General features: G+C 52.7%; 1 protein-coding gene across 7 annotated transcripts; it reads left to right on the forward strand.

Annotated features, from left to right (window-relative positions):
• Positions 1–16,442: 16,442 nt before the first annotated feature.
• On the forward strand, positions 16,443–91,442 carry ACTL8 (actin like 8). Of its 7 annotated transcripts, none has more exons than XM_043910570.1 (3): positions 16,443–16,706; positions 87,058–87,439; positions 89,811–91,442. In XM_043910570.1, the coding sequence occupies exons 2-3, from the start codon at positions 87,092–87,094 to the stop codon at positions 90,558–90,560; spliced, it is 1,098 nt and encodes a 365-aa protein (XP_043766505.1). In that variant the 5' UTR covers positions 16,443–16,706; positions 87,058–87,091; the 3' UTR covers positions 90,561–91,442. The 7 variants fall into 7 exon arrangements, with proteins under 7 accessions (XP_043766505.1, XP_043766503.1, XP_043766506.1 ...); XM_043910568.1 differs by having other exon boundaries at positions 16,443–16,619; XM_043910571.1 differs by having other exon boundaries at positions 16,693–16,711.
• Positions 91,443–141,091: the final 49,649 nt, after the last annotated feature.

Genomic DNA, 141,091 nt, shown 5'->3' on the forward strand with positions numbered 1-141,091 from the left:
TCACTGGAGGGCTTCTCAAAGCTCACACTGCTGGGTCCCTCACAGCTGCAGATCGGGCAGGTCTGGGGTGCAAGAGTTTACATTTCTAAAAAGTTCCCAGATAACACTGATGTTTCTGGTCCCAGGGACCACACTGAAAGCTTCTGTTCTAGAACTTAGATGCTAAGTTTTTAACTCTTACATTTTGCATTTACATTTAAAGTCATCCAGTCCTGTCCGACTCTTTATGACCTGATGGGCTATACAGTCCATGGAATTCTCCAGGCCAGAATACTGGTGTGGGTAGCCTTTCCCTCCTCCAGGGGATCTTCCCAACCTAGGAATTGAACCGGGGTCTCCTGCATTGCAGGGGGATTCTTTACCAACAGAGCTATCAGGGCAGCCAAAAATCTGACACTTGTAGTTTGGTTCCTCCTGCCGTTTAAGGGAGAGATTAAAAAATGTCTGACACTTGCAGCCTATTTCCTCCATTTGGAGACCCTTAGCCTTCCTACCTGTTACCCTCTCGTTCTGCCCTTTTCTTATAGGAGGATTATGTTGCCTAGGGAAAAGAGCATCGTCCCTAAATTGGTGAGGCAACATATTCTCCGAACCCTCATATTGAGGGTTAACTCTGGCTGCATTTTACTTCATTTACTTATTATTAAAAATTTCTTTTTTGTTGAAGTATAGCTTTTCTTAGGCTTTGAAGTACTTTAATATTTTTTTAAACTGAGGTATAGTTGATTTACAATGTTGTGTTAATTTCTGCTGTACAGAAAAGTGATTCAGTTATACATATATCTACATACATTCTTTTTCATGTTCTTTCCACTATTTACCATAAGATATTGAACAGTTTCCTGTGCTATACGGTAGGACCTTGCCATTTACCATGATGCATATAATAGCTGCATCTGCTGATCCCCACCTCCCACTTCATCTGTCTCCCATCCCCTACCTCCGGCAATCTCAAGTCTGTTTGTGAGTCTGTTCCATAGATAGGTTCATTTGTGTCGTATTTCAGGTTCCACATAGAGCGACATCGTATAGTATTCGTCTTTTTCTTACTTCACTTAGCGTGATAATCCCTAGCTGCATCCCTGTTGCTGCACTAGCCTTATTTCACTCTCTCTCATGGCTGAGCAGTATTCCGTTGTGCATATGCACCACATCTTCACCCATCCCTCTGTCAGGGGACATTAGGCTGTCTGCATGTGTTGGCTATCGTGACTAGTGCTGCTATGAACACAGGGGTACATGTATCTTTTTTAATTGTCGTTTTGTCTGGATATGTGTCTGGCTGCATTTTAGAATCAATCATTGCTGAAGATTTTAAACTGTTGTCCTACTCTGAGAAATTGATTTAATTTATCTTGGATGGAGCTAATAATTCAAAAAGTTCTCAAAGTGATCCCAGGGTGTGGTCAAGAGCTGAGGACAGCTGGGCTCAGCAAGCCTGGGATGGGGTGAAGAAATAGCAGCTGTGTCCTGTTAGAGCTTCTGAGACAGGAGAGGTGAAGACATGCACTGGGGCTTTGGGGGAGAACCTTGGGCTGAGCTCCCAGAAGGGGTGCCCCAGACTCAAGGCCCAGGCAGCCTAAGACCCTCTTCTTAGAGCTACTGAGATGGCTTCTCCTGAATCTGATACTGTGACGGGGGTCTGTTCGTTCATTCACCCATATTCAGTAGACGTGTATTTGGCACCTACCATGAACACTGTTATAGACCCTGGGGTACACAGCTGCGAGTGAAATAAACAGATATCCCTGCCCTCATGAAGCTCACGTCTGAGTTCATAGCACGGATGCTGCCAGAAGTGGTCCAGAGGCACCCTGGCATCTGAGCATCCCTTTGCTCATACTCACGGCTGGCAGAACGATGGCGTCTGGCACCTGGGTCAGGCGGTGAGGTCAGGGCTGGTTATGGGGCGATGGAGGCAGCACCCAGGGCACCCCTCAGGTGGATTCTTCCAAACCCAGCCGAGAAGGGAGCCAAACCGTCTTCTGGGTTCTGCTTGCCGTCGGCAGACCTTGGTTCAGCTTTCAGGTGACAGACATGTGACACCATCCAGTCCATCCCCCTGCCTCCAGGGAAGCTGAGGGCAGGTCTTCCTCTGGGGCATCCCACGTGGGTGGGTCTGGAGCCCCTCTCGCTCACGCCCTTGGCCTCTTCTCTTCCTCCGTTGGTTCTGTCCCCATCTCTTATTCTTGCTCCATCTCAATCTTCTGTTTTTGTCTGCTTCTTTCTGCTTCTCTCTCTCCATTTTCCCCTTGTTGGCCCATTTCCATCCTTCCAGGCACACGGAGACCCCTGACCACCCTGGGACTTCTGGAAGCATCTCTTGTGATTGGATCCCTCTTCTCTGGCCACATTCATTTCCTCTTGATGCACATGTTTGAAGACCGAAGCTCCACGAGTCCCCTGGGGAAGCCTGACTGGTTTCCCTTCCTCGGCCGATGGATGCAATTTCCCCTCCCTGGCGGGGCCCACAGAGCAGACTCCAGCATCCTGCCTTTCTCCCTCCTCACAGACCTGGAGGAGCTGGGGGTTACTCAATGGTCAGAATCCCCGTTGAGGGGCTTCCGACCTCGGTTGGATCAGGAAGCCCGGCCCTCAAGATTAGTTAGGGAAGCGACACTGATTCATTCTCTGAGACATGAATTCAATGAACATTTATGGGCCGCCTGTGATGTTTCAGGCGCTGAGATAGAGTGAGAAATAAATCACAGTCCTTACCCTAAGGAGTCAAATGAGTAATGTTGAAAGTGCCATTCATCGACCCTTCTATTCTTTCCTTGTTCGTTTGTTCATTCATCCATCCGTTCACCCATTCAATAAATAGTAACCACCTTCTACGTCACAGACACTTGGGGATACAGAGGAGATAGAGAAATAAAGGTGAGACATCTCTGTCGTCAAAATCACCCCCTAGTGGGGAAGACAGACAAGGTGACAGACAGTTCAGAGGCTCTGAGCTCTGGGCTCTCGGCAGATCCCAAGTCTGGACGGCGGATCTCCTCTTCAGCCCGTCTGCTGGGGGCTGGGTGGCCTGGGCTGGGACGGTCACCTCAGGCCTGGCTCAGGAACAGGGCGGGGTTGCCCTGACGCTGCTCGGAAGGCCTCTGTGGCCCTGACGTGCTGCCAGGTCTGCGAGAGCTGGGTTAGGGGTTGCAGCCCAGAGCCTGCTGTAAAGTGTGCCCCTTAATACCTCGAAGGCGTCAGGCACAAGAATGAAAACCGTCTGCCGCGGGGAAGTGGAGGAAATAATTTCCCAGCTAGGAAATTATTGAATATTTAGGACCAGGAGCAGATTGTTTACAGGGGGAAATGAATTTCTCCGGCTTCCTCTGGCCGAGATAAATCAGCCCAGATGCTCTTGTACTTTCATTTACCCCTGCAGAACGGGTCTGGATGGGTGTTTATGCGATGAGAAGGTAATCGTTCTTCCAGAAGTGGTAACAATTGCTTTCAAAGCCACCAGTTCCCTCCTGGGGCTGCTGTGGCCGACCCCATCGGTCACCCCTTCCTGAGTACACCACCAGGCCCTGGAGGCCAGGAAGGGCAGAAGCGGGGTGATGCCGTCTTCCCTCCACATGGTTGAGATCTTGTTTTTTGATGGGGCATTGAGGAAGTTCCAAACCTTGGTCAGTAACAATGGGAGACCCAACAAAGTGATGGGGTTAGTTGGGCCAAGGGTCTGAGCCCTGGGGGGCGGGGGGGAGGGAGCCGGATTTTAGTTGGACTTAAGGACTTCCCCTGTCAGAGGACAGTTGTGGCATTGCTCTCCTTGGGTGATTGGTCAGAGCAGAGGAGACCCTCACCATGGGGGACGGAGGTGGGGGATGGACTGAGTGGCCTCTGAACCCCAATGACACAGGATTCTGTAACACCCAGATTACCAGCCCATGAATGTTAGTAATCTTGCCTTGACACTGGGCACAGACTAATATTTTCTTCACAGAGTTATGTTCTTCTAGACCAGAGTGGTCAACTTTTTCTCTAAGGGCCAAATAGTAAACATTTTCCTTTTGGCTGGCCACACACTTTCTGTAATAATTACTCAGTTCTATGGTTGTAGGGCTGAAGGGGCTATGCTGCTGTCCAGTCACTCAGTCGTGTCTGACTATTTGCGACCCCATGGACCGCGGCATGCCAGGCCTCCCTGTCCATCACCAACTCCCGGAGTTTACTCAAACTCATGTCCATCGAGTCGGTGATGCCATCCAGCCATCTCATCCTCTGTCGTCCCCTTCTCCTCCTGCTTCAATCTTTCCCAGCATCAGGGTCTTTTCCAATGAGTTGGCTCTTTGCACCAGGTGGCCAAAGAAGCTGTAGGCAATATGTAAATGAATAGGTGTGGCTGTGTTCCAATAAAACTTTATTTATAAAAACATGTGGCAGGCTGGATTGGCCCCCTTATCTTAGTTTACTATGGCCCCCTGAAGATCCGCTGGAGAAGGAAATGGCAATCTACTCCAGTATTCTTGCCTGGAAAATCCCATGGATGGAGGAGCCTGATGGGCTACAGTCCATGTGGTCTCAGAGTCAGACATGACTGAGCAACTTCACTTTTACTTTTCTGCCTTAATTTACTGACCCCTCTTCTAGATTTACTCAAACCCATGTCCATCGAGTCAGTGATGCCATCCAACCATCTCATCCTCTGTCGTCCCCTTCTCCTCCTGCCCCTAATCCCTCCCAGCATCAGGGTCTTTTCCAATGAGTCAACTCTTTGCATGAGGTGGCCAAAGTACTGGAGTTTCAGCTTCAGCATCAGTCCTTTCAATTAACACCCAGGACTGATCTCCTTTAGGATGGACTGGTTGGATCTCCTTGCAGTCCAAGGGACTCTCAAGAGTCTTCTCCAACACCATAGTTCAAAAGCATCAATTTTTCGGCGCTCAGCTCACGGTCAAACTAAGACTGAACCAGCAGTTTCTGGCTTGTGTCTGTTTTTGAAACGGCTTTATTTCATTTCCCTGATTAGAAAAGCAATGTCTGCTTATAGTAAAAAATTAATATAGAAGGTGAAAGTCATTGGTAACCCTCCCCCTTCTCAAAGACACCGGCTGTTCACAGTTTAATGTCTGTATATATTTTTGTCCTAACACCATATTCTTTTTAAAGGTCATCTTGTACAGACCGTATTTACTGAGGCTGTTATATTTCGAATCCCAAGTTGACTCTAGCTGAAAAGAAAATGGGAAATGGCGGCTGGGAAATGAAGCTCGGGGTGATAGGAAATGGAGCAGGTGGCCTTTCCTCCCTGGGAACCCCCCTCCCAGGGAGCAGCCTGGTGCCTCTGGGATGCCGCTGCATGCCAGCTGAGGGCTGAATGGCGGGCGGGCAGGCAAGTGCGGGGAGAGAGCCGGGCCCCCGGGAGTCAGGTGTCCTTAGGAAGAGCATGCTGAACCCAGCAGGGGTGCGGGCACCCTGACACACCACTCATGGCTGGTGGGAGAGCTCTTGGCAGCCAGAAGGGGAGTCCTGAGTCTCACGGGGCTTGGCTGCCCCGAGGGGCTCTCCCAGCTTGGGGCCCCGGGAGGGGCTGATCTGCCCACTGCCAGAGGAGCGGGAACGCCCTTTTCAGAAAACCCCAGAAACGCAGGGGGAGGGCACGTCTTACCCCCACCTTGAGCAAAATACACTGAATCAATGGAAAAGGTGGGGTGCAAAGAGGTAGAGAGAAATCTAGTCTCAGAAAAAAGCTCCCACGGCCCCCAGGACTCCCAGGCTCCCTGGGGATGGGGGGATAGAGAGCCTGACGCCCTTCGTGGGTTCTTAATGCTGTCTGTGCCCTGAAACGGGAGCCAAAGGTCCCAGACATCGGCTTTCCTGCAGTCTCGGTTCCATGGAGGAGAAAATGTCTTTCTCCATCAGTGACAGGATGGAGAAGGAGGAAGGAGGAGAGGATGCCCCCGGGCCAGCTGTGTGTCTCCCGGTCGGGGCAGGGAGGAGGCCGGGGCACCGCTCCCTCGAGGCCGGGCTCACGCCCACCGCCTCACTTGGTGTCCCCTCATCTTGGCCCTCGATCACTCATTTCCAGTCACGGGTGTTCTGGGATCACGCGCAGGTCTGATCTGGGAGCATGGAGGTGTGCCATGGTTTTCCGGGAGAGTCAGAGCACCTTGATAGTTATGAGAACAGGGTCACTGAGACCTGGGTTTAAGGCCCACCTTTGTTGTTTCCTCACTGGAAGCAAGTTTTACCCTCTTTGAACCTCAGTTTTTCATCTGTAAAATGGGTGTGCTAGTAGCATCCTAACAACCACGTGAGATGGTCCCTGTAAAGTGCCTGCCCCAGTGAAAGCTATGGGAGCCATCTTTTATTCCTGTGATAAAATATAACTAAGGACATCAGTATAATCTCGTACTAAATCTCAGGCTGATAGAAGGTCTGGAGAAAACAACTAGGAGTGGTCAGTCACTTATTTTTTTTCCCCTCTAGAATCTAAGAGCCTTAATGACTAAGCTGGACTGCAGACTCCTAAGCCAAGAACCTTGACGGGCTGGTTCACAGTAGGGTCTCTAATGCCCAGCTTGGGCCTGGTGCCTAGCAGGTGCTTATAAGCAGTTATGGGAGGATGAATATGTGCCCAGGGAAGGGGCAGAGGAGCTGAGAGGTGATCCCCTAGGACCCTGCCTCCCCTCTGGCCGCTGGCCTGAGACCCGGCTTCTTGCCTCTGCTTCCCCAGCAGCCCAAGAGCGGATGGCCCAGTTTTCTCCATCACCGTGTTATGCCACAAATGAATTTCAGGTTGGTTGGATCCAATTTGGCTCCTGAGCCACAAAAAATAAAAGACGTATAATTAAAAAACAATAACAACAATGGAACAGAAGTTCAGCTATCAGAGTTGATTTTTCTCAGAAGTTGATGATGGGGAAGCTAGTGCAGCCTCACGTGGTTCTGGAAGCTGCACCAGGCGGGGAGCAGGTGCCGTGGGTCCTGCCTCCCAAGCACATGCGGTTTTCTGGGAGGGGCCGGAGGTTGGGTCCTCTGCTCCCCGCCAGGCATCCGCACCTCCCACCGATCTTGCATCCCTGGCAACCGGGCTGACCTTTGTCCCTCGTTGTCTTCTGCAATGTCAACTCTCCAGTCAGCCTTCTGCAGCCCTGGCCTGTGCTCCTCTAAGATTCACTGCAGTTCTCTGTCCCCGACTCCTTCTGCAGCAAGGCTCCCCACCTGCTCTGTGGCCTCCTCGGAGAGCACAGACCCAGCAGCGCAGAGCTGGGAGGGCCCTGAGGAACACGGGCTCCCGCCCCGCAGGAGAGTCGATGATCACAGTGGGTTACGGCACATTTACCATGTGCCTACATCTCCTTCTCCTCATGACTGCAGAGTAGGTCCTGTCATGGCCCCATTTTTATAGATGGAGAAACCGAGGCTTAGAGAGGTGAAGCACCTTGTCCAAGGATAACAGCCAGGTGGTTAAGCTGGAGAAGACTGTGCTAAGCACTGCGCCGCATTGCAGCTGGAAATACGAAAGGCGAGGCACAGCCCGTGACTTCACGATGCTCACAGCCAGGGCAAGCCTGGAACGAGGCTGACTGGTTGTCAGAGTGGACAGACGAGCGGCTGGATGGACGGATGGATGAATGAATGGATGGACAGAAAGCCAAATTTGGGGACACAGGAAGACAGGCAATGAAGAGAGGCTGCGCGAAGATCTCTCTGGGCTTAATGTGATGGGCAACCAGTGAGCAGTTCTCACTGGCCCTGATGGTAACCTGCTGTGTCCTCAGGGGTACACGTAACGTCTCTGAGCATACTAGTCTCATTTGTGCAATGACGGCTTGATCGCCATAGTCTCTAAATTCTCACTGGACTCCAATGTTCTCAGATTTTCTCTGTCTCTCACCTCCAGAGTTGGGAGATTCACGCTCATACTGGAAAGCAGAGGTAATTGTGTGGGTCGTGGCAGTGGACGAAATTTGAATTCTGACTTGCTGAAATTCGCAAAGAACAGCGATTAAAAGCTGGCAGCTGAGAGTTGGACACAGAGGTTTCTTTTGTTCATGTCCATAAATACTGTTTTTTTCTTAATTAACAGCCAGCATTTACGAATCAGGCAAATTTTCAATTTCACTTGGAAAACTGAAAGGTAGGGCAACCCAGGCTCCTACTCCCAGAGTGAGTTAGTGGTCAAGAGCCAAGCTTCGCCCCGAGTCAGAAAGAGTTCAAGTCCCAGTGCTGACCTTTTCTAGCTGTGAGTGTTTGGGGGAAGTTACTTACACTCTGTGCCTCAGTTTCCTTATCTGTAAAATGGGGATGATGATAGCACTTACACCAAGCTTTGCCCTGAGTCAAAAGGAGTTCAAATCCCACTGCCAACCTTTTCTAGCTGTGAGTTTTTTGGGGAAGTTACTCAAACTCGGTGCCTCAGTTTCCTTATCTGTAAAATGGGGATGATGATAGCACTTACTTTATAGGGTCATTGTGAGGACTAGATAAGTTAGCGCATGTCGAGATTTAGAATAGTGCCTGGAACTCAGTGAGGGCTATGTCAATATTGCCTTTTCTTATTGTGAATCTCCCCCCAAGGCTATTATCCTGCTAAGGGCTGCCAAAACCAAATTCCATGGACTGGCTGGCTTACACAACCCATTTTCTCATGGTTCTGGAGGCTGGAAGTCCAAGATCAGGGTGCTGGCAGGGTTGGTTTCTCTTGCAGACAGCTGCCTCCCTGCTGTTTCCTCATGTGGCCTTTCCTCTGTACATGGGCATCTCTGGTGTGTCCTCCTTCTTGCAATCATACCAGTCCAGTAGGATTAGGACCCACACTGAAGACTTCATTCAATCTTAGTTACCTCCTTAAAGACCCTATTTCCAAACATAGTCACACTAGGGGTTAGTGCTTCAACTCAGGGGACACAATTCAGTCCCAACGGCCGTGGTGGAGCATCGGCCCAAGGTGAACAGCAGCTGCTTCCTCGGACAGGATTGTTTTTTCCTACTTACAACAGTCCCAGCTAGGCTGACTATGCTTTGTGGCTGGGGTTCCTAGTTGGAGTGGTAAGGAATCCGCCTGCAATGCAGGAGATGCGGGTTCGATCCCTGAATTGGAAAGATCCCCTGGAGAAGGAAATGGCAACCCACTCCAGTATTCTTGATTGGAAAATCCCATGGACAGAGGAGCCTGGTGAGCTATAGTCCATGGGGTCGCAAAGATTCGGACACGACTTGGCGACTAAACAGCATCAACCCTTCGTGATTTGCTTAGGACTGAGGGGGTTCCTGGGGCTCTAGTCTTTCAGTTTTAAAACGAGGCAAAACCCAGGATGAGCTGGACACACAGCCCACTTCCTTCATTTATTCACCTGCCTGGCCCTTGAATGTTGACCTTGCCTCGGAGGGACACCTGGTCATAGGAAGGCTGGTGAGAGGCGAGAAAAGAAGAGTGCCCTGGGCTTCAAGGCACAGATGAGTTTCTTGGCCAAGGCGGGGAAAGGATGGAGCCCTGGGACTCTGTGGGAGCCTGGGCAGCCGAGGGTTAAACCTGCCTTGGGAAAGAACACCCAGCAAACACCAAGGGAAGGAACCAGCAAAAGCATTATCATGATTAATGTTATTTCAAAGACTTAATTTTTCCCCCCTCTTTCAGAAATGTTTGTGCGCTGTTGTGCTGAGTGCTCTTTCTTGATTCTGAATGTCCTTCCCCCTGGAGTAATTTGGAACAAGGTCACTGTTTAGCAGGCGGGCCTCCTTGCCTCTCATCTACCTGCTGGCGGCCCTGCCAGGTGGAGGGGCTTGGAGCCAACAAGAGGCAGACCGATGGAGGAGGCGCCAGGACCGGTCCTGACACTTTCAGGGCCAGGCCCCCTCTGGCTGTAGCCTAACCTCGGCTCACCTGGGACACACACAGTCTTTGGTCCCAAGGGGTCGAAGTGGGAGAGATCTGGGGTGAGGATCAAGATCTATGTTCTGGCTCTACCCTTTGTTGGGCTTCCCTGGTGGTTCAGAGGATAAAGAATCCGCCTGCAATGTGGGAGACCTGAGTTCCATCCCTGGGTTGGGCAGATGCCCTGGAGGAGGGGATGGCAACCCACTCCAGTCCTCTTGCCTGGAGAATCCCCATGGACAGAGGAGCCTGGCAGGCTACCGTCCATGGGGTTGCAAAGAGTCGGATATGACTGAGCGACTAAGCACCCCTTGTTGTCTGGGAGATTTCCCACGACTGTTTCCTTACCTGCAAAGTAGGGACAAGAATGGTATGTCCGCTTCCAGATGGATGTGTTAGCTCTTAATTCTGAGAAGTTCAAGCGCTCCTCCACTTCAGCGCTGCACACTGACCCCCTGGCGTGGGCGAGCGAGGCAGCCTCAGAATTTCTAATAAGTGTTCAGGCGCTGCTCATGCCGCTGGCCTATGGACTGCACTTTGAATGACAGAGGTTGTGAAGATGGAATGAAATGTAAGTTCCTAGCATCATAGGAAGTGCTCGAAGTACTACTTATCACCATCATATCATCACGACCACCATTATTATTGCCTCATCTTCATCATCTTTATCGCCAGCATCAGCATGATCTTTATCACCACTGTCATCATCATCTTCATGGGCTGGCGTCGTTACTGGAGCTTATCTATGCCTTTTCTTGCTCCCATTCTCCAGGGAAGGTAATTGAGACCCAGAGCTGGTTTGAGACTTGTACCAGCCAATTTTACACAGAAGAGAAGTTCCCTGGAGTTGAGGGCTGTTACACTGAAGTGGTCAAGAGCCTGATGGTTAGAAATCAGGAGACTGAGGTTCAGGTCTCACTCTGTTCCTTGTTAATTAAGCCTTTGAACTTTTACAACAGATGGATCATGACCTTAAAGACTATCCAGTTTAACTCCTTCCTCTAAGGTGTCTAATATGTGGGGACATGGAGGTCAGATAGAGGAGAAGATACACAGTTAAGAGTATAGATATTAGAAGTGGACAGTCTTGCATTCAAATCTCTTCTTCATCACTTGCATTACCTTGGGCAAGTCACTTAATCTCTCCAAGTCTCAGTTTTTCCACCTGCAAAATGGAGTGTGATAGCCAGGTTCCAAGATGGCCTCCAATGAACCCCACCTTCTGCTATTTATACCCTTTATCAGTATCCTTCCACATTGTACCAGGTTTGGTCTGTGTGACCAACAGAACATGTCAAAAGGGATGGCATCCACTTCCAAGGTCAGGAGACAAGGTTATTAAAGATGCGGAGACTCTCTTCAGTTTCTGTCTCTTCCTTCCACTCGCTCTGGGGGAAGCCAACTGCCTTGTCCTGAGACCACTCAGGCCCACGTGGTGAGGAACTGATACCTCCCAATGGCCATGCGGATGAGCCTGGAAGTGGACTCCCTGACCCCCTTTGGACTTTGTGATGGGACAGCAGCCCTGGCTGACTGCCTGCAGCCTCATGGGAGACCCAGAGCCATCCAGCTAAGCCACTCCCAGATCCCTGACCCCCTGAAGCTACAGGAGATAATCAGTGTTTGTCATTTTAAACTGCAAAGTTGTGGAGTAACCTGGTACACAGCAGTGGGTAAATAACACATGGGGACAATGCTGTCTGCCTTGGAGGTTTGTTGTGAGGATGAAATTCAGGTAAGCACTTTGCATGGTACATGATGCATGTTGAAGGCTGTGTGAAATGTAAGACAGCGAGAGCGTGAAGCAGATCTTTGACAGCTCCAAGGTCACATAGCAAGGGGGTGACAGGGCTGACGATCCTGTGGCTCCCACATGCCCAGTGTTCACCATTTGTGTCCCCTGAGGCTTCATGACCTAGGTGAGCCCCGAAGGCTTTGCCAGAAAGGGAATGGCGGGACTAGGGGGTGCGGGGGGAGTGGAAGATGCGATGGTGCTGGTGATGGTCCTGGGCCTCTGGGAGGGAGAGCAGCTGGGCTATGTGCAGGGGGTGGGGCTGGGCACGGGAACAGTGTCTGGGTGCATGCGTGTGCGCATGGATACATGCGTGTGCATGTGTGTAACGGCATATGTGGATGTGCACATGTGCAAACACATGCAAGCGTGTACACTTGTATGCCCACACGTGTATATGTGCGTGTGCATGTGTGTGCTCGCGTGTATGCGTGTGTTTGTGTGTGTGTGTGTGTAGGTCACCTCTGAAGACCCTTCAGCTCAAGAGCGGCTGATGATCTGATTCACTGCTTGTTTCTGGGCCTGCTGTCTGTGGAAGGCTCAGAAAAACCATGGCAACAAAGAGACAATTAATGAGCAGGAATGGAGGAGACCAGGGACTAGGGCATCTCTGAGGTGACAGAGAAAGAGGCCCAGGAGGAAGGCCCACTGGGGCTTGTTTCCCTGGCCCTCATGAGGCTTCTTGGCAGAGAGATACCAAAGGGGGTCAGAGTGACACATAAGCCCCCGGGCCTCCAGTTCCACACTCCAGGCAGCCCACGTTCTCAGTCCCCACCAGAGGGCTCCCTCGGGTCGTCTGCTCCCAGATCCTGGACCTGCGGACGTTAGAGGCTTTGTTCCTGGGCAGCTGCCCATGGCTTCCCCCAGCTTCTTAAGAACTTCTTAAAATTCCTAGATATTACGCATTGTAGAGACAAGCATAATGGAGGCACAGAGACGTTAAGGAACCTGCCTCAGGTCACAGAGCAGGCTGTGACAGACTCAGGCCTGGAATCCAGGCCTCCTTGCTGAGCACTGTCTCCCAGGGTGGAGCCTTTGGTGGGTATCCTCGGACACCCTGGTCCAGAGGCCTCTGTGTGCACAGCCCCCTCTGGCTGGGAGACCTACTGCCAGGAGAGTTGACCCACCTTTGCCCCCTTCCTGGACCAGATGGGCCACCCTCTCACCCCCATCTTATCTACCTTTGCATTTCCACAGGGAACAACTGGAGAAGACAGTTCTGGGGGAATACAAAGTCTGCCAGGTTTGAGTCTAGCATTAACATGGGCAGCTGGGTATCAGGTTGGTTGGAAATAGAATCAGGAAAAAGGGTCCCTGGAGGACTGCTGGGAATCAGCTTGGCAACTGTCTCTTCTGGCTTTTCCCTGACCATCCATCTCAGGGATGTCTCCTCCTAGCCAGATCCCGCCTGCCATGTACCAGGAACATCTGAGAGAGAGTGTATTGGGAGGTTCTAGAATGTAGAAGTGGGTTACCAGGGTCTCAGTTATGTACTCCATCACAAAGAAAGGGAACTGGTGTGCATCTGGAGAGACTGCTGGTACAAGGCATTGAGTGAAACCCTTGTACACCCTTAGCTTCCCTTCTCATCACACCTGGGGTATGAGGCCCCATGTTACAGACGAGGAAGCCGAGACTTAGAAACTCTAGATTACTTTACTAAGGTCACCCATCTTCTAAGTCGCAGAGCTGAGATTTGAAATCTAGATCTGTTTAACTCCAAACCTGGCCTATTTCCATCTCTGATATCTCTCTGCGTACCCTCTACACCCACTGTGTCCAAGTACTAGTTTGGATAATGGAGACACAGAGGTAAATGGACTATGGGCCTTGCCCTCAAAGCACTCACAGTTTAGAGAGTATAGTAGGTATTGCTGTGATGTTAATGCTGCGTAACAAATAGTCCCCCCAAATCTCAGTGGCTTATAACTCTAAGCAATTACTGCTCTTGCTCACAGTGGTTGGGTCAGCTGGAGTGGCTCTGCTTCAGGCTGCAGGGTGGGTCCAGTACGGCTTCCCTTGTCTCCATCTTCTTCTAACAGTGGCTACTTAGTATGCTTCCATGATTGGGCAGAAATATACGATATCCTCTAAGGCTTCATGCTGAAATTGGTGCACTGTCCTGCTGCTCAAATTCTAGGGCAAGTTACACGGCCAAACTCTGCACTGATGGGGCGGGGAAATTTTCCTTTTTCACTTAGTGGGAGGCACTGCAAAGTCACAGGGCCAAGGCACAGACGTCTAACTTTCTAATAGGGAAGCAGGAAGAAGAGGGAACAAGAATCTAATCATCTTCTGGGGGAAGACAGACAGGCCTGTGATGATAATACTGCACTGCATTTCATCAAATCTAAGAAACCATTAACTGTAAGACACACCATTAATTTATGTACCACCAAGAAAGAAAAGTGGCTGCCAACTGAAGTATGACATGATGCTTTCTCAGCTCACTGTATTTTTTTTTATTCTTATGGAAAGAGCTATTTGATGCTTACGTAGACATGGAAGTGACAGCAATATGGACAGCTTTGATCAGGTTTCCTCCTGCACGGGCTGTGACAACTGTGTCACCGCAGCCATTGTCCAAGGAGACTGTGAGATGCCATGGATTGCAAGACACAATCTGTTTTTATGTGAAAACATGTGGGTCTTAGAATCGATGAAATGAATTGTTTATTCATGGTGAACCCTTGTCCACAAATGGACACTGTGCTAGATAGTTTACGTGGGTAAAACACTTGTGCCTTATGACAACCCAAGGGGCAGTTATCATCCGCATTTCAGAGGTGGGAAGAATAAGGCTCAGAGTAATCAGTAGACAGCATATTAAAAAGCAGAGACATTACTTTGCCAACAAAGGTCTGCCTAGTCAAGGCTATGGTTTTTCCAGTGGTCATGTATGGATGTGAGAGTTGGACTATAAAGAAAGCTGAGCACTGAAGAATTGATGCTTTTGAACTGTGGTGTTGGAGAAGACTCTTGCGAGTCCCTTGGACTGCAAGGAGATCCAACCAGTCCATCCTAAAGGAGATCAGTCCTGGGTGTTCATTGGAAGGACTGATGTTGAAGCTGAAACTCCAATACTTTGGCCACCTGATGTGAAGAGCTGACTCATTTGGAAAGACCCTGATGCTGGGTAGATTGGGGGCAGGGGGAGAAGGGGACGACAGAGGATGAGATGGTTGGATGGCATCACTGACTTGATGGACATGGGTTTGGGTAGACTCTGGGATTTGGTGATGGACAGGGAGGCCTGGCGTGCTGTAGTTCATGGGGTCACAAAGGGTTGGACATGACTCAGCGACTGAACTGAATCAGTTGTCTTGCCCACGACTCACAGTTAGCAAGTGGGGGAGCTGGGATATGAACTTCCAACAGTCTGACTCAAGACAAAGTGGTTAAGAGGGCAAATAAACTGTATCTCAGTTTCCTCATCTGTAAAATGGGGCTGCTAGAAGTAACTACTGCATAGGTTGTGAGACATCTATTGAAAACAGAGTGAAGCACGGAGCACTCACAACATGCTGGTCATTCTGACAGTACATTTTGCCCTTCTGCAGGAAACATCAGTATAATAAAAGTATGACTGAACTAAGAGCTAAGGAATATGGGGGCCCAGAAAAGCAGACCAGTAGCTTAATGATTTGGGGGGATTGTCAAATTAGATATGAGAACATAAAAAAAGAGTGTATGATCCATGCTGCTGCTGCTGCTGCTGCTAAGTCACTTCAGTCGTGTCCAACTCTGTGCGACCCTATAGACGGCAGCCCACCAGGTTCCTCTGTCCCTGGGATTCTCCAGGCAAGAATACTGGAGGACACATTTAGTTACACAAACACAGTTGTTTACCTACCGTGTACAAGCAGTACACAGTGACTGGATTTGAAGCCAAAAATTGGGGGAGCTAATTTTTAAAATTTGAGTTACAATTTATCTTAAGTTAAATGCACAGATATTGACCGTTCCATTTGAAGGTTTTTCGCAAATGTAAATGGCTGTGTTACCACTGCCCCAATCACACTAGAGAATATTTTCACTACCCTAGAAAGTTCCATTGTATCCCTTTTCAGTAAAATGTCTCTCTCTATCCTGTTTTTAAAATTTCTGTCATTGTAGATTCAGTTCAGTTCAGTTCAGTTGCTCAGTTGTGTCCAACTCTTTGTGACCCCATGAATTGCAGCACGCCAGGCCTGCCTGTCCATCACCAACTCCCGGAGTTTACTCAAACTCATGTCCATCGAGTCAGTGATGCCATCCAACCATCTCATCCTCTGTCGTCCCCTTCTCCTCCTGCCCCCAATCCCTCCCAGCATCAGGGTCTTTTCCAATGAGTCAACTCTTCGCATGAGGTGGCCAAAATATTGGAGTTTCAGCTTCAGCATCAGTCCTTCCAATGAATACCCAGGACTGATCTCCTTTAGGATGGACTGGTTGGATCTCCTTGCAGTCCAAGGTTCTCAAGATTCCTGTATTTGAACTTGAATAAACAGGAGCATACAGGATGTTCCGTTTTCTATCTGGCTCCCTTCACCCCACAATAATACCTAGAAGATTAATCCCTGTGTTAGTAGCTCCGTCTTTTTCATTGCTGGGTGATATTTCACGGCTTGCTGGCTATTCACAATTGCCCTGTAGTTCTAAACTCACCCTTCTTGCCTGCGGACTGAGAGTGAAGCTGGGCCCTTTAAATTTTCCCCCGGTCACACAGCAAGCTCAGCCTCAGCCTGTAGTGGGCGCCAGAGAGGCGCAGGGCCCCTCGCCCCGCCCCTGGCTCGCCCCGCCCCCTGGCTTCACGCGCGCAAGGGCCTCAGAGCACGTGCGGCGTCTCCCGTGCGCGTGCGCGTGTGCGTCTCCCGTGCGCGTGCGCGGCGTCTCCTGCCCGGTCTCTGCGGCCGCGTGTAGCAGCCGGCACCCTGCACCCGTTTGAGGGAGGTTTTGTCGTGGGGTGACTCTGGTGAGACGCCTCCTGTGAGCAGCCCGTGTGCCATTCCTCAGGGCGGACTTCCGGTGAGCCCCCCAGGCTGGATTTCTAGCAAGCTCCGCGGGTGTGCGGCGCGGATCAGCTCTCCGCCAGAGCCACAGGCGTGCCCCTTGGTGAGGTCTGGATGCCTGCGCTGGCGTGTGTGAGGGCACTGCTCTGGGGCTCTGCTTTAGCCCAGGGGATTCTCTGGGGGTTTTACCTCAGCTTTAGGAGGGGCTCTGACTTGGGGGCTCTGTCTCAGCTCTGGGGGAGAGGTCTTCTTTGAGCCGGGGCGCTCTCACCATTGAGGGTTCTGTCTCAGCCTGGTGGGAGGTTTGTTTTTGGGGGCTCTCTGCTCCGTATTAGCCCCGGGATCAGGGTGCTCCCCCAGGGCTCTGTATCGGCCATGGTTTGGGGGGCTCGTTCTTTAGGGCTTTACCTGAGTCCTGGGGGGCTCTCTCTGGACTTTCACCAAAGCCCTGAGGCGCTCTTCCCTGGGGACTGTATCAGCCCTGGGGGTGGGTGGTGGACGCTTTGAGGCTCAATCGCTGCGCTGTGGGTTGTGCTGCTGCTTATAGCTGCTGTTCTCACATTAGCTATGGTTCTTTCTATTAGCCAGGGTTTGTTGGTTCAGCCCCCTGTTACAATTTAATAATTCTTCATTTGAAACATTCCCTGTTAAAATTACTGTGTGATTTCTTTTTCTCAGTTGGACCCAAACCAATATAGAATTGGTTTCAGGGGAGATAACAGGAGACTGACCTGTAAATATGAGATTTATGGATTAGTTTCCTCGTGTCTTTGGGCTTGAGCATGAGCCCTTGCTAATAGGAAATGGAATGTGGGTAACCCAAGGCGTGTAGTGGCCATACAATTAATGGAGATACCACGCGTGGTAGATTGAGATAAAGCGCCACTCAGGCACATTACTTGGGAGCCTGAATGGTACTGGCCTTGACTGTTAGGGCAGTAATGATGGCTATAAGGACTGTGGGGTGGGGTGGATTCTTTGGAGGGCTCTTGAGTACTACACAGAGGAAAAAACAAGCTCAGGTCCATTAACTGTCTTCTCATCTGGTGTGAGAACCAGAGAGCTTCCATGACAGCCCCTTAAAGAAGCTCTTATTTCTTACAGCCCCAGGGCTGATATTGCTGAAAATAAAATAAAAAATTTAATTGTGCTGGTTGCTGAATTAGAACCACAGTTGAATTCACAGCTTGACAAATTGCTCATGTGGAAATTAGGGCATTAACTGGGAAAGAAGGGGGTCCTGAAACGTGGGGTGGGGAGTCTGTAGGACCCAGATGAAGCTGATGGTCTCAGACTCCCAAGTGGCTGTGAGCACCCCGTGTGGGTTGTGGCAGTTTTCCTTCCAGTGTCTGAGGAGGCTGTTCTTCCTCTGCTTAAAAACCAGGTGATAACCTCAGCGGAGGCAGGTACCTTGAAAGGAGATGCCTGTTTCCCTTAAGATTCACCATAATCAGCCTCTCTTGTCACTAGACTTTAAGGGTCAAATCTCAGTCCATTCCTTGGTGGCTGGGACTCAATAGGACCTATGAGGGAAAATACAAAAGAATTGCTGTACTTTGCTTATATATATCAGCAGAAACGTGGGACACATGTGTGGGTGTTTATTATAAGAGTTTTTGACCCAAGAGGGCAGGATATCACAGTGGATTGGGCTGAATTCATTGCTGTGGATGCCCTGACTAGAGATTCTGGGTTTGATTATTAGCATGTGCAGCAGAGGGTGGCTCTGACTGTTTACTTGGTTGACTCACTGAAATCTGGACTTGGTAGTACAGTTAATGGGGTTTTATGTGGAAGAGGGAATTCAAGGGCTTGGGGAGACAGGAATGTTGGGCTGGATGTATTACATGAAACCTGCAGTTTCCAGATCCAAGTTGATTCACAGACCTGGAAGCCCTCTGGAGGCCAGGTCCTGTGGAAGAAGGAGCCTGCATCATTGCCACAAGTACTTGCTGTAAATATTCCTCCAAATCTGCCTCACAGGGACTGGCAGCCATTTACCAGAGTGGCTGTGCATTGGGGCACAGGAAATGCCCACATGGTTCTTAAATTACTAGGCACAGGCTCTGAATTCACACTAATTCCCAGGGACCTGCAGACCCACTGTGGCCCATATGATAAAGTGGGGGCTTATGATGGGTAAAAGAAAGAGTCTTGGCTCCCGTCTGACTCACAGTGGACCTGTTTGGTCCATGGACCCACCCCGAGGTTATTTATGCAGTTTCTGAATGAGTATGTGGAATAAGTGCACTTTGCAACTGTTTTGTTTTCTCGCCTTTCCAGTTATATTTCACATGCAAGTTTTTGGAAGCTAGCTTTAAAGTATAGTCTTTAGGCAACAATATTCCATGGAACTGTGACTGAATTTGAGGCGTAATACAGTCTTATGACTGTGGGGCTGTTGGTTTCATTTTATGGAGAGAGTGAGAACTTTGCTTGTAAGAAGGATACCTGTGTCTTCTTAGGTGGAGATACAGAGCTGTGTTGTCATACAGGGGTTTGGTTCCACGTGAGAAGGGCTCATGTGGAAGCCGAGTCATCAAAGAGATGGGTATGCTGGATAAACTCACCCTTCTTGGCTGCGGACTGAAAGTGAAGCTGGGCCCTTTAAATTCGCCCGCCTCCCCCTCGGCCACACGGCAAGCTCAGCCTCAGCCTGTAGAGGGCGCCGGAGAGCCGCTCGCCCTGCGGGGGGGGGGCCCCCCTCCCCCCTCCCCCCTCCCCCCTCCCCCCTCCCCCCGGCGGGGGGGCTCTGGCGTGCGCGTGCGCGGGCGCCTGAGCACGTGCAGCGGCTCCAGTGCGCGTGCGCGGCATTTCCGCGCCGGGTCCCTGCAGCCACGGTGTTGCAGCCGGCACCCCCCGCATCTCTTTAACGGCGGTTCTGTCGTGCGGTGACTCTGGTGAGACGCCTGGTGTGAGCAGCCCGTGTGGTGTTCCTCAGGGCAGACTTCCGGTGAGTCCCCCGGGCTGGATTTCTAGCAAGTTCCGCGGGTGTGCGGTGCTTTCCGCCCGAGCCACAGGCGTGCCCCTCAGTGAGGTCCGGGTGCCCGCGCTGGGGCGAGTGTTGGGCATTCTTCCATAGGGGTTCTCCTGCCATCTTGGGGAGCTCCTCTTTGGGTGCACACTCGTCCTGGGGGACGGGGTGCTCTAGGGGGCTTTGTTCGGTTCAGGTGATGGTGGTGGAGGAGGCAGTTCCTCAGGGTCTCTGTGTTAGCCCTTGGGGGAGTTTTCCTTGGTACTGTTCTCTAAAGTTCTCTTTCCTTCTTTCTAGCTAGGCCTTGTTAATGCAGCCTGCTGTTACAGTTGATAATTCTTTATATGGAACTTGCTCTGTTCACATTGCGGTGTGCTTTTTCCCTCCTGTCGGTTGGAAAGCGATATACATTGTACGTATAGATCATAAGTTTGTTTATCCATTTTCATGTTGATACTTCCAATTTAGGGCTCTTATGAATAATTTGCCATACATATTGTCAAATGGACAAGATTTTCTGTGTGATATGTTTTCATATTGCTTGTGTGGATAATCTTGAATCAGTTCCATTGTGAAGGCCAGGCTATTGAACTTGAACTTTGGAGGGTGCTGAGGAATTACTGGGAGTTTTATGGTTTTTTTTTTTTTTTTTTGGTAGCAGTGATGGGATTCAGTGTGGGTCTTAGAAGGATTGCTTGGCCCTGTGTGAGTTGTGGGGGCACCAACCTTTAATTCCCTGAGATGAAGGTGGCAGCTCAGTTTAGTGGCTCTGTCTTCTATTTGTAAATCTGTGAAATGGGAATGTTCTCATGCATCTACAGAATTGTTGGCAGGACTGAGTGGGATGATGCCCATGGGGCCTTTGGCATGGGGCTGGCATGGGGTTGACGTGCCTGGGGCATTGTAGCCAAAATGCTGGTTTTGTTGGGTGTTTAAGCCGGGGTTTTCTGGTTTCTCCCTGGCACGAGCTCCCATGTGTCCAGAGATGGAGCCTCGAGGGGCGGACAAGGGTCTCAGCACGCTGCCCGGAGGCACCTCTGGGCCCAGAAAAGGCAGCGCTCCGCTGCCCGCTGCTCCTCAGTGCCTGGCACTTTCCAACACCTTCTTGTGGCTTCCCTCTGGGGAGTGGACCCACACGGTGGCCTTGGGTTCTGGGCTCTTTGCCCAGCCCCTTGACAATCACCTCAACTGGCTCCCTGCCAGCCTGAGCCCCAAGCCTCCGCACCCCAGCAAGTCAAACGGCCATGATTAGTCAAATAAAATTTCCATCTGTTGAGGAATTTTCAAGAGTTATTACTGGCTATAAAACCGATCGGAGGAGAAGGATGGCTCTGAGGGGGTGAGTGCCTCTAATTGTGCGGTAGTGACTTTTAAACAAGGTTGCAGATGTCCTTATCGCAGGGATCCAGATCCCGGTGGTGGGCCAGGCCGGGGGGCTGGGCTCTGCGGGCCTCCTTCACTGCAGAGGGAGGAAGAAGAGGGCCCTCTGCATTCAAACCTTGGGGGTCGTGGCATTTCAGCATGATCCTGGATGCACAGTGCAGGCGCTCAATGAATGCACGTTTCTGCTTTCTCTGCTTCCCTCAGTCTTCCTCTGGGGCCTGAGGCAGGCTCCTGGTCAGAGGCAGCAGTCTTTCTGGGCCAGGGTCCCACTGTAATAGACTCAGTGTGACCAGCAGTGTATAACACCCCTGGGCTTCCATAGCTTCATCTCTGAAATGGGACAATTAATTACCAAGCATCTGTCCCAGAGGAACACCGAGAGGAAAGGTGTTTGAGAATGTGGGCCCAGCCTTGTTCTCTTATAATATACTGCTCTGCTCTGGTGCCTGGCTCATTTTATCCCCTCCGCGTCTGGGGTTGGAGGTGACATCTTTCGTCTTGGATGGGGAGGTTTGAGGTGGCTGAGGGACTCCTCTGAAGTCACCGGGATGCCAGGGCCTCCTGAAGTCCAGCCCCCTTCCTTCGTCCTGCCTGAGAGACTGAGAGCAAGACTGTGCTCTGGGGGCAAACTCAAGTTCCTGCTGACTGGGGTGAGCTGGCGAGATCGGGGGTCTTGCTGAAAAGGATTCAAATAGCACTGAGGGTAGAGATAAATTACCCGACCCAGAGAGAAGGGTTCCCAGGGTCCAGACCCCCAAAGGCAGGGCTTGGGCCTGCGACCTGAAGACACACAGCCCCTGGCCTGCTAGGCCAGAGGTCTCTCCGTGGTCACTCTCCATTCCTCCCTGGCCTTCCTGCCCACCTTCTGGTCAAGTACAAACTCGCCTGCTGCTCCCTCTGGGGCCTTTTAAAATCGGGGGCACACGCCCAGACCCACAGCCGGCAGCGCTTTCTTTCCTTAGAGCCGGTTGTCAAATAGCTGACACCTGGGCCCGGGAGCCGTCGGGACTCCGGCCTCGCTGGCCCTGGCTCTGGTAACTCTGGCGCTGGGCCCCTTCCCCTGCTGGGCACTTTGCGGGGGCCTCTTAGTTGGAGTGTCTGGAGTCCGCTGGGGATGGAGGGGCTGATGCTGACGTGCGGAGCCGAGCCCTGTGGTGGGGCCTGTCCTCAGGGACGCCTTCTCCCTGAGTACCCTCCCCCCCCCCCCGCCCCAGACTGGGTGTTTCTACAGCTTGTTCCTTTGGGCCGCTGGCGGCTGGTGAGGGGGAGTCCGCCGTGCAGGGCTTCTGGCTCAGCGGCAGCTCCGCGTGATCTGCTGCGTGAACCCGGGGCTCGGTCTCCCATCTCTGTGACGGGGAAGGTCAGCCTGCCTTGTGGGCTGATCGTGAGCGTGCGGGGGAGAAACTGCTGGCAGGATCAGGTCTCCAATTCTCTGTTTCCCCTTCTGAGGCACGCGAGGCCGTCTCTGGGGAGGGGAGGCTTTTGGGGCTGGGTGAGGATCTAGAACTTTCCCTGGTACTCCACTAGGGGATGAGAGACCGTGTGATGGGGTAGGCGCCAGGGAAGGGCGTTGGTGCCTGTGGGGTTTGGGTCTTTGCATGAACTTCCATTGTGCTGACGACTTCATCCCCAGAGGGCTCTCAGGGTGTCTAAAATAGTGGGGGGGGGGGGGCGCTTCGTCAGTGCAGTGCCTGTGGTGGTCCACGCGTGTGCCCTCATTTGTGCCCCACCTCGTCCCCTTCCATTCCCCCCACCCCCAACTCCTGCTCCTTCTGACGTTAATATAGCAACACAGCCGTCGTCACTCCTTTCACAAAGGATGAGACGGGCCTCGGGGCTGGGGCTGCGTGGAGAGAGGTGGCTTCAGGCCTGGGAGCTCGGCCTTCCTGTCTCTCTAACAAATACAGCGTTTACCTGGTGAACGTGCCCGCTGATGCCCGATGCTGTGACAGGGCAGGAGAAGCCAGCCCATCCGGTGCCCCTGGTGGGTGGGGAGACGGGCAGTGAACAAGCCCACCCAGGCGTGGAAGGATTGCTGGTTACAGCAGCGCTGAGACCACCAGAAGTGGGTGGCGTGGGTGAGGGGTGGGGCGGGGGGCCTCCGCGTTCCCTCAGTCACACTGCATGTTCCTGCCCCCCGTGGTTCTCCCATCTCAACCTGGGGAAGGACGGGCTTGGCGGTGGGAGCCCCCGCCTGGAGTCTGGCCGCTTCTAGCCCCTCCGGGTCCCCTCCCCACCTCCCTTCCCTGGGACGATGACAGTGTAGGACCTCTCGCCTGGAAGGAGAGTCTGGTGAGTCCCGTCTGGAAAGGATGGTTTGGAGGGCACAGAGAATCCCCCTCAGGCTTGGAGAGGCTTTTCTAAGGGGCTGATTTCATCTTTTCGTCCCAATTTCTCATTAACTGGAGGCCTTCTCCGGGGTTTCTGGGCTCATGCCCCGGCCTTGGGCACTGGAAGGCCTAGAGCAAAGTGTTCCTTCATCTTACTCCTATGTTTTCCCTTCTGCCCGCCACCCCCTGCCCAAAAGAACAGGGGACTGGGGGCTTCCAGCTGAGAGGTGTAGTGGGTGGTGGGCGTCCGCCGTCGGGAAGCCCCAGTTTGAGGCAGAGCTCTGTGCTTTACTAGCGGATGGCCCAGAGAGTCTGAGCCGTAGCTTCTGTCCGCTAAGTGGGAGCATAAGCTCCCAGCGCCGTCAGCAGGGTTAATGAGACAGTGACTTCTCTCATACTTTCTATCACAATGACAGTGATTTTTGGCGATGTGTCCCAGATCCAGTAGCAAAGGACAGAAACAGCCACGAGGTGTGGAGCTGGCTGAGGCTCCGGAAGCCGGCGGCAGAGCTCGCTGGGTTGCCAGGGCCCTCGATGTGCTCACGGCCTCTGGCTGGCCCCTCACTCAGGTGGCCGGCCTTAGTGTGGGGCCCCTCTGTCTTTCCCTCAGAGTCTGGTCCTCATCGCGTTTATCGGTGTCCTCTCCAGCTCTGATTTCCCCTCTTCTTTTTTGAAAATTGTTTGTTTATTTTTGGCTGTGCTGGGTCCTCCTCGCTGCACAGGCTTTTCTCTGGCTGTGGCGAGCAGGGGCCGCTCTGCAGTTGCGGAGCACGGGCGCTAGGGCACAGGCTCAGTAGTCGGGGGTCACGGGCTCAGCTGCTCTGCGGGCTGCAGGGTCTTTCTGGATCAGGCATCAAACCTACGTCTCCCGCACTGGCAGGTGGATTCTTTACCTCCGAACCGCCGTGGAAGCTGCCTTGGATTTCCCTTCTTGACCAAAGGAAAGAGTGAGTCCCCTTTCAGTAGGAGGCAGAGAAAGTATTAGTCGCTCAGTCGTGTGTGACTCTTTGCAACCCCATGAACTGCAGCCCGCCAGGCTCCTCTGTCCATGGGATTCTCCAGGCAAGAATACTGGAGTGGGATGCCATTTCCTTCTTCAGGGGATCTTCAGACCCAGGGATTGAACTGGGGTCTCCTGCACTGCAGGCAGATTCTTTCCCATCTGAGCCACTCATTCTGTTGCAAGTTTCCTGAGGGTGAAGGCTGGCCTGGGCAAGCAGGTGACTGCAACGTGGTCCTGCCTACAGAATCCTAGTTGGAGTTAGAGATGATGGAGCGCGATATGGGGCGTGGGAGCACAGAGTGCGTGCAACTTCCCCCGGGTGGGGAGTGGCAGGGAAGGCTTCCTGGAGGAGGCTGCATCTGAGTGGACTCTCAACACGAACTGGCAGAAGGCAGGCAGATGAGAGGACTGGAAGAACAACAGGCCAGGAACAAGGAAGGCTTCTGGGCTGGGATGACCCATGCTGTGTTCTGTTGGAGGGCCAGGTGTGGGGCAGGGGATGGTGAGCGTTGACGGGGTGGAGCCCTGAATGTCAAGCCACGGAGCTTGGGGTCCATGCCGAGGGCGATGGGTGCCAGGGACGGTTTGAAACGGGGACAGTGAGATCAGGCTTGTTCTTTGATGGTTTTTATCTCTCTAGCCCAGTCATCTTTACTATGTTTTTTGCAGTTTTTTTTGCCCTTAAGGGGACTTTAGTTGTCAGAACTTGGGGGCAGGGGTGCTACTGACATCTACTGGGTAGAGGCCAGGGATGCTAATAAATCTGTCACACCGCACAGGATGCCCGTCCCCCACGACAGAGACTTACCTGGCCCCAAATGTCAATATTCCCGGGCCTGTCGATGGCCCTCAGTAATGAGGATTACTGAATGAGTATCTGGGGCAAGGCTGGGGCGACTCATATGAAGTTAGCCTAAACTTTGGGGATTTTCTTCTGCTTCGTGTGTTTCTTCCTGCTGCTCTGACGGGTGTGGGCAGGGACATTACAGATCCCCACAGGCGGGCCTGTTTGAGTCTGGGCGCCCTTGGCCGGGGCAGCCTGTGGCCGCAGCAGCGCAGCCTCCGGGGGCGCCCCTCGGTGACCCTCCTCCCGATGCCCGGGTTCCTTCCAGCCGCCGCCGCCTCGCCCCACCCAGGCGCACTGACGGTCCACCAGCCCTGCTCAGCATGCAGCCCAGGCCTGGCCCGAGAGCCAGAGCCGGGGTTTTAATGGCTGAATATTTCTTTAAAAAAACTCCGCTTGTCTCCAGGCCCTCATTCCTCCGACTCTGCCCGCCTGGCTCCCTGTGGGAGTTCATGCAGAAACCCGTGTGTTAATAGGCCCGCAGTGTCTCCGGCCGGCTCCCACTTAGCCTCCTGCGGAGAAGGCCTCACTTCTGTGCCTCTCCCAGGCCCCTGCCCGCAGCCCGAGCTGTGCTAGATTCCGGCTCCTGTGCAGGCGCTGGGGGCTGGGTGGGCACAGAATGTCAGAGTCTGCTGGGTGCCATGAGTGGCAGCACCGGGACTGCCAGACCCTGGACCCGTCTAGGGCACGGTCATTTATTTGTGCCTTGTCCGGCCACTCCCCTCTCCATAAGTGAAACAGACGGAGGCCTTCAGGGCTGTGCTGGGGACAGATCACCCGCTTTACCCAGCTTTCAAGGCCCTGTGATCTGCCTGCTTCCAGTGCCTCCCAAGTCATTGCAGAATTCCTGGAATGCTTCTGAGCTAGGCTCCCAGTAACCTTGTGTGGCTCAGTGTAAAGAATCCGATTGAAAAGCAGGAGACATGGGAGACAGCAGTTTGATCCCTGGGTCAGGAAGACATCCTGGAGGAGGAAATGGCAACCCACTCCAGTGTTCTCGCCTGAAAAATCTCATGGACAGAGGAGCCTGGCGGGCTCCAGTCCATGGGGTCACAGAATCAGACATGACTGGGCGACTGAGTGTGTGCACATGCGCGCGCACACACACACACACACACACATCCCAGCCTTATGTAATAATGGGCACACTGTTATTTCCCCGATTTTACCAGGAAGGTGAAACTTGGAGGGGTCACTTGCTCAGGGTCATACTTCTGCTGAGTGGTGGTCCGGGGCTTGGACCCCGGTTGCTCCCGCTGAGCCTGCCACCCTCAGCTGACCTTCCAACCCTAGCAGGTCTCCCGTGACTTCCCTGCAGTTGGATGAAATGAGAAGCAACCTCAGTCTGTGGAGTCAAAGGGCAGGACTGGCCTGTGAAGCGAGAATGATGATAATGAAGTCACTCAGTCGTGTCCGACTCTTTGCGACCCTGTGGACTATAGTCTACCAGGCTCCTCCGTCCATGGGATTTTCCAGGCAAGAATCCTGGAGTGGTTTGCCCCCGAGAACTTTCTAGCAATGGACCAGTCTGCCTGTGTGCTGGGCTTTCTCGTGAGGTGGTGAGCGCCCCGTTGCTGGGGCTATGCAAGCAGGGGCCTGATGGCCATTGTCCAGGTGGGTCAGAGTAGACTCTCCTCAGGTGTGTGAGGGACTGGATTAGAAGCTGTCTGAGATAAAAACCCTCTGAGCCTGGAGTCCTCTGCACCTTGGCGTCAGGCTCCCCTCCTCAGGCTGAGGAGCTGCGGCTCGGAAGAGGCGTTTCTGCACCAGGCCGCCCGTCCTGCCCTCCCCTTCCTCTGACCCCGGGGACAGGTGCAGAGCCGGTCGCCCCTCGCGTCTTGTGCAGTGACTGCACTCCGGGCCTTGGGCGGGGAGGGAGGAGGCTGGGATCTGGTTCACAGTGGCCGTGTGCCGGGCCCTGGGCACTCAGGGCTGAGGGGGTGCCGGGCAGACAGGTTTGCGTGTGGTCCTCTGGCGTCCGGGTCTTCCTCAGACCTGCAGAATCTCTCCCATGGGGCGGGGCCCGGGCTCTGTGTGTGTCACAGAGACGCTGAGACCTTGATTCAGGGGCCGGGGCACGGATCTCAGCGGGCAGCTGGGCGGTGGTGTGGGGAAGGGGTGCCCTAGGGACCCAGTTCAGAGGCGGGTGGGATGAGCTGGGGGCTTGCGGGAGCCGTGTCGGGCGGCCTTCCTCCCGCGCTGGTCCCGGGGCCGGGGTTTGTACCTCCTCCAGGTCACCGCCACGTCTTGGTGACTAACCTGGGTCTGGCACAGAGGGGCTCACGCTCCATCAGGGGACAGCGCCCGCCTGGCCTCCAGACCACAGCCTCTCCTTGAATCCAGTGGACCAGACCCGGGGCTCACGCCTCGTGTCTGTACACTCATCACGCCCCAGGGAGGAGGCGTGCTCTCCAGGAGGGAGGCACGCTGATTACACCCATTTGACAGACTAAGAAACCGAGGCCCAGGGAGGGGAGGGGGATGCCCAGACCCCTCTCCATGGCTGGCTCCTCCTGCTCCTTTAGGGCTCAGCTTCGGTTTTGCCTCTGGGATCTGTCCTGAGCCCTGGGCCACTGACACAGACTTCAGCCTCCTCGCTTTGTAGCATGTAGAAATGTCCTGTCTCTACTGCCCTGGAAGGTGAGGTCTCTGAGGACAGCGTCTGCCTTGTGGTGATCACAGGAGGGCAGAACCCACTGATCTGATGTGACATCTGGGTTCTTTTCTTTCCTGTCGCTTGGCCTGACAGGAGCTGTGAGTTCATTTTGACATCAGCGTCATTTCCCCGGGACCCTGATGAGAGGCAGAGGTTCCCCTGTGTGTTTCTGCCCCCTCTCCCAGGTAGTTAAATCTCACCCCAGGTTTTAGATCAGCCGAAGTTCACGCAGCCAGCCCTCCCGAGGGGTAATTACTATAATTTCCCCTGCATAACCCTCAGCTCTTGGCTGATATTGTGACCGAAATGTAAGGAGCCGTGACACTCCCTGCCCTTGTAATTGAGGCTTTGAAAGCACAGCCGACATCTCCAAAGGGAGATGGGGGATCGTGGCATGAGTTGGAAGCGCCGTCACATTTGAACTCTGGCTTTTTGACTTCATGGCTGTGGTGTGCATAGAACCGTGAGTAAGGGGTGGGTGCTTTGGTTCACTGCCCTGCCCTGTTGTGCTCACAAGGCTGGTCCAGCTTGGAGTCCGCGGCAGCCCCGTGAGCAGAGGGCGCTTGGCCCGGACGGTTGGGTGGAGAAGTCGTGTGTCTCCCTGAGCTGCATAGTGTGTCAGCGGCAGCGCCCCGCTCGCGCTGGGGTCTCCTGTCCCCCCATCTGGTGCTCCCCTGCTGTCTCCCACCCTTTCTTCCCAGAGGCCCCCTTAGTGAGGACCTCCTGAGGATTCTGCCACCCGGCTGACATTTAAACAGTCACATAAAAGCAAAAATCTTAACCTTGGGCACTCACGGCTCATCAGGCACCATCCGCTTCGCCTTGTATAGTAACGCATCTCATCTTCCCAGCCCGCCGTGGTGGAGGCTGTTACTGTCCCCAGTTTACGGAGGAGAAACTGAAGCCCAGAGTCGGTGTGCTGACCCGGGTGATGGGGCTGGAACCCAGGCAGTCCCCAGGGCCAGGCCTCCGATCATCCTGCCCTGTGAATGGTTCAGAAAGCCAGCTGTCCTGGATGTGCTCTGGTTTTTCTTCAGGGATTCCGTTCGTTCACTCAGCCCTTGTTTATGGGCACCGACTGTGGCCCAAGCATTGTCCTCAGTGTTAGGGATTCAGTCCTGAACGGAACAAGGTTCCTGCCCCCGTGGAACTTCCGTTCCAGCTGGGGGAGACAAACCATAAGCAGACAGATAATTCCATCTCAGAGTGGGAGAGCCGTGGAGAAAGATGAGTTAGGAAGGAGGCCCCCGTGATGGGCGAGGGAGACGCTAGCTAGAGAGGTGGGGGTGGGTTAGAGACCCGAGGGAAGCCAGCAGTGGCCATGAGGACGTGACGGGGAGGAGGTTTCCTGCAGCGGAACAGTGTGTGCAAAGGCCCCGTGGTCGGGCTGTGCGAGGCCCGCTCGAGGCGGGGTGGGAGGGGGTGAGGTCGGAGAGATGAGAGTGGGGGGTGCCGGGTGGTGGCGGGGGCGTTCGGGCAGAGGAGAACGACCTGACGTGTGCTGCTGGGGAAGGCTGCAGGCGATGCAGCGGCAGAGGAGGCAGGTGGTTGCCGTGCTGCGGAGGAGACGGGAGGTCCTGGCTGCCTAGGCCACGGTGGTTCTGAGCACGCTGTCCTTAGACACCTCTCCTCTCGCCCTCCTCCGGCGCTGGCTCCCAGTGGCCCTGCCTCGTGTCGGGCCTTCCCTCTGCTCTGGGGAGGCGGGCTGGCTGCCTGTGTGCCCAGGCCCCGGTGCTGCTCATGTGCCGGACGGTCTCGTCCTTTGGTCTCTGCGTTCTCAGCCCTGTGCCCGTTGGACACTGACTGAAGATCCACGCATGCTGTGTTTGTCCTACTGGGTCCTCGAGTTTCACTTTTGACACCTGCAGAAATACCTGCTTTATGTGTAATCTGCTCAATTACGTCTCATTGTTACCTTTTACTTTTTCCAAGCAAGAGGTACCGCTCCCACTTGGCTTCTCCGTGCACTTGGATTCTGTTTCTGACATGGGGAAATTAAGCCGTGTTACTAAAGCCATTGAAATCCTGGCTTTTTCTCGAAAGCATGAAGGTTGTGGCCTCTGCGTCTACGCAGAAGTGGTGCCCATGCGCCCCTCTGATGGGTGTCTGTGGTCGGCTCTGGGGAGCATGTGGGAGCACGTATGTGATGGGGGCTCTAGCGAATCAGGGAGGGCTCTTTTCTGCAAACTTCAGCAGAAAAGGAATTGACCAAAAGCAAGTTTATGGGATCAGGTTGAACTGAAGGACTGGCTTTAAAAGGCCAGGAGCTCAGGTAACTCTAGGGAGGCGGTCTCTTGGCAAGATCTGTTCAAAGTCTCTGGGACCCCACCAGGATGGGCACTGTGTGTGTGCACAGTTGTGTCTGACACTTTCGACCCCGTGGACCATAGCCCGCCAGGCTCCTCTGTCCACGGGATTCTCCGGGCAGGAACACGGGAGTGGGCTTCCATTTCCTATGCCGGGGATCTTCCCGGCCCAGGGGTTGAACCCGCACCTCTTGATTCTCCTTCGTTGGCAGGCAGGTTCTCTACCACTTGCACCACCAGGGTGGGCGTCCCCAGCTTTTAAGGACCAGGCAGGATGGAATTCCATGTTCTGGGAGAGACGAATCTAACTGAGGGGGCTTTGGGTGTGTGACCAGTCCTGGCTTGGGGGCATTTGGAACTTTGTGATCAGTAGTCCCACCAAGACTGGATTTTGGAATGGAAGATCAGTCCTGGACAGGAATTTGGGGTGCTTGTGTCAGAAGAAGAGGGGCTGGGCATGTGGCCACTATAAACACCTAATGTCCCCTCAGAGGATCTCAAAGATGTGTGAGCCACATCCTTCAACATGCTAAAGGCAGAGGGTGGCGCCTTACGGAATATTAGAGAGCAGGACCAAATTTCTCAGGCGAATGAAGGAGCAGAGGTCAGGGTGGACAGAGGCTGAGGGGCTGGGGGAGGTTGTGGGAACCCTGGATCTGGGTGGTCTTGAGTTGGAGGGGTAAGTGTGGGGAACGATGTTCTGAGCGAGGCTCACCGCTTGGGGTAAGTCTCAGAGGCGGGGATGTGCCTCCTGCATTTAGTGGAGGCGGAGACCAGCTGGTGATTCACGTGCTGGTGGGGAGCGGGAAGTGTGGCTGGAGCTGCAGGTGGAGGGTGGAACTGATTAGCAGGTGAGGGAGGATGACTGGCTGGCCGGGGTGGGAGCGGATTTTGAGGATTCGTGGGTACACTGGTTTATGGGGGACCTGGGGGCTCAGACAGTGAAGAGACCACCTGTGATGCAGGAGACCCAGGTTTGACCCCTGGGTCAGGAAGCTCCCCTGGAGAAGGGAGTGGCTTCCCACTCCAGTGTTCCTGACTGGAGAATCCCATGGACAGAGGAGCCTGGTGGGCTGCAGTCGCTGGGGTTGTGAAGAGTCAGAGCCGACTCTTGACTTGTGCCTGACACTGCCGAGTGCTCTGCTGCGGCTTCGTCTGGCCTGCACGGCAAGATGACCCAGAGGGCTGCTGTCACCCCTGCATGCGGGTGAAGAGACAGGGCTCAGAGAGGTTGAGTGGCTTCACTGAGGCCACACAGCGAGCAAGTACCAGAGAGGGGATCTGAGCCAGGCCCAGCCGATGTTCTCTGCTCACCTGAGCTACAGCCATCAGCTGTGAAATTGGGGGCTGCCTGGCCGCCTGTCCTGGGCTGCGGCCCCATTGTTTTCCCCCAGCCTTTTCTTCCTCCGTGTCCTAGACAGCATTGGGCACGGCCGTGGGCCAGCAGGGGTGGTGGGAGACGGGGGTTGGGGAGGGTCTGAGGAGACATTGTCCCTGTCTCTGCAGAGCTTTCCCTCCTCCCCTGCTCCCTGCAAAGAGATGGAGCGAAGCTGGCAAAGTTGGAGTCAGCAGAAAAGTCTCATTTTTACCTTAGACACGTTTGTAGCTGACAGATATTAACCCAGCGTCTTGGCTCTCCTTCCAGACAGGTCTGAGCTGGGTCCTGCCGTGCATGTTGGGGGAGACCAGCTTTGTCATGAATCTGCTGTTGCATTTTAGGCACGATGTTTTTCCTCTGTAGGTCTCGGTGCTTCTACCAGTAAAATGGGGGTGCGGGTCCTTGGGTGGGATGTCACAAATTCGGAAGCCTGTGGGACGCTCCAGAAGAGACAGAGTGTGAAGAGCATGCTGGGGACACACGCAGGGACCCCCCACGAGAGAGAGGGTGTGGAGGATGCCGAGGGCAGAGGTGCCTGACATGCAGGTGCCTGCCTGCAGGGATGGTCCCTCATCAGCGCCCGCTGGTTGCTGCTACCTAGGGTTGCTACCGCCCAATCTTTAGATTCTTTTCCAAAAAAGGCAGAACTGAATTGTGCTGGAAAAAGATTTCAAATTTTAAATGCTAGCAACTTAATTAGAAATTTTGTGGAAGCCAGTAATAGCGGCTCCATGGTCTGATGCTGGCCTGTGGGTTGCTAGCTTGCAGTGCCTGGGCTGTTTTGTTTGGGTTTCTTCTAGCTGGCTGAGATACGGCTCCATTTAATATGCATATAAATAAAAATCAAATATTTGCCTTCCAGATATATTGATTTGTATTTATGGATGAGCTCTGTGGTTTATAATGTGCATCTAAGCTCAGAGTTAATAATGGGGCAGAAACCTCGTTGAGAAACTTTAATCTCAGATTAGGGACCCGTGTGTCTGAACCTCCCTCTGGAGTACTTCCGCCTCTAACGTCTGTCTTTAATCCTTCCTGATGCAGATGTAGCCTAGCCTCGTTTCCATGGCAACAGAGCATGCTAGTGTCTCCCCTCATCCTATATTCACAGAGAGCGAAGAGTGGGGAGGGAGGCCTCGAGATTTCCATAACCTGGACAGCAGTCCCAGGGACTTCTGCTTTCTGCTTCTGGGAGACCGTGGGCAGGATGGGTTTATTCTAAGCCAGTGGGCAGCCCAAGAGCAAGATTTATTGGCTCTCATAAAGTTTTAGAGACCTCTGGCGAGAGCTACTGACTTTATCATATTTGCTGCTGTCCGTAGACTGGAGGGTGCTTGTGGATCGATTTTTTTTTTTTTAGTATCCAGAGAGCAGTGGGTTTATAGGCCCATTTAAGGGTGGACTTGGGAAAGACCGCAGAGAGCCACAAGGGTTAGAAGAGTATTCGGGGTCACAGAGGCCAATGAGCTGACCAGGTGTTCTGGTCATTCCCACTAGGCACAGCAAAAGCCAGGAGGGCTGATAGGCGCGGGGGAGATGGCGCCACGGTCTGCGGCGTGTGACAGACGTCAGCCCTGGGCTCCGATGGGACGAGGGGCGTGGCTGAGACGCAGACACGTGTCACGTTGTCTGGGTCCCAGTCTGCGCTCCGCCACCGTGAGGCAGCTGGGCGATTGAGCTCCTACTTCTTCGTCTGTAAAGTGAAGGTCGCAGTAGTCAGCTCCTCGTGGGTTATGCTGAGGATTGAGATGGTGCGTGTAAAGCATCTAGAATAAGAACCTGCAAACTGTTCCTGTAACGGTTCCAGATAGTAAACATTTGAGCCTTTTTGGGCCTTGGAGTCTCTGCCAAACTCTTCATCTCTGCCGTAGTAACTTGAAAGCAGCTGTAGCCAATATGTAAATGATGGACAGGGCTGTGTTCCAATAAAACTTTATTTTTATAGACACTGGAATTTGAATTTCATATACTTGCCATGTGTCACCACTGAGTCCTGTTTTTCTGATTCCCTCCCCCTAGCCATTTAAACATGCAAAACCCATTCTTGGCTCACAAGCCATACATGTAAAAACAGACAGGCGGGCGGATTTGGCCCACGGGCCAGAGTTTGCTGATTCTTGATGTAGAATAATGCCTATTATATGTTCGTTAAATGTTAGTCACTGAAATTACCTTTATCTTCTTCATTATCCTTTCCATCCCTGGAGGGTGGGTTGAAGGCAGTAAAATTTTCGGCCCAGAAAGAGCCGTGGGGAGCCAGGGTGCGTGGTGACTGTACTCAGGGAGGGACGGCGGAGTTTGTCCCCACAGCCCGGTGGGGCGTCCTCTGGGCCTGATGACTTTTTGGGTCCAAGGCCTCCAGCAGCTCGAGGTACCTACCGTTGGAGCAGAGTGCCTTGGGCGTGGTGGGCTCCTGCCCCCAGAAGTGCCCAAGCAGAGGCCGGATGCCCCTGACATCCTGCTGTGGACTCTGGTCACCAGGGAATGGACGCGGAGGCGCTGGGGTCTGAGCTGGGTTCCTGCAGCTCTGGCCAGCGACAGGGGAGGTCGGGCAGGTTCCCCTTCTTCCAGGTCCCCTCTCCTGATCTCAGAGCACCTTGCCCTCTTGCTTCTTGAGTAATCTGGACCTGGCATTGCTCCTCTTTAACAGGAGGGGGGTGGGGGATAGAGGATGAGCTGACCACGTGGCCGGGCCTGTCACCTAGGCGGGGTGGGGGGCGGGGGGGCAGGACGGGAACCGAGACTGTGGTCATGGAGCTGGCTCGGACCCCAGCGCTGCGGCTTCCTAACTTTGTGAGCCTCTCTGAGCCTCAGTTTCCCCATCTGTGAAGTGGAAGTGTATTACCTCCTTGACAAGGCAGTCACGAGGCTGAAATGGGTGGTGGTGGTTCAGTCGCCCAGTCGTGTCCGACTCTTTGCCTACTCTTTGCAGCCCCATGGACTGCAGCACGCCAGGCCTCTCTGCTGCTCACCGTGAAATGAGTGAGCGCACGTGAAATGCAGCGTCCCTGCTGACCGACGGTCGGGGCTCCAGCTCTGCCCTCCTGTCCACCCTGGGCCCAGGCTGCTGGGGTGTCCTGGGAGGGTCAGGGAGGAGCTGCCGTCCGGGACGTGGCTGCTCCACGGTGGTTGGCGGTGTCGGTCCTCTCTTGGCCTTGTGTGCCGGCATCTTCAGGGCACGGGTGGGTGGTAGGGATGAAGGGCCTCCAGCCCAGCGCGAACCTCTCTGGGCCCGCAGGGCTGTGGGGCTGAGTCTGGGGCAGAGCAACTGACTGAGTCAAGGGTGACGGTGGATGGGTCTGCTGGGTGGAGGGGTCCCGGGGTTCATGTGCTGGGCCCCCTGCACCAGTGACTCCCATGGGGTGTCCATGAGTCCTCAGCTGCTCAGTGAGGGGTGTTTTACCCCATCATGTGGATGCACACGTTGCGGCTGAGCCCAGACACCCCTCTGGGGCCGCAGAAGAGGAAGGGAGAGCTGAGATTTGAATCTGGGTCTGGCAGCAAGAGCCTGCACCTGCCAACCCGGCATCCCCACCCACGTCCATCTTTCAGCTGCCGCTGGCGTTTACGGGGGCCTGGTAGTGAGTGTGGCCGCTGTTTTGGGGGTGTTGACAGTGCCCCAGGCATTGAGCTAAGCAGCAGTGTAAAAGAGCCGCTGGTCTGCTCTGCCGACTAACTTTGTAATCGCCACAATCACTCTGAGCTGTTCCCATTGTGTAGCTGAGAAGACGGAGGCGTGGAGAGGAGGTTGTAGCTTGCTCGGGGTGCAGAGCTGAGCAGTAGAGCCGGGACTTGACTCTGAAGCCGGTTCTCACTTGGCTCTCCTGCTGTCACTGGACGCAGGACAGGTGAGCCGTCAACATAAACACCCAGGGCTGCAGCCAGCGTGACGTTACCGGTGAGTCCTGACCCGCCCCGGGGCGTCACGCTCCCGCCCGTGTGACGGCACGTGATCCCCATCCTGCTCTGGCCTCCAGGCTGGTTTGTGCATGAGAAGAGCCCCCGCTTCTCTGTAACAGACCCTTCCGATTGCCTCAATACCATTGTGCTACATGAAGTCACACAATGAAATTCACAGGGCCTATGGGAAAATGGGGTGAAGAGCACAACAGTCAAGCACATAAAAAATAGAAATCGAATGAAACGGTAGCCGTGTTTGTCCACAGTTAAGGTTAGGAAACACATAAACGTTAAGCTAATAAGCACGGCACTTCATCTCGAAGGACACCGGCGTTTGCTCGTGGGCGTGTGTGCCGCCCGCCTGCGGGCCACCCACGCGGTTCACACGCCTGCCACCAGCGTGCAGGAGGAAGGAAAAGGAAAGCAGATGCGAGAGAAAAAGGCAAGAGGATGGAGGGAAAAACATGGACTAGGCCACAGGCAGAGAGCGGGGAGGGTGTGAGGGGCCCTGGGAAGCGACGGGAGGGAGGTTTGTAGCCCGGGCGTGGGTGGCCCCGTGGTCTAGTGAGGTGCGCGTCTGTCTTCCTGCCTGGCTCGGCAGGGCAGGTGTTCTGCCTATCTGCTGTTTCTTGTGCGTGAAATCTCATGGAAGCAAATGTAAAATCTGCACGGTGCTCAAATCGTCCCCTAATACAGGGATTGCCCTGGAACAGATTTGCATTTTCCGAACAAGTGCTCTAGGCGAATTGGCCAGACTTTGAAAAGTTGGGTGTTAGGAGGCATGGGAGGGGCTCCTAAATAGGGACTTCCTTGTAAGTGTCGCCTGCCCCCACCTGGGGGGCTGGCGCTCTGCAGTTCAAGGCTGGGGTGGCCCGGGGGCTTGAGTGAGGTTGAGCCTCCCCTAACATCTGTCTCCCCTGTGACTCCCGTCAGCTGGTCTCTCAGATCTCAAGGTACCACACCGGGTCCTCTGCTAAGTCCAGCCCCCCTCACACATCCCCAGCTCGCTGGAGCCTCTGCCATGCAGCTGGCACACCCGGGGCCTGGGGCTTTTCTCCAGTCAGGCCCAGGCCTGCTGTGGTCTGCTTTCCTTAGCAGCAGAGTCCACCACGGGGCCTCCACGTGGGCAATGAGGTCTGGTACGTGGCTCCTCCTTGGAGCAAAGAGGGAGGAAAAAGCACAGAAGGATTGCCCAGAATTTATTATCTAATTACATTTTCCTAATGTGGTTGACCCCCGCGCGCAGCAGTGCGCTTATCAAAGCCGCAATCACACCAGCATTATTGGAGTTTTAATAAGAGTCAACCGGTTATTGTCCTTGCTGCAGCGGACACTGTAGACGTAATCCCCTGAAGCCCCTTGGGGAGGCAGGAGGCTCGCTTTCTTGGCCAGAATATTATTTACATTAATAACAAGGATTAGGCTCCGGCTTTATGTGTTCAGGAGAAGCAGACTTAGTTCAGGCAGCTTCCTGCCACCAACTGGGTGCCTGCGGGCGCCCCGTGAGGTCAGGAGAGCGCTGGGCGGAGTTTGGGAGCGCCTGGAGCCGGGGATCACTGCTCCCCGCAGTCGCACCTCGCCGGCCCCTCATTGACGTGAGAGCCCTTCACAGCGGCAGTGAAGTGAGAAGGCCCGGAAAGCGCTTCTCTCGGGTGTGAACAGGTGCTGGCTGTCTCAGAAGTGGCCGAGCAGAGGGGCGGCTCAGCCCCCCTCACACGGATGTGTTTGTGCCTGAGAGTCTCGCAGCGTTGTATCTGGAATGAGCTTTTCTGGACTGCTGGTTTCTGTCCTAGTTTGCGCCATTTGGGGAGCGGTCTTGCTTGGAGGACAAAGAGACGGTGTCCCGGGGGCTCAGACTTCTGCTCTCCCATCGGCTGTGTGACTCTGGGCGCCCTTCTCAGCCTCTCTGCGCCCAGCTCTCCCTGCCTGTGAGATGGAGACAGGAGGAGGATCGCTCCCGCAGCGTTAATAGGAGATTAAATGAAGTGACAGTGCAAAGTGTGAGCACAGTGCTTGGCCCGTGCTGGTTGCTGGGGGATTGACAGGGTTTCAAAGCTTCCGTTTTCTGGGTAGTGATGCCACCTTTTAGGATGATGAAGAGGGTATGGTGCAGTCGTGTCTGTGCGGTGCCTGGCACGTTGAGAGTAGTCAGAGATGGGGGTCCGTTCTTACAAGGACCCCAGAGGTGTCTCTTCATTCGTTTTCACAGACGAGCACAATCTGAGGTGTAGACTGCAGACCGCAGATGGGAAGTTGAAGTCTGGGATTCTCTGAGTCCCAAACCTGGGCTTGTTTGGCTCCAGTGGGGGCGGGGGGCAGTAGGGGGCTTTTATGAGCAAAGGCTCAGCGGCCTTGCAGATGATGGCTTCCTGTATTGGTCCTGGTCTTGCATTTCCCCCTTTGGGCAAAGGGGACACTCTTCTGCCCGCTGAGCAGCTGTGGTCCCCTTGGTCTCGGCCACGCTGGGCATCTTGGTTTATTACTGGCTGGGAACTGTGCCAAGGCAGCAGTGTAGACTGCCTGGCCCACTGCTACGTCTTCAGGGCCAGACACAGCTCCTGGTACCTAGTAGGTGCTCAGTAAACGTCAGACAGACAAGCACCCTGCTGGTGTGGAGCTTCTGGGATGTTGGATGGCGGTCAGTGTAAAGGGGTCAGTGTAAAGCAGGGAGTGGGACTGGGATTCCGCAGAGCATTTCAGGAAGCTTCCAGTTTTAACTCCCCAGGGGCTGAGAAAGAGCCACTGAGAGCGTGCCGTCTGAGTGGAGACTCCAGAGTGGGACGGGCGCAAGCCGTGTGGATGTCTGGGGGAGGGGGTTCCAGCAGCAGGAGCAGGAAGCGCAGAGGTCCCGAGGCAGGCGCGTGCCTTAGCGAAGCAGACAGGGCGCGGGGATCCTGGGGTGCAGTGAGCGGGGTGACGTCAGAGCGCTCCCTGCTTTGACAGCAGCTGGGGGCACCAGAGGGCTTCAGGGGGCACTCGTGGTAAAGAACCCGCTTGCCAGTACAGGTAGATGTAACCAACGCGGGCGTGACCCCTGGGTTGGGAAGACCCCCTGGGGAAGGGCATGGCCACCCACTCTAGTATTCTTGCCTGGAGAATCCAATGGACAGAGGAGCCTGGCGGCCACAGCCCAGAGGGCTGTGAAAAGTCCGACACGATTGAAGCCGCTTCGCGTGCTTGGGAGCACCGGGCTGAGTGGCGACGGGGCAGTCGGTCCCCAGGGCAGCTGGAAGGAGGCTGAGGAGCTCCTCCTGGAAGCCTCCTGCCGGCGTCTTCATCCAGTCTCTGGTGACAGGCGTCTCCTCGCCCCTCGTGGGGTGCGCCCGCCTTGTCAGGCTCAGCCTTCTCCTTTGACACGGCCTCTAGCCATCATTTAAAAAATCCGATTCATGTGTGGGAGCGCTGGCCCTGGAGGCTGGGAGTGAGGAGAGAGAAGTCTGGGGGTTCCTGGCAGGTGCTGCTTCCCCAGGCTTCGGGGAGGGTGGTCCCCATGGCTCCTTGGAAGGGACTCGTGAGATGAGAGCAGAATTAACTCTTGACTCTCTCAACCTGCCTGCAGAAAGACTGAGGTCAGATGGGGCAGTGTTTGGCCCAAGCTCACCTAACAGGTGCTGAGACCCAGGGCTGACATCAGGCTGGAAGTCTGGGGCCCAAGGTGTCCAGCGGAATGGGGGCAGGAATGGGGGTCCTGGGAGGGGCCTATAGAGGCTGCATCCTGCCCACCTCAGTTAACTCTGTGGAAGTGAAGGAAAGGGAGGTGCCTCTTGGGGTGGGGGTGGCCAAGAAGTTCATCAGTCAGCAGCGGGCTGGGCAGGCAGGAGGTTTTGTAGGTTTTGTAGAGAGAAGTGGACGCGGGGTGCCGGAGGCCGGGCAGAATAGTCGGCAAGGTCTGCGCCATCAGCGCAGGCGTGCCCAGAGGTGACCGTCAAAGGCATCCATTGTAGGCTTGGACCAGGGCAGACCTTCCAAAGGCGGCAGGCCCTGTCACCTGTGACTGTGGACGGCGAACGCTCACAGCCCCTTCAGTCCCCAGAGATAATACTCTCTGGGCGAGGTAATACCCCCTGTCTAGGTGTGAGCGCTTCTCCCTCGGAGCTCCTTGGGGTCTCTCCCAACCTCCCTCCTTCCTAACCCTCACCTGCCCTGGATGTCTCTGTCTGGTGGGGTGGACAGACAAAGCCTGGTAAAGCCAGCGTGGGGTGGGAGGGGATCTTAGAGCTGGAAGGGGCATCCTCGGACAGCGGGGAAGCCACTGGTCTACCTGGAGGAGTCAGGGAGGGCTTCCTGGAGGAGGCGGCCCTCAGTGAAAGGACCGGAAGCAGAAAAGTTACCTGGGAGCGTAAGGTGGGGTGAAAGGAAGGTCACTGCAGGCGGAAGGGCGGTGATAGGAATGCAGCGTGTCTGAGAGGTGACAGGAGGCTCCACGTGACTGCTGTTATTCTCTGAGGGCTGGAGAAGAGTCGTGGGAGGTCTCGTACAGACCGACGACCGTGACAGAGACCCCCTGAGATCCGGTGTTCAGGGAGCACCGCCTCCTGTCCTCAGAGCTGGGAGCAGCCGTCGTCATCTCTGCTGCGGAGATGCCGAGGGGCAGCTGGTGGGGTCACTGGCCACGGTCACACAGGCAGGAAGTGACAGGGATGGGGTTTGTACCTCTAGCCTCTGCTGCCTGACCAAGACTTAGGACCTGTCCCTGAGGGCCACAGGGAGCCACAGAAGGCCTTAGAGCTGTGGACAGAAGTGACGAGATCAGGGGAAGGTCCTGGCGGGTGCGACCTGCCCAAGCAGCCTTCCCTTGCCCTTTCCACTGGCTCCGGAAAGACCTGTCCTCTTCGGGAGGCGCTGCTGTGGACTTAGACGATGGCAAAGATGATGGCTTTGAACCAGATCCTGTGTCAGCCCCTGGGGCCAGTGAAGCTGGGAGGCTCGGTCCCTGGAGTGGCTGCAAGAGCCTCCGTGTTGGTCCTGAGCTTGCCTGGCTCCTGTTCCAGGCGTCCTGGCTTCCCTTCCGCCTCCCCACTTCTTCCTCCTCCCTGCCGCATGTCCCGATGGCCTCGTTTCCCCTCGCAGGCAGGCGGCACCATCTGCAGCCTTGGCAGTCTGGGCAATCTCGCGCACATTCTTCTGCCTGGCGCACTTGTGAGGGTATTAAGTAAGCCTGGTTCTAGCACCAGTCCTTAGGGTGACCTTGCTTTTCACGTTTTCCCTCCAGGGGGATCTGTGTGTCCCTGTTCTTTTCCTTTTTCTAAGCCAATAACCTAACCACAGCAGAGGAAGTGAAAAATGCAGGTAATATACATGTTGCACCCCGCCAGACCCTCCAGGAAGTCTGAAATTCCGTGTCCTGGTTCTCAAGGAATCTCGTGGCCTCTCCAGAGTGCTACCTGGTGTTCTACATCGTGCAAACGCCACCTCCCCCTGCCCATCACTTCCGTGTGCCCAGCAGCTCTTGCTCAGCAGGAGCTTGAAATCCCTTTTCCCAGGCATGCTGCCTTCCACGTCTAGGCGTGTCCTGATTCTTTCACTCACGACATCAGACAAATGTGTGCCCAGAGGTGAAAGGCAGCCCTCTTGTCTGAGATCCATGGCTGTGATGGCAGGTGTGAAAAGTGGCTTTCCTTTCGTGCGCCAGCTCTGATAGATGGCCGCTGCTGACCGGAGTGGGCTGTGCTCAGTAGGGGAGGGTCCTGTGATTGATTAGTGATGTCTGTCGTGACTGCGAGGGGGCAGCATAGTGGTGGACGGCGTGCTCGAACCTGCCATCTGGGCCAGGGACCTTTCCTCTGGCCTTTTCTTCCCTCGTCATGTCTGTGCTGTGGAAGCTGGCGCTGTGGGTGGAGGTGCCCGTTGGCTGCTTTGAGAGCTGAGTGGGAGACAGGTTCAGGTTTGGGGGAACAGTTGGGAATTGCTGCATTCTGAGATATGTGTTTATCCAATAGCACATGTTCTGCCAGCAGCCAGCATACATTTTGGGGTGAACAGGAAATGGTTCCCCGGGCACCAAGCCTTGCGATTCTCCTAGTCTTGGTGCACAGGGCCTGCTGTCTTCTCAGTGGAGCCTCATGGCGCAGAGGGGCTGCGAGGCTGAAGCACCCTCGGGCCACACCCCAGGGTGTCTTTCAGGCTCCTGGGGGAGTGCAGGTGGGGAGGAGCCCGGGGCTGGCGGAGCGCAGGTCCTGGTTCTGCCGGGACCCGTGAAGGCGTCCAAGCTCAACATTTGCCCCTGAGATCTGGGTCATCTTTCCCCTCCTCGGTGCACATTAAGCCAGAACTGACAGCCAGTCGGCGGACAGTGTGTTGTTGGGCGTGGCTGCTGAATCAGCAAAGGGCCAGTTTCTGGTGAACCATGTATCCTAAGGACCCTGAGGTCTTAAGAAGTGGAGTAGTGAAAGAAGAGCTCGCTGGGGGCCCAGTCCCCACGCTGCGCCGCGGGCTTGCTGTGAGGCTTTAGGCAAGTTGCTTCCCCTCTCTCCCTGTCTGTCTTCTCTGTACAAGAAGGGGGATGGCCAGAGATCTGCGGCCTTTCCTGCTCTGACTGCGGAAGTGGGCTGTCCTGGGCACGCGTGGGTCTGACTGCCCTCAGGTGGAGTGTCTGTGGCTTGAGCCCAGGAGCCGGCGGTGGTGGGTCCCGGGAGCCCACCCCCCCCATCGTGACGGACGCTCCTGCGGGCTGTAGAAGTGCCAGAGCTGAGCGGCCGGTGGGGAGATGGCAGATGGACCGATGGCGGGCTCTTCCGGGTCAGGACAGACACGTCTGCAGGCCGCCTTGCCCCTGGTTTTCCAGGCACGACCTGGGAAAGCCTCTGGTCGCTCCCTCCCCTGCGGGGGCTCCTGTCTCTGCCTCTCCAGCCCTCGTCTCCCTGCACACCCCTGAGATTCCAGCCACGTTCGACAGTTCACGGCTCCGTGTTTGATTTCTCCTCTGGGTATTTGCGCCTGCTGATTCCTCTTTCAGACCTTTCCTTCCTCTGCAGGCGTCCGTCCCTTTAACATTCAGCCGGGGTGGGCCTCGCTGGGAAGCTGTCTCTGCCCTCTGCCCTGCGCCTGGCACCTGGCCTGCGTTAGAGGCAGTCCGACCCCCACCACTCACCCCTTGCTCATTCAAGTCTTTGTCTCACTGTCTGCTTATTTCTTAATGATTTTTTTTTTAATCTTCTGGACGCACTGTGCAGGGATCACGCCCATGCCCTCTGCATTGGCAATGCGGAGTCTTAACCCTGAACCACCAGGGAAGCCTCTGTCCCTCTGGATCTGACTGCTGTCAGTGTGTGAGTTTGTGGAAGGCCCCTTTACTTTCCGGGCTTCTGTGGTGCCTCAGATGGTAAAGCGTCTGCCTACAATGCGGGAGACCTGGGTTCGATCCCTAGGTCGGGAACAGCCTCTGGAGAAGGAAATGGCAACCCACTCCAGTACTCTTGCCTAGAAAATCCCATGGACGGAGGAGCCTGGTGTCCAAGGGGTCGCAAAGAGTCAGACACGACTGAGCGACTTCACTTCCACTTTCCCTTACTTGCTGCCCAGATTCCTCATTATCAGATGAGAAACAGTACCTGTGCTAGCCAGGCGAGGCCAGGCTGTGCTGCTCTGACGAATATGTCCTGGGACCTCAGTGGCTGAGACAGTCAGGTCCAGCTTTTGCCTGCCCCAGGTCTGAGATGAACCGGGTGGCTCTCCGGGGTGGCTCCCTCCCTCCCGCTTTGTAGCTCAGAGACCGAGGGTGGACCTCGGTTCCACCATCTCGGCGTGGCGCTTCCGTTACTGTGTGCTCACTCAGTCGTGTCCGGCGCTCTGTGACCCCGTGGCCTGTAGCCCGCTAGGCTCCTCTGTCCATGGGATTCTCCAGGCAGGAATCCTGGAGTGGGTTGCCATTTCCTTCTCCGGGGGACCTTCCCGACCCAGGGATCAAACCGGAGTCCCTTGTGTCTCCTGCCCTGCAGGCGGGGCCTTTGCCGCTGCGCCCCTGGGAAGCCCCAGGGGCTCCCGTGGCCGCTGCTAAGGGGGCAGCGGGTGGAGCTGACTTAGTGCCTGTGCCCAGGAGGGACGGCTCCTGCTCGAGTGTCACAGGCCAGAACTGGTCTCGGCCCCGCCCAGGGCGGGGATGTTTCTTCACGTGCCGGGTGAGGCGGACTGCATCTGGATGAGCCCCGAGGATTCTCATCATAGTCCAGAAGTCCAGGTCGGGTCAGCGGCTCTGGTTTCGTGACTGGCAGCAGCCAGGAAGGGACGTTAGCCTGAGCAGACTTGGAACGCCTCCCGTGTCGCGTTACAGATGGGAGAGCTGCGGTCCAGAGGGGCCGGGGGTCCTGCCCGAGGCGGCCCCTGGGGTCTGGGGGTCAGGGAGCTGTTCCCAGTCCTCCCGTTGTCCAGACACCATCCTCTCCTCCTTACGGTTCTGATGCGTCGCCTGGTAGTCGTGCTGTCTGATCCTGCTGTGTGATGCAGGCGGGGATGGGGGCGGCGTTGCTGCGGCTCTTGTGAAATTATTTTAAGACCTTGGAAAGCAAATTAGAATTTCAAACCATCCGGCCCTCTTGAAAGCAGACTGGGGGTGTGTTAGAAGTAATTTAATTTTTACTTTGTTTTATTAATAGGATGTGGGAGGGGAGGGTGTGAGTTGTGGCTGAGGGTGCTGGCTTCAGAGCCTGGGTGATGGAATCGGCATGAAGCAGGAACCCTGGAGAAGGGCGGGGTGGGGTGAGGGGCACCCTGAGGCTCCGACAGAGAGGCGGCCACGGCGAGTGTCCAGGGGACTCTGGCCTGCACACGTGGATTCTGAGAAGTGAAAAGTGTTAGTCACTCAGTTGTGTCTGACTCTTTGCAACCCCATGGACCTTAGCCCTCCAGGGTCCTCTGTCCGTGGGATTCTCCAGGTGAGAGTGCCGGAGTGGGTTGCCATTCCCTTCTCCAGGGGATCTTCTTGACCCAGGGATCGAACCCAGATCTCCTGTATTGCAGGCAGATTCTTTACCATCTGAGCCACCAGGGAAACTGTAATGGGTCTATAATACTTTTCACACAAATAACATTTAAAAACAAACACACAAAAAAGCATTTTTAATCTTACGGTACAGTACCTTGCAAAGTACAGTAGTGCCAGCTACATCAGCCTCCGAGCTGGCTCAGTGGTAAAGAATCCGCTTGTCAGTGCAGGAGACGCGGGTTCGATTCTTGGGTCGGGAAGATCCCCTGGAGGAGGAAATGGCGACCCAGTCCAGTGTTCTTGCCTGGGAAATCGCCTGGACAGAGGAGCCTGGCGGGCTGCAGTCCATGGGACAGCAGAAGAGTTGGGCATGACTGGGTGGCTGAGCGACAGCTCCCAGCTACGTCACCGTTGCTTCCGGACACGCTGGGCTTGAGATAAAGATGCCGCCCTGCTGTCCTCTGTATGGTCCTGCGAAGGGCCCCACGGCACAGCCGCTTGCGGAGGAGGCATGCGCGTGACCATGGCTGCCAGGCACGTGAGCTGTCGGTAACTTACGCGACTGGACCTGCCAGTGCACGTTTGAACCTTTGAAAGTTTGCAACTCGAAGGTTCGTATGTAGGGGACTTACTGTATTTCCAAATAAGGTCGTATTCTGAAGTTCTGGGAGGACGTAGGCTTTGAGAGGGATACTGTTCAGCCTACTAGAGTGCCCAGTCACGAGTAGGTCTCAGGAGGGTGCAGGCCTCCTAGAGCCATCATGAAATTCAGTGTGTGTTTCCCCCTAGGCGGACACACGACTTCCTGTGATGTGTCAGCCCCAGGGTGAGAGAGCGGCAGTCTTGCAGGACCCAGATCTGGCAGATGGGACCGTAGGGCAGAGGACAGCGCGTGGGAAACACAGGGAGAAGGGGGGTTCTGGGGAACTGGCCACCAGGGAAGGAGCCTGCTGGAGCGAGAGGAGCTGGGAAGAGGGTGCTCTGGAGGGCCGGGCACAGGCTCCCATTCCGGGGGCCACGGCATCTTTGCAATACTGGGACTTCCCTGGCTGTCCAGTGCCGCTGGACTCTGCGCTTTCACTGCTGGGCCCAGATTCAGCGCCTGGTCAGGGAGCTGAGATCCCTCGAGCCACGCAGCATGCCCCCCAACCCCCCAAACATAAGAACATGATCTTTTCAGTGTCGTCTCCAGGAGACGGTACTTCTTAGACACGCCTGCTTTAGTGTGTGACTCAGTTCGCGTGTGCCTGTCCCACCCTCATTCCTGGGTCCCCTGAGACCTCAGTTAGGGCCCCCCGCCGGAGGAGAAGAGCTTGGAAGAAAGAGGGAGAAACTGCAAGAAGCACTGCAGACAGCGTGGACGGCTCGGGTAGGATTTGGTGGTTAGGGGCCAGCGGTGCAAGCCGTTGCCTCTGCTGCTGGTTTTGAGGATTACAGGAGATAACATGGGTGAAAGTGCTCCCAGGTTTTAAAAGCTAAATTACTTATTTCATCTCTTTTTTGTTAAACTGTGCAAAGCACTGTCTGTTCACAGTAAGAAGAACACATGCAGATAAGCCCCGAGAAAGAAAATCCCTTTAATCTCATTCCCTGAAGATGGCCCCCGTAACACCTCTGACCAAGACCTTGGAAACCTTTTCCTCTGTATTCTGTTTGACAGGAAGGGGATGATAATATTCGTAATAGTTTTATGCTTTTAATAAAGGGTAAAACTCACGTTTTAACCTAAAATATTAAATACTTCTTCATGGGGAGAAATGATGGTCACGAACCATCCTTCCTGACTACAGGATTCTGGTGTCTGGATGTGTGGAGCTTAACCAGTCTTCTGCTCCTGGGGCACACTGCCCTGTTTCCTGTCCTTCTTTGTAAACAATTCTGTTGTGAACACCCTTTTAGCTTTTTTGTAGATGTGCATCTGTGCAGGGACGTGTGTTGTAAGCCTTGAGCGGTAAAGTGTTCTATGGATTTCCCATCTCAAAGCCTTTATTTGACACTGGGTCTGTGTCAAAAAAAAAAAAAAAGAGTTCCAGAAAAACACCTATTTCTGCTTTATTGACTATGCCAAAGCCTTTGACTGTGTGGATCACAATGAACCGTGGAAAATTCTGAAAGAGATAGGGTTACCAGACCACCTGACCTGCCTCTTGAGAAACCTGTATGCAGGTCAGGAAGCAGCAGTCAGAACCGGACATAGAACAACACACTGGTTCCAAATAGGAAAAGGAGTGCGTTAAGGCTATGTATTGTCACCCTGCTTATTTAACTTATATGCAGAGTACATCATAAGAAACGCTGGGCTGGATGAAGCACAAGCTGGAATCAAGATTGCTGGGAGAAATATCAATAACCTCAGATATGCAGATGACACCACCCTTATGGCAGAAAGTGAAGAAGAACTAAAAAGCCTCTTGATGAAAGTGAAAGAGGAGAGTGAAGAAGTTGGCTTAAAGCTCAACGTTTAGAGAACAAGGATCGTGGCATCAAGTCCCATATGGCAAACAGATGGGGAAACAGTGGCTGACTTTATTTTTTTGGGCTCCAAAATCACTGCAGATGGTGACTGCAGCCATGAAATTAAAAGACACTCCTTGGAAGGAAAGTTATGACCATCCTAGACAGTATATTAAAAAGCAGAGACATTACTTTGTCAGTAAAGGTCCGTCTAGTCAAGGCTATGGTTTTTCATGTATGGATGTGAGAGTTGGACTATAAAGAAAGCTGAGCACAGAAGAATTGATGCTTTTGAACTGTGGTGTTGGAGAAGACTCTTGAGAGTCCCTTGGAATGCATGGAGATCCACCCAGCCCTTCCTAAGAGAAATTGGTCCTGAGTGTTCATTGGAAGGACTGATGTTGAAGCTGAAGCTCCAATACTTTGGCCACGTGATTCAAAGAGCTGATTCATTTGAAAAGATGCTGATGCTGGGAAAGATTGAAGGCCGGAGGAGAAGGGGACGACAGAGGATGAGATGGCTGCATGGCATCACCGACTCAGTGGGCATGAGTTTGGGTAAACTCAGGAGTTGGTGATGGACGGGGAGGCCTGGTGTGCTGCGATTCATGGGATCGCAGAGTCGGACACGACTGAGCGACTGGACTGAACTGAACTGTGCAGTGGGAGGCACCCCTGGCGGCTCAGCTGGTTAAGAACCCGGTTGCCAATACGGCAGATGCGAGAGACTTGGGTTTGATCCCTGGGTCCGGAAGATCCCCTGAAGGAGGACAGGCAGGCAGCCCACTGCAGTATTCTTGCCTGGAAAATTGCATGGACAGAGGAGCCCATGGGGGTCAGAAAGAGTTGGGCATGACTGAGCAAGCCCCCCATGCTCTGTGTGGGGAACGGGGGCGCCCAGAGCCGAGGGTGACCCCCGGGCTCTTGTGCTTCCTGGCGTCCCGGCTGGGTCTCTGTGTCAGCTCACGCCTGGGGGCTCTCTCTGAGGTGGTGGTTGTTATTTTTTAATTTTCTACTGAAGTGTCATTGATTTACAATGCTGTGTTAGTTTCGGTGTACAACATAGCGATTCTGTGTCTTTATGGCTTATGCATCACTTAAAACTGTTGTGGAAGGTTGGCAGCGTTCCCCGTGCCGCCCTGTGTCTCGTTCATCTTACCCAGTGGTGTGTGCCCTCCTAATTGTACCCCTTAGCCTGTCTTGCCCGTCCCCGCCCCTCTCTCCATGGGCAGCTGCAGAGTCATGCTCCACGTCTTAGAGTCGGTCTGGTTCTGTTTTGTCTTTAAAGCATTCATTGCTTTCTGCCTGCGGCCTGGCCTGGCCTGGACTAGAGGAGGCGGCGCCCTGCCCCCGCTGACCCTGACCCCCAGTGTGTCCTGGAGATGAGTCCTTGCTCTCTCGTGAGGTTGAAGGGTCCAGAACTGCGTGGTCGCGGCCCGAGGGGCCCCGTCTCCAGGCCTCTTCTCGTGTGCGCGTCTCTGCGTGCTCGTGCCCCGCCGCTTCAGTCGTGTCCGACTCTGCGACCCCTGCAGTGCAGCCCACCAGGCTCCTCTGTCCATGGGATTTTCCCCGCAAGAATACTGGAGTGGGCTCCCACGCCGTCCTCCAGGAGGTCTTCCTGACCCAGGGATCAAACCCAGGTCTCCTGTGCCTCCCGCCCTGGCAGGTGGGTGCTTTACCCCCGAGCCGCTGGGGAAGCCCGTGTAAGTGCTCATTTCCGACTTAAGGAGAAGTTCTCTTTTCCAGGGGTGTGTGTGTCTCGAGTTCCACTAGCCTGGAATTCTGGAATGAACAGTAGCTGTTAGCCTGAGCTGGTGAAAGGGGAGTCTTAGGCAGTTGGCTGAAAGCCTTTGAACTGTTAATCACTTAGAACTTAAGGGTTTCTGGGGTGGGTCCTCTGTCACCCTCTTGATCTAAGTAGGAGTCCGTCTTCCGTCCTGCCTCGCGCTGTGCGGATGGGACAGGTGGTTCAGCCCTTCCGGGCCTCCGTTGTCTGGTCTCCGATGTGGGAGGACGGCCTCTCCCTTACGTGCCCCATAGGAATGGGTAGGGGCTAATCTCCTTGAGCCCTGTGTGTGAAGAAAGGGCTGTAGGCACGGAGGAATGATGTATATTAACCCATTTCTCCCAGAGTTCAGAAATTGTACTTTTGTTCGTTTGGTCCTCATTGTTTGGAAGGTCCATATAGTCAAAGCTGTGGTTTTTTCCAGTAGTCATGTGCAGATATGAAGTGCTGGACATGAAAAAGGCTGAGTGAACTGTGGTGTTGGAGAAGACTCTTGAGAGTACCTTGGACTGCAGGGAGATCCAACCAGTCCATCCTAAAGGAGATCAACCCTGAATGTTCATTGGAAGGACTGATGCTGAAGTTGAAGCTCCAACACTCCAATACTGATGTGAAGAGCTGATTCATTGGAAAAGACCCTGATGCTGGGAAAGATTGAAGGCGGGAGGAGAAGGGAGTGGCAGAGGATGAGACGGTTGGATGGCATCACTGACTCGATGGACATGAGTTTGAGCAAACGCTAGGTGATAGTGAAGGACAGGGAAGCCTGGTGTGCTGCAGTCCATGGGGTTGCAGAGTCAGACACGACGTATCAGCTGAACAACAGTAGGAGAGAGATTTCAGCACTTTCCAGGTGCTCCTCCAAGTGTTGTCTGTGCATCAGGAGCTGAGCCCCTCCCTTCTCCCCATTGCACAGATGGAGGAGACTGAGGCCAGCGAGGCAGCGTGGCTGCTGAGCGAGGGCTGTGGCTGAGAGGAGGCCCAGGGCAGGGCGTGTGCCCTTGGGGCCCCGGCCCTGTGCTTGCCGGGTGTGTGGGCCCCACGTCAGCACACGTGGCGCGCGTCTCCACAGGAGCGGATCCGTGCTGCCGTGCGCTGCCGGTTCTTGCTCTTTAAGGCTCGCACTTTATTTTTAAGCATTTTACGTGGTGACTGACTTTTGTGCTGAGTCTTCCTTGCTGCTCGGCCTTTCTCTGATTTCGCCCTGTGGGCTCCTCCCTAGTCGCGGTGCGCGCTCTTCTCGCCCAGCGCCAGCTCCGGGGCGCGTGGGCTCCGCAGATGCCGCGTCCGGGCTCCAGGGCACAGGCTCAGGAGTTTGTGGCGCACGGGCTTCATCATAACAGATGACAAGATTTAGAGGTGGGAAGCAACACAGTTACTATGTCATGGTTTCTGTGGCCAGGAGCCCAGGCATGGTTAGCTGGGCCTTCTGCTCAGGGTCTGATGAGGCTGCAGGGAGGTGGACTGGGCTGTGTTCTCATTTGAAGGCTTGATCAGGGAACAATCTTTTCAAAATTAGTTTGGGTTTTTGGCAGAATGCAGTCCCCTGTGGTTGGATGACCAAGGATGTGAGTTCTTTTCTGGCTGCTGGCTGGGGCTGCCCTCCAGGGGAGGCTACCCTCAGGGCCCCCAGGCTCCCCACAGACCTGGGCCTGTGGCCTCTCCACGGGCAGCTTACAACCAGGCACTTCGCTTCTCCCAGGCCAGCGGGGGGCATCCCTCTCTTAGCCTGCTGAGACAGAGTGGTGTGTCTGAGACACACCTAGGTGTGAGACAGTCCTGGGTGTGCTATCACACCAGCTTTGTCACTTTGGTTTGTTGGTTTAGCTTTGTCTGTTGGTTAGAAGGAAGCCTGCCTGCCAGGGGAGCGGATTATGCCCTGGAGTGGATCCCTGGGGTCGCATTCAGGCCTGTCTGCCACAGTGGGTTTGATAGGCTTATTAAAATTGTATGAAATAAGAGTAATTAGCTCAAAGCACTTTCCTCGGGTAAAGAACATATAATCCTTTTTGGCTGTTAGATCTCTTTTTGCTTTGTAGTTCCAACCTGTGTTCTGGAGAGTCAAGGGGGCCAGATCAATAAGGTATTACTTCTTATTTGGAATCTTTTTGCTTTTCTTGTCTGAATTGTATGACCTGAGAGGAAGAGTGAAGAAAGTAGGGGATGATAGCAAAGCATGAAGTCAAGAGGAATAAAGGAGGGAGGGGAACAAACATGAGATTTCTTTGCACACATAAGTAAATTCTTTTCATAGGCAGTTTTATATAAATGCATAAATATTGCATTATACATTTTGGTGTAATTTTCCTTTCTTTTGTTTATCCCAAATCTTTTGTTTATTCCCCTACCCAGTGACCTTGAGAAGGGAACGGCTTCCCGCTCCAGTATTCTTGCCTGGATAATCCCATGGACAGAGGAGCCTGGCGGGCTACAGTCCATGGGGTCACAAAGAGTCAGACACGACTGAGCAACCGATGCTAACCAGTGACATAAACCTCCCTGATTCCCACTCTGAAACCATGCCCATGCTCTCATGTAGATCCTTTCACATGTTCCCATCACCTCAAAATCATATATATAAACATCTCTTAAATGTTTTCACATTCCTAGATCATCACTCATTCAACAGTACTTTGTGGAAATCCTTCTGTACCAATAGCTACAGTTCTAGTTCATTCTTTTTAGCAACTGGATAGTATTCCAGAGCCTGGATGTCCTGTAATCTCATTGGCTGCTCCCCCATCGATTGTCATCATTTCCTGTTTGTTATTATAATAAGCAGCGCGAAGATAAACATCCACCCACATGCACATCCTTCGGTTTTATTTCTCTGGGGCCTGATTCCAGGAGTTGAATCACCAGGTCACAAGGTTTGTGTACTTTTACTTTCAGTAGCTGTTGCCAGCTTGATTTCCCCAGAGGCTGTAGCACTTTCACCCCAGTAATTGGAAACTCATCTTTTCCCTGAATCCCACCAGTAAGACTTGTTATTGGTCTTGTTAGTTTTGCCCAGGTTGCGAGTTATGAAGTGACAGCTCATCATTGCTTTTAATTTGCATCTCCCCCATGAGCAGTGGATCTGAGCTGCTTTTCATCTGTTTGGCCGTTTGGATGCAACTGCCTGTGAATTGTCTGCGTGAATCCTTTGCTCATTTGTCCGAAGGGTCATTTGTCCCCGTCGTGCCGACTTGTCCGCTCTCTGTATCATGTAGATATTAACCCTCTTCTGGCCTCTGTGGAGAAGTTCTTTTTCAAGAGATGCTGCATTTTCTGTTAACTCTGTTTGTGGTTTCTTTTGCCATACAAAAGTTTAGAGTTATCATATAGTTAGGAATGCTTGTCTTTTTTTAAATAATTTTCGTAAGATTTTCGGTGTGGGCCCTTCTTAAAGTCTTTATTGAATTTATCACAGTGTTATTTCTGTTTTATGTTGTTTTTTTTTTGGGTGCAAGGCATGTAGGAAGTTAGCTCCCTGAACAGGGTCGAACCTGTACCCCCTGCATTGGAAGGTGAAGTCTTAACCACTGGACCACCAGCGAAGTCCCAGGAGTATTTGTCTATTTGTCTGCAGTTTCTGGGACTCCGTGGTCTTCTTTGGTTGAGAAGGCTTCCTCCCCCGCCCGGGTTTGCTTTCTTTTCACGTCACAGTAAAGTCTAAGGAGCGTCTGTCAAGGGTACGACCCAAGCCAGGCGGAGACCGGGGTGGAGAAGAGGCGTCCCCACCCCGAGGGAGCTCGGCGTCCCCGGGGAGTCACAGAGCGGAACACAGGTGGGGGCTCAGAGCCTCCGGTGAGGCCTCAGGGTGCGGGGCTGCCAAGGCCCAGTGCCCTCAGCCCTCAGAGCAGACAGGCAGGGCCTGGAGGGGCCCAAGCCCCCAGGAAGGTCGCTGCCCGCCGTGGGCAGCTGCATCCATGGACCCCACACGAGTATCATTTTCTCTATGTTTGATGTCGTGGGGTTGCCTTGGCTGATGCTTTGGGGATGGTGGCTGAGTTGGCCAGGTGAGGAAGGGGGTGCAGGTCCTGGGGGGCAGTGGGAGGGTGCGGCAGGGCTTGTGCTCCCTGAGGGGCCCTGGCTGGTGGGAAGAGGGGGGTGCAGGGGAGGCTAGGAAGCTGGAGAGGGGTGCCAGGACCAGGCCTCAGAAGGTCAAGTGCAGAACAGAAGGAGGCCCAGAGCTGATGCCCAGTGTCGGGGAATGTGTGGGGAGAGAGCTGAGCAAACGTGACTCCTGTCTGCTGCGTCCGTGTTGCAGGGGCAGGTGCTTGCCAGCCGGCCTCCTGGCTTGCCTCGGGCATCTCAGGGCTCCGGATCAGTGGTTGCCAAGTGGGCTCTGTGGATGCCCAGGAGGGTGTGAGAGGAACCACGGAGAGTGGGAGGCAGAATTAGAAGTTCAGTTCTATTTATGTCCTCCTCCCTCCTCTAAAGGTGTATTTTTGTGTGTGTTTAATGATGTACATAAAATTAAGAAGGCAATGCATGGCTGTAATGATAAACATGCACACGGGGACGTGATGCACAGTCACGACTTTGGAGCACATTGATCTTCGCGGGATGAGTGACTTTGGCCATCCCCAGCAGCCCCAGGAATGAGAGGGCCCCCGACATAGACGGGAGGGCTGTTCGCGTGGTTGGGGAGATCGAGAGTGACTTCGGGAAGGAAACAACTCCTCCCACGGCCCTGGAAGGCTGCTGCTTCTCATCTGTCACCTCCTCGGAACAGCCCCCTTCCAGTCCGTCTTAGAGTTTATTTTAGCTTCTGTTTTCTTTTTCTTTAGAAAATCTTTTATAATTTGTCGTTACTTGGTCTGTTTAACTTCTTGCCTGTGTCCTCACTAGACTGTCAGGAGGGGCCCTGAGAGCGAGAATCAGTGTCTGAGTCCTGGGGGTCGCACAGGGGGTTCTCACTGCCGTCCGCAGCGTACTGGAGGATGTTTTGAGACGTAGGCGCAAACTCCAGGAGTTAGTGAAGGAAGGGAAGCCTGGCGTCCTGCAGTCCATGGGGTTGCAAAGAGCCGGGTGTGGCTGAGTGGCTGGACAACAGCGGCAGATGTATTCTCCGTGCCCCCTGAAGGTCGACATTCCTGCCCCCATCCTGTAGGTGAGGAACTTGGCCTCAGAGGGCGAGCAGCCTGCTCTGGGTCTCATAGCTGTGGGCTGACGGGAGCAGGAGGCGGGGGCTCGCCTTTGTGTCTGAGTGTCTGACTCTCGCTGTCGGCTCTGAGCGGCCTGTTCGCAGAAGGGTGGACTGAGGCTCGGAGCTGGGAAGTGACCTGCCCGTGGCCATGCAGCTAGAACGTGGGAGAGCTGGGGTTTGAACTCAGCTCCATGTGGGGCCCAAGCATCCTCTTTCTGGTAAAGAGCTCCTTTACCAGAGAAAGCATCCTCTTACCATCCTTCACAGCAGTTCCTCGTTATAAAAATTGGTCTATGGTTGACTTGGGGCTTCCCACGTGGTCCTGGTGGTAAAGAACCCTCCTGCCAGTGCAGGAGGCATAGAGACGTGGGTTTGATCCCTGAGTCGGGGAGATCCCCTGGAGGAGGGCACAACAACCCCCTCCAGTATTCTTGCCTGGAGAATCCCATGGACAGAGGAGCCTGGCGGGCCACAGTCCCTAGGATTGCAGAGAGTCAAGCCTGACTGAAGCGACTTAGCACACAACACATAGTCGGCTTACTGTGCTGTGTTAGTTTCAGGTGTATAGCAGACTGATTCAGGTGTACGTGTCCGTATATCTGTTATTTTTCGGATCCTTTTCCCTTATGTGGTGGTGGTGGTTTAATTGCTAAGTCGTGTCCCACTCTTTGTGACCTCATGGACTGTAGCCCGCCAGGTTCCTCTGCCCATGGGATTCTCCAGGCAGGAACACTGGAGTGGGTAGCCATTCCCTTCTCCAGGGGATCTTCCCGACCCAGGGATCAAACCTGGGTCTCCGGCACTGCAGGCGGATTCTTTACCAGCTGAGCCACCGGGGAGGCCCCCCTTTCCTTATAGGTTATTGCAAAACATTGAGGACAGTTCCCTGTGCTATACAGGAAGTCCTTGTTGGGTATCTGGTTTTTATATCTACATAGTAGCATGTATGTGTTCATCTCAGATTCCCAGCAGCTCCTTTATTCACAGTCACCTCAGGGGCTCTGGAGTCCCTGAGGTCCGTCGGGGGCACAGACGGGCTCAGACTGAAAGGCAGGCACTCTGGCAGACACCTCCCTGTGGGCAGGTGATGAGGAAGCCGGCTGGATCGGGCGCCCGGTGGAGGGCGCTGATTCGCGGGCACCAGGCCCCGAAGCCCGGCTGATTTGCCTGCTTGACGAGGAGGGTGATGTTTTATGCATGGCGCCTAATTTTGCCCCGGCAGTCTCTGGCTATATTTAACACCATTAATCATTATTGTTGGCTCCCAGGGGGATGGATCTCTGATTACTGTCAGAAACACATCACACAAGGAAGAGAGGGAGGAAAAAATAAGAGCTCGTCCCCAAGCTGGCTCTTCCGAACTGGAGATGGGAGGCGTGTTCGCGGCCCCCTTCTCGCTACCATCTGTGAGGTTCGTGACTCGCGGCTGCCTTGGGTTGGAACCCTGCCCCTCCGTGGCTGGGCTGCAGCCAGGCCCCACGCCTCGGGACCCCACTTCTTCGCATCAGAGCAGCTCAGTCGACTGAGGACAGCCGCCTCGGTCTGAGCTTGATGAGGGGGCAGCCACGCACTTACGGTGCCCACTGTGGGCAAGTGTCCCTGCCCAGGGCTAGCCACCTGAACCCCATCACTCCAGCTCTCTCCTTCCTAGGAGGTGCATTTTAACTCGTCTAGTGAAAGTGAAAGCCGCTCAGTCGTGTCCGACTCTGCGACCCCATGGACTATACAGTCCATGGAATTCTCCAGGCCAGAATACTGGAGTGGGTAGCCTTTCCCTTCTCCAGGGAATCTTCCCAATCCAGGGGTCGAGCCCAGGTCTCCCATGTTGCAGGCAGTTTCCTTACCAGCTGAGCCACAAGGGAAGCCCAACTCTTGCTAGAGGATGTGACAGATTGGAAACTGAAGCAGAGTTGGGTTTCACGGGGCTGTGACTGGTTTGATCAAATGTGGACCCCCCCCCACCCCCCGCTATTTATAAGAACTATTTGAAAGGGATGTGATCCTGTGACTTTGCTTTTGGATATCTGGAAGCATTTTCTGGTTGCATCAGACACAAGAAAAAGCCTCATCTTTCTTTGTAAAATTTTTTATGCATTTTCAAAAAAATCTGCTTTTGACTGTGCTGGGTCTTTACCGCTGCAGTTGGCCTCCTCTAGTTGCAGCGAGCAGGGGCTGCTGTGTGCAGGCTTCTCTCTGCGGTGGCTTCTCTTGTTGAGGGACGCGGGCTCTAGGCGCGTGGGCTTCAGGAGCTGTGGGGCACGGGCTTAGTTGCTCCGCAGCATGTGGGATCCTCCTGGACCCACATGGGATGGAACCCGTGTCCCCTGCACTTGGAAGTGGAGTCTTAACCCCTGGACCACCAGGGAAGTCCAGCCCCGCGTGTCTCATCATCAGAGGCAAACCTCCATGGAGGCCGGGTTGGAGGACTGCACTTGTTCTCTGTCCTTTCAGGCCTCAGGTGGGTGAGTGGAGTCTCACTCACCCATCTCCACCGAGCTCCTGCCTTACCTGCCCTGTCCTTCCTGCAGGGCCCTGCTCACCCCTCCACCACCTCTGTGTTGACATCGGGGGCAGTGGCTCCTGTCTCATCCCAGAGGTCGTGGGGGCCTCTGTTGAGCAGTGTCCACCCTCCTGCTCGTTTATTCACATAGCCAGTTAACCGAGGCGTGTTCGTGCTTTGTGGGTGAAGATGGGTTTGAATTTTCCCACCCTTAGTGGAATTCCTTTGTGTTCTCTTCCTGGGCCTTAATGTCTTCAGGTGAGTTTCGCTCTTTTCTGTCCCTTCTAGTTATTAAATTGTAGTCCAGTCTGTTTCAGAGCTGTGGGTCTTGTGCCTCATCTAAAGCTATTCCACTCCCACCGCAGACTGTTCGCGGCTTTCTCCAGGAGGTGGGGGAGGAAGGGGAGGAAGGGCCCCCTCTCTGCGGGACCTGCAGGCTGCAGTGGGCGGGGGCGCCTGTCCTGCCGGGTGGGTTCTGTGCCCTCTGGCGGGCTCCGCCCTCTGACAGCACCGCCCGACACCCGCTGCTCCGCGACCATCATCTCCTTGCCTGTCACCTCTCCACGGCCGGCGCGCTGCTGTCTGTAAGGCTGCCCTTGTGGACACAGCACGTCAGGAGCGTTGGTGTTTGGGGCTGGCTGTCCTGCCTCCTGGCGAGCCCTGGCAGGGAGCAGAAGGGGCGGTCTGGCCCAGGTTCTAGCGGTTACTTGTCAGCTGTCTGTTGACTCTTAGGGCACTTGGTCGTCCTTGTCTCTCGTTTTGGTTTCGGTGTAATCCCAGGCACCAGGAGAAGGCCCCTCACGTTCTCTTCTTGCCACTTTCTTTCCGGTTTCTGGGATTATTTCCACTGGTGAGGAAATAGAAGCTCAGGGAGGTGCAGTTACTCACCCAGGTCTCCGCAGCAAGTAGTGAGTGAGATTTGAACCCAGGTGAGGCTAACCTCAACCCCCTTGGTTAAAAGCCTGGATTATGATGCTTGATTTCCTGGATTGGAATCTTGGCTCTGACATGTCCTAGATGGGTGACCTTGGACAGAGTCACTTAACTCTGCCTTGGTTTCTTTAGCTGTAAAATGTGGATGACAGTTCACAGTAATACCAAGGGTGGCTGGGAGGATTGAGTACTTTATACTGCAGGACTCCTTATTGCACATTGCGCTGGCCCTGCCCCGCACAAGCTCCATGGGGAAACGCCCTTCAGGCCTGGGGGTGGTTACTGAGCAGGGTCACCATGTCAGGTGTGTTTCCCTTTTTGCTTTGTCTGCTAGGAAGCTCAGTCAGAGTACTGCAAGTGTATATAGGCCTTCCTGATCTCATTTTGTTTTTTTCTACTTTTTTCTTTACAGTGATTTTTTTTTTTTTCCATTGTGTCTTATTTCCTACCATAAGAACTTATATGACGTTTCCTAAATTCCTCTGTGAAGCTCTGGTTGCCGTTGGAGGGGAAGTTGAGGGTAATATAAAGATTCTAGTTCTTCCTCCTCAGAGAAAGCATCTTTAAAAACAGAACTACTCTTGTTGAAGAGGGTGGTCAGTGATACTAGAAGTTCCCTTTAACCCTTTAAAGGCTGAAGCAGTAGACAATCTGCTGATAAGGTCTGCCAAAGATTACCTCATACATAGGTCCTTGTGTCCATTTACAATTAATGCAGAAAAACCCCCAGTAAGAGGCTTAAGCAACACAGAAGTTAATTCACCCCTAAGTTCAAATAGTTTAGAGGTGGATCTGTCCTGGCGTGGCGCCCCAATGTGTTGGGATCTATCTTCCTCTATTTCTGCAGTGTAGTCATTTCATTCTCCAAGATACTCGTGTTCCAAGGCCTGGGGCTCCAGCTGGCAGAAGGGAGAAGGGCAAAGGAGGACACAGTTTCTCTGCATTAAGGACCCTTCCTTGTTGTTGCAGATAGACACCTAACCCTGTACTCCCACTAACCAGTTTCAGAACCACATCTAGCTTCAGCGAAGGCTGGGAAAGGAAGTCTTTATCCCACGCAAACCTGGGCTTCTCCAAGCCTTTATCTTTTACCAAAAACAGCCTCACCACCTTGCAGGGTTCTTGGGAGGATTAAATAAGAATGTGGTAAAATTTAACAGGTGTTCTGCACATGTAAATTTCATTCTATTTTTAGTTTTCCCTTCCCTCCATTACTTGGGACTAAGAGGGAAGCTTTAGCTACTCCAGGAAAGATTTAGGAGCAATAAAAAAAAGAACACTCTTTGAGAGGGAAGGGCACACACACGTGAATGCTGGGAGAGTGGATTCCCTTCGGCTCCAGTCAGTGAGGCTGTAAAACGGAAATGAAGAAGCAGGGTGTGGGGCCCATGTGGGCCACTCGTGCAGATTCGTGCAGAAACAGGGTCTGGACCTGATGACCTTGGATGACCTTGCCCACCCAGGATTCCCCAGATCGCTGTGACTGCATCCCTGACAGTGCGCGACCCTTGCAGAGGGTGGCCTGGGTTTGCACATTTGTGCGTGTGACTGTTTTCCAACTGGAGGTGAGTTCAGCAATCCCAAGACTGCACAGCAAGCTGTGTGTCGTGGGGTGTGGTGTGGTGCAGCCCCCTCCCTGCCCCACCCTCTCCCCGTCCCTCAGGGGCCGTCAAGAGCTGAGCTGGCGAGTGGGACCCAGCGGGCGGCTCGCTCTGCTCAGCGGAGCCTGCTGGGGGTGCAGCTCTTCCGTGGCGTCTCCCCGCGGCGGGGTGGTCCTGGCGGACCCCCAGCTGCCCTGGCTGCTGAGCATGCCAGACCCACTCTGCTGGGCACAGTGTAATTCCCTGAGAATGGAGGAGAAGAGGAGGAATGGGAGGTAGTTTTGGGGGCGTTTGACTTGATGGCTGTGTGTGTGTGTGTGTGTGTGTGTGTGTACACAGCCTGGCACAGGAGATTGAAGAACTTTCCAACCTCCAGGCTCACACAGATAGCATGGGGCTGGTCTGGGATTCAAATCCAGGCCCAGCTGGCTCAAGGCACTGACAGTGTGGTTTTTTTGCAAATTAAAAAAAAAATTATTGGAATATAGTTTATTTGCAGTGAGACAGTTTGTTTCTTGATGTCCTCTTCTAACCCCTTCCAAGTGGACCCCTCTCTGCAGTATGATAGTGTGTTCCGGACTCAGCCTGAACCCAGAAGGACGGTTTAGATGGCAGCTTGTTGGGCTGTTACCTTCTTGTCCTAGAGTCGGCTTGTCGGCCTCCAAGCTGGGACTTTCCAGAATGACAGAGTTGGAATATCTCCGGGACTCTGGGGGCCAGGCCAGCTCCAAGGACTGAGGTGGAAGGCGGAGTCTACCCTGGCCACTGGCAGGAGCCTTCTGCTCTGGCCTCTCCAGAGTGTAGCCACGGGGGCTCTGCCTGGCCCAGGGCCGTGGCCGTCACTCTGGGCCCCACGTTCCCCACCACAGGCTTCGAGCCTGGTTTGGGAGCCCCATGCCTAGGAAACACTTGGTTCCCAGGGAACGTGCGGGCCTCGCAGCAGACCAGGCTGGAGGCATAAATCCCTGCTGCCTCCCTGATGGCCCAGGGCCGGGCCCCCAGCATCCCAGAGCCGCCGTGTCTGCATCCTCACAGGCAGGACAGCACCCCCTCGGACCTGATGGCTGAGCCCCGCGGTGATAGGTGCTCCATCCGTCGAGGTCGTCAGTCGTGATGTTAAGAACTCCTGTGTCTCCTGGGAGGCTGTGGTTGCTTAGAGTTGGGCCCCATCCTTCCTGGAGCTGACCTACTACCACCTGGGCCTCTCCCAAGCCATGTTCTGCAGATATGAGCGTCCCGGGAAGCAGGGTCTGTAGTGAAACGTGTGTGAGAAATGCTATATTAAACAGGTTCCAGGGTCCTCCATGTGCCAGAGAGGCTGTCAGTTTCTCCAGGGGACACAGGGCGAGGGTGTAGCATTTCTCAGACTCGCCAGGCAATCAGACCTTCTTCTCATCCTTCCTGTGGAGTACAGTGTAGAGCATCCTTAAGAGAAGGTTCTGGAAACCCGAGGCCTGGGCGTGGCTCTGGTGGTGTCCTCCGCTTATTAGATGTGTGCAACCTCTCCAAGCCTCAGTTTGCTCATCTGTGAAATGGGAAGAGGGATCCTCAGCTTTCTGGGTGCTCCAAGGATTAAATGATGGGACAGACATAAAGCTGTTACCACAGCACCAAGCATGTTGTGGGTCTCCAGCCAGGGCAGTCTTATTACCAGCACAAGAGGGTGTGGGGTGGGGAGCAAGGCATCTTGAGTTGGCTTCAGAGGAGATGAGGTGGGACCTGGATTAATGAAGATGCTAGAATGCCATGGGGTCTGGAGGTGGAAAGGATGGAGGCGAGGGAGGAAGTTCCCCTCTCCCCATGATGGTTTTTCATGTAGCTAAATCCCTGGGTGAGTTCACCATCCTCCTCCTCTCCCCTCACTGCACTGCTCCAGGGGCACCTGGCTTCTCTCTGAGGAGCTTGCTAGTTAGCTCACTAGTCCAGCTCTGCCTGGAAGGCAGAGGTGAGGTTGCATCAGTTTGCAAGCCTGTGAAATCTGCGGCGCAGCTAGGCCGCCTCGCCTTCCCTCTGGCCCCGGGCTCTGCAGGGAGAGTGCTGTGGGATGCGGCGTGTGCTGTGACTTCACTCTGCAGACATGCGCCACCTTCGAGGTGCCCGGAGCTGGGACAGGGGACAGACGAGGTCCCCCAAGGAGCTGACATCTTGCGGGGGGCTGGGCAGTGAGGGTGCAGCTGGGGTGGGGTCCCAGCTTGACGCTGGGGTGCAGGGCCTGGTGGCCGGTGTCCTGGAGGGGCACAGGCTCTCAGAGGAAGACTCACAGCCGACCTGTGCCCAGTGCAGGGAAGGACAGGTGAGAGACATACACAGACAGACAGGGGATTTTCCCAGTAGTCATGTACAGCTGCGAGAGTTAGACCACAGAGGAGGCTGAGCGCCGAAGAATAGGTGCCTTCGAACTGTGGTGTTGGAGAAGACTGACTCTTGAGAGTCCCTTGGACTGCAAGGAGATCCAGCCAGTCCATCCTGAAGGAGATCAACCCTGAATCTTCTGGAAGGACTGATGCTGAAGCTCCAGTCCTTTGGCCACCTGATGCAGAGCCAACTCATTGGATAAGACCCTGATACTGGGAAAGATTGAAGACGGGAGAAGAAGAGGGCAGCAGGGGACGAGAAGCTAAAACTCCCATCCTTTGGCCACCTGATGCAAAGAGCTGGCTCATTGGGAAAGACCCTGGTGCTAGGAAAGATGGAAGGCAAGAGGAGAAGAGGGCAGCAGAGAATGAGATGGTTGGATGGCATCACCGACTCAGCGGACATGAATCTGAGCACACTCTGGGAGACGGTGAAGGCCAGGGAAGCCTAGCGTGCTGCAGTCCATTGGAGTTGCAGAGTCGGACACAGCTTAGCGACTGAGCAACAGCAGCATGAGAATGATAGATTTGAAAGGCCCGCAGAGTTTTCTTGGGAGCTGTGGTTTCAAGGCTTGTTCGTCTGAGTCCTGCCCTGATTTCTACCAGGGAGATGGAGACACGTGACTTTTCAAAAGCCAAAACCAATACAAAAGCTTCTCCTGTTGCCCCCCGGGCGAAGCCAGCTCCTGTCGTTCTACCACCTTTCGGGCAGAGCTCTCTGCCTCACTCTCTTCGTCTTTAATTCCCGGACTCTGGTCGTCGTCCTTCGGCTCGGAACACACGTGCTTTGGCTGTCTTCCTTCTGTCCCGAGGTGTGTGTGTGGGTAAGAAGAGTGTAGGCTTCTGTGCTAATTTCCATCACTGGTACTGTGCTGCTGAAGAGCAGTGTTTCATTTAACTGTTTCCCTTCACCACTGTTTTAAAGATGTCCGTGCGGCGGGTGTGACCCTGGACAGGCACGCGTTTCACGGGCGCCTCAGGTGCTTGGTCGCTCCCTGAGTGGGCGTCTCCCTGAGCAGGGCTGCAGGAGGCGTCCTCGTGCAGCCGCGGGGCGTCTGAAGGGGGTGTGGACCCAGGAGGGGAGAAGCTGACACCGCGGCGTGCCCTTGGCATGCATCAGGCCCCACCAGCTGACTCTACAGAAGGTCCCGGCGGGGCCGGGAGCAGCCTCTCCCTGCATCGTCACCAACGCTTGGTGACTTTCTGGTTCCACTAACTGAAGCGTGCAAAGCATCTGCTTGCTCTCCTGTGTGTGCCTCGGACGCGTGTGTGGCCGAACACCTCTGCATGCTTGCTGGCTGTTTAATGGCTGATCTGCCGGTCGCCTCGGCAAATCGATTCCTCATCCAGTTTGTCCGTTTCCCTGTTTGGGGGGCGTTTTTCTTGTTGGTTTGTAAGAGATCCTTCCTTGTCACTTTTATATGTTGCCAGTATCTTGTCCTGTTTTGATAGATTTCTGTTAAATGCATCTGTGCTTTCACCGAATGGAAGTCTATCATTTTTATGTTCTTACATCTCCCACTCTCTCTCTCTTGGCCTTAGGAAGTGTGTGTAAGCATGTATTTTTCTGTCCTGGTTTTAGAAGTCCCTCCCTACTCCAAGGCCAAAAAGATTCCCCCATGATTTCTTCCCTTAGCTTTCTTTATAGTTCTATTTTTAAAATTTGGGGCTTTAATCCGTCGGGATTCTGTTCTGTGTTCTGCGTGACCAGCACACAGCTTTACTTTTTCCCACACTGTCCATCAGTGCCGCCCCTGCCCCCTACCACCCACATCCCGTCCTTTCGCCTTTGGTTTCTGGAACCACCTGCATCACGCTTTGATTTTCCATACCCAGAAGAGTCTATTTCTGGGCTCTCTCTTCTGTTCTGTTGGTTCATCTGCTTTGTATGTGAGCATCACAGCTGTTTTTATTACTGCACCTCTGGAATCTCTCTTAATCCCTCAGAGGCCAGATGTTTTTCTCTTCCTTTTTGAGATTGAGCACATAAAGGACATTTTCTTCTTCCAGATGAATTTTAGAATTAATTGATCAAATTCTTAAAGAACACCTCACCGTCATTGTTATTGAAATTGCATTAAGTTTTTACGATTACTTTGGGGAATTAGCATGCTAATAATGTTAACCTGACATTTAGGTTTCCTGTTATTTTTTATCTTGGGGTTTTTTTTTTTTTTTGGTTATTTAATAGTTTTAAACTTGCCCTGTTCAAGTCTTGGGCAAGTGGGTCAATTCCAAAATAGTTTAAATATATATTTGTAATTTATTTATCTTTGGCTCTGAGGGTCTTCGTTGCTGCGTGGGCTGCTCCAGCCGCAGTCCGCGAACCTCTGTTGCGGAAGCGTCCTTGGTGCGGAGCGGGGACTCGAGGAGCACAGGCTTCAGTACTTATGGCACTTGAGCTTGGTAGTTGCGCTCACGGGCTCTGGAGCGCTGGCTCAGTCGTGGCCCACGGGCTTAGTTGCTCTGTGGCATGCGGGATCTTCCTGGTCCAGGGATCGAACCTGTGTCTCCTGCATTGGCAGGCGGATTCTTTACCACTGGGCTACCAGGGAAGCCCTAGTTTATATTTTTGATTGATAATATGAATAGTATCTCATCTTCTATTATGTTTCTAGTTGGCTTATGCCAGTGTCGAAGAATGCTAATGATTTTTAAGTTTCCTGTTCCACTATTCAGATTCTGTCAGATTTTTTTTTTTTTTTTTGTAAATGCTGACATTTTTATCTGAAATGTGAACAATTTTTTTTTCCTCTCTTCTTCTGATTACCTTGTATTTTATTTTGTCTTACCCTGCTGAAAATGCCAGGACCTCCAGTGCAATGTGAAATAGTAGTAACAGGGGCCGGACTTCCTTGCTTTATTTCTAATCTTAAAAGGAATAAGGCTAAGATTCTCAGCCAAGGATGGCATTTGCTTTAGGTTTTACTCTGTAGTGTTGATCCAGTTAAGGAACTTCTCTTCAATTTCTTGTTTGAGTTTGAAAAAATAAATAGATGTTAAATTTGATCAAATGCATTTGTCAGTCTTGAGAAATAATTCCTGCGCTTCCGAGTTAAATCCCACTCTGTCTAAAAGTACTTATAAAGGCCGTCTCTGTGCCAGACTGAGTTAGGAGTGCTTTATAAATATTAACTCAGTCCTTCTAACAACTGTATGAGCCAGGCACTATTTATTATCCCTTTCTTAGATGAGACAAGGTAGGCACAGAAAGGCTAATTAACCCTCAGCGCCCCACAGCCAGTCAGGCCCCACTCTGGCATTTGTAGATCCAGGGGAAGAGTGTAAGTGGGTGCTCACATACCAGTTATAAATATTTAAAGTTCTGAAACAAGCTGACAAACTGTTAAGTATATTCCATCCTCCTATCTAAGAAATAGACCTCAATCAAACCCTGCAAGATGCCAATCTACGAGATACCAAGATGACAGAATTTAATTATTTGTACACATTTCAATATTCTGTTCATAAATCTGAGATATTTGGATGAGTCACAGAGTCATACATAATTCATAATTTATACTTGTTTTCCATAAAACTTAGTCTTCTTGCCTCCAATTCAATAAAGTAAATTTTGTAGTGATTCAGACTTTCCTATGGTTTGTGTTGTATTGATAGTAGTGATATAAAACATGAAAATATGGAGCAGAATTATGTTCAGAGTGTACAAAATTAAACTTTAATCAACTATGAGATAAATGCAGAAAAGAATTTTTTCACCTTTCGAAAGGTTTTTCATCTAAAATGTAAAATTACCTGCAGACCCTAGAAAGCAGAATATGTATCAATAAAAGTTTACATTCAAACTTACTTAAAGCTCGAATTTATTTACCCTTTGAAAATATAATTCTAGCGTTCAATATCCATTTAGTTGCCAGTATAAATAATTAGTATCATGCTTTTACCCGAATTGCATCTAGATCCAGGCTTACCTTGTTTTATTGTACTTTCCTTTGTTGTGCTTCGCAGATGTCGTGGTTTTTATTACGCGTTCATCCGTCTTTGACGGCGGTGGGTCTTCCTGCGTGCGCGTGGGCTCCTCGTCGTGGAGCGCGGGCTCTAGGCGCAGGCTTCCTTAGTTGTGGTTCACGGATTTAGTTGCTGAGAGGCGTGTGAACTTCCTGGGCCAGGGTCAAGTATGTCTCTGCACTGGCAGGTGGGCTCTGAACCGCTGGACCAGCAGAGAATCCTGGCTGTGTGTGTGTGTGTGGGGTGTGGGGGGTGTGTGTGTGTGGGGGGTGTGGTGTGTGTGTGTGTGGTGTGTGTGTGGTGGGTGTGTGTGTGGTGTGTATGTGTGTGTGTGGTGTGTGTGTGGTGTGTGGTGTGTATGTGTGTGTGGGGTGTGTGTGGGTGGGATGTGTGTGTGTGTGGGGGTGTGTGTGTGTGGTGTGTGGTGTGTGTGGTGTGTGTGTGGTGTGTGGTGTGTATGTGTGTGTGTGTGTGTGTGTGTGTGGTTGTGTGTGTGTGTGTGTGTGGTGTGTGTGTGGTGTGTGTGTGTGTGTGGTTGTGTGTGTGTGGTGTGTGGTGTGTGTGTGTGGTGTGTGTGTGTGGTGTGTGTGGTGTGTGTGTGTGGTTGTGTGTGTGTGGGATGTGTGTGTGTGTGGGGGTGTGTGTGTGGTGTGTGGTGTGTCGTGTGTGTGTGTGTGTGGTGTGTGGTTGTGTGTGTGTGGTGTGTGTGGTGTGTGGTTGTGTGTGTGTGTGTGTGGTTGTGTGTGTGTGTGTGTGGTGTGTGTGTGGTGTGTGTGTGGTTGTGTGTGTGGTGTGTGTGTGTGGTGTGTGGGGTGTGTGTGGGTGTGTGGGGTGTGTGTGTGGTGTGGGTGTGTGGTGTGTGTGTGTGGTGTGTGTGTGTGGTGTGTGTGTGTGTGGTGTGTGTGTGTGTGGTGTGTGTGTGTGTGGTGTGTGTGTGTGTGTGGGGTGTGTGTGTGTGGGGGGTATGTGTGTGTGGTGTGTGTGGTGTGTGTGGTGTGTGGTGTGTGTGTGTGGGTGTGTGTGTGGGTGTGTGTGGTGTGTGTGTGTGGGTGTGTGTGGGGTGTGTGTTTGTGTGTGTGTGGGGTGTGGTGTGTGTGTGTGTGTGTGTGTGGGGTGTGTGGGTGTGTGGTGTGTGGGTGTGTGTGGTGTGTGTGTGTGTGTGGTGTGGTGTGTATGTGTGGTGTGTGTGTGGTGTGTGTGTGTGGTGTGTGTGTGTGGTGTGTGTGTGTGGTGTGTGTGTGTATGTGTGTGTGGTGTGTGTGTGGTGTGTGTGTGGTGTGTGGTGTGTGTGGTGTGTGTGTGTGTGGTGTGTGGGGGGTGTGTGTGTGTGGTGTGTGTGTGTGGTGTGTGTATGTGTGGTGTGTGTGTGGTGTGTGTGTGTGTGGTGTGTGTGTGTGGTGTGTGTGGTGTGTGGTGTGTGTGGTGTGTGTGTGTGTGTGTATGGGGTGTGGTGTGTGTGTGGTGTGTGTGTGTGGTGTGTGTGTGGGGGGTGTGTGTGTGTGTGTGTGTGTGTGTGGTGTGTGTGTGTGGTGTGTGTGTGGGGTGTGGGGTGTGTGTGTGTGTGTGGTGTGTGTGGTGTGTGTGTGTGTGTGTGGTGTGTGTGTGGTGTGTGTGTGGTGTGTGGTGTGTGTGTGTGTGTATGTGTGGTGTGTGTGTGGTGTGTGTGTGTGTGGTGTGTGTGTGTGGTGTGTGTGGTGTGTGTGGGTGTGGGGTGTGTGTGTGGTGTGTGTGTGTGTGGTGTGTGGTGTGTGTGTGTGGTGTGTGTGTGTGTGTGTCGTGTGTGGGTGTGTGTGGTGTGTGTGTGTGTGGGGTGTGTGTGTGTGTGTGTGTGTGTGTGTGTGGTGTGTGTGTGGTGTGTGGGTGTGTGTGTGTGTGTGGGGTGTGGGGTGTGTGTGTGTGGTGTGTGTGTGTGTTGTGTAAAGTGAATGCGGCTCCGGCATCAGGCAGGTCTGTCACCGGCGTTTTCCAGCAGCACCTGGTCACTCCGTGTCATCTTGGTGATTCTTGTAATATTTCACACGTTTTTATCATTATTATATTCATTATGGTAATCCGTGATCAGTGGGCTTTGGTGTTACAGTTGCAAAAAGATTACAGCTTACTGAAGTCTCCAGTGATGGTTAGTGTTTCTTAGCCATAAAGTATTTTTAATGAAGCTATATACATCGATTTTTTGAGGCATATGCTGTGACATGCGTAATAGACTGCAGTGGAGTGTACACATAACTTACATGCACTGGGAAACCAAAAATTGGTGTGACTCACTTTATTCTGATACTAGCTTTCTTGGGGTGGTTTGGAACAGAACCCACAATATCTCTGAGGCCTGCCTGTGCACGTGTGAGTCCTGTGATTTTCTCAGTGTTTCTTTTTGTATTTAATTTTTTTCCTGCACTGGGTGTTCGGTGCTGCGCACGGGCGTTCTCTAGTTGTGGTGTGCGGGCGTCTCATGCGGTGGCTTCTCTCGCTGCGGAGCGGGGCTCTGGGGCACGCAGGCTTCACTGTTTGTGGGCCTCGGGCTCAGTTGCCTTGTGGCATGTGGAATCCTCCTGGACACTTGGCCACCAGGGAAGTCCCAGTGTTTCAGAATGTTCCTGAGGTGCCCCATGAGGCTGTTACGAAAACTGTTCTAATCCGGCAAAATCGCGAATACTTTTGCCTCCTGCAGATTAAAACACAGGGGCCGGGAAGTGGGAGCTCCCAGAAGCGTCCTTGGCTCCGTGGGACCCTGCTGCGTGAGCCCTGGCGGGGCTGGACGGGTCCGTCCCTTCTCCTCCCAGCGGCGTCTGCTGCTCCGTTCCTCTGCGGCTCCGCGCCGGCGCCTCTGGTCCTGCAGCGCGGCTTCCCTGGTTCTGTGTCCAGCAGGAGATGCTGCGGAGCGTCTTCCGGGGCCGGAGCGTCAGTCACGGCTGTGGGTGCTGACCGGGGGGTTTGCTGTGCCGCGGCTGTGATGGAGGGGTGTGCATGTACCTGTCACAGGCGGGGACCAGGGCGGGGACCCCGTCAGCTGGGCCTCAGGGCGTTACTGCAGCGCGTGCGGCGTGGAGGGGCTGAGGTTGGAGCCCAGCTGCCTGACTCTCCCGCCCTGCTCCCCGCAGCGCCGCACGCCTGTCCGCCCGCTGTTCTCAGGGGACTTACCCTTGGCTGGCTGGTCCTTCACTTTGAAATGGTCTGTCCGTAAGTGAAATGGGCCTGTGATTTCCTTTATTACGTTATCTTTATTCCACTGTGACGTTCCGTCCTTACCAGCCTCATACAGTAAGTTTGGTAGCTTTCCTTCTTTCTGATGCTCTATAAGCTGGGTGTGTGTTCACATGTGCTCCTTCCCCGTCGTGGCTCATCCCAGGACGCGGAGCATAGTTCCCGGGGCTGCGCACTGGGGCCCGTTGTTTACCCTTTCCGTTTATACAGTTTGCATCTGCTGACCCCGAACTCCCAGCCCTTCCCCTCAAGCCGCCTTGCCCTTGGCAACCACAGGTCTCTTCTCTCTCTCTGTGAGTCTGTCTCTGATTTGTAGATAAGTTCATTTCTGTCATATTTTAGATTCCACGTAGTTGTCTTTGTCTGAGACAGTTTCACTTAGTATGATGATCTCCAGGTCCGTCCATGTTGCTCCAGATGGCGTTATTTCATCCTCTTTCATGGCTGAGTCGTAGTCTAATATATGTATGTACACTTCTTTGTGGGCATAATCAGTTTGGTAGAACTCACCCATACAAGCATCTGAAGTTACGGTCCTTAGGTCAAGGAATCTCTGATTACCATTTCAGTTTATTGAATAATTTATTTGGTCCACTGTTGGCAGTTTATATTTTCTGGAAACTTTGTTGGTTTTCAAAGCTGTGTCTGAACCATGTGGGGGACCCAGAGAGAAGACGCAGCGTTGGCCTTTGTCCGTCTCCAGTGGACGGGGCCTGGCCGTCTTCTCCTCTGGGCTGCTGCCTCCCAACAGGGCGCCAGCCACTGCCCACCTCCCAGTGGCTTCTCCTCGGTTTCAGCATCCACGTCCACTTCCTCCCGTGGCCCCCGCAGGACAGGATCTGGGAGAGGGCCGCTTGCCAGAGTTCAGTGGCTGGTGTTGCATCTCTATCTCATCAGGACCGTGTTAGTCATTATCTAGGGGCTGCAGGGGTGTTAAGAGATGCCATATTGCTTCAGGGCCCTGCAGGAGCGAGTTCTTCAGATAGTTAGAGGTGCATGTTAGCGATGAGGCTGCTGAAGGTGTAGGTAGGGGAGAGGGCCGTGTATGTGGCACCTGTTGTTCTGAAATTAAATCATTAAGCCCACCGAGCAACATTTTTAAAGATATATATATAGAGAGAGATGGGCTTCCCAGGTGGTGCTAGTGGTAGGGAACTCGCCTTCCAATGCAGGAAATGTGGGTTTGGTTCCTGGATCAGAAAGATTGCCCTGGAGGAGGGCCTGGCGACCCACTCCAGGATTCTTGCCTAGAGAGGAGTCTGGCGGGTTACGGTCCATGGGGCCGCAAAGACCTGGAGGTGACTGAAGCTGCTTTATCTCACGCAGACAGAGGGAGATACACGTGGAGAATGAGAACAGAATGTCGAGGCAGGGTTTAACCAGCACTGCTGGGCTCACATTCCAGCTCTGCCACGTCCTGCAGCGTGCCCCGGGCGCTGAGCCTGGGTTTCTCGTCTGTAAGTTAGCAGGTTGGCTCTGGTGCTCACTGCTTAGGCACCTGTGAGCCCTGGGTGCAGTAACACACAGATGAGGTGCCGTGTCAGTCAGGAGCCTAACCTCCTCCAGCTGGCTGGAAACAAGGAAACTGACGGAAAGAACTGGCAACCTCAGAAGTAGCTGGCTTCAGGAACAGTTTGATCCAGAAATCGCTGGTGTCACACTGTGGCCCTGTTTCTCCGTGACTTCCTTGGCTCTGCCCTTCTGCAGGGATCTGCTCCGTCCTCAGGTGGAGGCTGTGGCTATCTCGGAGCTGACAGTCGTGCGGGGAGCCGTGGGGGGCTCCTCAGTCAGATCACAAGCGGTCAGAGTGCTGCGACAAGCCCATCGGGCTAAACCTGCTGAGACACGCCTCTGAGCTGAGAGCCGAGTGAGCCCTGTCCTTGCCTCAGTGGGGGCAGAGGGGCAGGTGGGCCCGAAGCCAGAGCAGGTGCTGTTGGCTGGGGAGGGGGCACGGGCACTGGGGAGGCAGCAGCTGGCCGCCCCTGATGGTTCAGTGGCCTCCGGCGGGACTTCCTGCGCCTGCCTGTGCCTCATCTTCCGGTGTCGTCACCACGGCCAGCATGCTTCTCCTCTCAGGAGCCGTCAGTAGCAGCGTCCCCCGGGCAGAAGCTAGTCTCTGTGGTTTCCTGGCCTCAGACACTCTGCACCCTTACTGCCCGGCTGCCCCCGAAGCCCGCACTCCGGGCACTCCCTCCCAGCCTCTGGGTGGCTCGCGCTGGGGGCCTTCACCGCCCGCCTCCCCAGACCCCTCGACGCTGCGTGCCGCCACTTCTTTCAGGCCTCATGCAAACGGCATCTTTTCAGAGAGGCCTTTTCTGATCAGCTTGTCTAAAGTGAGAACTTTTTTCTCCCATGATACCTACCGCCATCCCTTGCTGTATTTTCCTTATAGCCAATGTTTTAGAAAACAAGCGTTTCCTAACACCACCCACACCCACACACAGACAGCTCTGCCGTCTCCTTGATCACGGCTGAACAGGCAGACCTCCGAGGTGTGGCAGGTTTGGTTTCAGACCGTGGCAGTAAAGCCAGCGTTGCGGTAAAGCGAGCCACACAAATATTTTGGTTTCCCGGTGCATATAAAGGTTATGTTTACACTCTACTCTAGTGAGGACTTTCCTGGGGTGCAGACAGTAAAGAATCTGCCTGTAATGCAGAAAACATGGATTCAATCCCTGGGTCGGAAAGATCCCTTGGAGAAGGAATCGGCAGCCCACTCCAGTGTTCTTGCCTGGAGAATTCCATGGACAGAGGAGCCTGGCAGGCTTATATAGCTCATGGGATCACAGAGTTGAACATGACTGAGTGACTAACTTAAACTTTTTTATTTCACACTGTAGTCAGTTAGGTGTGCAATAATGCTGTGCCTAAAAAGCCAGTGTACGTACCTTAATTAAAAGTATTTTATTTGAAGAAATACTAGCCATAATCTGGACCTTTAGTGAGTCATAATATTTTTTTTTTTTTAAAATAACTGATTTATTTAGCTGTACCAGGTCTAAGTTGCAGCGTGTGGGATTTAGTTCCCTGACCAGAGGTGCTGGGCCCCCAGCAGTGGGAGCATGGAGTCTTATTAGCCACGGGACCACCAGGGAAGTTCCGCGAGTCATAATCTCTTTGCAATAATAACTTTAACGATGACTGATCACAGATCACCGTGACAAATACAATAATAATGAAAACATTTGAAATATTAAAATAATTATCAAAATATGACATGGAGACAGGAAGTGAGCAAATGCTCTTGGCAAAATTATACCCATAGACTTGTTCGAAACAGGATTGCCACAGACCTTCAATCTGTAAAAATGAAGTATCTGCAAAATGCAGTAGAGTGAGCTCTGCCCGTATCTGCAGACCCAGCACAGGCCTGGCACTTAGAAGGTGCTCAGTAAGTATTTGCCACAGGTGGTAGCTCTAAACCCACCACATCCTCCTAACAGCCCGGGAGCGCTTCCTTTCTCTCTCTCATCTGCCTGCCCTTGTCCTAGGGCCAGGGCGGGAGGGCCCAGGAAGCGGGTGTCCCCTGACCCAGTGATCTGGGCTATGTGGCTGGGGCATCGGTGTGTCCACTCTGGTTCCTGGGGGTGGCTGGTTAAAGTCATTGCTCCCCCGGCTGCTTCCTTTTGCTCCTCACTCTAAGCTGCCAGGATCTTATTAGCCCTGTTTACACGGCTGGGATGTCGAGCGATTAATTTTTAATGGCTTGGTTTATTGCATGTTTGAACGGTTTATTGAGTAATTCCCACATTTAAGTGATTAATTCCCCAGAGTTCAGAACGACTGGTTAGTTTTACATTAATCAGGGTTTCTGAATGCCAAGAGACAATCAATCAATCCTTCCTGCCAGGGAGAGTAATGTTAAAATACCTCAAGGCACAATGAGGTTAAGAAAAGGAGTAATTAAAACCCTGTCCTCCCCTCATGCAGATTTGATATCTCTTTCTGTCTCTCTCTGCTGTGTCCTGTGCCCCCAACCCTTTGCACAGTAAAGGCTCAGACGGTAAAGCCTCTGCAACGCAGAAGACCTGGGTGTGATCCCTGGGTCGGGAAGATCCCCTGGAGAAGGAAATGACAACCCGCTCCAGTACCCTGGCCTGGAAAATCCTATGGACGGAGGAGCCTGGTAGGCTACAGTCCATGGGGTTGCAAAGAGTCGGACACAACTGAGCAGCTTCACTTTCACTTTGGACCCACATGCTCCTTGGAAGGATCAATACCACCTTTTTAAAAAATTTTATTTGTGTATTTTTGCCTGCACTGGGTCTTCATTGCTGCATGCGGGCTTTCTCCAGTTGCGGGCAGACTCCTCACTGCAGTGGCTTCTCTTGTTGCGGAGTGCAGGCTCTAGGCACGCGGGCTTCAGTGTCGGGGGCGTGCGGCCTTAGTTGCCCTGGGGCACGTGGAGTTGTCCCAGACCGCGGACCGAACCCCTGTCCTTGGCATTGGCAGGTGAGTTCTTAACCGCTGGACCACCAGGGAAGCCTCTCCACTTCAGCTTTGTCCTTAGGCTTCTTGTAATGAGTTTCAGCCCTTCTGCCTCTGGCAGGTGGGGCCTGCCAGCACCTCGCCCCCAGGGAGGGGACTTGTGAGCCCATGTCCTCGGCCTGTTGTGTAGGGACCCTGGCTTCTGTGCTCCCAGCTTGGTTCCTGGTTTGCAGGGAAGCTGGGCCATGTCTGGTCCCGAGATAAAATGTCTGGTTTCACCTGGTAGGCAGACAAAGCCTGAGGGAGCCTTGGATGGATCCCCCCATGGGGGCCAGGGGAGGGTGCTGGGGTGGGCTCTGCCTTCGGACCCTGCCACCGGCTGCGATGGCCTGGCCAGCTTTGAGCAAGAAAGGGCTGTGAGCTGCTTCGGCATCTGTTTGAGTTTCCCGTGGCTGCTGCTATAACAAGAGACCACAAACTTCATGCTTAAAATTGCAGGTTTAGTGCCTTGTTGTTTGGAGGTCAGAGCACAGAGTGGGTCTCACTGAGCTGAAATCAGGGCTGTGTTCCTTGGGAGGCTCTGGAGAAGGGTCCGATTCTTTGCCTGTTTTGGTTTCTGGAGGCTGCCTGCATTCCTTGGCTTCAGAGCCAGCAGCGCTGTTGCGTCTTCACACCCTTCTCTGCCTCCGTCTTCCTCCCTCTAAAAGGTCGTTGTGGTTCCCCTGGAGAATCCAGGTAGCTCTCCCTAACGCATGGCCAGGTGATTAGGAACCCTCGTTGCCCTTTGCCCTGTATCCCAGCACGTTCGCGGTGGGTGGGATGTGGACGTCTTCGTGCTGTGCTGAACCCAGCAGCTGTGGGATGAGAAGCAAGGTGGCTGCCTGGTGAGAGGCCTGGACTCGGGAGCCAGAGACTGTGGGTTCTGACCCTAGTCCAGCTCCTCAAAAGCTGTGGGAAACAGGGTGGGTTTTCTGTGGCTCCGTTTCCTTAGACATAAAACAGATCAGCGATAGTGCCTCCTTCACAGACAGGCTGTGCTCCGAAATGAGGACGGACGTGCCCGGCAGGTGCCTAGGTTGTGGGAAGCACACTCCACGTTCTCTAGCAGCAGAGGGTCCTGGAGATGGATCCGGAGATGGATTATGGGTACATAAATGAATGAACACCGGGATGATGGCACCCACCCCCTGGCACCAACCCTCCGCTAACCTCTCTAAGCTGTTTAAGAGTCCCTGAGATTGGATCGGCCAAAAAGCTCATTTGGTTTTTTTATGTAGGATGTTATGGAAAAACTTGAACAAATTTCTTGGCCAACCCAGTAGATAAAAGTGCCAAGTGGAGAACTCCTTGCAAAATATTTATAACCACAGAGCAGTTCACAGGGGCCCCGGATGGAGCCCTGATGGGCAGACCCTCAGGGGCCCCGTGTGGACAGACACTGCAGACCCTGGGGAGGGGAGAGGTGATGGCCAGAGGTGGTAGGAGACCCCAGGCAGACAGTTAACGGGAGCAGGCGCAGTCGGGGCGCTACAGGTTTAGCAAAAGCCAGTGTGTTCAGGTTTGCATCCTGTTTCCTTCAAACGGTATTGCTAATCCTTCGAGCATCCATGAAAGGGAGATTTTCTCATCTGAAAACTACGGCTTGGAGAATGGAGTAACCTAAGGTCACGTGGTTAATCACGTGGTAGTTAGGAGCTGGGCCTCTGGAAACCCACAGGCGTGGGTGTGACTCCTGATTGCCCTGAAGCCAGGGTGTCTTGGAGCCGATTGCTCCGTCCATAAGCCAGAGATAGGACTAGAGTTCCGCGCCCTCGTCCTGGGGCTGCGCGGGTTAATGGGCTCATCTGCGGCCAGCACCGCATGCGCGGTGAGCGCTCAGTGAGCGTTGTGTGGTCCGTGGAGGCGTGAGCTGCCAGGTGGAAGTTGCCTTTGGGAGTGAAGGGTTGATTGGGATCTCAAAGACCGCTGAGGTGGGGTGGGAGAGAGCTGCAGACGGAACAGGTGCAGGAAGGGCCCGGTTTTTAAAGCAGCGTCTGCTGCAGCCCAGCTCTAGTGTCAGGTGTGTGGAGAGGAGAGGAGGTGGGGAGGCCGGCCGGGGGCCGGGACCGGGGGCCTCTGCAGATGAGGGTGAGTGCAGACTTCATCTTGTGGCCCGTGTGTGGGCCTGCTCGGACTCTCGGTCGTGTCCATCTCTTTGCGACCCCCCCCGTGAACTAGCCCGCCAGGGTCCTCTGTCCATGGGATTTCGCAGGCAAGAATATTGCAGTGGATTGCCATTTCCTCCTCCAGGGGCTCTTCCCAACCCAGGGATGGAACCCACATCTCTTGCGTCTCCTGCATGGCAGGCAGGTTCTTTACGACTGGCACCACCTGGGAAGCCTCCTTATTGGCTGTGGGAGCTGTTAAGGGGTTTTGAGCGGGCAGGGAACCAGAAGCCTGCAGAAGGATCTGCTGTTTGAGGGACATGGGCGCGGAGTCCATATGGAACAGTGGCGCTGCCAGCGAGTTGGTGTATTCTAAGAAATGCATCATTCAGCCCAGATGGATTTAACAAAAGTATGCCAGTGATGCGATGGGGACATGGAAGCAAAAGACCAGAACTCGTCCACCTTGGACTCTAGATTCCTGTTTCCTGAGAGGGAGCCAGATGGCTAGACAGAAAAGTGAGTGAGGGCTTACTTGGGTGAGTGCTGTGCAGATAATAAGAGCAGCTAGTGTAAAATTGGTTGAGGACAGGGTGAGTGGTCCAGTGAAGCCTCCTCTGTGGGGTGACCCTTGAACTGAACCTGGAAGGGGGGTTCCCTGTAGAGCTGGGACAGGTGTTTCAGACAGAAAGGGACGCACACGCTGGACCCCACGGGAGGAGGGGACAGGCTGTGGTCCAGGGACAGAGGAACAGGAAAGGTGAGTGGGGCTGGAGGCCGGCGATGTGGAGAAGCGGGCACGGGTTTGATAGTTCAGAGTCTAGATCTACTGTGATTCTGCTTTCTGCCTCCACTGGATTATTGCAATCAGCATAAGCCCTTAGCATATTATTCCTTATCTTAAAAAACCCCAAACCTCCTGGGGTCCCATACCTCTTCACATCTGTTGTATTTCTTTGCTTCCTTTCATAGTAGAACTCATCAAAATTGTCTACCGGCTGTCTCCAATATAAACTAATTTCCTTCCTCTCATCTTTTCTTTCTCTCAAAGCTTTTAATTTTAAGAACTGTTCTTACCTAGAGGTGTAAGAATAGTTCCGTGCACCTCAGAATGCACCCTTCACCCATATTCAGTAGTTATTTTTTTGACCACTTTGCTTTGAGGCTCTTCCTATCTATACGTGCTTTTTTCCCCTGATCTACTTGAAAGTAAATTGCATGACATTCTACCTGTAAATACCTCTTCACAGATCTTCTTAAAATCAAGGATATTCTCTTTCAAAACCACAATATAGTGATCAAGGGCAGGAAATTTAACATTGAAAATATAACCCATATTCACATTTTACCCATAGTTCCTGAAATGTGCTTTTTAAAAATTTATGTGCAGTAAGAGTCACTCTTTTTGATGTGTAGTTCTAAATTTTGACAAATGCACACAGGTATGTAACCAGCGCTGCTGCCAAGATATAATCTAGTCCCACCCCGCACTGTTCCCCCCTCCCCTGTGTGGTCTGCGCATCCCCCCACCCCCAGCCCTTGGCAATAGCTGATCCGTCCTCTGTCCTCAGAGCTGTGTCTTTTCTACAGTGCAGATCAGTGGAAATTGCGGCAGATAGGTCCAGCTTCCTTCACTCGGGGGCTGATTTTGGAAGTCAGTCACTGTGTTGTTTGCTTCGGTAGTCAGTTTCCTTTCATTACTGAGTGGAGGGAACACCGTGGAATGAGGGTACCAGAGTTTGTTTATCCATTCACCAGTTGAAGAACTGGTGAACAACCAGTTCCAGTTTTTAGTGATCTGCATTGGTATAAAGTGATTTTTACATTGGCACAAAAGCTTGTATGCAAACCTACGCTTTTATTGCTCTTCAGAGGAGAATTGCTGGTTTGAGTGGTATCTGTTTAACTTTGTAAGAAACGTCCAAGCTCTTTCGCTAATTGTACCTTTGTATATTCCCACCAGCAGCTTGTGAGAGTTCCAATTTCTCTAACCTTGCAGCAGTTGGTATTGTACTTAAATTTTATTTCAGCCTTTCTAGTATGTATGTAGTAGCATCTCACTGTGGTTTTAATTAGCATTTCCATCGTGATATTTAGCATCTTTTTGTGCGCTCACCATCTATAAAGCCTCTTTGATGGCATGTTCACATCTTTGGCCCAGTTTTAAAATATTCATTTCCTGTCATCTTTTTAATTTTAAATTGACATATACTTGACTTATAATATTATATTAATTTCAGGTGTACAACATAATGATTCAGTATTTGTATACATTGCAAAATGATCACCACAGTAAGTCTGGATACCATCTGTCACCATATAAAGTCACAAAAAAATTCTTTTTGTGATGAGAACTTTTAAGATTTATTCTTAGTAACTTTCAGATATGCAGTACAGTATTGCTGGCTGCAGTCACTGTGCTGGACGTTAAATCATTAAATCCGTTAAATCAAAGTGACTCACTTTATAGCCTCTTCACCCCTTTACCCATTTTGACCTCCCCTCTGGCAGCCCCCAGCCTGTTCTCTGTGTATGAGTTTTGTTCATTGTTTTTATATTTCACATATAAGTGAAATCATACAGTATTTGTCTTTCTCTGTCTTATTTCACTTAACATAATACCCTCAAGGTCTGTCTATATCATCACAAATGGCAAACTTTCATTCTTTTTTTCTGGCTGAGTATTATTCCATTGTGCACACACGCGTGCGCACACACGCACACACCTTTTTCTGTTCATTTGTTCACACTTCTCCCAACCTGCTTCTTTAAAAACAGACCCAGAGCCTCTAGATGAGTGGTGTACCTGTAGCCTGCCCCTCTGGCTGCAGCTCCAGGCCTTTTTCACAGGGAGCCTGGGAGTGTGTCCGGTCCGAGGGCTCTGCAGTGCCCTGCAGGTGGTATCCTGCCAGGAAATGCCTTTGATTGCTTCAGGTCCACGGGGCCCGGAATCGCGAGCCCCCCGTGGACACCAGAGCCAGGCGCTCAGGGGATGTTCCCTGTGGGGGCCAAGTGCCCACCAGCTTTAGCAGGGCCACGGGGGAGTGTGAGGCTGGGCACGCCTGCTGGCTTTAGCAGGGGCAGCGGGTAGCATGGAGGCGGGGCCTGCCGCCTGGCGCTCGCGGGGTGGAGAGGGCATCCACACAGCAGGCTGGCTGGCGCCCCCATCCCGGGAGCGCCCCGCAGGCCCCCGTCCCTGCCGCAGACGCTGCCCGGCTGACTGCTCAGTGTCCCGCGTGTGTCCAGGTGCTGACGTGCTCACTGCTTTTGCCTGGGGTCCTGAGGCAGGTGAGGCTGCCCACGAGCCCTCCCAGAGTGGATTCTCTGGCTGGACGATTGCCCTGCCCGTCCTACTTCTCACATCTCCCTCCTTGTCCTGGAACACCATGGGGAGTCCCTTCTATTTTGGGGGGGCCTCTTTCGGTTCCCAGCTCGGCCCCTGCTCCAGAGGGCACTGTTGCCGTGCCCCCCACCAGGCTCCTCCTCACCCCACGTCTCCGTCGGCCCTCTTGGCCCAGCGAAACCCGACACATCCTTTTTGCAAACGTGTATGTCTCAGGCTTAGCATGACCCCCCAAAATAAAAAGGAAAACGTGTTAAAAGAAAGAGTGGGGTGTCCACTCCCTCTCGGATGTGAGTTCTGTTGGTATTCAAAGCCAGATGCGGCGGGGCATCTGTCTCCAGGGCAGACCCCAGGGTTGGGGTGCCTGGTGTGAGATACAGACCCCTCTCTCTGCAGAGAGAAGCGCCATACGTGAGATCCCCCAGCTGTGGGTCTCTGGGCCGGGGATGGGGTTTTGGGTGAGACAGCCAGCGTCTCTGCCTCTTTTATCCTTTGTTGTCGAGGAGCAGTTGAGCTGTTTTCAGAGGGAATTGTCCCGCATGTAGCTGTAGATTTGGTGTGTCCTGTGGGAGAGGGTGAATTCAGGGTCTTCCTACACTACCATCTTGAACCACCTCCATTTCTTTTCTTATTATTGATTTTTTGATAGCTCTTTATATTCTGGACACAAGTCCTATGTCAGAAGTTTGACTTGCAAATACAGTTGACCCTTGAACAACATGGAGGTCAGAGACACCGGCCCTGCACAGTTGAAACTCTGAATGTAGCTTTACAGGCGGTCCTCTGTGCCCACCTTTTTGCATCTTTGGATTCAGCCGTGGGCAGCATTGCCTTGTCGTGGGTGTTTATTGAAAAAGCTTGCCTGTGAGTGGACCTGTGCAGGGCAGAGTTCTGTATCATTCAAGGGTAAACTGTATTTTCTACCATCCTGTGACTTGTCTTTTGAATTTTCATTAATAGTGTCTTTCAAAAAGCAGGAGTTTTTAATTCTGATTAAGTCTCAGATACAAATGTTTCCTTTTATGGGTTCTGCTTTTGATGTTGTATGTGAGAACACTTAGATGTTCTTAGGTAAAGTCATAGAGATTTTCTCTTTTGTTTTCTCCTGTAAGTCTTACAGGTATTTTTTTTTTGTTGTTGTTGTTTTATAATTATGGTTTACATAATTCATTCTGACTTAGTGTTTGTATTAGAGGTGAAGAATGGGTTGAGGGTTTTTTTTTTTAAACCTCTCAGAGGGATTCAGTTTTTTCCAGCATCGTTTGTTGAATAGACTGTCTTTCATCACTGAAATGTCCTTGCGTCTTTGTCACAATCAGCTGGCTCTATTTGTCGCAGTCTGTCCCTGGGTGCTGTTTTCCGCTGATCTGAGTGCCCATCCTTTCATCAATACTGTACTTTCTTGATTACTATAGGTTTATAGTAGGTCTTGGAATCACATTGCATTAGTCTTCCAACTTTGTTCTTCTTTTTCAGAATTATTTTGACTATTGTAGTTTCTTTGTCTTCCTATATAAATTTTAGAATCATCTTGTTGATATCTAAAGCAAAAATCCTACTGGGATTTTGAGTGAGTGAGTGAAAGTCGCTAAGTTGTGTCCATCTCTTCGCAACCCCACGGACTGAAGCCTGCCAGGCTTCTCTGTGCATGGCGTTCTCCAGGCCAGAATACTGGAGTGGGCAGCCGTTCCCTTCTCCAGGAGGCCTCCCCCACCCAGGGACCGTCCCCTGTACTGCGGGCGGACTGTGTACCATCTTAGCCCCAGGGAAGCTTGATTTTGGTGGGGATTAAATCTAAAGGTCAGTTTAGGGAGAATTAACACCTTAATGATGTTGAATCATCTAATCCATGAACACAGCATATCTATTTATTTATTTAGGTTTTCTTTGATTTCTTTCATCAGTGTTTGTAGTTGTTAGCATATTGTATTCAGTATAACATGTTTTGTTAGATTTATACCAAAGTATTTTATAGTTTTTGATGTTACTGTAAAAAATTTTGATTTCCAGCTGTTTATTGCTAGCTTATAAAATACAGTTGATTTTTAAAATATTGAACTTATCTCATGGGAGTTGTCCAAGCCCAGTTATTACTACTAAGATATTTTTTTGTAAGTTCTTTGGGATTTTCTCTATAGACGGTTGTGTCTTCTGCAAACAGGAACAGTTTTATTTATTCTTTTCCAGTGTATATGCTCTTTATTTCATGATTTCCTCACCTTATAGTGCTGGCTAGAACTTCCAGCAACTGAGTGTTGAGAATTGACCTCCTCGCTTTAGTCCTGGTCTCAGGAGGAAACTTAAGTGTGTTATTTGTAGGTTTTTTTTTTTTTGCAGATGCCTTTTTTTAGGTTAATAAAATTCTCTTTTATCCCTAGTAATTGAGAGTTTTTATTATAAGTTTATGTTGAATTTTATCCAATTGTTTTTTGCATCCACTGAGATGGTCGTGTAGTTTTTCTTCTTTCTTCTGTCAATAGGTTGAATTATATTAATTTAAAAATCTTAAACCAGCTTTACATTTCTGGGAAAAGCCCCATTTAGTTGATGAGTGTTGGGAAGATCTCCTGGAGAAGGAAATGGCAACCCACTGCAGTGTTCTTGCCTGGGAAATACCATGGACAGAGGAGCCTGGCAGGCCACAGCCCCTGGGGTCAGTCACAAAGAGTTGGACATGGACACAACTTAGTGACCAAACAACAAAAATTAACAAAGTATTCTTTTTATATATTGCTGAGTTTGCTGATCTTTTATTCAGAATTTTGTTCATCAGAGACTTTGATTTGTATTTTTCTTTTTTGTAGAGTATCTTTGATTTGGTCACCAAGGTCACACTGCCCTCACGAGATACGGTACTTTATCTTCGGCTTTCTGGAAGATGTTGTACACGATTAGAATAACTTTTTCCCTTAAATTTTTGGTGGCATTTACCAGTGAAGCTATTTGGTCTAGAGTTCTCTTCATTGGGAGGTTTTAAACGCCGAATCTCTTTAATAGTCATAGTGCTGTTCAGGTTATATATTCCTTCTTGAGTGAACTTGCATAGATTATGTCTTTGAAGGAATTTCTTCTTTTCACCTATATTGTCAAATTGATAGTCACAAAATTGTTCATGATCATTTCTTGTTATTCTTTCCATGTGTGTAGTGTCAGAGTGATGTCACCTCATTCCTGATAGCAATCCTTTGTGTCTTACCTCTTTTTTTTTCCTCAACATGACTAGAGGTTTATCAATTTATTAATCATTTCAAAGAACCGACTTCTGGTTTAATTGACTTTTTTCTATTGGTTTCCTGTTGATTTTGTTCTTTATTTCCATCCACTGCTTGCTTTGAATTTAATGCATTCTTCTTTTTCCAGCTTCTAAAGATGGAAGCTTATTTGAAACATGTTTTTCTTTTTAAAATATAAACATTTAATGCTATAAATGGTGCTAGAGAAGACTCTTGAGAGTCCTGTGGACTGCAGGGAGATCAAAACAGTCAATCCTAAAGGAAACTAATCTTGAATATTTATTGGAGGGACTGACGCTGAACCTGAAACTCCAGTACTCTGACCACCTGATGTGAAGAACCGACTCATTAGAAAAGACCCTGATGCTGGGAAAGAGTGAGGGCAGAAGGAGAAGGGTACGACAGAGGGTGAGATGGTTGGATGGCATCACTGACTTGATGGACATGAGTTTGGGTAAACTCCAGGAGATGGTGAAGGACAGGGAAGCCTGGTGAGCTGCATCCACGGGGTCACAGAGAGTCAGACATGACTGAGTGACTGAACCGCAATGCTGTAACTCCCCCGAGCCCTGTTTTAGCTGTGTGTCCCAAGGTTTTAGATTCTGCTTCAGTTTTCGTTCAGTTTAAGTATTTCATAATTTTTTTTTTTTTTGACCCAGGCACCCTTTTAACTTTATTTTCACATATTCAGAGGTTTTCCAGATATCATTCTGATTTTGACTTCTTTTAATTCCTTTATGATCAAAGGACATGCTTTATATGCCTCAAGTCAATGCTGCGGGAGAAAAGAGGACCCAGAACCAGCAGCAACCTCCCCCTTCCGTGGGTTGCTTCTCTAAGTTTGACTTTCCTCCTCAGTCTGTGGTTTTGTTTTCCTTTTGCTTTTCAGAGTCTCCAGGTAGTTGCTTTTTGTGTTTTCAAACTTGTTAGTTATCTTTCACGGTAGAGAGGGCTATAGTGCACATACTCCATCTTGACTGGTACCAGAAACATGTTACTGATGCTCTTTGTGGGAATTCATTTCTCAGTGATCCAGGATCAGAAAACGCACATTGTGCTGGTGGCCACGTCCTTTAATTCTCAGCGCTCCCTCAGCCTTGCTTTTTGTTTTGTGGAGTGCTGGTGTTTCTGCAGAGCAGACTCGGTTCTGTGGAATCTCCCCCACTCCTCAGACCTTTCTCCTTGCCTTTCCAGTGAAACTCTCTTGCCTGATGGCTTCTGTGTTGCTTCATCCAGTCGGTCTTTATCTTCATCTTGATTTCTCAGCACATGCAGTTCTTCTCTTCTTGAAATATTTTTTCTGCTTGGCCTTTGAGACAGTCCCTCTGGGTTCCTGCTCACCTCCATGGCTACTGCTTCTCATCCTCCTTATTGGTCCCTCTCAAGGCCCGGCCTCCAGACCTTAGAGCCCCTCAGACATCAGTGTTCCTCTACACTGAGTCCCTGCATGATCTCATCCATCCCCAGAATCTGCAGTTCCGCCCATTCATTAGGGCTCCCCAGGTGGCGCTAGTGGTAATGAGTCCGCCTGCCAACGCAGGAGACACGAGAGACGGGCGCGTTCGATCCCTGGGTCGGAAGATCCCCTGGAGGAGGAACTGTCAACCCAGGCCAGTATTCCTGCCTGGAGAATCCCATGGACAGAGGAGCCTGGCGGGCTATGGTCCACGGGGTCACAAAGCGTCAGACAGGACTGAAGCGACTTAGCATGGGTGCACCCAGTCACTGATTCTCAGTTACAGCTCCAGCTCGGGCAACTGTAAACTCTGCCTCAAGACATCCTCATGTGTGTCTAGTAGACATCTCAGACTTCCATCATGTCCAAAATCAAAGTCCCGATTTCCTCCCTATCCCAAACCTGTTCCTTCCATAGTCTTCATCTTAGTGAATGCATACATCATTCTTCTGGCTTTTGGGGTAAAAATCTTGGCATTGCACTTTATTCCTCATCTTGTCTCCCATTCTGTCGTATCCATCTTTCTTAAATACACCCAGACTCGGACCGCTTCTCGCCTTCTCGGCAGTTTCCAGCTTAGTGCAGGCCACCATCATCTTTCACATCTTTCCTCCTCCTGCTTCTCCTCTTGCCCTCATGGTCTGTGCTTCACATCAGCCCAGTTGTCCTTTTTATAACTCAAGTCAGATAATATTCATTCCCCAATGAAACCCTTAGTGGCTTCTCTCAGCTCGAAGCACAACACAGACACCCCCTGAAAGCCCCATCCGAGGTCTTCAGCACCCTTCCCCTTGCCCGTCGCGTCCCCCACTGGCGCTGGGCTGCTCTTAGGTCACGGCAGGCGGTTTCGCCTCGGGGCCTCCGCGCTCGCTGTCCCTTTGCTTGGCATCCTTTCCCAGGTAATCATGTGCCTTGTCCTCACTGAGTCCAGTTCTCTGCTCAGCCGTCACTCTGTAAAGAGGCCCTGTTTGGAGTAACGCCAGGCCTCTGTGCCCCTTACACTCCGTGTTGCTTCTACCAGATTTTCCTTTTCTTTATTGCGCTGATCCCTCCTGGCATGACACATTTGATCAGGCGCCATGATCTGACAGTCTTTCTCCGTAGACTGTAAGCTCTAGGAGGGCCGGAACCCTTTCAGAAGGATTTGCATCCATAATGCTTAGTAGGGGTTTGTTTTGTACAATAGGCAACTCAGTAAAATGCTTTTGAACGTGTACATTTCAGTCTCTGTCCTGGGGATGGGCTCCTTGGAGCCATCCGGACTTTCTTCCTACAGTCATGGTCCAGGAGGCGGATGGCCCCTGCTCCCCATCCTCAAGTTCCCAGATCAGGGCAGCTGGGCCACCCACCTGGAGGCCCCTAAGTGGGCAATTCGGTCCACCATCGCAGTGGACATTAGCCTGCCCGCATCTGCTGCGATCCCAAATGCCGAGGCGGGCGCCAGGGGCGAGGAAGCGGTTACCAGTTGCCCCGCTCTTGAGAGAGGTCGGTGCTACAGCCTACCTCCCGGAAATCATCCAGGTGCCCGTTTCCCCATCACTCTGGGTCCCAGCAGGCAAGGGAGGAGACCGGCGCCTTGCTTCCATCTTGCTCCTCTCCACTCTCCCCCATCTGTTGTCAGAGCTAATTCAAGGAAGCCTAATCACGGCCCCAGGGCTGGTGACAGCGGGTGGCTGCTGGCCAGGGCCAGGCGGTGGCTGCCACGCTCTGTAGCGACAGGTCGATGCAGCTGCTGCTCAGAAACGGAAGCAGGCGCGCCGCTGGTGGAGTGACGGCTCCGGAGTGTGGCCTCGGGCGGAACTGCCCCTGGGCGTGCCTCTCACGCGAGACACCCACGCGCATCCTTGGTACCAAGTCTGCTGAGTGTGTGACGGTTTGCCTTCTGCAGGGGGATTTCATGTGTCTTTCATTTGTCTCCACAGCCACTGGGTTTGCTTCTTAGTTTTTACTGTGAGGATGTGAGAGTTTTGACAAATGCATGCAGTTGTGTACCCACCACTACAGTCAGAATAGACCATCGCCCTCCAGGGCCTCCGTGCCCCTTGGGGTCAGCCCTTCTCCACCTCTGGCTGCTGACAGCCACTGGTTTGTTTTGTCTTTACAGTTTTGCCTTTTCCAAAATGTCGTATGAATGGGAGCTCCTCCAGCACGTGTCTTTTGAGTCTGACATCTTTCATTCAGCTTAATGCATTTGAGAATTATTCATGTTGTGTTTTTCAGTTATTCCTTGTTGTTGCTGAGTGTTAGTCCATTGAATGGAGATTTGTCTGTACCTCTCCGTTGATACTTAGGTTGTTGGTACACTTGAGTGATTAAGAGTGAAACTTCTAAAAACATGTACATGTGTTTTTTGTACAAACAGAAGCTTTTGTTTCCCTTGGGTAAATCCTTGGAGTGGAAACGCTAGGCTGTATGGTAGGTGTATGTTTAACTTTCTGAGAAGCTGCCAAACTGTTTTCTAAGGTGGTAGTACAGTCTTGCATTCCCACCTGCAGGGCAGATGAGGGTTCTGGTTCCTCCACCTCCTTGTCAGCTCTTGGTATAGTCAGCCTTCAACTTTAGTCATTCTTATAGGTGTACAGTGGAATCACCGTGTTTTTAATTTTCATTTTCCTAATGACCTTGAGCATCTTTTCATATGTATATTTGCCATTCCTATATTGTCTTTTGTGAAGTGTTTAAATCTTCTGCCCATTTAAGAAATTGGGTTATTTTCATATTATTGGGCTTTGTGAGTCCTTTATATTTCTTGAATAAAAGTTCTTTATCAGGTATATGATTTGTAACTATTTTCTCCCAGTCTGTATCTTGTATTTTATTCTGTTAATAGTTTCTTTTGAAGAGCAAGAGTTCTTAAGTTTGATGAAGCCCAACCTCTCAATTTGCTCTTTTATGAATCAGGCTATTAATGTTGTATCTTAGAAAACTTTGAGATCACAGTGATTTTTCTGCTATGTTTTCTTTCAAAAGTTTTATAATTTTAGGTTCAATATTTAGGTTTATGATCTATTTTGAGTTAATTTTGAACAAAGTATGAGGTATGGATTAAAGATTTTTTTTTTGCATGCGGGTCTGTGGTTGTTCCCTACCATTTTTTGTAATTTTTCCTCATGTCATTGTTTTTGCCCCTTGTCAAAAATAAGTTGACATTTTTTGTGTGGATTTATTTCTGGACTCTCTACCCTGCCCTGTAGATCTGTGTGATTATCCTTTTACCAATACCGCGTGGTCTTAGCTAGTGTAGTTTTTATAGTTAAGTCTGAAAATCAGGTGGTGACCACGCCTGTCTTCTCAGGGTGTGGTTTTTTTATTGCCCTCACTTTACAGATAAGGAGACTGACCACGGTCATGATTAGCTGTCTCACTCACAGCCTCTTGCACACAGTCTGTTAGATACTCAGCACACACTCGAAACCCACGTCTTCTCATCAGCCTAGCCTGATGCTCGGAGTGTTCTTTGGAGCTTGGTTTGGGTTTAAGTCTCAGCTCTGCTTTTGTTGGCTGTGTGGCCCTGGGAGAGTAGTTTTAACCTCTGCATGCCTCAGCTTCCCTGCCTGTCAATGAGTGTCAGGATGGCACTTGCCAAATAGACGTGGTGAAAATGAAATGGGACCGTTTGTTGGGTCAAACCCTGTGAAATTGTTGATATTTGATCATTTTTGATGGACACACATGACTGTTTTGCCTCATTCAACCTACAATTCAGCCTCGCAGCGCTCGATAGGTGAGAGAGCGTCTACTGCAGAGGTGGTCGCCACGGTTGTCGTCGTCATTCCTGTCGCTGCCCCTGTTGTTTCACTGTTACTATCGAGGGCAGTGGCCCCTGCAGCTGAAGCTTCGTCTTCCACGTGTCCTCAGTCAGGCAGCCAAAGTCCGCCAGGTCCATCCTGTGTGACCAGCTTCTCAGGAGTCTGCAGAATGTGAGAGGGCCTCGGGGAGCAGAAGTGCCCACTTGGTGTGGACGAGAGCGCCAAGTGCAGGAGGAGGAGCTTGGTGGGAAGTGGGGCGAGTGGATCAGCTGGGCGTCCTGCTGGGGCCTCTTAGGTGGACTTTGTAGAATGGGAGTTTGGGAAGAACCTTCCAGGTGCAGGTTGCAGGTTGTTCAAAGGTCTGGAAGGTGAGCAGAGCACATGAATTCAGGGGAGCCTGAGGTTTGACTGGGGTGGAGAAGCCAGTGGCGGCCTAGAGTTGGTTCATAATCACCCCTGTCCTCTCCCTCCACAGGTGGCCCGTGAGCAGACCTCCCCCCACCTCCGCCATGTCTGCGAGAACCATCATCATCGACCATGGCTCTGCCTTTCTGAAGGCTGGCTTGTCGGGCTGGAATGAGCCCCAGCTGGTCTTGCCCAGTGTCGTGAACTACATCCCCTGCCGGGAGAACCCGGGCCCCAGCTACGCCCGGCGGCGTGTGAGTCTCGGCATCGACATCTGCCGACCTGACACCTTCAGCTATCCCGTGCAACGGGGCCGCGTCATCAACTGGGAGGGTGTGGAGCACATCTGGTCATTTATCCTGGAGAAGCATCGGCTGGAGCATGGGGACTTCCCTGTGATCGTCACAGAGAGCCCCCTGAAAGAGCCCACAGACCGTCAGAAGACCCTGGAGGTAAGGTCTTCTCTGGGCTGCCCCTCCAGGGAGCAGGCCTGACACTGTTCAGACCCGTGTGGGCACAGGAGCTCCACCTTCTGAAGCATTCACGCTGTGAATACTGACTGTGTCCGAGTGTGTGCCCGGCGCTCGTATTAGGCGAGAGGGGGCTCACAGAGCCGCTCCTAGAGAAGGAGGCACGGCAGGTCAGTGCTCTGTGAACAGGGTGCTATGGGGAGGGGGGGATGCGGGTTACTCATGGGCTCCATAAATGTTCCCAGAGCATCTTCCAGTCCTCAAAGAGCTCATGTTCTGCAGGAAGACTTGACTGAACAAGTTAACAAAAACCCCAGGTAGTAATCAGTTCTAAAACCAAAATGCAATGGGGTAAAAACAGACTGAGGGGAAGAAGGGGAGCCCCTTTGAAGATGGTGATCAGGGAGGCCTTCTCTGGGAGGCTGGAGCCCAGCAAACCAGGGACGGTGGTAACAGGGAGACGGGCCGGATCTCATAGGTCTGGTAGGCTGTGGGATGTGGTTGGATTTTACTCTAAATCAAGGGTTGGCAAACTATAGCCAGTTGGCCAAGTGTGTCTTACCATCTGTCTTTATAAATAAAGATTTATTGAAACATAGCCATGCCAACTCATTTACATATCACCTATGGCTGCTTTCATCCTGTAGCAGCAGAACTGAGTAGTTGGAAAGAGACCGCAGCTCATGAAGCCTAGAAAATGCTTAGGTTGTAGGTCTGCTAGATAAAATACAGTTTTATCTAGGTTGCAATTGCCCATCAACAGCAAATGTTTGTGTATCAAATATTGCATGGGATATAAAGTGAAGTGAAAGTGAAGTCGCCCAGTCATGTCCAACTCTTTGCGACCCCGTGGACTGTACCCTACCACGCTCCTCCATCCATGGGATTTTCCAGGCAAGAGTACTGGAGTGGGCTGCCATTTCCTTCTCCAGAGGATCGTCCTGACCCAGGGATTGAACCCAGGTCTCCTGTGTTGTAGGCAGACAACACAGTCTGAGCCCCCAGGGAAGTCCTAGGATAGAGTGAAGCATTATTTGTTGTCCATCTGAAATTCAGATTTAATTGGGCATCTTGTATTTTTATTTGGTACATCTGAAACACTGAACCATTTATAGGAAATGTTTGCCAGCCTCTGCTCTGAGTGAATGTGGAGCTCCTGGGGGGCTTTAAGTGGGGTGAGGGGGTTGCATTTGATTTTTATTTGAAAAAGAGGACCTTGGCTTCTGTATGGGGAACAGGTGGTAAGGGGACAACAGTCTGAGCATAGAAACGGACGGAACGCCCTCCCACTGAGGCGAGAAGATGGGCCTGTGGGCCTGCAAAGGTGGCCAGGCGTCCAGAGGCTCCAGAGCGGGGCTGTTAGAGCCCTTCTGCGTCTGTGGTGTCAGAGCCCTGGGGACGCAGCCAGGGCTGGGCAGGCGGGGGGGAGGGGGTGTGGTGCTCTGTAAAGACCGAGGGGTGATGGGCAGGGGAGAAGCAGCCGGGGACGTGCCGAGCTCCGAAGGTCAGAGCTCCAGCTTTGTCCTGGTGTTTGGAAAGTGTTCATCTTAACAGACGGGCTTCAGCGTGTCTGGAGGTGAGTGTTCTCCCTCCCCCGCCCCCTTCCCTTCCTGCTGCCCCACGTCTCGGGAGGCAGCGTCTGTGTGCAGCACGTGTTTCTTCTCTCATCTCTTCTTTCTTCTAAAAAAAAAATGGTTCAGGGGTTTCCCTGCTGGCTCAGTGCTGAAGAATCCACCTGCCAATGCAGGAGACGCGGGTTCGACTTCTGGTCCAGGAAGGTCCCACGTGCCATGGAGCAGCTAAGCCCGAGCTCCACAAGTACTGAGCCTGAGCTCTGGGGCCTGGGAGCCGCAACCCCTGAGCCCACAAGCCGCAGCTGCGGAGCCCGAGGTCCGCAGGCAGAGAGGCCGCCACAGTGAGGCCCCTGGCAGGCAGCCCGATCACCGCAACTGGAGAAGAGCCTGTGCAGCCGCAGAGACCCAGCACGGCCAGAAGATAAACCAGTTCAGGCTGCGCCTCCCGCCCTCCACCTGGCCCCGGCTTGCGCCGCGCTGCTCACACGCCCAGTCGCCTCAGGGCCTGTGTTCACACGCTGAGGCTCTTCCCACCCCTCCGCCAGAACGGTCCTCTGAAAGGCCATCGTCAAGCAAGCTCCCGAGGGCCAGCCTGGCTCTTCCTGATCCCCCGGAACCCTCCCTGAGTCCCCCCTGGTGTGAGCCGCAGGGGGCCGGCCGGTCCCTGGAGGACACGCGTCTGTGCCGACTTGAGCTTTGCCTGGCATGGTCCTGGGGAAACACGGATGAGGGCATTCTGGGGAGAGCACGCTGAGCGTCTGTCTTCTCCCCTCCTGCAGATCATGTTCGAGTTGCTGGATGTGCCATCCGTCCTCCTGGCCGACCAGCGGGAGATGTCGCTGTACTCGTCCGGCCTGCTGACGGGCGTGGTGGTGGACTCGGGCTGTGGCCTGACCCGCGTGCAGCCCTTCCACCTCGGCCGCCCGCTGTGGCCCGGGGAGAAGACGCTGGAGTTCGCGGGCCAGGACCTCTCGGCCTATCTCTTCAAGAGCCTCTTCAAGGAAGATTACAATCGCCACAACCTGTTCCAGCTGGACACTGTGGCCAGCACCCAGATGAATAAGTGCTACGTGCCGCAGAATCTGGGGGAGGAGCTGGACTTCTATCAGAGCCTGCCAGATGGCGCCGACAGGAGCAACAGCTACCTGCTCCCAGATGGCACCCCCGTGGAGCTGACCGCCATGCAGCGGCTGGCCCCCGAGATGTTCTTCAGCCCCCAGGTGTTCAACCTGCAGGGGCCCAGCCTCCCCCAGGCCGTCGTGGAGTCCATCGAGGCCTGCGAGCCCAGCCTGTGCCCGCTGCTCACCTCCCACGTGGTGCCCTGCGGGGGAAACACCCTCTACCCTGGCTTCACCACGCGTCTCTACCAGCTGATGTCCAGCCACTTCTCCCCCACCAGGGCCTCCGTGTTTGCGGGTTCCAACAGGCACTTCAGCGTTTGGCTGGGAGCGTCCGTCGTGGCTCATCTGTCGACGTACAAGTCCGAGTGGGTGACCAAGGCGGAGTACAATGAGCGCCTCAGGCTGTGACCCGTGGCCCGCTCCCGCAGCCCAGCTCCCCTCCTCCGGGCCTGGTGGGCTCATCCCAGCGAGAGGCTGGGCCGGGGTGGGGTTAGCTGGCCTCAGGCTGTGACCCGCGGCCCGCTCCCCTCCGACGGGCCTGGGTGGGCTCATCCCAGCGAGAGGCTGGGCCGCGGTGGGGTTAGCTGGCCTCAGACTGTGACCAGCGGCCCGGTCCCGTGGCCCAGCTCCCCTCCGACGGCCTGGGTGGGCTCATCTCGGCGAGAGGCTGGGCCCCGGTGGGGTTAGCTGGCCTCAGGCTGTGACCAGCGGCCCACTCCCCTCCGATGGGCCTGGGTGGGCTCATCCCAGCGAGAGGCTGGGCCGGGGTAGGGTTAGCTGGCTTCAGGATGTGACCAGCGGCCAGCTCCCATCCGACGGGCCTGGGTGGGCTCATCCCAGCGAGAGGCTGGGCTGGGGTGGGGTTAGCTGGCTTTGGAATTCAAAGGTCATGGGAGATTTTTCTAGGTTCTAGGGTTTTATCTTGTTTCAAGAGTGGGATCCACCCCGTGGGAGGACAGGGTACCACCCTGGAAACCCTTTGGGGGGCTGGTCTGTCACTGGGATGGAGCGGCCAGCTGCCATCTCCACGCTTAACAGTTGCTTGTTTTTTCCTGGCATTTCTCTTGGGCGGTCCCATTCTTTTGATTGAGTAGGTTTTAATGGGGCAAGGGAGAATTATTTTTGAGTAGGGGATAGGGTGGGTGGGGATGGGAGAGTTGAAGTTCGTAGACCTCCCCCCTCCTTCCAGCTGAGTGGGGGTTGGTGCAGGAAGCCTGGCGCGCCCTTCCTGCCCTTGGGCCCCTGGCCGAGGACTTGTTTACCGAGTGCAAATAAATACCTTGTTTGGAAGTGCTGGCTTCTGTGGTCATGGATGGGGCAGGGTGGGCAGTCCCTTTGGGGGGACCCAAGGAGTGTGAGCACGTGAATGCCGGGGTGGGGCCCAGGCCGCCTGTGGGGGCTTCGGGGGCCTGAGAGCAGTGGTTCCCCGGAGCCCAGTGGGTGAGGGCCTGGAGCACCCTTCTCTAACGGCCGCGTCCTCCCCACTCATTCTAGATGTCCCTGTGTTCTGCGGAAGTAGGCGTTCCTGTTAATGTTTATTCAGTCAATACTGGAGAACCTACCGTGTGCCTGGTATTGTGCTGGGCCCTGGGGACTTCAGGGTGAAAAGACGCATGAGGTTTCTGATTCCAGGAGGTTGTTGTCTCCTGCAGGGGCACACGTGACAGGTACTGGCGGGCCTGGGGATGCCGAGGGCTTGCTTCCAGCTCGCTCTGAGAAAGCAAATGTTGCAATACAGCCCTCTGAATGTTTTGGTTTCCCACTGCATATAAAAGGCTTCCCCTGGTGGCTCAGATGGTAAAGAATCTACTGGCAGTATAGGAGACCCGAGTTCAATCCCTGGGTTGGGACGGTCCCCTGGAGGAGACCTTGGCCACCCACTCCAGCATTCTTGCCTGGAGAATCGCATGGCCAGAGGAGCCTGGTGGGCTACAGTCTGTGAGGTTGCAAAGAGTCAGACACGACTGGGTGATGAAACGGCATCAGCAGCGCATGTGAAAGCTACGTTTATACTGCAGGCTACTCAGCGTGAAGTATCATCATATCCAAAGATACGTACACGACTTAGTGTAAAAATACTTCATTGCTGGGACTTCCTGGTGGTCCAGTGGTCAGAAGTCCACCTTGCGAAGCAGGGGATGTGGGTCGATCCCGTCAGGAACATGAGACCCCACGTTCCTCGGGGCTGCTCAGCCCGCACGCCGCAACTGCAGAGCCCAAGCGGCTCGGCTGCCGAGCCCCACGCCGCCACAGAAGCTCCCGCCTGACACTGTGGCGGGGCCGCGCCGCAGCTGAGAGCCGACGGCCGAAACAGGAGAAGCGTTTTCCTGCTAGTACGTGCTCTTACCTGAGCCTCAACATACTGTAGTGGTAACGTCACAGATCGCTGACCACACATCACCGTTACAATAATGATGACGGTGAGAATTGCCAGACTGTGGCCCAAAGTGAGCAAACGCTTCTGTGAAAACGGCCACCTATAGACTCGCTCAGGGCAGGGCTGCCACAGACCTTCAGTTTGTTAAAAAAAAAACAACGCAGTTATTTGTGAGGCGTGCTGACATGAAGCCTGGGAAAATGAGGCGTGTCTGTCAGGAAATCCGGTTTAGGTGCCGATGAATGAAACGGATGAAGTGTTCGAGGTCACATGACCCAGGGTGTGGCAGGACTCCCGTGTTCAATGGGGCGGGCTGAGCGGGAGGTTTCTGGGGGCTGAGGGCGGCTGTGCCCCCTGCTCCTCAGCACGCTGTGAGGTCGCCCTGCCGAGCATGCCTGGGGTTAGGACCACGTGGCCACACACAGGTGCCGGCCAGTTCAGTGTGTGCCCGTGCCTGCTCCTTACAGTTGCCCTGTGAGCCCCCGGGATGCAGGGGCTCTGATGGGGGAAGGGAGCACGGCAGGGGACGGAGGCTGAGGGACGGAGGCTGAGGGACAGAGCGGAGGCATCTCCTGCCGGAGCCCACCAGCCTGCATGGCCCCGGGACACAAGGAGGAACCTGCTGTGTTCCACCACTGAGGTCTGGGGATGGTTACAGCGGCTTTTTGCTTATTCTAATGATAGAAAGGAGTCCTAGCTTACTGTTTATTTAAGATAGAAGGCAGGAGGACAAGGGGATAACAGAGGATGAGATGGTTGGAGGGCATCACCGACTCGATGGACATGAGTTTGAGCACACTCCGGGAGATGGTGAAGGACAGGGAGGCCTGGCGTGCTGCAGTCTGTGTGGCCGCAGAGTTGGACACGACTGAGCGACTGAAAAACAACAACAGCAAAAAACAACTTTCCCCTTGTAAACAGAGGTGGGCTTCAAGTCAGATCTGGGCTCTCAGCCACTCTGGTGTGGCTGCTTCTGGAGGGAGACTGGTTCCCCCCATGCTTTGTTCCCATCTGCCCCTCAACATCAGGGAACGAAAAGTATGGCGGAGGGCTGACGCCCAGGGAACCCTGGTGTTCAGGAATTTGTTGTTCAGCCACTCAGTCATGTTCAACTCTTTGGGACACCGTGGACTGCAGCGTGCCAGGCCTCCCTGTCCTTCACTATCTCCAGAAGCTTGCTCAAACCCATGTCCATCGAGTCGGTGATGCCATCCAACCATCTCGTCCTCTGTCGCCCCCTTCTCCTCCTGCCCTCAATCTTTCCAGCATCAGGGTCTTTTCCAATAAGTCCAGTGAATCAGGTGGCCAAAGTGTTGGAGTTTCAGCTTCAGCATCAGTCCTTCCAGTGGGTGTTCAGGGTTGATTGCCTTTAGGATTGACTGGTTTGATCTCTTTGCTGTCCAAGGGACTCTTCAAGAGTTCCAGGAATAGAAGGAGGAGGAGGTGAGTCAAACTCGCCTCATCTTTGACACATGAACCACATTCTCTCATCCACATCCTTAGCCCTGAACCTTAGCCAACAGTGGTTTCCAGAGGCAGAAGTGGGGCCTCAAATGCCCCATGGTCTTGGAGTCAGACTTGAGTAACAGGCTGGCCCTGCTAGTAACGAAGCTACCTTGGGCTTCTGCATCTTCTCTGAGTCAATCAGGTGAACAATAGGAGTAGAACGTCCTCCTCTCCAAGGTTTGGGGTTGAGGATGAACCAAAACAAAGGGTGAGAAGTCACATTGAAAATGAGAAAGTGCATTGAAATAAATTACCTTAAAATTTATAAGTTGTTATTTCTCTCCTATTAATCAGGAGTATGAATAGCAACAGCAGTCACTATGCCTTGTCAGGCATTGTGCTGAGTGCTTTACAAAAGGAATTGCATTTAATCCTTGCATACACACTGTGAAATAAGGGATATTTGACCTACTGAACTTCAGACATACTAAGCACCTCGAGTTCACACACATGCTAAAGCTAATAATGAATTGCCAGTTAGGAATGGATTCAGCATTCCTGAAGGAAAACTAGACTGAAAGTGGCTGAAACATATTGGGATTTTTCTTTTTTTGTCTCAGGTAGCAAGTAGACAGTCCAGTGGAACAGTTGTATATCTATATAGTCAAGGACTCTTGTCACAAAATAGCTGCAGCAGCTCCTGGTATCACACCCACCATTCATACAGGAAAAGGTAGGTTAAAAAGAGTGTGACGTTTATCTCTATAGGAAGGTGTCATCCAGCCAATTCACAAACTTCAGCATGTGTCCCTGGGCAGAAGAGGGATTTGAATCTATGTCTATCCATACTAGGGCCCATATTGTTACCCACAGTTTCAGACTACCTTCCCAATTTTCTGGGCCTGTTGGACCCCTTGACCTGAGAGATGAAGATGTGTGATTTTTTCAGGTTTGAGTGAAAGCCGCTTTTGAATTGAAACCAAGGTGCTGACATATCAGCAATAATCCTTGTGCTCCAGACTGGCTTATCTGTGTACTCTTGGCAGGAGGGGGGAGATGCAGAAATGAGTACGTGAGAGAAGAGTTCTGGAGAAGAGCTGGGCAAGGGGTATTTTTTATTCCTTGTGTAGCTCTGGGCAACTGTCATCAGAACTCTTTTTCTCATTTTATTCTGAATGTAACATTTAACCTTTCTGTTCAAGCATCAAATCTGGCTGCCTGGTGTATAATTATGAACTTTTCTTTGCTTTCTCTCCCCTCCCCCCACCCCCCCCCCCCCCCGAAAGCTTTTAAAACTCCCTTGCTGGGTACCATCTCTCTCCTCTGACTGTCCAATTAAATTAAAAATAGCACCTCCGTGGGGCTGTGCGGGGCCATCAACCTAACATGGAACTGCTGGCATGCCAGGCCTGGTGGGGCAGTGAGTGGTGCCCAGGAGATGCCTGCCGGCTCGGGCACAGCCTGGCAGCCGCTCAGAGCTGGGCGAAGCTTATCCTCTGTGAGGGGTCTGGGGCTGCCTGCCAGGGCAGCCAGGTGCAGGGGAGCGGGAGGCAGGGTCTTGGCAACGGGGGAGGGGGCTGGGTGGGGCTGGCAGAGGGGACAAAGGGAAGAGCCCCCGGGGGGCCGTTCACAGCTGTGAGGCTTCAGTCGTGCCAGTTTATATTGCCAGTTTCTGTTGGGGCTTGGCACCCTTGTACTTGGGTTTGGGTGGGATTTGGATGCCCGTTTCCTGAGATAACCCCGATAGAAGCTTTAGGTTCTGTTGATACAGAAAACAAAGTCAGTGTTAGCACTGAGTACATTCCTGGTGGCTCAGATGAAGAATCTGCCTACAAGGCTGGAGACCCGAGTTCAATCCTTGGGTGGGGAAGATTCCCCTGGAGAAGGGAAATGGCAACCCGCTCCAGTATGCTTGCTTGGAGAACCCCATGCACAGAGGAGCCTGGCGGGCTACAGTCCATAGGATTGCAAAGAGTCAGACACGACTGAAGCGACTTAGCACGCATGCATGCATCCCCTCCTGGCCCTGGAAGAGACGTTCAGTGTCTCTCCCACCCCTTGGTCCCCTTTCCCTAGAGAGGAAGGTGATGGAATGGATAAGGGGTCAGACTCTGAAGCCGAACTGTCCGGATTAAGGTCGTTGCTGTGTTGCCTTGAAGGAAGGTACTTAACCTCCCGTGCCTCGGTTTTCCCATCTGAAAAACTGACCCAATAAAGATGTCTACCTCAGCGTGGTTATGCTGATTACCGGATGGTTTTGATGAGTTAACATATGTAAAATACTTAGAAACTGCCAGACCCAAAAAGTTAGCTACTATTATATCTGTATTCACCAACCCATATTGAACAAGTCCTGAGGCAAAAAGACCCTGGCTTTTCTGTTCATTTTAACTTGGTCACATGCAGGTAGGAGATACGAAACACCAGAAAATGGCTACTTTACCTTCCAGGGCATTACAGGGTAATTGAGTGCTGGAGCAGATTCACATTCCATACACAGGGATGTGTCGCAAGGATGGAGAGAAGCTGGCTACAGGGAGTGACAGGAAGTGGTGCTTGAGATGACTTTCACCAGAGGTGATGATGACTTAGCATCATCAGAGCTAAGATGACTTAGCACAAGCTCCCCCTTCTGTGTGGAAGGCCTGTCCGTGCTATCAGTAGCATAGCAGCTTTAGACCTAGGGAAAATGCTGGCTTAAAACTCAACTTCCAAAAAATGAAGATCATGCATCCAGTCCCATCACTTTGTAGCAATAGATGGGGAAAATGTGTAAACAGTGTCAGATTTCATTTTCTTGGGCTCCACAATCAATGCAGATGGTGACTGCAGCCATGAAATTAAAACATGCTTGCTCCTTGAAAGAAAAGCTGTGACAGACCTAGACAGTGTATTAAAAAAGCAGAGACATCACTTTGCTGGTAAGGTTCATCTTGTCAAAGCTATGGTTTTTCCAGTAGTCATGTATGGATGTGAAAGTTGGACCATAAAGAAGGCTGAGCACCGAAGAATTGATACCTTCGAACTCTGGTGTTGGAGAAGACTCTTGAGAGTTCCTTGGACTGCAAGGAGATCAAACCAGTCAATTCTTAAGAAAATCCACCCTGAATATTCATTGGAAGGACTGATGCTGAAGCTGAAACTCCAATACTTTGGCCACCTGATGCGAAGAGCTGACTCATTGGAAAAGACCCTGATGCTGGGAAAGATTGAGGGCAGGAGGAGAAGGGGACGACAGAGGATGAGATGGTTGGATGGCATCACTGACTCAATGGATATGAGTTTGAGCAAGCTCTGGGAGATGGTGAAGGACAGGGAAGCCTGGTGTGCTTCAGTTTATGGGGTTGCAGAGAGTTGGACATGACTTATCAACTGAACAGTGAACAGCAACCATAAAGTGTGGGATTAAATAGACGGAATACTCGGAATGGCTGGAGAATGAGAGCTGTGGGGAGCGGGGTGAGATGAAGGTGGGGTCGGTAGGGCCAGCTCCTGAAGGACGTTGAGTGTCACACCAAGGAGTGAAGACTTCATCCTGAGGGTGATGGGGAGGCCTATCTGAATTGGAAGCAGAGTCATGACATCACCTGAAGAGCTGGAACTCTGGGGATAGCCTGGAGAATGGCCCAGAGAGGGATCTGAGCAGAGCAATACTATAGATGATGAAAACGTGCATTCCATTAGACTCTAGGATAAACATCGTTTGTCCAGGACGCTTTAGAGTGGGAATTTGGTATTGACAATACCTGGGGTTGTGGGTTTAGGGGACCAAAAAGCATCTTCCTGTCGTCTGGCTGAGGTCTAGTTGTTGTCAGTTATAGAGCAACTTATCCTGGATGATGACTGGAGAGGCAGCCCCCAGTGTGGGGCGTGGGGAGAGTCATCTCCAAGGAGATGAATTCAGGTTGAGAACAAGACATGCCCTGTACCAACTGAGACCGGGGCTTGGCTCCAGGGGCTTTTTCAGCACTGTGCGTGCCAGACAGCTCCCTGGCCTCTCACTTCCCGCCTCATTCATGGTCTCCGGAGAACCAACCCCTGCTGAGAAGGAAGGAGCCATGTCTGTCTTTTCCTAGGAGCTCTGGTCAGAGTCGGGCAGGCTTGGGCTCGAGTCTCTGTTTCCCACTGGCTGCTGAGTCCCCGGGACAAAGGGCAGCCCCCCACGTTGGTCCTGTGGCCTCCACTGTAGGGAGGGGATGATAGTCCCCACCTCACCGGGCTGATATGGGCTTTAAGTTATTTATTCATTCAGTGAATATTTATTAGCCATGTACTTCGTGGTGAGCCCTTTTCTAGGCTCTATTATATTGAAGAATGTTTCTGAAGTGGCTTAACAGCGCCTGGCACATCGTAGGTGCTCATTAAGGGTTAATTTCTGCCTGAGTTATTCGCCTGTAACAAAAAGCCAGGATCAAAGGCTCTAAGAGCAACCCACCACGCTACAGGCGTCACAGAGCATACCCCAAAAGCTCATGTGCTGCAGGCACATTTCTTTTTTCATCTTGTCCTTTTGATGAACTTTTCCAGTAAGGTGTTATGATCTTGATATACAACCACTCTCAGGGCTCTTTGGAGCTTTAAAGCGGCCCTAAAATCAGAGTGTGAGAGGTGGGTCCAAACTCTTCTCAAATAGGGTAGAATTCATTGGAATCCTTTGCCGAAATTCAGGCCACTTCTGACCGCCAGTTCTGTGGCCAACCCCTCGACTTTCACCTCTGTCCTGGGAGAAAATGATGCTTAACACAAGAACGTGGGTGGGGTTGAAGATACAGGTTCATTCAATTCATTCACTGAACCCCAGCTGGGTGCTTCCTGCTTCCTGGGACATAGAAGACAGACCTGGTCCCCACCGCCCAGGATTCGATAAGGGGTGGACAGGCAGTGTAGCCAGAACCATCTGCTCTAACCCTGACTGCGGGAGTCACTGCTTGGCCAGCAGACCAGGCTCCTGGAGTGGGTGGGGGAGCCTAGCAGCACCCTTCCTGCTGGAGACATTCGGCTGGGGGAAGGAGTTGGCCGTAATCCGTGTTTAATTTCTCTGGGGCCTCCATTATAAATTCCATAACTCCACCAGTCAAAACATGACTAATTCCTGGGACTGCAGCCCCCACCAGGGAGTAGAAAGCCCGGCGCTGTTTTGCTGCCTTTTATCACCACTAATAAAGGCTTGGCAGTCAGAATTTAGCGGCTGTGGGTGGTTTTCTTATGCATGTGAGTTTCTCCCCCTCCCCCCACAGGATTGCTCAAGAATAAATGCTTGCTTGCTGGGCTAGTTTTCTACCAGCTGGGTAATATTCCCAGCCTGAAAAGCTGTGGGTCTGGGGGAAGTTTGCAAAGAGGGGGCCGCAGTGCTCAGGGCTAATTCGGTCTTTGGTGATTCTGACAAGGGCAGGACGCTGTGTGATTTTCAGAGAAAAGAACGGGCTTGTTGAAAGTAAACAGGACAAAATTGCAGGTGTGATGCTTCCCTGCTGGTGCGCTCCCTCACCCAGCCGGCGTCACAGCCCCTGGGAGAGAGGCCGTGCATGCAGTGGCGCTCCGGGCCCCTGGCCGTGCTGCCCTGGGCCGGCGGCTTCAGCTTCCTGAGCGTCAGGCTCCTTATCTGTAAAATGCCGCAGACACGCCGTCAGCCCTGCCTGTCCTGCAAGGCTTGTGTGAGTATGCGCTTAGTAAAGTGCCTGGCCCCTCGGAAGAAAGCCAACTAAGCAAGGTTGGGGGAAGAAATCCCCCACGGTCATGCCATTTTATCTAACACCTTAGTCATTATATATTCATTAAAAGTGTTCCCCAAGGGCCTTGCTAAGGTATTAGTTTGTTGTCTTTGCAATAGGCAACCGACTTGGCTTTCATGTGTAAATATAGAGCCTGTTTCCAACCTGCTCGGCCCCCTACCTGGAGTTAAGGTGGTCTCACTGTAGGTGGGAAATGGTTGATGGGTGGAGCTTTGCTGCGGGGGGTCGGGGGCACATGGATGGAGGTGTGCGTGTTGGGAGCTGCCCTGCCTCAGAGGAGAAGGCTGAGACTGCTGGCTGTTGTTCAGCCGCTCAGTCGTGTCTGACTCTTTGCGACCCCACGGACTGCAGCACGCCAGGCCTCCCTGTCCTTCACCAACTCCCGGAGTTTACTCAGACTCATGTCCATTGAGTCGGTGATGCCATCCAACCATCTCATCCTCTGTCGTCCCCTTCTCCTCCCACCTTCAATCTTTCCCAGCACCAGGGTCTTTGCAAATGTCAGTTCTTCGAATCAGGTGGCCAGAGTACTGGAGCTTCAGCTTTAGCATCAGTCCTTCCGATGAATATTCGGGACTGATCTTTAGGATGGACTGGTTTGATCTCCTTGCAGTCCAAGGGACTCTCAAGAGTCTTCCCCAGGGGCCCGGGGCTAATGATGGTGTGATGATGAGAGGTGGGCCTGGGTGGCGAGCTCTGGGAGGGGCCTTCCGGGGACCGACAGCCAATCAGTGAGGAATTGTAAGGGCCCAGAGAGCAGCTAGAGAGACCTGGGTTCCAGCTCGGCTGTTGTCATTTTCTAGCAGTACTGAAACCGCACCCCAGCTTGGATGGAACTCAGACCCAGCCAGAACTCAGACTGGGACTTGAGCGTCCAACCCCTGACTTAGGCAGGGACTCGAATCCATTGTCCTTTGACTGCAAGTGCTTACCTGGTGCCAGGACTTGCTGAAGCTCAGAAAGAATTCAGCGTGGGGCCGAGAGGTGAAGAGTTATCAGCACAGGAAGTTTGTGAGAGATTCAAGTGGGCAGGCACGGGAGCGCAGCCCCGAGAACAAGGAGGGCTACGTTTTCATAATCAAAGAAAAAGTGAGGCGGGGAGAAGACCACCCTCTTCCTCAGCCTGAGGCAGACGTCAGGTCTTTTATTAGTTCCTCCTTTGACCTTACAAGGTCGAACTGGAACTGTCATGGTGCTATTTACTTCATATGTTTATTAGCAAAAGGGCAGTAACATTTAATAAAATATCGTAATTAATCTCAGGTTTCAGTATCAAGTCCCCTTTTACCTAGTTTTTTCCCCTTTCCCCTGTATTTCTGTCCTGACTACATACAGAAAGGCTACTTTTCAAGGACCATTAACTCCCTGACCTCTCGGAACAAGATCCAGGCCCCTTATCTATTGTCTTGTGCTTTAACTGATCAGGCTTTGTGGCTTGAGTGTGCCTGGACCTTGGATGCAACTGGGCTTCCTTCAAGGTGGTATAGATTGTTGCTAGGTGACTGGATTCTTTTCTTCAGTAGTTACTAGCTTACAACAGTCTCCCAAACTCCCTTAAAATTCCCACTCTGTCTTTAATCCCCAAGTGGGACTCCTAAACTACTGAATTATCCCATTCTAGCCCCCTCAGTGTGACCTTAGGCTGATTCTCAGTATCTCTGAGCTTCACCCTCCTTATCTGTGAAATGGGGATTGCAATATTACCTACCTTATGGCAGATAGAGTTGCGTGAGCTACTGCAAGTGAAGTGCTTGGCACAGTGCCTGGCACATAGTAAACATGCAGGGAATGCTGGTCGCTCTTATTATTGCTGTGATTGTGATGGTGGTAAGTTATTACATTTCTTTGCAGCTGGTCTAGTGGGGGAGTCACTGGCGTGAACAGCCACTGTTGTGGTTCTGGGGTGATTGGCCGTGCCAGGGGCCGTGGGTTCTCTTTCCAGGTGTGGTTGGACCCCCTGCGAAGGCTCACTCCCCCACGCTTTGCCCAGCGCATCTTAGACCAGCCTTAGCAGAGCTGGTCTTGAATCTGCCCTGAGGTGGTTAATAGCTTTAACGTGAAAAGCCTCTTTTCTTCTAGCTTCGGGGGGATTAGGGTGAAGAAGGAGAATGTTAGTGTCAGCCACGGGTGCCTTCAAGGAAAACTGTTGACCTGGGAGCCAGGACCTTGAAATCCAGATTCACCTTGGATGAGTCCGAGTAGCAATAAATAATCTTCCTGTTGTCTTTGCTTTCAAAACACATCCAGAAACAGTCACGTCTCACCCGCTCTGTAGCTGCCGCGGCGGGCCTTCCTCTCTCCCCTGGGTTCCGGCGCGGGACCCCCGCCTGCCTGAGTGTTTCCAGCGTTGCCCCCCACGCAGGTAGTTCTCTACGCATGCTGTGGCCAAGGCCTGTTAAACGTGATGTCTCATCGCTCTCTGCTTGGAAAGGCCTCCCTGCTGAAAGCTGGCCACTGGCTTGCATCTCCCTCAGAGTAAAAGCCGCAGTGCCCGCTGTGTCTGTGAGCCCTGCTGGAGGCGCGCGGACCCCTCGCCCCCTCCCACCCTGCCCCCCCGGTGGGGCCCCCCAGTGGTCCTCGACTTTGTCCGGTGAGCTCTGGCCCCGGCCTCTTCACCCCGCTGTTCCCTCTGCCTGGAGCATCTTCCCCAGACATCTGCTAGCTCGTTCCCTTGCCTCTTCAACTACCCAAGTACCACCTTAGCAGAGAGGCTTCCCTGGCCCCCACACCCCGCCTGAAACACTTGCAGGCCCCGCACCCCATTCTTGCCTCTCACTGCCTAGCTTTTGATATTTGTCTCCCCGCTAGAAAGTGAGCTTCATGAATGCAGGACCTTGTACTGTGCTCACTGCCGAAGCCCCAGTGCCTAGAGCACCCTCAGTGACTGTTTGTTGAATGAATGAATGATCGCATCATCCTTCCTTGAGAGCAGTTGTGCCGTCTACAGAGAACGGGCGGTTCCGTTCAGTTCAGTTCAGTCGCTCAGTCGTGTCCGACTCTTTGTGACCCCATGGACTGTAGCACACCAGGCCTCCCTGTCCGTCACCAACGTCCAGAACTTGCTCAAACTCATGTCCATCGAGTCAGTGATGCCATCCAACCATCTCATCCACTCTTCTCCAGTAGCGTATTGGGCACCTCCCCACCTGGGGAGTTCATCTTTCAGAGTCCTATCTTTTTGCCTTTTCATACTGTTCATGGGATTCTCAAGGCAAGAATGCTGAAGTGGTTTGCCATTCCCTTCCCCAGTGGACGATGTTTTGTCAGAACTCTCCACCATGACTCATCCATCTTGGGTGGCCCCACACGGCATGGCTCATGGTTTCACAGTTAGACAAGGCTGTGGCCCGTGCGATCAGTTTGGTTCGTTTTCTGTAGAGAATGGGCAGCCATTGCCTTCTTCTCCCCTGACCCAAGCAAAAGCATGTGGCTCCAAATACCAGCAGGATGTATTCGGATGAGCTGATCACAGAGTTTTCTGCCATGAGTTAAACACTGGTGTGATCTTGTGGGTACATTTATTGAGTTGACTTTTGAAGAGGTTTGAAAGCCTCTTACCAGCAGGATTATGTATTTAGGTAGCTACCTGATAGACCTTTCTGTGGGAGGTATGGGTCTGATTATAGAGATAAAGAAGAAATCCAAAGAAGTGACAGGATGCCCTCAAGATCACCTCCTGATTAGCAGCAGCAGCGTGCAAGCTAGGTTGCTTCAGACGTGTCTGACTCTTGGCAGCTGTGGACTGTAGCCCAGAACAAGGTCTAAATCAGGTCATCTCATTTAGCCACCCTCATATCCTGGGCTTTCCAGATGGCGCTAGTGGTAAAGAACCTGCCTGCCCATGCAGGAGGCATAAGAGACGCGGGTTCCATCCCTCGGTCGGGATGATCCCTGGAGGACGGCATGGAAACCCGCTGCAGTATTCTTACCTGGAGGATCCCACAGACAGAGGAGCCTGGCGGGCTACAGTCCATGGGGTTGCAAAGAGTCAGACATGACTGAAGCGACTGAGCATGCATGCGTATCCATTTACTGAGCACCTGCTAAGTCTTAAGCTCTGAAGATTCACAGATGGGTGGCTCCTGTCCATGAAGGGCTCACTGTCTAGACCCTCAGTCTCACCACATAAGCCTCCCATCCCAAATCACACCATTTAAAGCTCTCTCAACCTTCCTCCCAAATGCTGGGGTGTTTCAAGCACACCCTCCATCTAAACGTTTCTACCACCTTCCGCCGTCCCTGCCCCGATGACTCCTGCTGGTTTTCCATTTCCCTTCCAATTCAGTCTGGCTCAAAACACCATCCCCGGACTTCCGTGCTGGTCCAGCAGTTAACAAGTCTCCTTCCAATGTAGGGTTCGAGCTCTGGTCAGGGAACTAAGATCCCGCATTCTTTGGGGCCCCTAAGCCCGCCTGCCCACGTGCTCTGGAGCTCGCGTGCCACAACTAGAGAGAAGCCCACGGGCCACAAAGAAGGACCCACATGCCTCAGCAAGCACGCCCCGCATGCTGCAGTTAAGACCCAGCGTGGCCAGAGATGATAAACCAAGGCGCTGTTCCCAGCCCAGCTCAGTCTGCGCCTGGCCGTTGAAGGCGATGAGTTGGGGCGATGCCTGTCTTTCTCGGGTATGCATGGGAGGCTGAGTGTTGTATCTCTCAACTTCACCGTGGCTACTGGAAATGCGTCTCCCAGTCCAGGGGCAACAGAACAGCTCCGTGGGGAGACCCAAGCCTGTGTTGTTACGTGGGAAACCCAGCTTCCAAGTCTGGGCTCGCTGTGAGCCTCAGGGTTCTCGTCTATAAATGAGGATGAGAAAACGCTCCATCGTTACTAGGGAGGTAGGAAGAGTCACAGTGTGTGAGGGGTCCATCACGGCTCCTGGCCTGTTGAGAATGGGCCGTGCAAAGCCCGTGGCGGGTGGTGAATGGCGTGCTTCCTGGAGCCCAAAGGCCTGGTTCAAATCCTGCCTTTGTGGCTCTCCAGCACTTTGACCTTGGAGGAGTCACTTGGCCTGTCTCTGCCTCGTTTGCCGGCTGCAGTGGACGTCTGCCCTCGGGAGTCCCTGAGAGTCTGTGGGTATCTTGTAATAAACCCGTTAATGGCTTACGGAAAAGACTGGAATCTTGTAGAAAAAAAAATAGGAGCAGCTAGCTCCCTGATTTACAAATGGGGAAACTGAGGCCCAGGGAGGCAGAACAGAGACCCTGCCGTCTCTCAGTCCCGAGTCGCTGTGTCTGCTGCCCCCCGGGGCTGCCGCGCCCCGGGACCCGGTGACACCTCTGAGAGCTTGTCCCTGGGGCGGGGCTGGAGTCAGCCTCGTGCTCCCCGGCTTCGTTCCCCCAAATGAGAAAAGATGCCTTGGATACGCTTTGTGTCACAGCCGCTCCTCATCTGCAAACCCTGTAATTCTCCGAGAGAAAGGAGGGGGAAAAAATGCCGACGTAGTCTGCCCGACTCCTGGGCCAAGATTTAGTGACGGGAACTGTAGCGAGGTCTCGCATTACTGAGCCTTCATTACTTTTACAAAATATGTTCCGGTGGGTTCACCCGCAGCTATAAAGCGCTGTCGTAAATAATTAAACTCCGCTTGTCAAGGGGGCCGAGGTGGGGCTGGAGAAACCGCGACTTCAGGGAGCAGGGGGCCGGCGGAGGGGAGGTCGGGACCCGTGGGCTGCCTCCTCCGTGTGACCTTGAACAGCACTTTCCTCCATCCGGGCCCGGCTCCCCAGGGGCTGATGCGGAGGTCGGAGCAGGTGGTCTCCAAAGCCCCTGCCGGCTCTGACAGTCAGCGATGCTCTGTTCCACTGATCATGCCTTTTGGGGAGGGCGGTTCTATGCATCCTTCCATTAATCCAAGTTCCGGGTGCGCTGTCAGACCCTAGGAGAGCAAGTGGGCATGGCACGCGCAGTCTCAGCTCACAGTTCAGCTGAGAAAGACATCCAGGAAACTGCTCACACTGCTAGGATAAGCCAGGGCAGGGGAGAGCCCCAGAAGGCTTCCTGGAGGAGGTGCTCTTGGACTTGCCCTGAGACCATGGGTCGGAGTTAGACAAAGGGGGGCTTTTGAGGAACGTATCGTCCTGTGCAAGGGTGCAGAGGAGGACCTAAGAGTTAGAAGGCTGGTGGCCAGTTCTGTCAAGGGCGAAGGTGGCCCGGGAGCGTTGGTGGGTGATAGGAGCTGATCTGGTGCTTGAATGTCAGGCTGAGGGATGTGCTTTATCACAAAGGCAGTTGGGCTTCCACAGGTCTGTGCCTCCACCTCGGCAAAGCAGAGTTAGGGTGAGGTACCCTAGCCCCTGCCCATCCCCCCCGCTTACTCCTTCCTTGGACTTGGTGGAGTGTAGTCACTTTTTCTGGAGGAGGGCTTGGCAAGCGCTCCAGTATTCTTGCCTGGAGAGTCCCATGGACAGAGGAGCCTGGTGGGCTACAGTCCATGGGGTCGCAGAATCAGATGTGACTGAGCATACACACACACACACACATACACACTCGCTTTTTCAGGCTGCTTGACAAAATATCAGCCTGGGGGCTTAAAGAGCAGGAGTTTCTTCGCTCACGGGTCCTGGAGGCTGGGCGCCCCAGGCTGGGCGGGGGCAGGGCTGGTATCCAAGGCCCCCCGACTCGCAGGCGGCACCGTCTCTGCGCCTCACACGGTCTCTGCTCTGCCCGTCCCTGGTGTCTGTCTGTGTCCCAGTTTCCTCTTCTCACAAGGACCCCCGTCAGAGTGGGCCGAGGACTCACTGACCGCACCTAACTGGGTCAGTCCCGCCTGCAGCTGGTCCCTGGGATTCCCTCCATCCTCCACCCACTCTGTAGTCCCCGGCTGCTTTGTGCGGGGGCCTCCTTGCTCCTCCAGGGACCTTGCTGATCTGCCCTGCCCCCTGTGCCCCGCGATGCCCCTGAGAGACTCCGTGCTGGACCGACACCAGGCCTTGGGTGGCCCTCCCCTCCCCCGCACTGCCGTCCTGACGATTTCCGAATCGCTCCTCCCTGTTGTGCTCCTTCCACCCAAGCACCCAGGGGCCTCATATCAGACTCTCTTGCTGAAGACCCCCTCCCTGGGCTTGAGGGAAGGACGGGCACCCCACCCTCTCTTGGTAGGCGCGGAGCCCTCAGAATTCCAACAGCTCTTCCCCGGCCCCCCGCATCTCCAGGCCCCTCGGTCTTTCCACCCCCTTCTAAGCCGGAGGTGGGAGCGCAGGGCGGCAGGGCCAGTTCTCACCACCTCCTCTGTAAACCCTGCTTGCGTGGCTCACGCCTTGTCTCAGATGCCGGTGTGCTGGCATCTGCTGCCTGTCGTTTGTGAACCTCATCCCAAATGGAGACCCAAACAGTTCCATTTTAACATCCGTTTAACTTACCCTCAGACATACCGTGAGCATTCCCGCCCCAGGACCTTTGCACATGCTGTGCTGTTTCCACTTCCTCTGCCTAAACATCCTGTCCCCAAACCCCTGCGTGGCTGAGGCCTCGTATACCAGCCTCAAATGTCTCCCCTGTCATCACGTCCCCCTCCCCAGCTGGTCACACTGTCAGATCACCGAGCTCTTTCCCTCTGGAGAATGCGTATCAAGCCCTGAAGCGACCCATTGCCTGTCTTCAGGCCACACCCTCTTCCTGCACTGCCTTACCACATTCCCTCCGTGAGGCTTGGTCGGTTTTGTTCACTCATCCCAGAGGTGAGGTGGTGCCTGGCACAAAGCTGACACTCAGTAAGAATAGGTTTGGGTGATCTTTCCCCTTCCTCTGAGCAGTCAGCGCGGGGGGTCTGCCGTCTGGCCTGTAGGGTGTGATCAAGGCGTGGGGACATCTCAGATGGTCCAGGTAACAGGGACTGCAGAGCTCTGTCCATCTGTTGGATGCCGATGGCAAAGGCGAGTCAGTGCTCAGAGTGGCTCGGGCCAGCCTGTCCAGCTCTTGCTGGGTCCTCTTCTACGGACGAGGAGCTGGATGAGTCAGGAGCTGGACCACAGATGCTCAGACTCCAGGCAGGAACTCTTGGGCCTGGGGAGGTGTCAGCGAATATTGAAACAGGAGGAAGCGGGGGAGTGAGGAGTCAGTGTGCTGCTGACCACCCCCTGCCCAGGTCACCGGGAGTGGGAGGGGGCCCAGCTGTGAGCCAGCTTGCCTGGGGCGGGGAAAGTGGAGCTTCCCCCAGGGGAGAACCAGCCTTCACAGCAGGCAGCCCGATGGGAGAGGCTGATCAGACTAGGGATGGGAGGGCAGGAGACAGGGGTGTAGACAGATCCCTGGGGCAGGGGGCAGTTGGGCAGAGAAAGCCAGTCTAGCCAAGGGAGGAGAAGTTGGAGATTGGCTTCCTCAGGGGCTATGACCCTGGTCTCAGCTTTCCTTGGCTCCAGGCCACGTGGGGAGAGTGGCCCGGTGGCCTGGGACGTGGTACCCAGCCTAAAGCTCACAGGTATTGCCGCTACTCCTAACCGTAATGAGGTCAGAGTTTTAAACAAGGCTGTTTGCTTGGTGGGAGTGGGCAGCTGAGCAGCCGTTCCTGGCGCGTCCGCTGGGTGCTCGCTGAGGTGAGGGGTGTGCCCCTCCCGAGGGTGCGGGCAGACACCCCCAGGCAGACTGCCAGCCCTCACCTGGGCATCAGTGTTCCAGCGGGGGCGGCGGCTGGTGGACGGGCGGCTTCCTCGCCCGTCCGTGAGGGGCGGCAGTCCTGAGTGTGCCCCAGGCAGTCTCAGGAGGGCCCCGGTGGGGTGGGGCCCGTTTCTCCCGGGGAGGTGCTCAGCGCTCACCTTCGTGGCCTCCCTTCCCCTTCCTCTCCCTTCTGACCCCCTTGCCCGGCACGTGGTGTCCTGGGATCACCTCCTTCATAACTGACCTGCACCCAAGTCCTTGTCTGCTCTGGAGGGAACCCCAAGAAAGAAAGGTGGTTGGGAGAATAGAAGATGGAGTGTTCTGTTTTTCTCACAGAGGAACCGCGAGTTCAGAGAGGTTAAGCGGCTTCGCCTGTGTTACCCAGCCAGGAGGGGAGGAGCCTGGCTCAGAACCCAGGCCTGTTTTGGTCCACAAGGTCCAGATGGTAATCTGGAGAGCAGAAAGTACAGCTGGGACCCTGGAGCCTCGCTAGCCTCTTGCTTATGGGGCAGCAAAAGGTCCCTGGACTTGGCTTCCAGAAGATTCTGCAAGGGGCAGAATTTAAAAGAGGTACTGAAAGTGAAAGTGAAGTCAGTCGTGTCTGACTCTGTGACCCCGTGGACTGTAGCCCACCAGGCTCCCCCATCCATGGGATTCTCCAGGCAAGAATGTTGGAGTGGGCGGCCATTCCCTTCTCCGGGGGGTCTTCCCAACCCGGGGATCGAACCAGCTCTCCTGCACTGCAGGCAGACTCTTTCCTTTCTGAGCCACCAAAAGAGACCCTGTGGACCCCAGATTCAGGGGCTGAGAGGCTAACGCTGTGTGTGTCAAAATGAGGAGAGTCGAGGGCCCAGGCGTCTAGCCACGACCGGGGGCAGGGGCCCCGGCAGCTGTGGGGTCAGAGAGGGAGGGCCAGCAGGAGCCCTGCGGGTGGGGATGTGGAATTAAAAGCCGACAAGGCGGGGTGAGCGGAGGAGGCCCAGCCCTCCCCCGCACAGATGGCGCAATTAGAAGGTTGGACAGATTCTCTGCTGAAGACGCCACTGGGGGAAAGGAAACAGTTCTGCGGGGGGTCTTTTCTCTATTTTAAAAGCAGCCGGCAGTGTGTAATTCCTTCAAGTAAATTGTGTATTTAAGTGCTCAGGGTGGAGATGCAGCCGCGGCACTGGCTTCTCTGTGGAAATTAGAAAGATGCGGGGCCCTTGTCTCGGGCGCTCCCACTGGGGGCGGCGGGGCAGATGGCACCCCTCTTGTATTGTCTCCCAAGGCAGCGGGGGGTCCGCCCCGTGCCCCCTTCTGAGATGGCTGTGCCTGACCCCCCCAGCAGAGGACACTCTCCCCAGGACTCCTCAGGGCTCAGACCACCCCCACTGCCCCTGTGTCCGCACAAAACGGCAGGATTGCCAAGCGTTTGTGGAAGTCCAGGAGGGTGGGGGCCCCATCGACAGAAGAAGGCCTAGCCGGGACATTTTAAGGAGCTTCTTGGAGACGGTGCCTTGGAGCAGCGTGTGGTGTTTAGGAGAAGCCAGCCCTGTGTCCCCGACTCTCTCAGCCCTGCTTCCGCCCGGTGACCTCTGGGGCAGGGTGGGGGTGGGCTACACTCGGGGCCTGGGGGGCCCTGGGGGTGTCATCGTTCTCCCCCTGAGCCAGCCCCTGCCCCGCATGCCCCCAGTTCCCCCTCCACGGCCCACACGCCACCAGCAGGTGGAGGAGGCGGGCGGGACCGGAGCCCGCCCTTCAGACCCGCTCTCTGCGTTGAAAGGAGTGGGATCGGGTTTACTTCAAGGGCAGGGACACGGTGAAGAGCCCTGGGGACCCCCACCCTGGTCCCTTTCAAGAGGGCAAATCTGCCGTTCCCCTCCGGAGCCTGGAATGGACGGATGGGGGTAGGATTCAAGGGAGCTTGGGTTCCCGTGTGTGTGTGTGTGCGTGCGTGTGTGCATATATGTGTGCGTGTGCACACGCATGTTACAGCGCCCTTCTCTGTGTGTGTGTGTGTCTCTGTGTGTGCGTGCATATGTGTGTGTGTCTGTGTGTGTCTGTGTGTCTCTGTGTGTGTCTGTGTGTGTCTCTGTGTGTGCATGCATATGTGTGTGTGTCTGTGTGTGTGTGTCTCTGTGTGCGTGCATATGTGTGTATGTGTGTGCGTGCATATGTGTGTGTGTGCACACATGTGCGTGATGCAGCACCCTTCTCTGTGTGTGTCTCTGTGTCTGACGCCCCGCCTCTCTGGCTGTCTAAGGACACCGTCCCCCCGACCTAGATGTCGCAGGTGCTCACACAGGGACGACTTATGTCCGAGAAACAGGCCCTGGGCCAGCCCCTGGCTTCTTCTCTCTGCAAGCTGCAGCCAGACCAGACCCCTGGAGGCAGGCTCTGCTAGCCTCCCCAGAGCAGGCCGCCCTGAGCTGAGCGCACCCGGGTCACCCTTCACCGGATCCCCTCCTCAGTTCTCTCCTGCTCCCCGGACACCCTGGGCAGGCTCTGTGGGCGCGGTGGGGTAGAGGGTTCCATCTGGGGGTGGGGGCACAGGAGGCCTGAACACCAGCTTATCTGGGGGCTCTTTGGCTACTGTGGGCTCCAATGCCAAGCAGTCTCCCCAAGGGCCTGGAAAATGTGGAGCGACCTCCACCCCAGCCAGGGCCCTGGAACACGAGACAGACGCCTGTGGATAAATGGTGAGCTGCCTCTGACCGCGGAGGCAGCCATGCTGGGCGAGTGGGCAGGCTTGGGGTGGGGTGCGATTTTGCCTCCTTATGGAATGTTCCAGACTCACAGACTTGCCTCTACCAGGGACTCCTGGCCTCTCAGATGAGATGCCGGCTGCCCCAGGCTGAGGAGGTGTGGGGACATGAATGACACCGGGAGGCCCAGATTCCATTCTGTTCTCTGCCCCCGTGAGCCCAACGAAGGCCCCGAGGGGGACTGGCCTCAGTTTCTCGACCTGTATCCTGGGGCCAAGTGTCTGCTAAGGGTCTTCAGCGCAGGTGACACATGCGTTCCCGTGAGACGCCCTGGGCCGCGGTCTACCTCTCAGGCGTTACGCGGGGGCCTTGGTGAAGGGCGGTGGTTTTCTGTGAGCATGGGCGCTCCGTGCAGTGGGGTTTATTTCATGCACTGCGTAGCACACAGCTCCTGGCACACAAGAGGTGTTCCAAGTATTTTTGTGGAATTTAACGTTCTGCAAGGGCAGGGATTTTTGTATCTTTTATTCACTATTATATCCATGGAAGAGCCTCAACAGGTGTTCTAGAATGAATGAAGGACGGCTCCCAGAATGTCTTTGGAGTTGAGAGGTTCGGGTGGAGCTGTAACACTCACCTCCTCTCTTTACTCCAAGAAACTGCACTGAATCCCTGGCCCGAGTCTGCAGCTCTGCCTGGTCCTGCCACGCCCTCCCGGCCCCGGGCCAGGTCAGCCTGGTCCTCCGAGGTCAGCTCTGGCCCAGCCGCCCTAACTGCCCAGCCTGCTCCTCCCTGTCCTCCGGCTCCCGTGGCAGGCAGGAGGCGGTGGGAGGCAAGGTTGGACCAAGGGTTGGAATGACTGCTCCAGACTCAGCTTCCCAGGTGGACCAAGGTACTCAGGAAGGTCAAGTTGAACAGGCCCCTGGAGATCTGGGCCAACCTCCCCACTGTCACTGAGGGGACGCCAAGCCCCAGCTTGGGGAAACATCACATATCAGTCCCTCGTGAGGCAGCTTCAGGATAGGGACTGATGGATTTCAGTCCATCAAGAAGCTTGTCAGCTGAAGCGTCTGAAGACCTCCCAGCTCAGATCCTTTCTCCATGGCCCCAGCCCTTGTGGCAGTTCCTGTCGCCTCTCCCCGGAAGGCGGCGGGGCTCCTGGTGGCCGGCTGTTCCTGCCTGGCCTCTGCGTGGCAGCCACCCGCCATCGACAAGCAAGGCCGCAAGCCCCCTTCTAGCGGCTGCCTGCCCGCCGCCCCTCCAGCCTTCTCTCCACCCAGCTGCCAGAGCGAAGGTTTAAAAATACAAATTAGACCATGACACTCCCTGCTTAGGACCCTCCGGGGTTCCCCTGCAGTTAGAATAAAATCCCTTCAACAGGAGTCGACAACCTTTTCTGTAAGAATCAGATAGTAAATATTTTTGGTTTCGTGGACCATATGGTCTTTGTTGCCAAAAAGGAAAAAAAAAAACCGAAGCACAAAAGGGGCCACAGTTCACAGGTGAACAGATAGACGTGGCGGTGTTCCAATAAAACTTTATTCACAAGAAGGCAGTGGGCTGTATTTGGCCCCGGGACTGGAGTTTGCTGATCTGTGACCTACAAGGGCTTGCACAGTCGAGTCCCCAGCTTCCTCTCCTGCCTCATCACCCACCATTCTCCTCCTGTCTCTGCCCAAGCCACTCCATCCACCCTGATATCTCTCAAAAATTGCAGGCTTACCCCCATCCCAGGGTCTTTGCATTTGCTCTTCCCTCTGGCTGCAATAATTTCCCACAGATCTTTGTAAGACGGACTCTGTGTCAAAATGCAGATCTCAGGGCAAAAGTCACCTCCTCAGAAGGCCTTTCATGGCCTGTCTGGCTAATGAGCGCTCCTCCCTGCTAATTCTTGCTTTATCTCCCCTGTTACATTTTCGTCAGAGCAGGCTCTCAGAGCTATCTGAGATGCTGCCTCCTGGGCTGCAGTCCTCATTTTGCCCCAAATAAAACTTACGTTGCAGCTCCCAAGTTATGCATCTTCAGAGCACAGAATTTGCTTAATCATTTATTTGTTAATCCACCCATCCATCTATCCATCATCCAACCATCAGTCATTCATCGACCTGTCCATCCATCATCCATCTATCCATTCATCCATTTACCCAACCTTCCATCCATCCATCCACCCATCCATCCATGCATCTACTTGTCCATGCATCTACTTGTCCATCCATCCATCCATCCATAGTCTAACCCTCGCTTCCAGATGTAAGCTTCACCAGGGCATCATTTTGCCCGTCTTGACCACTAACCTGGCCCCACTATCAAGAATCATGGGAGACAGAGGACATGGGACATGCTCACGAATGTGTGTTAATTGCCTAACCGAACTGCTCATCAAGGTCACAGAGGTGCTGTGTGACCAGGTCAGGACAGGCCTGCTCTGGCTTAGAGGGAAACTCAGGGAACCTCTTCAGGTTCCCCCAGCCCCCAGCCCAATGCAGCAGCTCTCCACCTACTGGAAAGCTCTTTGCCAGCTTCTGGGCCACCCCGTCCTTCTCCAAGGTAAAATGAATCTAAAGAATGAAGAACTCACCACCTTTGGGAGCCTCCACATGAGCACAGTTCTGGTTGAGTCAAGGAAGCTGTGCTCCGGAGGCCGAAATGATGTTGAAGCCCTTGAAAATGAAGTGTCTCCCATACGAGTGTTTAATTATCCTTTTATAGGACAGCAACTGGGCATTAGGATTTTTTTATAATTATTAATAGGGTATTAAACAATGAATTATCATGAACAATTAAAATTAATTGCATTTCTTGGAGTTAATTAAATTATTTCTTTAATAGAACAAGTGCCTGAGCAGACATAAAAATGAAGAACCAGTCCTATGCAAGTATGCAGGGGCGCGTGTGATGAGGCAGGGTGCGTTCCCTTTCCCACCAGGGGAGGGGATCAGAGAACAGGCCGGGTCCTTCGGAATCCCACCATCTCCCGGGAGGAGGATGAGCTGGACCGGGGTGGACCCAGGCCGTCTGCTCAACCTCCTGACTTGAACCTTCACCCATCAGGCCCAGCTCAGAGCCTGATGCCTCCCTCCCTTCATTTCCTTTCTTTGTTCCTCTTTCTTAAGCCCTTTCTTCTCTGTCATGATCCTGGAATGTCCTAGGCCCTGGAAACACAGAGACAAATCAGTCAAAATTCCATCCCTCCTAAAGTTTATGGTCAAGCAGAGAGACCAGCATTGTATTAATAGTGGATAAGAGTCAGACAACTGGGGTTCAATTTTGGACTCTGCCTCTTATCAGCTGGATGACGTAGTGCAAGTTACTTTCTCTGAGCCTCAGTTCCACCATCTGTAAATTAATCCCTACATCGTGGAGCTGTTAGGGGACCTAATGAGTTACTACATGTGAAGCATTTAGCACCAGTGCTTAGAACACAGTGGAGTGAAAGAGAACGTGTTAGCTGCTCAGTCATATCTGACTCTGCGATCCCATGGATGTAGCCCACCAGGCTCCTCTGCCCTGGAATTCTCCAGGCAAGAATACTGGAATGGGTAGCCATTCCCTTCTCCAGGGACCTTCCTGACCCAGGGATCGAACCTGGGTCTCCCACATTGCAGGCAGATTCTTTCAGAAGAATCTTCTAAGAGAATTAAGCGAAATTTTCTAGAAAGAAAGTCCTTATCTGAATCTTGAAACATGAGTGGACCTTGGCTAGGTTGTGATGTGACGGAGAAGATTTCCAGGCAGAGGGAACAGCATGTGTGAAAACTCCGCGGCTTCGCCGGGGCAGTGCCAGGAAGTGCAGCAGCTCCTGGTCCAGCGGCGTGGCCTGAAAGGTGCGGGGTGCGGAAGGCTGTGGCGTGGGAGCCAGCCTGCGAAACCGCGTCCTGCCCTGTGTGGGCTTCTCCCTCACTGCACTGGGGCTGGGTGTATTCCTGAAGGGAGAGGGCGGAAGTGGTGGGAGGTCACTGCTGAGGCTAGATCCTGACAGGCAGGGCGGCTTCTCTTTCGCTCTGGGGTCACTTGCCCGGGGGAAGCCTGCTGCCGTCTCAGGCAGCCCTTTGGGAGGACGCTGTGCTGAGCAGCTGAGGCCTTCAGCGAACAGCCATGTGAGTGAGTCCTCTGAGAGTGGGTCCTTCGGCCCCATGCAAGCCTGCCCGTGGCCACCCGCCCCAGTCGACACATTGACTGCAGCTTCAAGAAAGTCCTAGAGTTGGAAACACCCAGCTGAGTTGAACCCCCAGAACCTGGGTGAGATCATCGATGTTTCTCATTGCTTTAAGCCACCTACCTTCTGGGATAATTTGTTACACAGCAGTTGATACCTAATACAAGTGCTTAGTGGAATCACAGTTGTGAAGGGTCTAGTGGGAAGCACTTTCCATGGGAGATGACGGCAGATTGGCAGATTAGGAAGATCACTCCAGCTGCATCAGAGAGGATGGAGTGAGGAAAGATAACAGTTGCTAGCTATTGCTCATTTATTATGTGTCAGGCACAGTTACGACTTCTTCATATATATTAACTCAATCCTCTGAACAACCCTATAATGTGGGTACTATTACTATGCTAATTTAATTTTAATTTTTAATTGAAGTATAGCTGACTTACAATGTTGTGTTAGCTTCTGATGTGCAGTAAAGTGATTTAAAAGATCTAAAGTCAAGAAGAACTAAAGAGCCTCTTGATGAAGGTGAAAGAGGAGAGTGAAAAAGCTGGCTTAAAACTCAACATTCAGAAAACTAAGATCATGGCATCCGGTCCCACATCACTTCATGGCAAATAGATGAGGAAACAGTGGAAACAGTGACAGACTTTATTTTTGGGGGCTCCAAAATCACTGCAGATGGTGACTGCAACCATGGAATTAAAAGACGCTTTCTCCTTGGAAGAAAAGCTATGACCAACCTAGACAGCAGAGACGTAACTTTGCCAACAAAGGTCCATCTAGTCAAAGCTGTGGTTATTCCATTAGTCATGTATGGATGTGAGAGTTGGACCATAAAGAAAGCTGAGCCCCAAAGAATTGATGCTTTTGAACTGTGGTGTTGGAGAAGACTCTTGAGAGTCCCTTGGACAAGGAGATCCAACCAGTCAATCCTACAGGAAATCAGTCCTGGGTGTTCATTGGAGGGACTGATGCTGAAGCTGAAACTCCAATCCTTTGGCCACCTGATGTGAAGAACTGACTCATTTGAAAAGACCCTGATGCTGGGAAAGATTGAGGGCAGGAGGAGAAGGGGACGACAGAGGATGAGATGGTTGGATGGCATCACCGACTCGATGGACATGAGTTTGGGTGAACTCTGGGAGTTGGGGACTGGGAAGCGATGGACAGGGAGGCCTGGCGTGCTGCAGTCCATGGGGTCGCAGAGTCGGACACGACTGAGGGACTGCCCTGAGCTTACACGTGAACACCACATCGTCTCTGTTCATTTGCCTGTCGATGGACGGTCACGTTGTTTCCGCGTCCTGGCTATATTAAGCCGTGCTGTTATGAACACAGGGCTACATGTATCTCTATAAATCCTAGTTTTGCCCAGATATGCGCCTGGAAGTAGGGTTGTTGAATCACGTGTGTGTGTGTGTGTACTCAGTTGGTCAGTCGTGTCCATCTCTCTGTGACCCCGTGGACTGCAGCTGGCCAGGCTCCTCTGTCCATGAGGATTGTCCAGGCAAGCTCGCTGGAGTGGGTTGCCCTGCCCTCCTCCAGCAGATCTCCCCAACCCAGGGATCGAACTCAGGTCTCCCACATTGCAGGTGGATTCTTTACCTACCGAGTCACCCGGGAAACCCAGAGCATATGACAGCTCTATTTTTAGTGTTTTGGGGGAATCTCCATATGATTTTCCATGGTGGCTGCACCAATTTGCATTCCCACCAACAGTGTAGGAGCGCTCCCTTTTCTCCACACCCCCTCCAGCGTTTGTTATTTGTATACTATTTAATGCTGGCCATTCCGACCATTGTGTGAAGTGGAACCTCACTGTAGTTTTTTTGCGTCTCTCTAATAATTATATTCAAATTTTAAAGACAAGTAAATTGAGAAAGGTTGGAAAACTTGCTCAATATCCCACAACTAATAGCTTATGGTGAAGCTAGGTTTTGAACCCAGGCAGTTTAACTGTATGTTCTGCATCCTTCCTGGAGGCTGGGAAGACTGCCAATGTCAGACATGTAAACACAGGAGCTCAGGTGTGTCCTGGGTGTGGGAGTGGCAGAGAGGGAGAGTTGAGAGATGAGTGAGGACTGGAGTTGGCAAGACCTGGTCCCCGACCGGACAGAACAGTGATGGGGAGGGGACACCCACAGGCTCCCCTGCGGCCCGCACCTTGGGTCCAGGGTTGAGGTGGTTCCACCCTGCGATGGCGAAGCCGGAGGAGGCGCGGGTTTGCGGGCAGAGCGCGGATGTCCTTGGGGATGTATGAGTTAGCGATCCTGAAGGGCATCCAGGTAGCTCAAGGGAGATGTCGGTCTGAGATCAGGTATTCCCTGTATCCCACGGCTCCCCCTTCTTAGTTCTTTTTTTTTTTTTTTTTGCTAAAATAATATTTTAAGGAAAGTTTAATTTTACATTGGAGGTTATAATTTTCTTTCTTTCTTTTTTCCCTAAAGGTTTTTTTTTTTTTTTAAGACCTAAGAGTGACCCACACGCCTTTCTCCCTGACATTCCCCTGGAGCTCAAGCCTTGGATCTGGGTCATCTTGGGTCCCCCGTGCCCAGCATGCAGCTGGGCCCCCGAGACTGCCGGGGATGCTGTGGAAGGCGTGGCTGAGCCCGGCGCTCAGCTGTTGTGCTACATGCTGCTCCAGGGTGGGTGCGGTGGGGAGCACAGTGGGCAGGTGGGAGCCTGGAGCCACACAGCGGATCCTGACGGCCAGCTCAGAAGTCTGGCCAGGCCCATGTCTCTAACCCATTGGCTGGCCTCTCCCCAACTCAGCTCATCCAAATCAGGCTTCCTGGAGCCTGTGGGGTTACGTCACCATCCCTTCTGTCACACTGGTTGGGCTGCCAGGGCCGGGGTCCCCTGCTCACAGCACCAGTGCCTGGTTCCTGGCTGATGCTCAGAGACTTATCTCCTGGGCCCGGGAGGGGCTGGGAAGCCCCCTCCAGACACATCAGGGGCCTCTCCTCCCACCCGCCCTCCCCTGCAGGGTCGGAGTGCCGACTTTGGGGTTTATCTCCTGTGCGTCCCTGGAATGGCTTCTGCTGCTCCAGGCCCCACGCTGGCTCTGATAGCACGTGGTTCCTTGCAGGAATTTCCTGGGACAGATGGCCAGGTCCACATGGGCAGCTTCCCCTCACATAATCACATGGACTGGCCATGACCCAGACGTTCCCACCTGTCCAAAGGATTCCATCAAGTGACTGGGTACCAGGTTTTTGAGGGGCTTAGGTGAGCAACCCTGACCTGGAGAACCTTCTAGAAAACCATCAAGAGACCAGAGGGATCATTTAGAGCAGGGATGCTGAGCACGGGGGAGCTGGGGCAGGGAGGACTTGGTTCCCCGGGGTCATCTGGCGATGCATGATTATCATTGGAGGCTGGGCGATGCTACGGGCCTGCGGGGAGAGGCCAGAGGGGCTGATGACCGCCTCCTGCGATGCATAGGAAAGCCGCGCAGTGCAGAACGGTCAGCCCCAAGTTCAACAGCGCCACAGCGGGGAAACCCAGCCCTGGGCGTCCACAGCATCCGGGAAGGCGGAGCTACTGTAGGAGCCCCAGGTTCCGGGCGGATGTGAGCTCCCAAGTCCTGCTCCTGGGACAGTCCCCAGGGCTGCAGTCTGCTCTGATCTGCGGTGACAACTCAAACCTGGGAAAGAGGGGCTCCCCAAGAGCAAGGGTGGGCGGCCTGCGGCCATCCTCCACTCCATACCCCATCCCCTGGGCCGGGGGAGAAGTTTTCAAACTGTGTTTCCAGAACCTCCCTGTGGGACCCGGGGGAGGCTGAGAGGGTGGGTGTCTGGGGCGCCTCCTTGCCCCGGCAACTCTGTTATTTTCAAATCGCCAGGCTGTGTGTAGATGAGGAGGAATTCCTAAGCCGCCTAGTGTGGTGTGCCAAACACTGTAACTATTTTTCCCTCACTGAACAGAGTTTCTGTCCCAAGCTCCCTTTCTGCCTGAGGGCAGAAAATGTAATCTCAGACAGTTCCAGGTAAATTCAGTCCTTCGAGTTCACGCTTGGTTTGACTCAGGGCTGCGGTCCCTCTCTGCTCCTCAGGGCGCTGAGTTCTGGAGGCATCGCGGCATCGGCAGGCGGCATCCCGTGCCTGCCGTCAGCATCGGTCCACGCAGGGCCCCTCCGCGGGGGCAGCGTCCAGTGGGCGCTCGGCGGGCTGGCTCCTCTTCAGGGGCACCCACACGCTCTCAGGTCTCCAGGAATTCGATTTGCACCTCCTCTCTGCTCCCCTCCTCTTCCTCCCTTCCTCCTCCCCACCCTCCCTCCTCCCCCTCCCTGCTGACGGTGAAAGTGTCAGTCGCTCAGCCCTGTCGACCCTGCAATCCCACTGGCCCTAGCCTGCCAGGCTCCTCTGTCCAGGGGATTCTGGAGTGGGTTGCCATTTCCTTCTCCAGGGCATCTTTCCAACCCAGGGATCAAACCTGGGTCTCCTGCATTGCAGGCAGATTCTTTACTGTTTGAGGCACCAGGGAAGGCCCCTCCCTGGTGGAATCCAACAAGTCTCTCTGCTCCTCCAGGCAGAAGCCCAGAGGTTAATCCCAATTCCCCAAGGGCAGCAGCCTGCACGAACTGTGTTTGCAAAGCGCCTTTGGAATCCCTGGCTGGTTCCAGACATTCAGGCAAACTGTGTGGGGCAGAGCTGTAAGCTTCGGTGTGACGGTGTAACAAGAGCCCGGCCCTCCCCCTCACTCAGGTACTATCCAGAGGCCCGGCTGCAGAGCCTGCAGTCCCTGAAGTCACTCCGGGCCTCTCGGGGAGGCTAGGTGTGGTTGGGGGGTGCATGCCTAGGGGGCCGGGGGAGATAACTGTCTTTCCCGGGGGTGGGGGTGCCCACTGGATCTCAGAGCAGGATGGGAGTCTGTTCAGGTCATTCTGCTGCAAAATGATGGAGACTGCTTAGCCTTTCCAACAGCGGGGAAGGGTGGCAGGGGGATGAAGGCAGAGTCTTCCCCACATCAGTCACAGAGATTGCCCTGTGTGAGCCGGACTGCTGGGTGCAGAGGTGTGACTTTCCCCTTCTCCCCTCCCACTTCCCACAGAGGGAAAATGGACCTACTCTGTGCCATGATCTCTTCAGCCCACCCAGGGAATCTACAAGACGGACATTGTTAGCTTATAAAATTATTTCCATCTTGCAGATGAAGAAACCGAGGCTCGTCAGAGTTGGTATGCCCACGTCCCACTGTAAAGCGCTGACAGAGATGGGAGTTTTAAAAATTGCCGTTGCTTTGCTTTTTAAACATATCCTCATTAAGACAGTTTAAGCAAATGCTAATGTATGTGAATATGATTAGACTGCCTCGTCTTGCTTTGTCTTCTGTCCTTCACATCGGCTTCCCGTCTTAGGCTTCAGTGGTCCTTGCAGACCTATAAATACATACAAATGTACACACACGTACAGAGAGGCACTGGGTGAAATGTGGGATGCAGCTATGCTATTCCATAACTTTTTCTTTAATGTGTTTTTTCCTTAATGGTATCCTTTTGCTTGAAAATGTATTCTGAACACCTCAGGTCAATGTGATGGATATAGGCCACAACTTTTATAGTTTTCAAGTGGCTGACAGCATGGTCTCCAGTGTTCAATCTGTCCTTTGAATGCTCCTCCCCGCTGTTTCAAGGTTTCTGCTCTTACAATCCTGTGATAGCTACCCTGCGAGGGACGCCCAGCGTTAATGGTGCTTTAATGTCTGAGGATCGATTCTAGAAGCGGGACTGCAGGTCAAGGGTTATAAACATTTTGTGTTTTCATAGATATCAGAGGCAGGATTTGAATTCAAGAATATCTGAGTCCAGTGCATGAGAAAGACCCAGGACACGAGAAGGTGGCACGGCCCCTGGGTACCATCCTGACAGTCAAGCCTCCTGCCTCGCCTGTGAGGGCCACCTGCCTGGGGCGCAGGGAGGCTGGCCTCCCAGCTGGGCAGGAGCCTCGGTCCTCTGACCACGGCTTGGTCCATCCTCTGAAGCAGCCCACGAGGGGACGGGTGACCGGGGTGACATTTCCGTTCTGCAGACGGGGACTCCCAGACTGCCGAGCAGGGGGGGCAGGGCCAAGGTGGGGATGGAGGTTCGGGGGCTGAGCGGAGGGGAGACTCACAAAGACCACGCAGCTGGTCAGTTAAGCCTGGGAATGGAACTCCAAAGTGCGGGTCCAAAGCAGTGTCAGTGGGGCAGTGAGGACTCCTCTTGGTTCCCTCGGGGTGGGGCCAGGGGCAGGCAAGCCTCCCAATCCTCTGCCCTGCCCGTGGCCTGGTCCAGGCATGGGCTCTGGGCCGCCTTTGGAGGGAGGACTTGGCTGGACCATGGGCTGTGCTGCCCGGAGCAAGGGGGTGGATTCCCTTTGGCTCCAGCTGTTGAGGAGATAGGAGATGGCCGCGGATGGCACCTGTTTGTGAGATGATGGATGTGATGCTTTCTTGAAGAGAGAAGCCCCAGGAGGGGGCCCCAGGGAAGAGACCGCACTGGGCCAGATGCCGGGAGGGGGAGGTGGGGCCCCCACCCCTCCATCATGAAGTGACTGACAGGTGGGGGGCGGCGGAAGACAGGCTGAGCAGGGCGGGGCCACGTGGGGAGGGCAAGCTGGGCTCCAGGCTGGCAAAGGAGGCACAGGTTCCCTCTGCAAGGGGCTGATCTGACGGGTCTGAGAGGAGGGGCACAGCTTCCACCCTCGAGGAGCTCCTGGCCTGGTGAGGTCAGTAGTCCTGGCCCTTGGAGACCTCCCAGCCTCATGGAGATGACAGAATAATGGCAGAAAGCTCTGACACAGTTTTCCGTCACCGAGAAACCCGCTTCAAACATGGAAAGACGCAGCTCTGTCAAGGAGTGACGGACGTGATCGGCGACGCGGCCTGGGGGCGAGAGCACAGGCTTCGGAGTCTGGTGGGAATCCCACCCAACCTCCCAGAAGCCGTGTGACCTTGACTACGTGACCCCGTGTGACCTTGAGTACGAGACCTGCCTCTCTGAGCCGGTTTTCGCACCACACACAGGGAGGTTACTGAGTGAGTTGATACTCAGGTAGCCCCAAGTACCATGATTGACTGTGAGTGCCCAACCCACGGGAGCTACTCCAGTCTTAACTGGGCAGGTTTAAACCATGGAGTGACAGGCAAATCTGGCCTTGGAGTACAGAATGAAGCAGGGCAAAGGCTAATAGAGTTCGGCCAAGAGAACGCACTGGTCATAGCAAACACCCTCTTCCAACAACACAACAGAAGACTCTACACATGGACATCACCAGATGATCAACACCGAAATCAGATTGATTATATTCTTTGCAGCCAAAGGTGAAGAATCTCTATACAGTCAGCAAAAACAAGACCAGGAGCTGACTGTGGCTCAGATCATGAACTCCTTATTGCAAAATTCAGACTGAAGTTGAAGAAAGTGGAGAAAACCACTAGACCATTCAGGTATGACCTAAATCAAATCCCTTATGACTGTACAGTAGAAGTGAGAAATATATTTAAGGGAGTAGATCTGATAGACAGAGGGCCTGATAAACTATGGACGGAGGTTCATGACATTGTACAGGAGGCAGGAATCCAGAACAACCCCAAGAAAAAGAAATGCAAAAAAGCAAAACGGCTGTCTGAGGAGGCCTTACAAAGAGCTGTGAAATGAAGAGAAGTGAAAAGCAAAGGAGAAAAGGAAAGACATTCCCATTTGAATGCAGAGTTCCAAAGAATAGCCAGGAGAGATAAGAAAGCCTTCCTCAGCGAGCAATGCAAAGAAATAGAGGAAAACAATAGGATGGGAAAGACTAGAGATCTCTTCAAGAAAATTAGGGATACCAAGGGAACATTTCATGCAAAGGTCGGCTCAATAAAGGACAGAAATGGTATGGACCTAACAGAAGCAGAAGATATTAAGAAGAGGTGGCAAGAATACACAGAAGAACTGTACAAAAAAGATCTTAATGACCCAGATAATCACGATGATGTGATCACTCACCTAGAGCCAGACATCCTGGAATGCGAAGTCAAGTGGGCCTTAGGAAGCATCACTACGAACAAAGCTAGTAGACGTGATGGGATTCCAGTTGAGCTATTTCAAATCCTGAAAGATGATGCTGTGAAAGTGCTGCACTCAATATGCCAGCAAATTTGGAATACTCGGCAGCGGCCACAGGACTAGAAAAGGTCAGTTTTCATTCCAATCCCCCAAAAAAAACCAATACCAAAGACTGTTCAAACTACCGCACAATTGCACTCATCTCACACGCTAGTAAAGTAATGCTCAAATTTCTCCAAGCCAGGCTTCAGCAATACGTGAACCATGCACTTCCAGATGTTCAAGCTGGATTTAGAAAAGGCAGAGGAACCAGAGATCAAACTGCCAACATCTGTTGAATCATCAAAAAAGCAAGAGAGTTCCAGAAAAAAACATCTGTTTCTGCTTTATTGGCTATGCTAAAGCCTTTGACTGTGTGGATCACAATAAACTTGGAAAATTCTCAAAGAGATAGAAACACCAGACCACCTGACCTGCCTCTTGAGAAACCTGTATGCAGGTCAGGAAAAGCAACAGTTATAATTGGACATGGAACAAATGACTGGTTCCAAATAGGAAAAGGAGTACGTCAAGGCTGTACATTGTCACCCTGCTTATTTAACTTATATGCAGAATACATCATGAGAAACACTGGGCTGGAGGAAGCACAGGCTGGAATCAAGATTGCTGGGAGAAATATCAATAACCTCAGATATGCAGATGACACCACCTTTATGGCAGAAAGTGAGGAACTAAAGAGCCTCTTGATGAAAGTGAAAGAGGAGAGTGAAAAAGTTGGCTTAAAGCTCAACATTCAGAAAACTAAGATCATGGCATCTGGTCCCATCACTTCATGATACATATATGGGGAAACAGTGGAAACAGTGTCAGACTTTATTTTTTGGGGCTCCAAAATCACTGCAGATGGTGACTGCAGCCATGAAATTAAAAGACGCTTACTCCTTGGAAGGAAAGTTATGACCAACCTAGACAGCATATTAAAAAGCAGAGACATTACTTTGCTAACAAAGGTCCATCTAGTCAAGGCTATGGTTTTTCCAGTGGTCGTGTATGGATGTGAGAATTGGACTGTGAGGAAAGCTGAGCACCAAAGAATTGATGCTTTTGAACTGTGGTGTTGGAGAAGACTCTTGAGAGTCCCTTGGACTGCAAGGAGATCCAACCAGTCCATTCTAAAGGAGATCAGTCCTGGGTGTTCATTGGAAGGACTGATGCTGAAGCTGAAACTCCAGTACTTTGGCCACCTGATGCGAAGACCTGACTCACTTGAAAAGAACCTGATGCTGGGAAAGATTGAAGGCGGGAGGAGAAGGGGACGACAGAGGAGGAGATGCTTGGATGGCATCACTGACTCGATGGACATGGGTTTGGGTGAACTCCGGGAGTTGGTGATGGACAGGGAGGCCTGGCATGCTGCGGTTCATGGGGTCGCAAAGAGTCGGACACGACTGAGCGACTGAATGGAACTGAAATCAGGGCGGGCTTCCTGCAGGAGGAGAACCCCGAGGCTAGACTGTGATGACTTGGGCTTCTTTCTAAGTTCTTTCTGAGACCCTGGAGGATCTCTGCCTTTTTGGGCCTCGCTGCTTTTCCTTGTACCTCTCCTGGGCGGCTGGGCCCAGCTGTTCAGGAGTGATGATTTCTTCAAAGTCAGAGGACTCATTTAAATGGAAGGTGTAATGAAGGTGATTAAAGGAGATGGAAGGTGCCCACGGAGGGTCCAGCTTACAATGCTGCCTGACCCGAAGGACTCATGATGTGGGTCCTTTTTGTCTGTTTAAACTCCAGTTCAGTTCAGTTCAGTTGCTCAGTTGTGTCCGACTCTCTGTGACCCCATGGACTGAAGCACGCCAGGCTTCCCTATCCATCACCGACTCCTGGAGCTTGCTCTAACTCACGTCCATTGCATCGGTGATGCCATCCAACCATCTCATCCTCTGTCGTCCCCTTCTCCTCCCGCCTTCACTTCTCAGGAGGCAGGTCAGGTGGTCTGGTAGTCCCATCTCCTGAAGAGTTTTCCACAGTTTGTTGTGATCCACACAGTCAAAGGCTTTGGCGTAGTCAATAAGGCAGAAGTAGATGTTTTTCTGGAACTCTCTTGCTTTTTCGATGATCTGATGGAAAATCCAGGCCCCGCCATGTGTGGCTTGGGTCCCCAGGTGGAGCTGATGAGCACTGGTACTGGGACAGGCTGAGCCAGACGGAAGCCAGTGGGAAGGGAGACCCAGCGGACCCATTCAGGACCCAGTGTCCGGCGTGGCAGGAGATTGGGCTTTAGGTGAGCAGGGCTGGGACGTGGGAGGGTCACCGCGTGTCCTGTCCCTCGCGTTTTCATTCACTGAGCAATTCCTCTGCCTTGGATGCTGTGCCAATTATGTGCATTATCACCCACCCTGTGAGTGAGTGCGATTGTTATTCCCACTTTGCAGACAAGGAAACAGGTTCAGAGAGGTTCAGTCACTTTCCTCAGTCACACAGCTACCTGGCGAATGGGCCAGTATTCAGGTGTAAGCCTGGAAAATCCCAAAGACAGTGTTCCAAGCAGGCTGGTCCCAGAGAGAGAGCTCGTGGACAGGCGGGGGTCAAGCCCTCCTGGGAGCGTTGCCGCTGGCTGGGAGACCATGGAAGTGGAATTGGGACGCTGGGGTCCTCTCCTCGGGTGGGCCCTGTCCGTACCTTCACCCCTTCCGCAGACTTGGTGTACGTCTCTGTGTCAGGGCTCTTCCGGCTTAAAGGCGTGGTGCTTTGGGCACAGGGAAGTGTCCCTTCTGGGCATAGTCGTTCGGGTCTCCCGACTGTGGCCCCATGCCTTGGAGCGCTCCGCACGTTCCCCGCCCTGCACCCCACAAGGGGGAACGGGGGCGCTCGTGACACTCACCCTCCTTCCAGGGACCGAGCCCGCGCAGGGCCCGTCCTCGCCTTGAACGTGCTGCCTGGGTCTCCTCGTGGCCCCACTTCAGACTCTCCGCTTTGCCTGCACAGCTCTCGGTTTGGGCTCTGGGGGTCCTCTCCCGCCTCCACCTGCTCCCCGCCCCTCGGAGCGTTGCTCCGGCCCGGCGTGGTCCCCGACTCCACGCCTGAGTCCCCGGCTCCCAGTGCCTCCAGAGGAGTCCGGTCCCTGCCTGGAGGGACCGTCTGCCTGTTTTTCTGAGCTCCGTGTTGACCAGAGCAGAGACGGGAGGGTTAAGGCAAGCTGGTGCCTGGGAGGAGAGAGAGAAAACACCCCCGAGGCTCTTCCGTTGCAATCCCTGCCCTCCGGGACAGGGCTGCTCTCAGACAAATGGGCCAAGGAGCACGAAGGTGTGTAATGACTGCGTTATTTCAAAGCGATTATCTGGGATAACAGTAATTATGTCCAAGAACAGAGAAGGTCAAACGGGCTGGCCCCACCGCTCGACTCCAGGGAAACTCTTGCCAAGAAAAGGCTGTGTGTGCAAGGCTGGAGGCAGGCGCGGGGAGGTGGGGAGTCGGGGGAGCGCATGGAGGCAGGGGGCAGAACCCGCTCGACCAGGGTCTCAGGCGGGACTGCCCGGGGCTGAGCCTCTGAGACAGCTTGGCTGCCGTTTCTTGTGTCAGCCCGTCTCCGGTTGGTCCCTGGTCCCCGTTTGGGTGTGACCTTCTTTCCCTGGGACCTTAAAAGGCGCCTCTGAAAACGGACCTTTCCCTGTGCCCACGGCTGGGGGAGCCTGCCCTTCTGGCCTTCGTGTCTGCTGTCCCTTCCTTCTCTGTCTCCATCACGATGCTCTCCGCATGCTCATGCATCTGCTCATCCGTCCCGTCACTTACCGTCTCTCAACCCAAAGGCCTGGAAAGCTCTTCCATGCTCCTCCCCACCCGCTCACCCGCGGGCTCATTCATCCCCCTGTCTGTGCTTCCTTTTCTATCGTCCACCTGCCCACACTTTCAGTATTCCACTGGCTCAGGTCCACTCTTAGCCCTTCCACGTGCTCTTGTTAACACCCGTCTAGCATCCGTTCCGCCTGTCCACGTCTGCCTGTCCATCCACCGCCTGCCTTTCACTCACCACCCCTCCCCCTGCCCACCCGTTCTTCCATCACCCATCTCTCATCTCGTCCCTCCCTTCCCTGTTTCTTTCCCCGTCCGTTCCTTCATTCCTTCCCGTATCCCTCCACCATTCACTGTCCTTCCTTCCATCCTTCCACCCGCCATCTGCTGTTTGCAGCCTGCCCTTCCGTCCCTCCGCCTTCCCGTACTTCACCTTCATCCTGACACCTGTCCACCTGGCCACTTGTCCGTCCTCATGCCCGCTCATCCTTTCTCTCCACGTCTCTGTATCCGCACGTTTCCCATCCCCGTGAGTCCATTCATCTCCTGTGTGAACCTCTAGCTCCTCAGTTCTCTGCTGATCCCCATTATTTCCTGCCTCTTTCAGTTCATGCTAGTCTACATCATGCCACTGGCAGCCTTCTCCTCAACTCCGACTGCTGAAACCATACTCACTCCCCAAGGTTTATTCTAGGGTAACTGTTTCAGGCAAGTGCGGCATACCTGCCTCTGCAGCAGAGAGAGTGCTGTAACTCGGGCTTTAGCTTTTCACTGACTGCTTGACCTTGGGAAGGATTCCCAACGCCCCAAGCCTCCATCGCCTGCTAAATTAAGGCAGTTGATGATACCTACTGTGTGAAGTAGTTAAATAAGATTGCCTTTAAGGCGCCCAGCACATACCTGGGCTTCGTCAGTGCCTCAGCAGCAAAAGAATCCACCTGCAATGCAGGAGACACGGAGACGCAGGTTTGATCCCTTGGTCGGGAAGATCTCCTGGAGAAGGAAATGGCAACCCACTCCAGTATACTTGCTGCAAAACTCCCACGGACAGAGGAGCCTGGTGGGCTACGGTCTATGGAGTCGCAAAGAGTCGGAAACCACTGAAGCGACAGAGCACCGTGCGTCTATCTGGCAGCCTGAGATTCTCCACAGATGCTCAGCCCCACTGAGGAGGAAATGCAAAAAGAATCCAAGACCCTCCTGGCCTCTCAGGGTATGCAGATGAGGTGGCTGGCTGGGACAGGCATGTTTCCCAAGTCTGACTGCTTTTACTTTTGTTCTCTGCTTTGCATCGTCTCCACTCGAATATTTGATACACCCACCAGAGACCCTGAAAGCAGAGATGAAGAGTGTGCAGCGTGGATAGGAGGCTATGGCTAAATCAACTTCATCTCAGCAGGGGGCCCAGGATGAAGCCGTGGGCATCATGCCAATTGCTCTTTAGAGACAGAAGGACCGCTCTGACATGGGTAGCAATGACTACAGGGGGCTGGGCTTTGATATTTCCCAAGGGAGTTGGATATCTGTGGGAAAGCCCTTTACCTGGACCCTGTGGTCACTGAGGAGCCCCTGTCAAGATGAGCAAGGCAGCTGGACCCCAAAAGGAAAGTGCACTGAATTTTCTACCTCTCACAGGGGAGCTCAAAGATTCCAAAGCTGGTGCTGTTTCCTGTAGTGAAATGTCCTTTTGGAGTGAAGACGGCTTTCTCTCAGTCATCCTGGTGTACAGTGGAGAATCATAAAGCCATCCTTTGGTTTGTGACCACATCCAAGGCTGTAATATGCTGATAACTGTGTGAAAACAGTCTCTCCGGGATACTAATAAAAGCAGGAACAGGTTTGTAGCAGTTGCCAGTTTCCGTGGTGTAAACACTCCCACTGTGCCTGATTGCAAGCAACCAGCTTCACAAAGAGGTGAAATCTTTGAAGGTGGAGTTGGAAGAGATGAGCAGTAAGATGTCATCAGAAAGCAGTTTCATCACACAAATACAATGGGCATAGAAACCTTCAGAGCAGAGATAGTAAAATACAGTAAATAATTATGACGTGGTTAATTTGGAGAATGTGTTATCTTTGCTTTTCATGCAGTTTATTTCATGGTAAGTTTGTAGAGTTTAATTTTAAAATAATGACTATGTTAAAACAACTGGCTCAAAAAATTCCTGAAAATTTGACAATCAGCTCTCATGAGCTCTGCCTATTTTAGTTCAAATAAATTTGTTTTTCCCCCGAAGATGAGAGCATTGTGCAGAAGTCTGAGCTGGAGAAATGGAGAAAACCACCTTGGCTTTGAACTTCTGCTGTGTTACTCTCAGGCATGAGTAATCCACGGGGCTGACCTGGTGCCTTGTTCATGAAGAATAGATGGGAAAGTGTGATTTTCCTGCATCATTTGGCTAAGAGGCAAATGGTGGGATGGACTTTGACCTCCGTAAAGCCTGGGTTATATAGTTCAGGTTTTACCATTTGGTAGCAGTGTGACTTTGGGCAAGTTACTCAACCTCTCTGAGCCCCTTGAGTAAATTAGACAATATATTAATTCAACAAATATTTATTGAGTACCTACTATGTGCCAGGTACTAGGAATAGAGCAATCGATAGCTCAATAAAAACCTTTCTGTACATATAGCTCATACTCTTAGTGAAGGATCCAGTTGTCTGCCATATAGTAGATATGTTGCCTGTTATTTATATATGACTGATACCACTTGGATTTGTTACATGGACATGATCATTTCCTCCTCCTGCAGGAGTCTGATGAAGTGACAGTGGGCTGGATTCTGGTCTTTTTAAAATCAAAGACACAGTGCCACCAAAAGCAGAGTGTGCTCTTCCGTGGGGGTTTGGTATCTGCGGCTTTTCTTTTTTTAAAGTTTTATCTTATTGGAGCATAGTTGGTTTATAATGTTGCATTAGTGTCTACTGCACAGCGAAGTGATTCAGGTATGTATACTACGTGTGCGTGTGTTTATATATAATATATATATACACTCTTTTTTATATTCTTTTCCATTATGCTTTAACACAGGACATTGAATATAGCTCCCTGTGCTAAAGAGGAGGCCCTGTTGTTCATCCTTTCCATATGTAGCAGTTTATATCTGCTGACCCCAAACTCCCCATCCATCCCGTCCCCACCACCCGCCCTCTTGGCAACCACGTCTGTTTTCAATGTCTGTGGTCTGTTTCTGTCTCACTGATAGGTTCATTTGTGTCATATTTTAGATTCTACATATCAGTGACATCATACAGTATTTGACGTTTGTCACTTTTAAAACTAGAAGCCGACTACTTGCTCTGGTGTGTTACATCTTACCTGGGTTTCACCTCATCTGTTTCTTAATCATCCATCAGTCCATCTGTTCATCCGTTCATCCATCCAGCCATGTATCCATTCAGGAGGTGTGCACCTCCAATTCCAATATTTCCTTTTATGAAAAAGTAGCTTAATTCATGTACATTTTGGGTTCGTGGCTCAGAAGGTGAAGGATCTGCCTGCAATGCAGGAGACCTGAGTTTGATCCCTGGGTTGGGAAGATTCCCTGGAGAAGGGAATGGCAACCCACTTCAGTATTCTGGCCTGGAGAATTCCACGGACAGAGGAGCCTGGCGGGCTACAGTCCATGGGGTTGCAGAGACTTTGGACACAACTGAGCAAATTTTACTTTAACTTTTTGGGTTGGGACAATCCACTGGAGGAGGGCATGGCAACCTACTCCAGTGTTCTTGCCTGGAGAATCCCATGGACAGAGGAGCCTGGCGGGCTGCAGTCCACGGGGTCGCAAACAGTTGGATACGGCTAAAGAGAATTAGCATGCGTGCGTTGGCCTTTGCCCAGTCTGCCCCAGGACAGGTGGAGGTGTTTATCTGACGAGTGAATGTGGCTCAGGTAGTCTCTTCCTTCCCCTCTTTTTCCTGCTTGAGTCTTGGGAGCAGGCATAATTCCTTAATCCTCTGAGACTTTCACTGTCCAATACGGCTGCCTTCACCACATGAGGTTATTAGCATTTGACATGTCGCTAGCCCAAACTGAGATGTGCTGTTAGTGTCAAACGTACTCTGGAATTTGAACACTTGGTATGAAAACAGAATGTAAAACATCTCATGAATATTTTTTTGTTGTTGCTTATGTACTAAAGTGATAACATTTTGGAGCTATTGGGTTAAACAGAAAGTTTTTAAATGAATTTTTTTTTGTTTGTTTTTTATCATGGCTACTGAAAATTTAGGCTTCTGTTGTTTCCGTTGGACAATGCTAGTTTAGATGCGGGCTTTGTTCCCGCGATGGGGCTTGGGGGTGGGTGGCTTGTCCTCACTGAGTCGTCTGTGACAAGGTGGGTCGGTCTGCTTAATTCTGGGGTTCATTGAGCGGACCCATTTGGCTCTCACAGAAAGCTGTGTTCTGCTCTCCAAATTAGCCTTTATTGGTACCAGAGGTGACGTGTTGGCCTCCATCTGCTACTCCTTTGTCTTATTTTCCAGTGTGTTCAGAACTTGGGTGGAGAAGAGGAAAACTATTTCTGGGTCTCGTTAAGGACCCCCTGCCATTCATCCAGACAGTACATACCAACCATTTACTGTGTGCCTGCCTTGTGCTGGGAACCACGCATAAAGCAGTCCAACCGTTCAGCACCCTGCCTAGCCTCCAAACTGAGACTTTTGGACAGTGATCATCACGTGGGAAAAATTCACACATATACATATGATTTCAGGGAGCTGCTTAGATTTCTGGAAGGCATCCGTGGGCCTGCTACGGGTCCTAGAACTCCTGGTTGAAATCTCTTTCTTTAGAGCAGGGCTTGCCAGCCTCAGTGCTGTTGGCATTTGGGGTTGGATAATTCTTTTTTAATATTTGTTCTTATTTATTTATTCATTTGGCTGCACCAGGGCTTAGTTGAAGCATGCAGGATCTTTTGGTGCGGCGTATAGGATCTAGTCCCCTGACGAGGGGTTGAACCCACACCCCCTGTGCTGGGAGAGTGGAGCTCTAGGCGCTGGACCACCAGGGAAGTCCTGAATGGGTAATTCCTTATATAGAGCTCGCCGGCACCGTGTAGGGTGTTTAGAGGCATCCCTAATCTCACTTGATGCCGGGAGCATGCCCCCGAGTTAATGAAAACCAAAAAGTGTCACCAGACATTGCCAAATGCCCCCTGAGGGGTCAAACAAGCCCAGCTGATACCCCTGAGCTGGACGGACCTGCCGCGGCCTGGTTGCAGACGCCAGCATCGTGGGGTTGCCCTGTGTCTAAAGGTGTGTGGGCTCTGTGCGTTCTCAGCCTGGCCCCCTCATCCTGCCCCCCACCCCCAGTGCTTGGTCTGGCCTCCCCTGGTCCCGCCCCATGCTGGGTGCACAGCCGTTTGGGTGAATGGAGACAGAAGGAAGGGATAGAGGCCCCTTTATGTTCCCCTCTCATGACACGCAAGGCTCCCTAGGACACAGTCCTCAATCTCCGATCAGACCCCAGGGGCGTGCCATCTCTAACTGTTTGTAACTCAGACAGACTGAACCCTCTCCCTCACCTCCCAGCTAGAAATCGCTGCTTCTGAACCAGTGAGATGAGGGTGTCCCTGAACAACCTCCAGCCAGACGTGCCCGGACCTCCCCTGGCCTCCGCCTGCCTCTGCCGCCTCCGGCAGCTGTGAGCCCCACAGACACCCGGGCGGTGCGCAGACGTCCTGCCTGGGGCCCCGCAGACCCCTCCCCGGCTCTGCGAGCGGCGCTGCTGCCTTCGGAGCAGACCCAGGGTGGGGAATCTTCACGGTCTCCAGAGAGCCGGCCTCCCAGGGCTCCCGGGAACGCGGCTGACTCTGGAGCTGGGTGAGAACTGGCTGTGTGTTGAGTGAATGTCACAGAAACCAAGCAACAAAGAGAACAGGTCAGACAGAGCTGACCTGGTTCTCAGATCCCAGTTTTGACACTATTATCTCACGTGTGATCGCCAGGAATTGCCTTCCCCTGAACCCCTCTTTCTCCTTTGGAAACGGGAATGCGGGTTGATTTTCTCCAAGGCCCTTCTGCACTGATGCTGGAGGTTATTTTTGGTCCCTGTGGCTGGCATTGGCTCTTGCTTCGCTTTGTCCAGGCAAGTTTACTTTCCCTTGTATGGCGAACGGAGCGAAAATGATTCCACTTCAGCTCTTCTGCTGCGTTTGGAGGTCCCCCCCCCAGGCTTCTTCCACCTTCTGCACCCTCTCAGTTTTGATTTCTAGGCTCAGCGGCCATCCAACCAGTGGGAGTTATCTTATTTCATCCACCCTCAGTTTCCCCATCTGCACAATGGACATAATAATTAGTTCCTGTCTAATAGAACGATGATAGTAGTATCTCCTCTTTGTGGGGGAAAGAGACTGGCGAGATGTCTTGCCCAAGGTTATGGAACAGCAGGTGGTGGAGCTGGGATTAAATCCGGGGAGGCTGAGGTCCAGAGCGCAGGCTCTGACCCATCTGGGGACATGGGCTTCCAAGTCAGAGAATATTCTTTCCAAAACCCCTGGGAGAAACTTACTGTGAGCTTGCATGGAAGGTACACGGTATGCAGGATGCGGGCGGGTCCTCAGATGGGAGTGTGTTAAGGGCTCACCTGTTACCCAGAAACCTGAGGGTCTGCATGTGTGAAGCCGTGTTCACCCCCCAAAATGTGTGGAGCGCTTAGGCTGTGTCTGGCACCCTATGGGAACAAAATCTCTGCCTCTGCGGTGCTGAAGATCTGACAATAGGAGCCAGATAATGATGATAATGACACACACGTGTGAGAAGGAGGTACAGTCGGGGGTGAAGAACGAGCAAAGATCTTGAGTGAGGAAAAGGGAGGGGCAATTTCAAACGGGGAGTCTGGTGTGTGCCGCTGCGTCGCTCGGCCATGTCCGACTCTGTGACCCCACGGACTGTAGCCCACCAGGCTCCTCTGTCCCTGGGATTCTCCAGGCAGGAATACTGGAGGGGGTTGCTGTGCCCTCCTCCAGGGGATCGTCCCGCCCCAGGGATCGAACCTGAGTCTCTTATATCTCCTGTACTGGTAGGGTTCACCGGCTGAGGCACCGGGGAAGCCCATCAATAGTTCAGCAAAAATCTGAAGGAGGTGAGGGAGTTGGCTTGTGTCAGAGCAAAGGCCCTGTGGCCGGCCTCTGCTCGGCCGGTGGAGGGAACCGCCAGGAGATCGGTGGGGCTGGAGTGGGAGGAGCAAGTGTTGTAGAGGTCGGAGAAGGTGAGGGAAGTGACGGGGTGAGACCAGATAGGGCTGTGAGGGGCAGAATAGGGACGTGGGCCTTGATTCCGAGTGAGGTGGGAGCCACGGAGGGTTCTGGGTAGAGGGAACGTGGATGTGTGAGAGTCAGAATGGCTCATCTGGGGGCCCCGCCTCAGATGGAAGGTGATCTAGGACTCCTTTCCTCTGGTCTCTGGCACAGAGGTCCAGCGCAGGAGTAGCCACCTCTCCAGGAAGCCCCAGAAGCATCTGAAACACCGCACTCAAGGCCAGGGGATGCTTGCTTTGGGCTCAGCTGCCCGGCTCCTTGGACATGCCAGCTCCCCGAGGCTGAGCTTCCCCTCCCTCGGCCCTCTGCAGCCCTGGGCTTTTCATCTCATGCTTTGTCCCCTTGGGCAATTATTTATTATTTCCTTCTCCACAGTGTTTCTGAGACACGGCTCTTATGAAAGATGCTACACTGAATAAAGTGGGACGGCATCATAATTCACCCTGGATCCTGCTGAAATATTTGAACGACAACACATCACTGTCCAATTTTGCTGCTCTCCGCTTCGAGGGAGAGGCAGGAAAGCCCCGCTCGGGTGTGCTGAGCTCTTCGCAGCGTGGAATGAAGCAGCTTTAGCAGCCGAAGCACTGAACGGAGGCACAGGGTGGGGGCCCATGACCGAACACGGCTGAGAGGGCCTTTGGCCCTGCTGCCCGGCCTCCTCCTTCAGACGGGAAGGGCCTGCAGGAAGGCAGTCTGACTCTTCTCCTTCCTGATGGCTCCTCTGCTGCCTGGTCCGGGATGCTGAATGAGAGCGTGCCAGAATGCAGCTCTGGAGTCAGGCTGGCTTGGCTTAAACCCCAGCCCGACCTCTTGGTAACTGGCTCCTCTTGGACCAGGCCCTTAGGGCTCCGTCTAGGACCCAGATGTTGTTCAGTTGCCCAGTCGTGTCCGACTCTTTGTGACCCGTGGACTGCCAGGCCTCCCTGTCCTTCAATTCCCGGAGTTTGCTCAATTGTGTCCACTGAGTCAGTGATGCCATCCAACCATCTCATCCTCTGTCGTCCCCTTCTCCTCCTGCCCTCAATCTTTCCCAGCATCACAGTCTTTTAAAATGAGTCAGCTCTTCGCATCAGGTGGCCAAATTATTGGAGTTTCAGCTTCAGCATCAGTCCTTCCAATAAACACCCCGGACTGATCTCCTTTAGGATGGACTGGTTGGATCTCCTTGCAGTCCCAGGGACTCTCAAGAGTCTTCTCCAACACGACAGTTCAAAAGCAATTCTTCTGCGCTCAGCTTTCTTTATTGTCCAACTCTCACAGCCATACATGACCACTGGACAAACCATAGCCTTGACTAGACGGACCTTTGTCAGCAAAGTAATGTCTCTGCTTTTTAATACACTCTCTAGGCTGGTTGAAAAATTTCTTCCAAGGAGCAAGTGTCTTTTAATTTCACGACTGCAGTCACCAACTGCAGTGATTTTGGAGCCCAAAAAATTAAGTCTGTCACTGTTTCCTTTGTTTCCCCACCTATTTGCCATGAAGTGATGGGACCAGATGCCATGATCTTAGTTTTTTGAATTTGAGTTTTAAGCCAGCTTTTTCACTCTCCTCTTTCACTTTCATCAAGAGGCTCTTTAGTTTCTCTTTGCTTTCTGCCATAAGGGTGGTGTCATCTGTGTATCTAAAGTTATTGATATTTCTCCCGGCGATCTTGATTCCAGCTTGTGCTTCATCCAGCCTGGCATTTCACATGATGTGCTATGCATATAAGTTAAATAAGCAGGGTGATAGGATACAGATGACTAACTACCAAGAACTAGACTAGCTAACTAATATACATTATCACATGGATCGTCATACGATAATTTGGATTAGTTAGCTCTGGCCGAATAACAAGTAAACCCCAAATTCAGTAGCTTAGAGCAACAAACAATTATCCTTTCATACAGTTTCTGAGGGTGGGGTAACTGCTGATGGTTGCAGCTCGGCCGGATGGTTTAGTCTCTCATGAGGTTTTTTTTTGTTTCCAAGATGCCAGCTAGGTCTGCAGTCGTCTGAAGGCTTGCCTGTGACTGAAGGACTTGCTTCCTCAGTGGCAGCCTCATGTGCAGTCCCAGGAGGCCTCCTTCATCATGACATGGACCTGTGTGTAGGCTCACGACGGGGCAATGGGGCACGGATGACCAAGAGAGCCACCAGGATGGAAGTCACATGCCTTTCCCCGCAATGCTTTTAATACATTTACAGAACAACCATCACCACAACCCAATCTGAGAACATTGCAAGCTTCCCCTGTGGTCAGACGGTAAAGAATCTGCCTGCAATGCAGGAGACCTGGGTTTGATCCCTGGGTCAGGAAGATCCCCTGGAGAAGGGCATGACTACCCGCTCCGGTATTCCTGCCTGGAGAATCCCAAGGACTGAGGAGCCTGGCGGGCTGCAGTCCGTGGGGTCGTGAAGAGTCAGACACCACTGGGTGAGTTTCACTTTTCATCCTCCCTACAAGTTACCTCGTGCACCTTTGCAGTTAACCCCTGCCTCACCGCTCTCAGCGCTAGAAAGCCACCATTCTGCCTTCTATCTACATACCCGTCATTTCATATAAATGGAACCATGGGATATAGTGTTTTCTGCCTGGATTCTTTCACCTAGCGAAATGTTTTTATTGTTATTTTTACCACCAGTTTGTTGGAAATCTATTTCATTGGGGATTTATATAACACAATGTAAAAGTGAGCATCTTCCTTTGCTTCCATTCTGAGGGTTTCACAGAGTGTATGGTCTATCAGATATAAACTTCAGTGTGAAAATAAATGCCATATGATGATTTATTTTAAACCAAAGAGTTAGTGCTATGGTTTTTTACTCATTTTTTTGGGTTGTTATTGAAGTATAGTTGATTTACAATGTTGTGTTAGTTTTAGGTATATAGCAAAATGATTCCCGTGTGTGTGTGCGTGCTTAGTCACGCGGTCGTGTCTGACTCTTTGTGACCTCTTGGACTGTAGCCCGCCAGGCTCCTCTGTCCATGGGAATTCTCTGGGCAAGAATACTGGAGTGGGTTGCCATTTACTCCTCCAGGAAATGAGTATATATATATATATATTCCAGCAAAATGTTTTTTGAGATTCATCCTTGTTGCTGCATGATCAAGAGCTCATTCCTTTTTCTTGCCAAGGAACGTTCCATTGTATGGATGTACCACATTTTGCTCATCCATTCATCTGTTGATGGACATTTGGATTGTTTTCACTTTTTGCTTGTGATGAATAATTCACGTACAGGTCTTTGTGTGGACATATGTTTTCATTTCTCCCTGTGGGTGGGAATTGCTGGGTCATGATGCGTTTACGTTTATCTTTTCACAGGAATGGCCGGGCTCTCTTCCACAGTGGCTGCACCGTTTCAATTCCCACCAGTTAGAGGCCAGGGCTCCGGTTTCTCTATATCACATCCACACTTGGCATGATCTGTCTTCTTGATGAAAGTCATTCTAGTGGGTGTGTAGCAATGTCTCGTTGCATTTCATTTGCATTTCCCGGATGATTAATTGTGTTGAACATCTTCTCGTGGGCTTGTTAGCTATTCATATATCTTCTTTGATGAAATGTCTATTCTTATCTTTTGCCTATTGGGCTTTTTATCTTATTGTTAAGTTATAAAAATTCTTTATATGTTCTGAATGCAAGTCCATTATCAGATGTATGACTTACAAATATTGTCTCCCAGTCTGTGCTTTGTCTTCTTATGCTCCTGGCGGTCTCTTCTAAAGTGTGGAAGTTTTTAATTGTGAAGTCCAACTTAACAAGTTCTTTTCTTTTATTGATCGTGCTGTTTGGGGATGATCTGTTATGTGATACTTTACTGTCATATTAAGAACTCTGTCCAACTCAAGGTCATGAAGATTTTCTCCTATGCTTTCTTCTAAAAGTTTTATAGTTTTAGTTCTTACATTTAGATCCACGATACATTTTGAACTAACTTTGGGATATGGTGTAAGGTCAATGTCTGGATTGATTTCATTGAAAAGGTTATCATTTCTCCATTGGTGTCTTAGAATCTTTGTTGAAAATCAGTTCACTGTAAATGTAAAGATTCATTCCTTGACTTTTAGTTGTGCTCTGTTGATCTATATGTTTATCTTTGTGCCAATACCACACTGCCCTATTTACTGTGCCTGTCTAGTGAGTTTTGAAATCTTGCAGTGTAAACCCTTCAACTTTGTGTTTTTTAGAATGGTTTTGGCTGTTCTAGCTCCTTTGTACGTCCATATACATTTGAGGATCAGCTTGTCTATTTCTCCAAAAGCCCTGCTGGGATCTAGGCAGCATCTTTATTGACGTGAGACTCTTGGAAGTCTCATGTTATCAGTGTGCCGTGTTCTTTCAGCCTTGGCTCGGTTGGGATGGGACCGGCTCCCAGAGGTGAAATCACTGGGGACTGTCTTGACACCTGACTACCACCTAATGGACGTGAACATTCATGTTCACAGGAGATAGTAAAGACTTGGTTTGGAGGAAGGACTTTCCCACTCACCCTCCAGGCTCCCCATCGCCTTCCTCAAGTTCTTCTCCCATCTTTCTGACGACATGAATGTGGCAGTCGAGGTCCAGGGCTCAGGGTGGCGGTCCACCAGAGCTGGGAGACACAGGAGGCTGGGCTGCCATCTAAGCTCAAGTCTGCTTGGTGGGTACTCGATACTTGGATATTTGAAAGGGGGTCTTTGTCCTTTCCCATCAGACTGGGACTCCCTATGGGCAATTACTCAGCATCTCTGAAGACTGTTAGGCGAAGGTTTGGTTTCAGCAGTGGTAGTAGATTGTCTCAGTGAGTTGGGATTGCCACAGGTAACTTGCTACTGATAAATAATAAGGTGCCAGCTATTGCCACCTTCAGTTCAGTTCAGTCACTCAGTCGTGTCCGACTCTTTGCGACCCCGTGAACCACAGCACGCCAGGCCTCCCTGTCCATCGCCAGCTCCCGGAGTTTACTCACACTCATGCCAATTGAGTCAGTGATGCCATCCAACTATCTCATCCTCTGCCGTCCCCTTCTCCTCCTGCCTTCAATCTTTCCCAACATCAGGGTCTTTTCAAATGAGTCAGCTTTTAGCATCAGGTGGCCAAAGGATTGGAGTTTCAGCTTCAGCATCAGTCCTTCCAATGAACACTCAGGACTGATCTCCTTTAGGATGGACTGGTTGGATCTCCTTGCAGTCCAAGGAACTCTCAAGAGTCTTCTCCAGCACAATTGAAAAGCATCAATTCTCTGGTGCTCAGCTTTCTTTATAGTCAAACTCTCACAGCCATACATGACCACTGGAAAAACCATAGCCTTGACTAGATGGATCTTTGTTGGCAAAGTAATGTCTCTGCTTTTTAATAAGCTGTCTAGGTTGGTCATAACTTTCTTCCAAGGAGTAAGCATCTTTTAATTTCATGGCTGCAGTCACCATCTGCAGTGATTTTGGAGCCCCCAAAATAAAGTCAGCCACTATTTCCACTGTTTCCCCATATATTTGCCATGAAGTGATGGGACCAGATGCCATAATCTTAGTTTTCTGAATGTTGAGCTTTAAGCCAACTTTTTCACTCTCCTCTTTCACTTTCATCAAGAGGTTTTTTAGTTCTTCTTCACTTTCTGCCATAAGGGTGGTGTCATCTGCATATCTGAGGTTATTGATATTTCTCCCGGCAACCTTGATTCCAGCTTGTGCTTCCTCCAGCCCAGCGTTTCTCATGATGTACTCTGCATACAAGTTAAATAAGCAGGGTGACAATATACAGCCTTGACGTACTCCTTTTCCTATTTAGAACCAGTCTGTTGTTCCCTGTCCAGTTCTACCTGTGGCTTTCTGACCTGCATACAGATTTCTCAGGAAGCAGGTCAGGTGGTCTGGTAATCCCATCTCTTTCAGAATTTTCCAAGTTTATTGTGATCCACACAGTCAAAGGCTTTGGCATAGTCAATAAAGCAGAAATAGATGTTTTTTCTGGAACTCTCTTGTGTTTTTGATGATCCAGAGAATGTTGGCAATTTAATCTCTGGTTACTCTGCCTTTTCTACATCCAGCTTGAACATCTGGAAGTTCATGGTTCACGTATTGCTGAAGCCTGGCTTGGAGAATTTTGAGCATTACTTTACTAGCGTGTGAGATGAGTGCAATTGTGCAGTAGTTTGAGCATTCTTTGGCATTGCCTTTCTTTGGGATTGGAATGAAAACTGACCTTTTCCAGCCCTGTGGCCGCTGCTGAGTTTTCCAAATTTGCTGGCCTATTGAGGGCAGCACTTTCATAGCATCATCTTTCAGGATTTGAAATAGCTCAACTGGAATTCCATCACCTCCACTAGCTTTGTTCGTAGTGATGCTTCCTAAGGCCAACTTGACTTCGCATTCCAGGATGTCTGGCTCTAGATGAGTGATCACACCATCGTGATTATCTGGGTCATGAAGATCTTTTTTGTACAGTTCTTCTGTGTATTCTTGACACCTCTTCTTAATATCTTCTGCTTCCGTTAGGTCCATACCATTTCTGTACTTTATTGAGCCCATCTTTGCATGAAATGTTCCCTTAGTATCCCTAATTTTCTTGAAGAGATCTCTAGTTTATCCTATTCTATTGTTTTCCTCCATTTCTTTGCACTGATCACTGAGGAAGGCTTTCTTATCTCTCCTGGCTATTCTTTGGAACTCTGCATTCAAATGGGAATATCTTTCCTTTTCTCCTTTGCTTTTCACTTCTCTTCTTTTCGCAGCTATTTGTAAGGCCTCCTCAGACAGCCGTTTTGGCTTTTTTGCATTTCTTTTTCTTGGGGATGGTCTTGCTCCCTGTCTCCTGTACAATGTCACGAACCTCCGTCCATAGTTCATCAGGCTCTCTGTCTATCAGATCTAGTCCCTTAAATCTATTTCTCACTTCCACTGTAATTGC

The sequence above is a fragment of the Cervus elaphus genome, chromosome 8, assembly GCF_910594005.1.
Source record: "Cervus elaphus chromosome 8, mCerEla1.1, whole genome shotgun sequence".
Lineage (NCBI taxonomy): Eukaryota > Metazoa > Chordata > Mammalia > Artiodactyla > Cervidae > Cervus > Cervus elaphus.

Bases quoted from the DNA above. Each gene is read 5' to 3' on its own strand.
- ACTL8 (XM_043910567.1), top strand. The intron at 87,440-89,810 runs GTAAGGTCTTCT...CCCCTCCTGCAG, and splicing joins ACCGTCAGAAGACCCTGGAG to ATCATGTTCGAGTTGCTGGA.